Source organism: Takifugu flavidus, chromosome 18 (genome assembly GCF_003711565.1).
Source record: "Takifugu flavidus isolate HTHZ2018 chromosome 18, ASM371156v2, whole genome shotgun sequence".
In the NCBI taxonomy this organism is placed as follows: Eukaryota; Metazoa; Chordata; class Actinopteri; order Tetraodontiformes; family Tetraodontidae; genus Takifugu; species Takifugu flavidus.
This window is the reverse complement of record NC_079537.1, coordinates 1,285-104,938: the sequence shown is the minus strand read 5'-3', so window position 1 is coordinate 104,938 and position 103,654 is coordinate 1,285. Positions and strand designations below refer to the sequence as shown.

The 103,654-nt window shown below is 40.4% G+C and overlaps 5 protein-coding genes and 1 long non-coding RNA gene across 10 annotated transcripts; 2 read left to right on the top strand and 4 right to left on the bottom strand.

Moving 5' to 3' along the window:
- The first annotated feature begins 5,589 nt into the window (after positions 1-5,589).
- trir (telomerase RNA component interacting RNase) lies at positions 5,590-7,331 on the top strand. The gene is made up of 3 exons (XM_057015726.1): positions 5,590-6,308; positions 6,590-6,661; positions 6,743-7,331. The coding sequence occupies exons 1-3, from the start codon at positions 6,027-6,029 to the stop codon at positions 6,848-6,850; spliced, it is 462 nt and encodes a 153-aa protein (XP_056871706.1). The 5' UTR covers positions 5,590-6,026; the 3' UTR covers positions 6,851-7,331.
- A 1,295-nt stretch (positions 7,332-8,626) lies between these two features.
- Positions 8,627-23,917, bottom strand: LOC130515463 (ubinuclein-2-like). Of its 3 annotated transcripts, XM_057015719.1 has the most exons (18): positions 23,250-23,916; positions 22,616-22,744; positions 22,436-22,537; positions 22,052-22,183; positions 20,534-20,640; positions 19,337-19,514; positions 19,022-19,219; positions 18,825-18,895; positions 18,620-18,749; positions 17,017-17,123; positions 14,104-14,214; positions 13,846-13,989; positions 13,523-13,573; positions 13,391-13,433; positions 11,824-13,074; positions 11,295-11,517; positions 9,309-9,377; positions 8,627-9,101 (listed from the first exon to the last, which is right to left on the bottom strand). In XM_057015719.1, the coding sequence occupies exons 1-18, from the start codon at positions 23,556-23,558 to the stop codon at positions 9,058-9,060; spliced, it is 3,399 nt and encodes a 1,132-aa protein (XP_056871699.1). In that variant the 5' UTR covers positions 23,559-23,916; the 3' UTR covers positions 8,627-9,057. The 3 variants fall into 3 exon arrangements, with proteins under 3 accessions (XP_056871699.1, XP_056871698.1, XP_056871700.1); XM_057015718.1 differs by having other exon boundaries at positions 19,022-19,514; XM_057015720.1 differs by lacking the exons at positions 8,627-9,101; positions 9,309-9,377 and having other exon boundaries at positions 11,408-11,543; positions 19,022-19,514; positions 23,250-23,917.
- Positions 23,918-28,296: 4,379 nt separating this feature from the next.
- On the bottom strand, positions 28,297-29,283 carry LOC130515584 (uncharacterized). The gene is made up of 2 exons (XR_008947217.1): positions 29,065-29,283; positions 28,297-28,989 (listed from the first exon to the last, which is right to left on the bottom strand). It is a non-coding gene; the product is annotated as an uncharacterized LOC130515584 (long non-coding RNA).
- A 3,159-nt stretch (positions 29,284-32,442) lies between these two features.
- rpsa (ribosomal protein SA) lies at positions 32,443-35,460 on the bottom strand. Its single transcript, XM_057015926.1, has 8 exons — positions 35,315-35,460; positions 34,078-34,249; positions 33,675-33,793; positions 33,210-33,455; positions 33,005-33,133; positions 32,766-32,928; positions 32,646-32,681; positions 32,443-32,576 (listed from the first exon to the last, which is right to left on the bottom strand). The coding sequence occupies exons 2-8, from the start codon at positions 34,208-34,210 to the stop codon at positions 32,482-32,484; spliced, it is 921 nt and encodes a 306-aa protein (XP_056871906.1). The 5' UTR covers positions 34,211-34,249; positions 35,315-35,460; the 3' UTR covers positions 32,443-32,481.
- Positions 35,461-35,868: 408 nt separating this feature from the next.
- txn2 (thioredoxin 2) lies at positions 35,869-38,903 on the bottom strand. Its single transcript, XM_057015927.1, is given in 5 exon segments — positions 35,869-36,567; positions 36,569-36,628; positions 36,931-37,054; positions 38,313-38,548; positions 38,880-38,903. Coding segments are annotated over 4 exon segments (534 nt in total). The 5' UTR covers positions 38,880-38,903; the 3' UTR covers positions 35,869-36,453.
- Positions 38,904-42,500: 3,597 nt separating this feature from the next.
- On the top strand, positions 42,501-77,675 carry LOC130515581 (myosin-9-like). Of its 3 annotated transcripts, none has more exons than XM_057015922.1 (41): positions 42,501-42,712; positions 49,081-49,412; positions 50,253-50,409; positions 51,066-51,093; positions 51,168-51,261; positions 53,779-53,799; positions 54,574-54,666; positions 54,748-54,811; positions 54,911-55,009; positions 55,135-55,278; positions 55,398-55,493; positions 56,067-56,338; positions 56,463-56,636; positions 56,719-56,892; positions 57,092-57,206; positions 62,482-62,669; positions 63,464-63,585; positions 63,667-63,736; positions 63,810-63,970; positions 64,222-64,330; positions 65,005-65,136; positions 65,250-65,456; positions 65,548-65,685; positions 68,239-68,362; positions 68,450-68,621; positions 68,960-69,172; positions 69,255-69,399; positions 69,485-69,691; positions 69,886-69,990; positions 72,087-72,239; positions 72,318-72,566; positions 72,663-72,875; positions 72,948-73,160; positions 73,282-73,443; positions 73,523-73,651; positions 73,907-73,995; positions 74,077-74,200; positions 74,298-74,506; positions 75,900-76,008; positions 76,124-76,296; positions 76,399-77,675. In XM_057015922.1, the coding sequence occupies exons 2-41, from the start codon at positions 49,086-49,088 to the stop codon at positions 76,502-76,504; spliced, it is 5,880 nt and encodes a 1,959-aa protein (XP_056871902.1). In that variant the 5' UTR covers positions 42,501-42,712; positions 49,081-49,085; the 3' UTR covers positions 76,505-77,675. The 3 variants fall into 3 exon arrangements, with proteins under 3 accessions (XP_056871902.1, XP_056871905.1, XP_056871903.1); XM_057015923.1 differs by having other exon boundaries at positions 42,516-42,712; positions 49,048-49,412; XM_057015925.1 differs by lacking the exon at positions 76,399-77,675 and having other exon boundaries at positions 76,124-76,300.
- Positions 77,676-103,654: the final 25,979 nt, after the last annotated feature.

Here is a 103,654-nt window from a genome sequence, read left to right as displayed (position 1 = left end):
AACTGAACATTTTTCTCATCTCCCATGTGCTCTATGAGATATGAGAATGAGCACTTTATTTCATTTACCTTTTCCCTTTTCGGTTCCTTCTCAATTTATTCAATTTTAATCATCATGGCCTTTTCAGTGACGATGATATTTCTCGTTTCATTTCGTTTCGTTTTCTGCCGCTTATCCGGATCCGGGTCGCGGGGGCAGCAGCTTCAGGAGGGATGCCCAGACAGCCCTCTCCCCGGCCACTTCCATCAGCTCTTCCAGGGGAACCCCCAGCCGCTCCCAAGCCAGGCGAGAGATGTAATCTCTCCACCTAGTCCTGGGCTGGCCACGAGGCCGCCTCCCGGTGGGACATGTCCGGAACACCTCTAAAGGGAGGCGTCTGGAAGGCATCCTAGCCAGATGCCCGAGCCACCCCAAATGACTCGATGTGGAGGAGCAGCGGTTCTACTCCGAGCCCCTCCCTGATGTCCGAGCTTCTCACCCTATCTCTAAGGCTGAGCCTGGCCACCCTGCGGAGGAAACTCATTTCAGCCGCTTGTATCCGCGATATCGTTCTTTCGGTCATCACCCAGCGTTGATGGCCATAGGTGAGGACTGGGACGTAGATCGACCGGTAAATCGAGAGCTTTGCCTTCCGGCTCAGCTCCTTCTTCACCACGACGGATCGGTTAAGCGCCCGCATCACTGCTGACGCCGCTCCGATCCGCCTGTCGATCTCCCGTTCCATCCTACCCTCACTCGTGAACAAGATCCCGAGATACTTGAACTCCTCCACCTGGGGCAGTACCTCCTCCCCAACTCGGAGAAGGCACTCTACCTTTTTCCGAGCGAGGACCATGGACTCTGACTTGGAGGTGCTGATCCGCATCCCTGTCGCTTCACACTCGGTTGCCAACCGTCCCAGCATTTGTTGGAGGTCCCTGTTCGATGGCGCCAGAAGAACTATGTCATACGCAAAAAGCAGCGACGAGATCTTCTGCCCACCGAACTCGACACCCTCCACTCCCCGGCTGCGCCTAGAAATTCTGTCCATAAAAGTTATGAACAGAACCGGTGACAAAGGGCAGCCCTGGCGGAGTCCAACCCTCACTGGGAATGAGTCCGACTTACAACCATCTATTCGGACCAAACTCCTGCTCCTTTGGTACAGGGACTGGACGGCCCTTATCAAGGGACCTTCCACCCCATACTCCTGAAGCACCCCCCACAGGATCCTGGGGACCCGGTCATAAGCCTTTTCCAAGTCCACAAAACACATGTGGACTGGTTGGGCTCCCAACTCCCCTCAAGCACCCCAGCAAGGGTAAAGAGGTGATCCGTGAACCATCCTCTTATCGTGGTGGAGGAGTTTGCGTACCCTAATGAGCCTGGGAGCTATGCTGTCCGGGGCAGTTTGCCCCTGGTAGGGTCTCCCAAGGCAGATTGGTCCTAGGTGAAGGGTCAGACAAAGAATGGTTCAAGACCCATCATGGAACAACTAAAAGGGAAGCCGCGTACCCGGCCCGGAGGGTTACCGGGGCCCCACCCTGGAGCCAGGCCTGGGGCTGGGCCTCGATGGCGAGCGCCTGGTGGCCGGGCCTACGTCCATGGGGCCCGGCCGGGCCCAGCCCGAACCAGCTATGTGGACACTCCCGTCTCCAGTGGACCCACCACCCGCAGGAGGAGCATGAAGGGTCCGGTGCAGTGTGGATTGCGCGGCGGACCAAGGAGGGGGCCTTGGCGGTCCGATTCTCGGTTATGGAAATTGGCTTTTGGATTATATTTCTTTTCTCTTCAATTTCAATAACAGTTGAATCAGCATTTGCACCACTCACTTTGTATACAAAGCATTTATCACATGGACTTGTTGACAGGATTTATCCAGCCTTCTCTTTGCAAGCCTCAATGTCAGGAAGGAGGAGGCATAAAGGCCTTTCTGTTCGGAAGGCACCTGTCTGCATGTTCCTGTTCAAAAAAATGCAACACAGAGTAGCAGAAGATTGTTCTTTTCAAAAGGTCGCCCAGCATTTTTTTGAAGATCAAAAGGAGTCAGGATTACAGCTGCCAATGAGTCAAAAAATTAACGAAGATGCACAGAGGAAAAACCTAGAGGCGAATAAAAACCCAAAAGTCAGTTGACTTTTGTGGACGACGCGGTCAACCTGGCCCTTCACTCCATCTTGTAGCATCTGGACTCCCCGGGAACCTACGCGAGGATCCTGTTCGTGGACTTCAGCTCTGCATTCAACACCATCCGCCCCGCTCTGCTACAGGACAAGCTGTCCCAGCTTAGTGTGCCTGCCTCCCTCTGCAGGTGGATCACTCACTCCCTGACGGATCGGAGGCAGTATGTGCGGCTGGGGAAGACTGTCTCGGACTCTGTCACCATCAGCACTGGATCACCCCAGGGCTGTGTACTTTCCCCCCTGCTCTTCTCCCTGTACACAAACTGCTGCACCTCAAGCCAGCAATCTGTCAAGCTGATCAAGTTTGCGGATGACACCACCCTCATCGGGCTCATCTCCTGACTGCCTACAGGAGGGAGGTGGCTCGACTGGTGTCCTGGTGCGGACACAATAACCTGCAGCTGAACGCTCAGAAAACAGTGGAGATGATTGTGGACTTCAGGAAAGTCACAGCCCCTTTGCCCCCCCTTGCCCTCATGGACTCCCCCATCACCATTGTGGACTCCTTCCGCTTCCTGGGCACCACCATCACCCGGGACCTTAAGTGGGAGCCAACCATCAGCTCCCTCATCAAGAAGGCCCAGCAAAGGATGTTCTTCCTACGGCAGCTGAGGAAGCTCAAACTGCCTCCCAGGATGCAGTTTTATACGGCCATCATCGAGTCCATCCTCACCTCCTCCATCACCGTGTGGTATGCTGGTGCCACCGCCAGGGACAGTCTGAGGCTGCAGTGCATCGTGGGCGCTGCCGAGAAAGTGATTGGCTGCAGGCTTCCATCCATCCAGGACCTGTATATCTCCAGGACCCGGAGGCGTGCAGGTCGGATCACGGCCGACCCTTCCCACCCTGGTCACGGACTGTTTTCCCCCCTCCCCTCAGGCAGGAGACTACGGTCCATTCGGACCAAAACCTCCCGCTACACGAACAGCTTCTTGCCCTCTGCCATCAGGCTGCTGAACACCAAGTGACTTATCACTTAAGCACCATGTACAGCAGCCAGTCGGACTCACGAACATCACATTACTCCTGCATTGACCTGCACTATTTCTTACAATTTATATATATACTGTATATATGTCTTATTTTATTTATCTTATTCTAACGTTGTCTTTTTTATGTTGAATGTCGCAGCGTCACACCAGGACAAATTCCTAGCTTGTGTAATACTGTGTATTACATGAACAATGGCAATAAACCTGATTCTGATTCTGATTCTGACTGGAACACAAGTCCCCACTGACCCCGGTCTCTGAGATACCTGAACACTCACCAGGCCACTGTACCTCTCCGGATCTGGGACTATGCTTTATGCCTGCTGAATGCAAACAGCCAGTTTTTTATATTCACTGAGAAATGCACTGTAAGACAAATTTACAACGATCTGTCCATATCGTGTTTTCGGAACAATCTCTGCCTGTTCCAGCATCTTCCAAGGACAGGATGCACCGGAGGACTAGCAGACAACTTAGGTTTGCCGAATGTACATGTGTCATTTAAAACTCAGTAGATGATGGCTAAATAAGAACATTCCATGTCTAAACCAGGGGTCACCAACCTTTTTGAAACCAAGAGCTACGTCATGGGTACCGAGTCGTGTGAAGGGCTACCGCTTGACACACTCCTCTAAAATAACAAATTGTGTGTGTGTGTGTGTATCAACAACTTAGAGTGGGTAACAGAAAAGATCAATATTCAACACTTTATTATTATTAATCTCAGCAATTGTTCAGATGATCACTTCTACATTTGATCAGAAAAAAAAAGTCGAGTTTTCACCAGACCCTTTCAACCATGAGAAACTAAACCATTTTAACAATTCATAAACCATGTTGAACCATATTTTAAAAAGTTATGCAACATTTAAAAAAAAATTAACTTTCATATTGAATAAATCATAACTGAACAAATCGACTGCAATTCTGCTCAAAATCTGTTAGATTTTATAAACACACTTTTTAGCTCATGGGCCTCCTCTGACTGTAGAATGCTTCCCGGTGGGTAGTTAGCATTAGCATTGTAGCTTTCATGACGCGTAGTGAAGCGTCGCTCCACATTGTGCTGCTTCGCCGTCATCACAGTCACCCCACAAATGCAACATACACACCTTCCTTTCACAGTAGTAGAAATTACTCTTCCTCCCATTCACTTTGAAAATGATAAATTTACTGTCTTCTTTTTGCCATGTTTTTGGGGTAGAAAATTGCACTCCACTCACCATCTTCACTGCCCGCTAGTTTATTCTCCACAAGTGCAAAGGTTATTTCATGCGCACAATACTGACCTTTGAACTAGGCCAGAGTTCACCTTCATTTTATTTATATTTGTATTTATTTTTAAGACATTGTTATTTTGAAATCTATGTAAATGCAGGTGTCTTAAAAAATAGCGGTAGAAAAAAATTTCTGAGACGCACCTCACTTGCAAGTTTTGCTATTTTTAGAACAGGCTTGCGGGCGACTCATGTGGTCTTGCGGGCGACTTGTTGCCCACGGGCACTGTGTTGGTGACCCCTGGTCTAAACTAAGCAAAGACACACCAGTACATGTTGACATGGACCATTGCTGTGATGATTAAAGTTCACTACTTCTGATGAATATATGAGAAGCTATAGCTAAAACATTAATACACACAGAGCTGTTAGCAATTTTAGAGTTGTAACTTTATCATTTAAATTTTTTTTAACCCTTCAGACTCCTACAAAGCCGCAATATCCACATGCACATATATATAAAAAATACTGGACTTTCCATGTTAACCTGCTGAAAATGTTCCAGGTGCATTCAGAGCTGCTGCACAGCAGCTTTTAGTCTGTGCTCTGCAGGAGGAAGACACCATTGAGAAGTTCTTCTCAAAGATGGTAACTTTGGACTATGATTCCAGTTATAGAATCAAGATGCTTCTGGAGAAAGGTGCAGATGGATCTAGGGTTGTATCCATTTTATTTATTATTGAGATTGGGTATACAGTTGTGTATTTGCGCAATAGTTCTGAGCTATTGTAGGTATATGCACCTGTGACTAAGGTAAAGTTACAGTCATGCTCAGAGGTTTTTAAAAAAGGGGTTTATATTATATATTATGCTTGGGGATCAAAGGCTCCCTGACTTTGGTTCTTTGAAGATCTCTGGGGGGAAGTAGCATCACTTGACCTCAACTGGTAGCACTTTCATACAGTTGCAATTATTCTTTCAATGTACTTGTTATCTTGGGGCCTGACTTGTTTTGAGAGTAATGAGGTAAATCACAAGGAAAAAATGAGAATTTATTATATGGGAAATATTTCTGTAAAACGTTGTATCTAGGAGAAAGCCTGTCTAAAACTTCATAACGTAATGACAGTTGTCCCAGCTCAGCCCCCGTAGGTAGCAGGAAGAACGTGTCCACAAAAAAGGCGGAGTCTGTCTCAAACCTCGTAGTGTCTCGCGTCCTGCAAATAAAACCAATATGGCCGACAGGAAGTATTGAATAACTACGGCTAACTCAGAACGTTGGTGAATCTTCCGAATTACAGTCTCTATCGCAGGTGGTCAACGAATTTACGTTTTCTGACTTTACTGCTACAGCCAGTAGTATGAGGATATGATTTATGTCGATTTTGTCCGTCTGAGCATCCTGACGTTTTGTGGATAGGCCACGTTATCAGCCAACGGAACCCATGCATTTGTTTTTGTTGTTAGCGGCTGATAATTGCAGCCTTTTGTTGTTCGAAAAAAGGTGTTTTCTAAATTGAACCGTTTTTGTACCCTGTACAGTTTCAGAAGTGGCCTGGACAGCGGTTCAGTTAAGCAGCAACTGTATAAAAGCAATTCGACTTTAAAATAATCATAGTTTTGTGGAAGACAGGGATTTGACAGTAAAGTCTATTATGGATTCAAAGCGAAAACATGTTAAATCTCAAGCAAGCGGCGAGAGCAGTGGTGACTCTAGCTGCGACAGCCCAACTTCCCTGTGTAGTAACTCTGCGGCGACAAGCCAAACCCCGTTGTCTGGAGGTAACGCTTTCGCCAACGATGGTAGCTTCATGGAGATCTTCAAGAAGAAGATGGAGGAAGAACAGCGGAAAACAGAGATGGGACACAAAGGTGGAGATGGCTCCAGGCACGGACAAACAACCATGACAAAGAAACCACCTCCCGTGACGAATTTTGTAAGGGGTTTTGGCAGTTGTAAAATGAGAATTTGGTAGATTTCATCCTAAACTCACTGCGTTTCTTTAGAAATCCAAAAAAATGTATTCCTATACCATGCACTCGTCTATAAAATATGATAACAACAAAATTCAGAGTTGGGATGTGTCTCAATGATTGTTGAAAGTGTGGGGCATAAAGCACTTGACTGTAGACCTACTGATGTGATGTAGTCTCCTAAATTGACAGTCCACCTGTCATGGCTCCTATAACGGTTGTAGTCTTCTATCCCTTAACCCAGGTAGGGAAGCGCAGAGGTGGTGTTTTCCTAAAGACTGGAGTGGTTGCGAAGAAGCAGAAAAACATCACAGAAGTCAGTGATGTTTGATTTCTTTTTTGCTTTCTTTTGAATTACAGCTCCATTGATTGTGTTTTTGTGTCCTGTCTCCCATAGGCTGAGCCAGACAAGGGTGATGCCTGGTCTAAGTATATGGCCGAGGTCAAAAAGTACAAAGCCCATCAGTGTGGTGACGACGATAAGACAAGGCCGCTGGTCAAGTAGCTTTGAGAAAGTGGAATAAGAACTCTCAGAACCTGGGAGCAGTACTGAGTGTCTTTACCTTTCAGTTCACAGGCATCATTTTGGTCTTGTTTATGTATTAATTTGTACACATCAGTTATTTTTTTCAATGCATCATTACTAAATGTCATGTCTGGATTAATTTAGGTCTCAATTATGATTATAATACAACAATGTGCCTCATAATGTCTGCTCCTGTTTACTTCTCATACATACCATTTAGCATTATTATAGTTACCCAAACCTGAAAATTATATTGTTCAGAAATTTAATTTAATAGAAAATGTATACAAATGCTTTTGAGGTGTCAATGTCAAATTTAGAATTTGAGCCAACTGAAACATTCAAGAAAACAAAAAAATCTGGTTCACGGAACCTTGAAGCAATTCCATGAGGTCATATTTCTTAAAACCAAATCTTGTAAGCTTTCAAATATCCATAATAAAAATAATTGTGGCTGTGATTTTATTTTCTGAGAATTGTTTCTCAATTTGGAGTCACAACCCCCCCCCCCCCCCAAAAAAAAAACTACAGCACAAAATAGTGACCCAGCAAATGCTTCATTTCCAAGGGGTTGCTCAAATTCCTGTTGGATAACTAGCACTGGTCTGCTTGTCCATCAGCCAGTGAATGAACATAATTTCATTTTCTCTGAGAACTCAGAAATTACAAAGATTTCACTCAAATCAGTCTGACAACTCTGGTTATGGTTAGTTTGTCATGTGCCTCGGGACACGGTGATCTTATGATATTTTACAAAAAGCACAAAACATCCCCCTTCAATGAAAACTCACCCACCATTGAACCCATTGTACTGTAAATCTATGGACCGCTCAAAACAACCTTGTTGCTGCACAACACAATACTGTGGGTGGATTTAAATAGACAATGTTAAGAGACTAAACACTTGCCTTTCACATCACTCTACAGCCCTCTCAAAATTTTCCACCTGTAAAATGATTCACCTTGCAACAATGACTGTAAATACTGTTCTATGGCAGCTCCACCTATCTCATCGTAATTTTCCAGATTTACTCTCCCAAAACATGGAATTTAAAAAAAATAAATAATCAAAGTCCTGTGCCTGTAGTCTAGCACACATATTTCACAATAAACTTCGTCCAACATTCAGCTGCCAGAATTATTTCCAGAGGTCATTAAACAAAAAAGCATCAGTCCCATCTTCAACACCTTGACTGGCTCCTGGTCTGCACTTTTGAAGATTTAAAAAATCCTGGACTGTCAAATCTGAAAGAGATATTACTAAATATGTAGACACTCTGGTCATCTCTGCTGCCCTTGTTACTACCCAACTCCCCATGGGCCACTACTTTGATCACACTCCCAGGGAATATCTGTACACTGACATTGACTTTAAATCTCAGAACTAACCTGTTCGATCAATCGTATCCCAAATAAATTAGTATGATTCAGTGTGTCTATATTTTGATGTTTATCCAATTTATTATTTTTTCTAAAGCTTCATTGGAATCTCTCTTTCTATTATGCAAGATGTTTTGTAAGGTGCGTGTTAATAGAATGCATTATTGTCATTGAATAATTTGCCTTTTAAATGCATATCCTGCCAATTTTTAAGTACGGATACATTTGATGTTTTTTACTTTTGGAAAAGATCTAGGTGATGACCAAAATTCTATCACATCTAATCTTGACATGCCCCAATTTTTCATCCATTCCTGTGCACAATTACTGAACCAGTTACGTGGGTTGAAATTGGTTAATAGAAATTAATTCTAGTTTAGTTAGTGAAAACAATATTTAATTAAAACTAGTAAATTTGTGATTTCAGCATATCAAGTATAACAAAAATTCAACTAGTAACATTGAGCAATGAGTCATTTAGGGTACAATTCTTACAAGTATCAGTGAAAATTTCAGAAATAAAATGGCACCAAATAAAAAAAATAAATGTGCATTAATGAAGAAGTTTAAAAGGCACACCTTCAATACCACAACTCAAATTCACACACAAACAAATCCCAGATGTTTTTTCTCCTATTCCACAGTGAAATAGGTCTATGTTGTAAACATGAACAAAGTGGATTAGTCACTTGGTTTATCAATTCCCCAAAGGACAGAATTTAAAAATAACCTTTAAAAAAGTTACATTTCACTACAAAATGTAAAGCTTATCCTACGCTGGCTCTACTCATAGCCTTCCCTCTGTATCATAGAGTCTTCTTTTTGGTATCTCCTCCCTGGTCCTGGATATCTGGACACAAAAACAGCTAATGTAATTAAATCCCTGGCTGATACAGGAACATGCTTCAGCTACACTAAAATTACGATGTCAATGCATGAATACAAACAGAATGTAGCGTGAAAAAGAAAACAACACTGACAAATACCACACCAGGAGAAAAGAAAGGAAATCAATAAAGTTTTGAGGCTGTGATGAGAGTGAAGGATGATGTTTTACCTGAGAAAGGAAGCTGCAAGTGAGGAGGCAGAGAAATCTGAGACCCTGTTTGAAGATTCTTATATAGATCTGCGGAGACAGGACAGAGTGATAAGGAGGACAAATAACAAAATGAGGGAGGTAAAAGATGACAGCCAAACAGTAAATGAGGTTCAGACAGAAGGATGAAGTAGACCTATGCAGTGTCTGAAAGCACACATTTCCTACTCACTATATAGGGAGTTGGTTTGATAAAACTACTTAATGGACTCACTGATAAGGTCATTTGTTTGTTAATGTATCATAATGTCATTAATATTTAATGTAATCCTTAATAAATAATCAGTGTCATGTCTAGCTTCTTCCCTGCTACTGCAAAAGATGACCGGCTATATTGCTTGGTTAGGGAGCATCAGGCGTCTACCACTTTTCCCAATGAATTGTAGGAAAAGTTGAGTGCACTATATAGGATACAACGATTCCCATTTAACATTCGGACAACCCTACAAAATGGTGTACAATTAATTATAGAGTGCACTATTTTGGAAATAGGCAGTAGTTTCCGACACAGAGCAAGTGGCATATAAAGAAAGTAAGCCCCACAGGACTACAAAAATTGTTAAAGTTGCAGAATCTTTAAAAAAAACAACTATCATCTCTATAATATTAGACTCATATGACAACATGAAACACTAATAACTATAAACAACTGATTATCAGACTTGATTCCAGTTTCTCAAAAATTATGAATACCAATGTTTACATTCTTAAAAAAAAAAAAAAAAAAAAAAAAAATCAATATTAACTATATAAAAGGGAGTTTGGGCTATTGTGAAATAAGAGAAAAATCTATTCATCATCCATCTTCTGGTGGCTTCTCCTCGATTGCATTGTAAAATAATAATTAAATTCTAATGTTTTACACTAATAATTTCCCAAGAAACATTTTCTAACAATTATGAGCCATGCACATAGATTTTTTTCCCATTTTAATTCATCTATTCTTAATGAGCTGCTTCACTCCCAGGTTTCTAATGCTGTCATGGGTGTCAAGGATAGTGTTGTTGCAGGTGCTGAGATCCTTAATTGGTACATGCCACGAAGTAAGTGGTACATATTGATCTCAAAGTGTCATCCCTCATTATTTTAGCAGTACGTACCTGCTTGTGACTCACATGTCTGTATTTTTAAGCAATAAATACCACTCAGTCACATCATATAATTATGTTGTGTTGTAAGTTAACGTGTTAGTTTTTTGGTGTAAGTCTGGATATATTTGTCTTCCAATAGGGGGCAGCATTTGGTCACTTGGTTTAAGTCTCAACTATGGTGAGGCTGTTAAAAGACTGATTTTTTTTATTACTGGTAATTAATTTTTAATTAGGCCCTATGACTATTTTAGCAGTAAATACCACTATTCCAGGTTTGTAGCATTACAATAGACAAGGCATACCTGTCTCAATCATAAAGTCTAAAATGACCATGAGATACACTTGCTGCTAAAATAAGTAGACATAAGACATTGAGAATGGAATATACCATTATTTTAGTGGTGTACCACTCAGACAAGCCATACCAAAATAACTGATCACAATATAAAATCCAAAATGTCCATGAAATATCCTTGACAATGTCCCTGAAAGTAGAGACATGCAGTTTGTGAGGACAAGACAGGTACATACTGCTAACTTGAGGGACTTTTTTTGAGACAGTACATACAACCAATTTAGCAGCACACCAGCTATTGGTAGTACAAAAGTACCACTTTTGAGTATTTTGTGGACTTATGGGGAACTTTTTACATACAGTGTAACCTTCAAATAGCTCGCAAATAAAGGTATTAAATTGATGTAGTTGGGGGGGGGGGGATTAAATCGAATTCAAACGTAATACTCCTAATTAGGTGCCGTCTTTTTTTGTTTGAATTTAAATGTGTTATGTTTGAATGTGATTTTGTTTTTTCCTTAGTACAAACCCAATGTATTTCTGGCCTCTAATATCACTCACTCTGAGTCAAGATGGAAAACGGTGAATTGGTACTGGTTGCAGAGCTGCTAGCCACTGTGGTAGAGCCCGTAGCACCCAAGGAAGGCAGGTTCAATAGTTGAGGGTACTGGAAGGACAAGGACACTGGTACCAGACCGACGCCAGGCAAATGTCCAGGTATCTCAAAGCCCAGTGGAACAGATGTGGCAGAACCAGGCACACTTCCACCCCTGTCTGTTGAAACCTTAAGTAGAGTGTTTATCAGTCACCCTGTTAATGTAGTTGAATATAAAGAACAGTGCCTGTTTTAAATACAACCTTAGCATTAATAAGTATAAAAGTCAAACTCCATTTCATTTAACTTAGTTTAAAGTTATCTTATAACAAATCAAGTGTAATGTATTTATTTTATGTATATTAAATAATTCAATACAATTATTAAATTGAAAATTATATATACTTTTACCAAGATGTCTTACACCAACCTATTACTGAATTACTTTACATTAATTGTAACATCATTCAAATTACTCACTACTTTAATACGAACCTGTGACAATTGAGAAGATACTGCCGAAGATGGCATTGATGCCACTGGCTTTTTCCCCTGAGTTGCTCCACTCCCAGGCTTTTGAGGCTGTCCTGGGTTTGAAGAGGCCAGTGTGGGAGAGGAACTGGGACCTGAATGCTTGCTTAGGGTTAAGGTTTTCATAAGGCTAGTGTTAATGCTACTGTTTTGGTTAGAGGGCTTTTGACCAGCTAAAGTGGTGTAGCTGCCTTGTCCCAGCTTTGTCGCTCCTCCTTGTGTACCTGAGAAGGGTGAGTGGAACCCTGTTGGGTTTTTTGTGGAGTACTGGTGGACAGAGGTGGTCACCTGAGACCTGGGACTTTGCGAGACAGAGGGTGACACGGAGGTGGAGATACTGACAGTGGGATTGGTTGCACGTGGCGTGAGCTTGACTATTGGCTGGATGCTGCTGTGGGAGGACTTGGTGAGGGTGACTTGCATGGGGGTGATAAAGTTAGACTGCGGATGAATTTCGGTTATCTTCTGTGAGACAGGGGATGATTTATTCTGTGATATCTGGCTAAAGCATTGTGCCTGAAAGGTTTTTGGTGTCATTTGCGAGGATGGGAGGGTGTGAGGACGAGATTGGAGTGATGTGATGATCAGTGTTTTGGTGTTGGCCTTGTTATTATCGTAGCCTTTTCCGAAGCTTGATATGGGAGAGCACAGTCCCATTTTTGTTCCTGGTGGAATGAGTGGTGATGCTGTGGGTGGTGGCCGTGGTTTGGATGGCAAAGATGTGGCAGGTAGGTTGGCTTTAGTCACACCTAAATTTCTCTGAGTGTTCAACACAGAGTTTTTATTTATTGCCTGCAACGAACCTTTTATAGCCCCCAATCTTTCCACCCTCAGCGGCTGCAGAAGGGAGGACACCATGGAAGGTCGAGACAGAGTAGAAGTGGAAGACACAGAGGTAGAGCCTGAGACTGGATGAGGTATAGCAGAACTGGAAGCACTAACAGCGTTCTTCTGTTGGAGGATTGGTGAGGCATGGAGAGCAGAGGGATTGATAACAGTTTTGGGTTCTTCTGGGGAGACAGGGCTATCCCCGTGAGCAAGGCCTTTGGCAGTATTGCCCAGGATGGCCAGGGCCTGAGAGATAGAATCCAGAGATGTAGCCACAAGCTCTTCTTTGAGGGAATCAAGACATTTGGGTTCAGATGGAGACCGTGGTGGTAGTATGACAGCTTGAGGTAGGGGGGATGGTGCAGACCTCTGAACCCAATGTGACTCCTAAAAGTTCAGATTTAAACAAAACAATTACATAGAATATGATCATGCCCATTTGTGTTTCTTGCCAACTTCAATGAATTTTAAGATCATCGAAAATTATCCAAATAAAAAAATGTGCAGAATGTAATCTGTCATTGTCTTGATGAGTTACTAAAATATTATCTACTTTGTAATGTAGTACAGTACCACCAGTGAGTAAAATTTTGTGTGCATGCTAGAGTGAACCCTGCAGAGCACATCTTTTCAAACTCTGTAGATATGGCATATGTGATTCCCCCCCCCCCCCAAAAAAAAACCAAATAATTTTTTTTTTTACCTTGGATTTTGTCTTAGCAGTAGGGACAATTTTCTTCTTTACTCTGAAACAGATGAAAAAATATGTAAGAACAAGGTGACTAGATTTGAAATAAGAAATAAAAATCAAAACAGAGACCATATCATCACTCACATGTAGCCTGTAAGGTGACCATGAGCCGTGATGCTTTCTTTAAACAACATTCTGTGAATAGACATTAGACGCATTAGAACAATGGTGTTCATGTTAAGAACATTGATAAATTAATTTAAATAAACCCAATACAAAAGTTTTGTTTTTAGAACACAAGTAACAAGATATATGTGCAATACTGTAACATCTGAGAGTGAGATTACAGATAATGAGATTAAGAGTTAATTTTAGAGTCAGATTAAAAATACTCATATTGCAATATCTAATTATACTCATAGTTCTGTCTACTGAATAGAATCAGGCAGCATTATATAGACACTCACCTGGCTTGCATCCAGCCTTTAGGCCACAGAGGTTTAACTTCTGTTTCCATAAAAGCTTTGAGGTAGTCTTCCACAGATTGAGATTTCTTGCTCTCCAGCTCATAGAATCCCAGCTTCACCCGCACCAAATTACATAACAATGATCTAAAAAAAAAAAAATCCATAGTAGTAAATACTCCACTAAGGTGATACAAATTTTGATTAAAATAAATACCTCATGTGGTAAAACAAACACGTTCCATTATATGTGGAACTGACCTAAGCTTTTCATCCCAAGCAAACTTCTTCCGGGGGCCAATCATCCTCTTCCCAGGTTTCTCTTCATCATCATCCTCAGAACCATTCCTCTCTCCCTCCCCTGACTGCTGCCTGCAGATGTCACAGATGTACAGTGCAATCAGAAAGTTTTCAAATCATTTCACGTTCTTCAGGCCTTATGTTCTAGCCTTATGCTAAAAAACAAAATGGTCATTGGGGATTCTACTAGAGTAACAATTCATTTTAACATTTCAATGTATTTGTATCACAGCTTGTGGTTGCAGATACAATTCAAGGACTATCTTGGTTTATTTACAACAATCTGATAGTGAAAATGATTCAGTAATGTTTTAGCCAAAAATGTAACCATACATAATTACCCTGTTGTTATGTAATCAGGTTAAAAATTTATGGACATAAGCATATAAACCATTAGAAGCAAATATACACTGCTCAAAAAACACTTCAATAACACATCAGATCTAAATGATCTTGAATATCTTTCCTGATAAAAAGTAGGTGATGTATTAGTAACAAAATGATGCCACATAATTCGATAGAAATGAAAATGATCACCCTATAGAGGGGGGAAAGACACCCCCAAAATGAAAGTGAAAAAATGATGCAGCAGACTGGCTCATTTTGCCAAAATGTCATTGTAGCAACTCAAAATGATTCTCAGTAGTTTGTGTGGCCCCCACGTGCTTGTGTGCATGCCTGACAATGTCGGGGCATGCTCCTAATGAGACAACAAATGGTGTCCTGGGGAATTTCCTCCCAGATCTGGACCAGGGCATCACTGAGCTCCTGGACAGTCTGAGGATCAACCTGGCGGCGCCAGATGGACCTAAACATAATGTCCCATAATGTCTTTTGGGTTTAGGTCAGGTGAACGTGGGGGCCAGTCAATGGTATCAATTCCTTCATCCTCCAGGAACTGCCTGCATACTCTAGCTACATGAGGTCGGGCATTGTCGTGGACCAGGAGGAACCCAGGTCCCACTGCACCAGCGTAGGTTCTGACAATGGGTCCATGGATTTCATCCCGATACCTAATAGCAGTCAGGGTGCCATTATCTAAACTGTAGAGGTTTGTGCCGCCTTCCAGGGATATGCCTCCCCAGACCATCACTGACCCACCACCAAGCTGGTCATGCTATTGATGTTGCAGGTAGCATAACGTTCTCCATGGCATCTCCAGACCCTTTCACATCTGTCGCATGTGCTCAGGTTGAACCTGCTCTCAGCGGTGAAGAGCACAGGGCACCAGTGGTGTAGTTGCCAATTCTGGTTGTCTGTGGCAAATGCCAATCGATCTCTACGGTGCCGGGCAGTGAGCACAGGGCCCACTACAGGACGTCGGGCCCTCAGGCCACCCTTATGGAGCCTGTTTCTGATTGGCCAGAAACATTCACACCAGTGGCCTGCTGGAGGTCATTTTGTAGAGCTCTGGCAGTGCTCACCCTGTGCCTCCTTGCACAAAGGAGCAGATACCGATTTAAGGACCTTCTACGGCCCTGTCCAGCTCTCCTGGAGTAACTACCTGTCTCCTGGAATCTCCTCCATGCTCTTGAGACTGTGCTGGGAGACACAACAAACTTTCTTGCAACGGCACATATTGATGTGCCATCCTGCAGGAGTTGGACTACTTGTGCAACCTCTGTAGCATCCAGGTACCGCACCATGCTATCAACAGAGATGTTGATCCAAGCCAAATTAATAACTACAGTAGTAGGAAGTCAGTCAGTCAGTAAAAAGTCAGCCAAAAGAGATGAGGAGGGAAAAAAGTATCAGTGGCCTCAACTTGGAAAGCCCTTCCTGTTTTGGGGACCGTCTCATTGTTGCCCCTCTGATGCTCCTGTTGTTGATTTCAAACAACAAAGCAGCAGAAACTGATTAACAACCCCCTCTGCTATTTAACTGACCAGATCAATATCCCAGAGGTTTGACTGATAGGTTGCTATACTCTGATTAAAAAGTGTTCCTCTAATTTTTTTGAGCAGTGTATAATCCTTTTATTTGAATGTAGGGTAACCTTTTGTTTTCAGGGAGGTAACCATTTCTTTCAATATAAAAAGAGTACAGTAAGTGTAGCCATCATTTGTTCAGGTTGAATTCACAGTTTACTTGCCACTTCTGCTGTTGTTTACAACATAAAAAGTCAACAGCAATAAAGGGCATCTGACTTCTATTTAGGGTAAGTGGTAGTGGTTGTACCTGCTGCTACTACTCTCTCTTTAATAAACAGGCTGTTGTGTTTCCACACAACAGCCAGAAATGGTGGCATGATTTTTTCTTGCTCGCAATCTCATGCTGCGTTTTATTGTCGTTCTGAGATTTGGTGCTGCTGGTGGTGCATGTCAGTGACACCATTGATAGGCAGACTGAATCAAGTATTGTTTAATGTATCTTTATCATTAAAAGTGCTAAAAACAACAACAAAGAAAACCCTCCCACATGCTCATTAAGTTTGCTTAAATCATTTCTTTATCATTTCGATTGTTTTTTTAAATACTATATGTCACCTGGAAGGCCAAATTGCTGAGCGCAGATTTAAGTCGTTGCAAAGTAGGAATATTCTTTGATTCATTGGTGAAGAAAACGTTACACCACAAGAGTATTTTTGCAAATATATTTAAAATTAAAAGTTAAAATATTGCAAGGCTCACAGACCTCTGTTGTCAGAGCAGAGCAGATTTCAAAATTTCTTAAATTTAGCTTTCTTTTTTTATTAGGGGTATTATGTGTGCACTGATATGAGGACAATACTTTCATTTTTTAATATAATGCTGCATCATAACTAAATGCTAAAAAATGATGAGGTCCAAAAGTTTCTGGCCTGCACAATATGTGAAATGATGATGGTAAAAATGTTTGCAGAATATGGAAACATTTGATTTTCACTTTCCTTACTTTGCCACTTTAGCAATACAGTCCATGTTGTATCGTGCCATCTGCTCTGGCATCACACTACATACTGCCAGCTTCAGCTTTAGTAGAGGCGTTCGAAGGCGATCATCCTGGAAGAGAAGTTATAAATGCATGAACGTATGCATCCAGATTAAATAAAGAACCAGACATCAAATTTACAGACCTTTTCTATTAGTACTTACCTCCAGATTAACAATGGCTAATATAAACATTATAGGCTCCTCAAATATTATATTATGAATTTCCCATATTATTAATGATCCATCATATTATTTAATCAAGGTTGATGAATGAATATATACATTTCAAAATGCAGTAATGGATATAGCATCATCATCTGGCAAAATTAAATGGCATGTTCTGCATTCTGACAGCTTACTCTGAATGTGTTGAGCACATTCACCTTAAACCTGATGAGAAAATATACGAGACATTGATGATGATTAGTGGAGAAAATTACAACTTAACGTGTGTGTGTGGGGGGGGGGGGCGAACATCAACATCTCACCATGAATGGAAAAGTTGTTGTAACTTGGTAAAATGTCTTCCAATCTTTGTTTGTCCAGAATCCCATCCCGAACATATATGATTTTCAAAGTTTCCTTCTGTTATAGCGCCACCTGGATACATTTAACGAAGCAGATCCTGGACTACATTTAACCTATGTTTGTGAAACTTGGTACACATGTGCAATACCCCAAGACCTACAAAAAAAAGTCTACTGCTACTAACGTGCATCTCAAAATGGCTCTAAAATTAAGTAGGCCCAAAGCCTATATTTAACTGAGATTGTGAAATTTGGTACACATCCGTAGCAGAAAACCTACAAAAAATTATCTTGGACCATATCCTAAATCCAATAGGAAATCAAACATCAAACCGGAAGTCATACATCAAACAGGAAGTGGCTGTAACTCATACAGAGTCAAGTAATGCTCACATGTATGATTATTGTCTTAGTCTGAACATATATACAAATATGCAGCAATATTCAATTACACTCTCAAAATTTCGGCTGTAATTTTTTTGTAACACTCCAGAATTTACTGCACCACAAAAAAATGTTTGATGTACTGAATTTACTTGTGTTCTCAATGTTATTGGTGGTTAGGAAATCACAAACGTCTATTTTTAGCATGGAGTAAAAATCAGTAAGGACCGGATTCAAATATTTACTTACAATTGCTTATTTTACCTAATGGTCAATATTTGCTGTTTTCAAATTAATTATTGTGGAACATGGTCCCAGGACAAAGACTTTGTCATGTCTACTCGCTGGCTTAAATAGGATTACCACACAAAGTCTGTTAGTCGACAGTGAATTGACATGTAAAAGATATGACTTCAAATGCATTATCTGCTCATCCAGACGAGTCATTATTATAGGCATTTGCTATGACAGATCCTAACTTCATTACATAATAGGAAGTGCAGTGCAGGGGGTTGAACATCACACCCATTTTACCACCTTTGCTTTTAATTATTTTCTACTGATATTAGAAATAAATATAATAATATAATACATTTTTTCTCCAGTGTTGTAGCAAAATCAGACATTTCAGTGTCGCAACAACATTTTAGTCACCTGAATGTTGAGGCTGAGCTTCTTAAGGCGTTTGAGCAAAGCTTCTTTGTTGCAGGGCACAAAGGCCTCCATGTGAGAGTAGACCACTGAACGCACCTCTGCAGGCTGTTCCTGAACCTGCAACTCAATGCTACAGTGCAGAGTTAAAAATATGGACCTCGCTTAATATTGCTTTCAAAGTCATGAAGATCTTAAAGTGTCTCACTCAAGCAGAATGTTGTTCATGTCCAATGTGAAAAACTTCTTCCTGCCCTCTTCATCAAATTGACGGGAGGCCTGTACAGAAATTTTAAATAAGTCAAGTTTTACACCTATTTTAGCACTGTCAACATGTTTACATGCAAATCAAGATTGCAGAAAAAACTGATGTGAGAAAGGAATGTGTTAGAAAAATAGCCATACCGCCCTTAAGTCATCGATACGCTTTATCAGAGGTCCTGGGAGACCAGTAGGGAGAAGAGGTGGTGTCACCATGTTTCCTTGTGATACCCTGCTACTTCCTGTTTTTGTTCCCATCCCAAATGAGTAATTTTCTGCATGAACTGGACTGGGGGGCTGGGGAGAGTCCAACATCTCAAAGTCTAGGTCATCCATTATGTCCTGCAGCAAATCATTATTTGAAGATCCAAGAAGGGACATCATTGCTGAGTCAGCTGTCAAATCAATAATGTTGCAGTTGTTGCTGGAAGAAGCCTTATGGTGGGAAACCTCAATCACATTTGTATTGGGTGTTCTGGTGGCAGGACGTGGCAGACCAACTTCAACCAGGTTCTTCTTGCGTGTCTCCTCCTTCTCCCGTGTAAACCGACGCAGCATGTTAGCAAGGTGGATGGAATCCTTCATCAACTTCTTCCTCTTCTTTTTCTCTGGCCGGTGAAGATTTAGTGCTGAATGTCTACCCAGATGGCAAAAGAAGTACGAAAGGAAACAATTTTATATACTTGTGATATTCAGTTTTCTTGTAAATGTAAATAATGATGGTTGCCCAATATAAAAATGTATTCAACATTTACTCATCACAAAGTTTATATGTGAAGTTGGATTTTGAAAGGGAAAATAAATCTGTTGCTAAATTCAATGGACTGCAGACTTGGGCAAACTTCATATCAAAAACACTTAGATAATCTTTAAATTTCAGAGAATTGTTCAATTAAACCTTTTTTTTTAACAACTCTTCCATAACCATCACCCAATAAATGTCTACGAATAGATATGATTCCTGACAGAACTGCTTTAATAGAGTCAGCTGTGAAGGCAAAAATGTATAAGTATTTTGAGCTGGGTTGAGGTGTGGTACCATTGCAGTACCTTCATTTCCTCCTCTCAAAAGATGTCTCATTTTTAATTTTTGTTCATCTTCATGACCACTTTATCAATTTCAGGGTCTCAGGGACGATGCACTATGGGTGAAGGCAGGGTCCAACCCTGAATGAGTTGCCAGTTCATTGCAGGGTCCTATGTGAGCATCGGTATCTTTCTCCAGGGTACCTTGAGAGTGCTCTGATGGTGTTTTGGTGTGTTAAGTTTTGTTAATGCCATCAAATATTGCTCTTTCCTCATAAAATTCCCTCATATTTTCCCTGGAACATCAACCAAGATAGCACTCTTTTTAGTGCAACTCATTCCTCTCGTGGAGTCACCAATTAGACACTAATGTAAAGGTGCTATTAGTGACACAATCAGTATCCTCTTTCATATATAGTCTGTTTTGCAAGGTTATAGGTTTAAACCCACATCATTTCACTTGAAGGCAAGAGTGTACACTTGCACTCCAAGTATGAGCCAAGTATGATTAGACCGTCTTGTTACCGCCCCACACACACAAAAAAGGGGAGCTACCCCAATACCACCCTTCTGATACTGTAATCTAATGCCATAAAGTGAATTCATAAAAGGGAAAAGTTAAATGCTCACCCAGGCTTTGATAATTTATTCTTTCTGGGTTTCTTGTCCTCCAGAATACCACCATCTTGTTTTTTCCGAAGCTTCTTTAGCACCCGCTCTTCACAGTCTTTTATTCCCTAAACAGATTTAAAAGATGTAAACTCTGAAATAATTGTTCCAATTTTTAGCACTTGGCCTTTTGACATTTCAATATTCATTTTTAAAAAAAACAACAATGAAGTTTTTTTTTTTTAACAATAAAATAAAAACATTTACCTTTAACAACCACTTAAGAAATTACAGAGACTGAGGAAAAGGCCACATTTTGGAGGGACTGGCAAGAAAATGGCCACCTGACTTCAAGCTGTTTCATCACCAGGTGAGGAATTCTTAACATTTGTAATTGAATAAAAAAAAGCATATTCTTCAATGGGCAATTCAGTCCTCTAATCTCAACCCAACAGAGCAGACTTTTGAGCTACTGATAACAAAAATGAAGATTAAAAATCCTAAACCAAGCAGCAAATAAAGGTAGAGTTCATTTACAGTTATGTTAGTTGGGTGATTTTCTAGATAAAATCATTGTCATATTAAAACTGTAAATGTCACAATTTTGTGAAGCATCTGATATTAAAACAATTGTACAGTTCAATCACATCACGAGAGTTGATCATAGTTGATAAGGAGTTATGTTATGTTATGTAGTACCGTAATTTCCGGACTATAAGCCGCTACTTTTTTCCTACACTTTAAACACTGCGGCTTATTCTACGGTGCGGCTTATTTATGTTTTTTTTCGTGGCGCACTATCACAACTATTGTGAATCAGTCATTTTTACTAACCCTCATCAACGTGGAAAATACTAGAAGAAAAGCATATGATGTGGCTTTTAAGTTAAAAGCGATCACTCTGGCGGTTGGCGAAGGAAATCGCACTGCCACGCGTAATCTTGGCATACATTACGGTAATCAATGGCAAGAAGGTGGAGACGCCTGATCTATCAGAAGAACTGATCGAAAGCAAAAAGACGACAAAAGCTTTTAGACGTAAACATCGCAGGTGGCCCAAGCATGACAACTTTCTGGAAGACTGGGTCAACACACAGAGAGCAGGCGGCCGCAGTGTTTCCGCTGTACAAATCAGACGGAAGGCAAAAGCAATCGCCACCGCGATGAAAATAGAAGATTTTAGAGGTGGGCCATCGGGGAGTTTTAGATTGTTAATTGTTTGAGTAAAAAAGCATAAACAACGTAATTTGTGTGGAGCTGATACAAACGTATATTTCAAGATAGCTGCATTACAGACACCGCATTTACCGGTACAATATATTTATGTTGCTAAGCGGATTAAATTAAATGAAAAGTTAAAAATGTTTTAGATCTAATTTTTCATATTACTACGTGGGATACCTGCGGCTTAAAATCTGGTGCGGCTTGTATAAGTACAAAATTGATTTTCTTTCTAAAATTAGATTATGCGACTTTTAATCAGGTGCGCTCTGTAGTCTGGAAATTACGATAATTGGTATTGTTTTGAGGCACGCTTACCTTGAAATGACAAGCATTTATGCCTGTATTTTCTCCCTCGGAGTCTGATGCTGCTCTGAACTGTAGAGTTCCTGTGTTGATATAGAAGCCTCCATATTTTGTGTTTAGAGAGGCCGGTACCAACTCATCATACTGAGGCCAAAAGAAAGGTGTTATTACTGTTAGATTTCCTCCAGAGCTTGAATGATGCATTAACCTTGAACCACTGCTTAGATCTTAGCTATTTTCTAATGCTATATCACTCTGACTATTCTACATCGTACTGAACTGTATGTGCAATTCATTTAGTTAAAAATTTACTTTACTTAAAAATGTCTGACTTATTTTTTAAAAGTTGCAGAAATTACTAGAAAAAAAACAAACAAAGCAAGAACATAAACCTACCGCCTCTGAATTGTCAATGAAAGGATCACTCTCATCATAGCCATAGCCAATGTCAATTAGATCCTGTATTCTGTCCCCTTTTTTCTTCTTTGTTCCACCATCCTGCAGAAGGAACACAAAAAAGCATACATTTCTATAACCAATGAAGATGAAAATTTAAGTTGAGACTTTAACACTCACAAATTTGTTCTCGAAGTTCCTGGCCATTTTCTCTATCTCACACCTCTCTCTGTCTTCATCAGCCAATGGGTCACTCGGGTCAAGAAGGGGGGCAAGTCCAATTGGGACCTTTGAACCTGCAAGCTTTACCTGATAAAAATTGTCATCGAAGCATTAATGAGACAAAAATATTCCAAAGGTTATAGAGGCCAATAACCTAACAACATTCCAAACATTTGTTGTACAGTGAGGCATTGTCATCTAATTAAATTTTGCTTAAACCTTTAACCTTGTTAAATCACTAAACTAAAATTTAAGCATCTAAACGCTAATAAGGTTCAATCCCCCTTTACACATCAGTCGGTAATTAACGCTAGAATAATTTTATTTAAACGCAATTTACAACAAATAAAAATCAGACCAAAGCGTTTCAAAACGCACAACGCAATCCAAATATGGAAATTGGCGCAATGACTACATTTAAAAATCCAAATCGTATCAACATATATATACCTATAGTATTAAGCGATAATGAAGCATTATATGGGCGTGGGACCGTCCATTGTATCAGTTAAAAAAACAACAACCAAACAAACAATAAATTGAACATTAAAGTTTGTGCCACTGCCCTTAAGAAATGACCCCCTCTTCTAACCTGAACAAAAGTTGAGTGGACCAGGTCGCGGTAGTTGAATTCAGATGACGCGCGTTCGTTCGGCTCCGAAAGTGGAAGGATAAGACGGACTGTTGGTTTCGGCTTGTCCATTTCAGTCTCATCCCTTTTAATGTTTCCGAACAAACCTCCGCCGCCACCTGCCGAGCCAAGCACCGCGCCTCCAACTATCCCAAAACTAATGTCAATGGCCTCATCTTCGTGGCGGCGCTTCTTAGTTAAGTCCTGGATAAGCGACGAATTGTTAAAAGATGAAATGGTGACGAACGGCACTTTCCGTGGCTCTGCCATTTGATGTTGGCCGTCCAACAACTTCTGAATGGTTGTGCAATATGATTGTTACACTCCCGTTTGGACAGTCAAACCTGGGGATAATCGGCAACTAGAGCTAGCAATTGCGTTAGCCTGCAGTCTTAGAATGGACCTGCGAACTTAAATACTATTTGCTCTCAACTCGAATGAGATAAAATCCATAACGCCGATCCAGTCACCGCCAATCCTGTCATAAAAAGGGCTTAGATTGTGGCCACTCAGTTTCAAATGCTTCCATGAAAACTGACGGTAAGCTTTGCAAAGAAGACTGCAGCCATTTTGGCCATTATTGTCATTCTTGAGTTGCTGCCTGGGTGTGCGCTCGAAAAGAAAGCGGAAGACAAGAAAAGTAACGGAAACCGGATTTGACCAACGGAAGAGCTGAAACACGCCCACAAAACCATATTGCGCGAATGCGAATGTGTTTCCATGTATGGAAACTAATCTGCCCTATAATGCAAATCAAAATGTGTTAACATAAAGTTCTATCCATTTTGGTTATAGCTGCATTATTTACTCATAAATAAAATAGAAAATTAACTGTCCTAACTGCATTTTTCATTTTCTTCTTTAGGGTGCACAATTTACAACACGTTTAAAAGGAAAAATAGAGGACATTCCTATTTCCCTTTCGTACTCGCTCGACAAAATCTGTTCCAATTTGATCCTTCACGGAAATACAATTTGTACTGCGCATGTGCGAAACTGGCGGCCTCTCGCAATTTTTTGCGATATGATTTGAAAGACTATATTTAGACAGTGGAATTGGGCAGAGATGACAATATTCTCCTCTATTTATTTTAGTTCCCAAGGATAAAATTATGTGAATAATTTATGAGTGACCAAAAGAAAAGGCTAAAACAAAGAAATTAAATCTGTACTCAGCTTCTGGTTGAGAGATGTCCATTTTGGATGCAGTTTGATTACCAAATCTAGATTTACGTGTACATTAAAAATAAAACATCTATGAAAAGATTATACTAAAGAAAATATAGTTGGGATGAGAGCTGCATAGATTACTCTAGCCATATCACCAAAAACACACTAAAGAAACACTTAAAAATCTTGAATGACATCTCTTTCTAATGATGTTTTAAGACAAAGTTGCAACAAACAAAAAAATAAAACCTCAACTGTCTTTTATGATTCGAATATTGAGAAGGTGACCAAGTTCCGGTCACCACCAAGTCAATATTCTGTTTGACTCGGATAACTGAGAACGTCAAGGGGGAGTTGTTGCTGTTGCTAGCGTTGTAATCACCCTCGTGTCACTTCATCCTGTACGTTGAATTTAACTTATTTGATTCAGTAAACGCAGTGCAAGCTCCTGGGCATTTATTTTCATGTCACTTCACGTCACTTATTTTCGTGTCACTACACCCTGTACGTTGAATTTAACTTATTTGATTCGGTAAACACAATGCAAGCTCCTGGACTTTTATTTTCATACCTCCAGTGTACGTTTGCATATTAGCTAACTATTTAGTTTCCCCTGAGAGATTTAGAGTATACATGGTTTGAAGCTAAATGTGACAAAACATTGATTTATTTTTTTTAATGCATGAGCTGCTTTACAAATGGCACCCCACAATACTGAGCACCACGCTTTTTTTAAAATGTGGGAGCAATACAATTTCCCACTGAAGGACTGAGACCAGGTTAGTTAGGGCAACTTTGTTGACATTGGTATCTGTGAGGGCAGAGTATGCAGCCAAGCTCTCAAGTCTCGAGTGCTCAAGTCTGTAACAGACATCCGAGACAGAAAATGCATACTCCACATGGGAAGATAATCCTGACAATGATTGCACGATGGTGTCTTGAAGAGCCATAGGCTGTGTCTGAAATCTCATTCCCTATTCCAAGAAGGTCTCTAAAGACTCCTGTCATCCAGCGCATGGACCGTTTACCCTCATGCCCTCTGGGAGGCGCTACAGGAGCCTCCGGACAAAAACCAGGTTCAGAAACAGCTTCTTCCCCACTGCTGTCTCTCTGCTGAACTCCGACCCCTCTCACTTTACCTCCTTTCAGGCACAATAACCCCGTCTGGACTGACTGATTGTACATTCACTCTATTTGCACTGATTACATCTGTTACAATAATTGCACTATTTACATCTGTTATTTGCACTACCCACATCCGGTTATTTCCACTGCTTTCCATACTTTGCACATTTTTACCATACTTTATCATTATTGTATAGTCAAAACATACACATAGTTAAAAACTGCATAAATAACCTCTATTGATCCTGTAGGAAATTCAGCACCATAGTTACAGCCTGTATATATATATTTATCTTGGTTGCAATGACTTTTATATACCCTTTACATATCTGTGAACTCTGTAAATACAAACATATAGATTGATATCATAAACATATATTATTGTGTGTATATATTGTATATACCCATTACAGTTTTATTTGCTACTTAAGGACTTCTGGTTAGATGCTAACTGCATTTCGTTGCCTTGTACTTGTGACATGTGTAATGACAATAAAGTTGAATCTAATCTAATGTAATCTAATCTATTCACTACTAACTATCTAGAGACTTTGCTTCAGTGAACTACTTAGTGCACTCACTGATAACTTAAACTCTCACTTTTGGACACTCAGCCTTAGCAGTTCTAACTGCACCATAGCATCACATAATAAACTGACTTCAGCGATAGCTTAATTGTATTTTTTCTGCTTATTAATAAATTACATTTAGGTGGTGCTTGATATGGAGGCAAGATCACGACGGTCAAATCTAAGGCTTGTGAATTTGCCAGAAGGCGCAGAGGGACAGGACGTCTGCACTTTCTTGAAAAAAATGGTTACCAGAGTTTTTGGCTATCACGCTGCAATGCATTGAATTTATGCATTGCCCTTACATTGGAGACGTACACTTACACTTACACCTGGTCGGCCTGGAGAAAACATCCAGCGCAGGCAAGGACTCTGATTATGAAATTCCTGAATTATAGGGAATTATAGTGTCTGTGTTAGGAGCCACTCAGGCTGTAACACACAGAGTGATATATTTCTATTTTTTATTTCTTTTAATTTTGATAATTATAACTGACAACTAATGAAAAATCCAAATTCAGTATCTCAGAAAATTAGAATATCGTGGAAAGGTTCAATAGTGCCACCTGGTGCCACACTCTAATTAGCTAATGAACTCAGAACACCTGTGAAGGCCTTTAAATGGTCTCTCAGTCTAGGTCTATAGGCTACACAATAATGGGGAAGACTGCTGACCTGACAGTTGTCCAAACGATGACCATTGACACCTTGCACAAGGAGGACAAGACACAAAAGTTTCATTGGTGAAGAGGCTGGCTGTTTGCAGAGCTCTGTGTCCAAGCACATTAATAGAGAGGTGAAGGGAAGGAAAAGATGTGGTAGAAAAAAGTGTCCAAGGAATATGGATGACAGCACTCTGGAGAGGACTGTGGAACAAAACCCATTTAAAAATGTGGGGGAGATTCCCAAAGAGTTGATTGCAGCTGGGCTTTAAGAACCACCACACACAGACATGAGTTTCATTTGTCGCATTCCTTGTTTCAAGCCACTATGGAACAAGAAACAGCGCGAGAAGCATCTCGCATTGGAATCAAGGTCCCAGTGTCTGGAGGAAGAAAGGAGAGGCACAGAATCCATGTTGCTTGAGGTTGAGTGTAAAGTTCCCACAGTCAGTAATGGTTTGGGGTGCTGTTTCATCCGCTGGTTGTGTTTTCTTAGGTCAAGGTCAAGGCAGCCATCAACCTGGAAGTTTTAAAGCTTCCTGCTGCTGACCAACTTTATGGTTATGCAGATTTCATTTTCCAACAAGACTTGGCACCTGCACACAGTGCCAAAGCCACAAGTACCTGGTTTAAGGACCATGGTAACTTGTCTGACCTTAACTCCATAGAAAATTGATGGCAAATTGTGAAGAGGAAAATGTGATACACCAGACCCAACAATACAGAAGAGCTGAAGGCCACTATCAGAGCAACCTGGGCTCTCATAACACCTGAGATTGACTCCATGCTATGCCCACTGCTGCAGCAATTCAGGTCAAAAAAGCCCCAAATAAGTATTGAGTGCTGTACATGCTCATACTTTTCACATTAATACCTTTCAGTTGGCCAGGCTTTCTAGAAATCTTTTTTTTGGATCAGTCTTAAATCTAATTTTCTGAGATAGTCAATTTGGATTTTTCATTAGTTGTCAGTTATGATCATCATAAAAACAAACACTTGAAATATATCAGTCTGTGTAATGAATGAATATACACAATTCACTTTTTGAATCAAATTACTGACATTCAACATTTTCATGATATTCTAATTATATGACAGCTATCTGTATGAGGACTTGGCCACGGGAGTACATAAAAAGCAAAAAGAATTTGATGGTATGTGCCATGGGGATTCATAACAGCATGATACCACCTGCACGGCTGCTGTTGACATACGAGGGACAGTCCCACATCTTCATGCCTGTTGATACAGAGACATCTGCCAGTAAGCTTAAATCAGAATACTTCTGGATGATAGTGAGGGACCAAAAAGGTCAGTGGAAGTGGGGGGATGGTTTCCTTTTCTCTTTTTTATATGTCTATGTGGCGGGGTGGAGAGAGGTGGAACGGTTAACGACAACGCCACCTGGGGAGTTTCACCCCAGGAATTAACCGGAGAACAGGCACGCGCAGATAAGGTTCTATTCCAGAGGCAGAGACAGGATTGAGGGTTAGGCACTACAATTTTATTAAATCCAACTCAACAAAAAAAAATAACTCGGCTGTACAAAAGTCAAACAAAAGGGGTGGACAGGGCTGGGGCCCCACCGGCAGGTAAAACTCAATCAGGGGAGATAAACAAACTAAAAACACCCGTGCTACTGCAAACAAAACTACACACGAGGGGTGATGAAAACGCCCTCCACCAGGGGTTGGGTCCCCGCCGTGGCCCGCAGCACCTGTCCACAAAGAAAAGAGAATTAAATTTACAACGATAAACAATCAGACGCGACGAGCGCACACGCACACACCTCACACAGACAGGCAAATAAATGGTGACCAGGTCGTCTAAAAGAACACAACGTCAACCAAGACACGAAAAGCAACAAAACCTAAAAAAGTAAATGTAAATTGATACAATTTACACACTGTTAGAGTCTAAAATTTAGGCAAAAGCTCCGTGGTCGCCTCGGCGGCACCACCACGTCTCAGCGCCGTTTCTCCGAGCCCAGGGGAGCAAGGGGAGAGGGAGAGAGCGAGAGAGAGAGCGAGAGAGAATCCCGGACCAAAGGACCGAGCCAAAGCAGCAGTGGGTCCAGTAAGCGAGATAGTCCGTGCCGACTGTTTGGTGGCGCCACCACTCCGTGAAGGGTTCCCGCTGGGGCAACGCGACCCACTGACGCCAGCCGGCAGCCAACTGCAGCAAGAACAGCCCAATTAACATTTATCAACTGAGTGGGGGAAGTCAGTGACGCGCATTGCTGCGCCTTACCTGCCCAGTGCAAACTAGCGCGCGTGCCCTTACGGCAAAGCGTTCTAGGCGGAAGGATGGCGGGAGGAAGCACCAACCTTCTTGGCGCTGCCAAACAGCATGCTCGCGCTGTGAAACAGTTTGTTGGTCGAACCGCCCAGATAAGCCGCAAACCCGCCGTACCGTCGAAGGGGGGAAACAACCAAAGTCAGCTGGAGGCAGTGCCTTATATAAACTTTTTCTCCCCACCCACCAATTAAGGCACTACCCCCATAGGGCACCTGTTCGGAGGGCAGGCCACGCCCTGCCACATCTATATAACCCAGAAAAACAAGCTTTAAGTGCCGGGTTCTGGAAATTTCAATTTGCTTTGGTTTAGCAAAGCTAAGCTGCTGCTCAGTGAGTGGAGCTTCCACTTGCTGTTACTTTGGAAGCTACTTCACATTAGGGAAGGGCAGGTTAAAGTTCTGGGTTATAGATCAATGTTCATTAATCTATTTATGTTGTGCTCATCCATATTTGTTGGCTCTCATAGGATCCTATTCTCATGTTGTATTGATGCTGCATTTTTTTGAAGATGTTTTCCTGTTGATTTAAATGTCTGATGGCTTAAAAATTAAGCTAACTTCATTGAACCATAGAGGACTAAAAATATTTAATAAGGTAAAACAAGCAATCAGTAGGTGGCATTGTGATATTGTTTTTCTTCAAGAAACTCATACTGGGTGGAGAGGAAATCAAAATTAGTAGGCAGTAGCAAGGCATTGTATTTTCTGAGCCATTCACCTCAAATGCAAGAGGTGTACTTATACTAATTCATAAAAGTATTCCATTTCACGTGACAAAACTAACTGAATAAAGGTGGTAGATTCATAACAATGCAGGATACTCTTCTTAATACACGACTGATTTAATGTACGACTTGTGATTATATTATAGGGGGAGATTTTAATTGTAACCGAATTAAAAAGCTGTATGCTATATCACCATATTTATCAGATAGATACCAGTTTGCTCATGTCCACAGCATTCCCTCTTCATACAGTAGGGTTAGCCATGGCGTTCCACAAGGTTCTGTACTTGGACCAATCCTTTTCACCTTGTATATGCTCCCCTTAGGAAGCATTATTTGGCAGCATAGAATAAATTTTCATTGTTATGCTGATGACACTCAGCTATATCTATCCATGAAACCAGAGGAGACAGAGCAGTTAGTGAAACTTTAGACCTGTCTTAAAGACAAAGTCTTGGATGACTTCAAATTTCCTTCTCCTTAACTCGGGAAAAACTGAGGTCATGGTGTTTGGTCCTGAAGCTCTCAGAGATAGATTAGATCACATTATCACTCTAGATGGTATCTCACACATTAATATAGTCTCTAGAAGTGCCTTTTTTCACCTGAGAAACATCCCAAAGATCAGGAAGCTACTAAAGTGGCATAATGCTGAAAAGTTAGTCCATGCATTTGTTACTTCCAGGCTGGACTATTGTAATTCTTTATTATCAGGGTGTCCAAACAACTCTTTAAGAAGCCTCCAGTTGATCCAAAATGCTGCAGCCAGAGTTCTGACAGGTATTGACAAAAGAGATCACATAACTGGTGTCTCTTCATTGGCTGCCCGTTAAATTTAGAATAATTTTTAAAATTCTTCTTTTGACGTGTAAGGTCCTCAGAGGCCTAGCCCCATCCTACCTGGAGGAGCTAGTGATGCCTTATAATACCAATAGACCGCTCCGCTCTCAGAATGCTGGTTTACTTGTGGTACCCAGAGTCTCGAAAAGTAGAAGGGAGGACCGATTATTTAGTATCAGGCCCTCCTGCTGTGGAACCAGCTCCCTGTCCAGGTACGGGAGGCTGACTCCATCTCTACTTTTAAGATAAGACTTAAAACCTTCCTCTTTGAAAGAGCTTATTGTCAGTAATTCTGTAGAACCAGTTATTATCCTAGACATAATTGTCATATTTAGAGGGTCATTTAATTATTTGGTTAATATCTTAGTTATGCTGCTATTGGCAAAGGCTGCCGGGGTCCAGAAACATAATCACCTCTCCCCTCCCCTCCTCTCCTCACCGAGTAGATCAATGATGATGTTGTTTCTTGTATAGTTTCTCTGCTCCCTCCCTCTCTCTGTATCCATCTACAGGTATAGCCGCCTTTATAGCTGTATGCTGGCCTGCCGACCTCCGACTCTGTTGACACTCTACTCTTATACCATCAACTTGTATTATTAATGTATTTCTATGATCTATGCCTAGTCTCTCTTCTACCTGTTCTCTCCCTTCTCCTCCCTCTCTGCCCAGCCAGCCATCAGCATGATGGTCCCCCTACATGAGCCCGGTCCTGCTCAAGGTTTCTTCCTGTTAAAGGAGAGTTTTTCCTTGCCACTGTTGCTTGTTGGGAGTCAGGCCCTGGAATTCTGGAAAGCGCCTAGAAACAATTTTGATTTTAACAGAGACTATATAAATAAAGATTGATTGATTGACCTGTCAGCAATCTCCGTCAGCCACATATTTAAGGATGGAGCGCCTGTCTGGCAGCATTGGAGAGTTATTGTGCTTATCAAGCTGGGTTAAGGAGGAGGAAATTTGAAGACATCCAAGACTTTATGTCTTTAAGACAGGTCTGGAGCTTCACTAACTTCTGTCTCCTCAGGTTTCATGGATAAATAGAGCTGAGTGTCATCAGCATAACAATGAAAATTTATCCCATGCTGCCGAATAATGTTCCCTAAGGGAAGCATGTACAATGTGAAGAGGATTGGTCCGAGTACAGAACCTTGAGGAACACCATGGCTAACCCTACTGTATGAGGAGGGAACACCATGGACATGGGCAAACTGGTATCTATCAGATAAGTATCAGCCATAAATTTGCTTCTATGTCGCCTGCTCTGGCCACATAGAAGCAAATTTATGGCTGCTGGCAAGACGTAATCGTAAATTTGGTAAAGTTATTATTCACGTCGGAGCCAACGACACCCGGCTTCGAATCAACAGCATCAGGCAATTTAGAATGACACAGGAACCCTTTGACAGTGTCAAAGACCTGCAACAGGGATTTTCAAAGCCATATATTCTATTTTTGTTTTAAGTAAATGTGTCCCGAGTCATCTGTTTCAGAGATCCCCTACTAGGATGGGAAAACCATTGTTAACTGTCCCTCATCTGCAGAGATGAGACATCTAGTTAAATCTTTCAACTGTTTCCTAGTATTTCCTGGAATGTGAAGCCAACTGTTAAAATTGAATCTTTTAATTCAAGTAACATTTTGAAATTCTTTTAAGGCTAACAGCTTTTGCACTTGAAGTTTCAGCTGAAACCATTTAATGTGCCACCGCATGTAGTAATGGTAGATCTACGGTATCATATTTAAAAGAAACTTTGAAGAAATAAAACAACTCAATTGTAAGACAATTTATTGTCAAGGTAGATGGTGATTTAGGCCCAATCAGAAGTAGCACCACCCCAATCAGATGCTTGGGCAGTAGGGGCAGTTGACCAATCCTCTGTGGCAGGCTGATTGCTCCAGTCCTCTGCAGGAAAAAAATGACAAGATTATCCGCAAATGATTGTTTTATGTAGGTTTGATTTTTCTGACTTACCAGAAAATACTTCAGTGGTCTTGACAGTTGGAGTAGCTGTAACAGGTGAAGCAGTTAAACTACCTTTTATTTTAACTTGCCAGCTTTAAATGTGAAGATCTTTATTCAGAGACAACTTACCTGCAGGGAACTGCTGGATGGGCACAGATGGTACTGATACACCCTCAGACCAATCGGTTACCTCAGACTGGGGGAATTCAGTAGTCGCAGGTGTGGTCCATTCACCCTGGAATTCTTCCTTTCCAATTGCCTTCTCAGCTGCAGCCTGTTCCTCCTTTTCAATCTGTTCACAGGAAAGACAATTTAACATGCTATACTTTGTCAAAGTATACCTCTCCAACAAACAGTGGATGTTTTACCTCCTCAGGGTCCCTGTAGAAGTATAAATCTGGCATGACCTCCCACGGGTGCTCCCGTGATATTGTTCCTCTCATCCTGAGCACTTCCCGAGCCAACATCCACCACATGAGACCAACAGAATGGTGACCCTTCAAAACAAATGAAGTCATTAGAGATGCTGGGAATTTGTCAGTGACTATTTCATATGTACTCCAATGGCCTTACCTTGTTATTACAAGGAATAGCAATGTCCACATATCTCAAGGGGGAGTCCGTGTTGCACAGAGCAATGGTAGGAATGTTGACATATGATGCCTCAGTCAGTGGCTGATGGTCAGCTCGGGGGTCAGTCACAATCAAAAGCCGTGGCTCTCTGAAAGCTGCCTGGATTTGATTGGTGAATGTACCCGGGGTGAACCGACCATGGAAGGTCGTAGCACCAGTGGCAGCAGCAAATTTCAGAACAGCCCTCTAGAATGACAGCAGTTTACATACTTCTTACATTTTGATTTTGTTACGGAAGTGTGGCTAAGGTCACTATCAATTGCCAGTCACAAGACAGAAGTCCTCATGGCATTAGTGAAAACCTTGTCCACTTGCTTTAGCACACTTCCGACACCTAGACACTGACAATGTTGCCTAGCTTTAACAGTGTGCACCTTATCAAACCAAGTGTATTTACAAGTTTACCTGTCCAGTGTTCCTGGAGGAGATGACACAAACATCAGCTGGGTTTTCAATGGCAACAATGGCCCTCGCAGCTAGAAGTAGCTTCTCCCAGGTTTTCTTCAAGTTAATGATGTACACACCTAAAAGAAAGGTAGCGCAGACTTTTTCCACTAGAGGTTAAGAAAAACTTTAGTGCTTGTCACCTAGAGCCACAGTTGCAATTATAGTTCCAGGCAGCATTAAGAATGTTAAAGACATCTGTACTTCCAAGGATTTAATGTAAAACTAGTACTTGGGGCATTCATATAAACCAAGATCCCTTTAATTTTAAGATTCGTTTCTTTTCAATTGGAACCTAAATTCAGCCACCAACTCAAATAGCAAACTACTAATAAAAATTATATGGACAAGGTAGTTCACCCACCATCACTTTTTCTCTTGTACACATACTGATCCATCTGAAAGTCCAAGTTGGTCCCTCCTAGGTGAGTCCCTGCTGCCAGGAACTTAAGCACATCCTCCTCCTTCATTTGAAGGACATCTAGACCTCCGGACATTGTCACCACTTTCCCTGCGTTACGACTTTGATGGGAGAGCTGAAAGGGGAGGGATCGAAGTGGCATTGTCAGAGTCAAAGACAAAAACACCAAACAGTCTCAGTTATTTAATGAGTACCAGATGGGTATAATAGTGACATACACCCAATAGTCATTTGTTGAGCTATTGTATCATTAACTTAGCCATGTCTTGTTTCTTCTGTGCTTATTCAAAGGATTAATGTATTGATTAGTAAAGGGGCATCAGTTGTATGCCACTTTTTCAATGTGTAGACAGCCCAAGAAAAGTAAAAAAAAAAAAAAGAAAACCCAGGAGAATAAGGAAGCTGTGTCCGATGTCACCCCAGTATCCATATATAAAGCACTCAATAGGGTGTATGCCATTTTTAGGGCTGTCCAAATGTTGAGTGAGGATGGTTATACGCCATTCGGTGCACTCAATGTATCCCACAACGCATTTTGAAAAGTAGCCGTCAACCGAATCTCCAACAAAACATTCCTTTATACTTTGCGGTTGCAGGATAGACGAGTGAGAAATATTTGACATTCAACTGGTACGAATACGACGCCATTAGGCCATCTAGAGCTCTCTGGCTTCTGCCCGCAAGCAAACGCCTTATATAGAAAATAGGGAAAGTGTGATGTGTCAAACACAACCGGAGTGACTCGGGACCCACTTTGAAATTAAATTCATTCGACAACGCGACTTATTCTGAACCAATATTTTACTGCAAAGTCATAAATGAAACTTAATATTCCTCCATTCAATATTTACCATATTGGAATTTAAAGTGGTTTGACTGGCAAGCCAAGCCTTTTGCTCATCAAGTGTATTTTGATTGCATTTTATGCGCGTACACTTAGTCAAACAGTTTACGTCAGGCGGAAGTGAGGGCTGCGAAACAAACACGTGTTTAAGCTAGAAAGCTAGCAAGCTAGTTACAACATTAGCCTTACCTACATATGAATAATTACATTCAGTAAAGGCAAGGTAGACAAAGATTTTGCTCTTCATTCGTATATTTTTATAGTCAGTCCCTACTACATATATTCCCTTTTAATAATTAGTCGATAAATCCTGATATATAAACGTTTACTACGCACCACGAAACGACGCCGTATGGAAGTCTCACCACACGATGAAAAAGGGAACGGTAGGAGGAAATGACGTCATATAAATAGCAATTTTGCTGGCGCGTGATTGGCTGAATTTTGCCCACAATGTTTGACTCGTGGACGTAGAAGAAGAACTTTTGACTTCAGCCGCACGCCGATTTAACCAATGGTCACTCTCGGTATTGCAGTAAAAATGTCATAAGGACAAAAAATGATTTTTTCCCCCAATAGGCTTACATTGACAGGGAGACGTCTTTAAAGTTGACAGGCCATCTTCAACTGCAAACGTGGTCAATTCTTTGTCTTCTATATTTTAACTCATGGACCTTTCAGCTTTGAAAAACTTTTTTTTAAAGAGATATCAGTCAAACTAGAGAAATCTTGGCTTTTGATAATCCCAAGAGAGACAATGTGTTACCTTTTCTATTTCTCTTGTTATTAGTAATACATTTTCATTTTTTAAAATTTAAACATTAACTGCTTTTTGAAGGCAATAACCACTTTAATTCACCCAAAATAAAAAAGATAATTCAAATCCAGAATTCTTTCATAACTGCTTTATTGTATTTTTCCTGACTAGTGTATTTCATAAGTAATTTATGTCTGAGATCTGTAATAATCGCTTTGTATTTTGAGGACATAGAGCAATACAACTGCATCTGTCAACCTCACATTATAGAGGTATATAGATGTAATCATATTAAGTGCAATGGTCCTGACCACATTAGTCTGTGAAAAACTATGTTTTCAATTAGACAATTGTTGAAAAAAAATGGTACCTTCATGTTCACAAGATTTAAGAGCACATACCTTTGTGCCTTAACAGTTCAATCAATATTACAAATTTAAGTGCAGGAAAGATGTTTATTTTACATTCTGATTTGGGTAAAATATTTAACTCGCTTATTGTGTTACTTAATAATTTAGAGAAAAAAAAGAGCAATGGGTTTAATTACTCAGCCGAATCAAGCCTAGAATAAATTCAACAAAGGATTGACACATCAATAATGGCATTTCTTGAGAGACGAGGTTTTAAAAAGTCTGCAAGATTTGATAGAGGGTTATTTACTGTTTCCTTATGAGTTGACAGTGACATCTCAAGATTTTTAAATGTGTCATACAGATTCTCACAATAAAACCATAGTAACCATTATAATAACCAGCTGCAGAGTGGTGACAGTTGGTTTATTGTCCAATGATATGGCTGACAAATGAGTCCAGCTCATCGTCATCTTTGAGCCCAACAAACTGGCCAATGACATTGCCTCCCTTCATGCCAATTACTGTTGGAACAGCAGACACCTGCAGAAACATTAATTTAGAAACAATTCAGTCTGTGACTTATGAATATGTTATTTTTCTGGATCTACACATTAAAATTAATTTGAAACAAAATGGCTAAGATCTAAGATAGTAAGGCTTAATATACAGTCTAATATACAGTCAACAGTCAACAGGCGTGCATATAGACACTGAATGGAGATTATTTTAGCATGAGGCCACAACTAATCTATCTTTTATATATTTATCAATATTTTTTGAATATAATGTATGCACACACACGCACACAGTAACATTATGAATAATCAGAGACTGTACCTTACCCCATATTCAATAGCCAAGTCAGTGTGATCATCTATGTCAACCTTTGCCATGGCAACATTGCCTATTTGTTTTGCAACAGCCTTCTCTAATCTTGGCCCAAGGATCTTGCAAGGACCACACCACCTGCCAACAAGGGACAGAAATCATTTCAGGGTCGTCGAGGTCAAATACACACCTACATATGTGTACCGTATGTATAGCATGCCAAGGGGCAATATACTGTAAGAGAGTTGGCAGTCAATATATATATACTGTATATACACACAAACACACATTTTTAATGGTGAAAACTTCTACATGCAATTACTGTTAAATGATCTTAACCAGGGATTGGTAAACACATTTTCAAAATTTTACTGTGGCGCCATCTATTTCAATCTGACTCAATAAGGAATAGTAAATAATAATCTATACGAGTATTTAAACAATTCTTCAGTACTGAGGAGTTTAAAAAGCACTTCACTGACCACATATCTAACATATTCATAAGTGACTTAAAGAAATATTAGTAATAATGGTAATATGATATAACTGTTAGGGCCAGCTGTAATACTAAGGCTTCACCTCTGTTTGCGTACAGATGTAAACGTCAATGACCAGAATTTTGAATGCAATTAAACCTTATTAGCTGGATGTATGAAATCTGCAAGCTTGTTAGGTTTTTGGAAAAAAAAGCCATCTCTCTCACATATTCTTTAGCTTAAGTTTATTTTTTTGTTGTAATTGTGCCCTTTTTGACTGTATCAAAAAATATGGTAATATATAATTTGTATTTTGACAATTTCAAGTCAAAATCACTATTATGTATTTTTTTTACCATTTCACTAATGAGCAAAATGTAAATTCAGCATCTCAGCAATATTTGATTAATCAAATTAGTGTTAGTATTGGTTAGAAGGTTGGTTTTATGTATTGCAATTACATGCTGTCTACTTAGGTGGTGTCTATTTTCGGTAGTGGCTTCATGCACTATGGATTTTGTTTATTGTAAATTGTCTGTATTTTGATACCAGCTCTAAAAAAAATTGTATGATTTCTGTCTTTTTTGTTAATAATCTGAAGATAAAACGAACCAACAGTACAAACCAAACATTTATCAGAGATGTTTCAATGCTAATGGTGTTGTGATGGTTTGGAACCACCTTGCTATGAAAACCCCATCTGCATCGAATAGGTACCATGGTGTAATGGAAAACCACTATGACTGTACTGTACCATGTCGAGTAGAACCTATACTCTGCATTGGAAAAGTGCCTAAAAGGGTCACAATAAAATCCCCACATAGATGTGCATCGTACAAAGTAAAAAAAAAACAACCTGCCCATTTAATGTACTTTCTCTTTCTATTGGTTCCACTGCCTTCCCCCCTTGAAGTACTCACTGTGCATGGAAATCAATTAGCACAGGGAGTTTGCTATTGATGACCCTCTCTGTAAAGTCATCCTTGTCCTGAACATTGAAGGAAGATCTCCGATGGGACACACGAGTAATGGAGTTTGATGCTGATATGAAGAAAATCCCATTCTTGTAAGATGAAGTAGCAGTAGATGCAGCGAGGCAATGGATTTCTTTCATGGTGACATTCCAAAGTCTGTGTATAAATAGTCTGTGAGCCATCTGCAACAATAACATATAAAAGTGATTAATTTGATGGATTAGATTCTCTATGTTCCAAAAGATACATTTTGGACCCCCTTTTAGATTGGCATCTTGTTACAATAAGTAATATTCGTACACATCCATGGAGCCATAGCATAAAATATTAATGTATGCTGCACTTTCGTTTACTTTCAGTGACTAAGGAAATAGTCACATAGTTACAAAGTTACATAAATTACTTACTGCATTTATATCTTATAATCTTTAATAGTACAAACTAATTTCTAATTATTATCTAAATCTACTTTAATGATCAACAAGTACTAGAAGTAAGTATTAGAATTTCTACATTTTCAGCGATTGATTGCTTCCTCCCTTAACCTTCATTAAAGAATTAAGAATATGCCCTCTTCGTCCTCCTCCTGACCTGAGTTAGTCCGCACTTCACGGAAATGTTCACTTCCTATTCCGTAATGCTGATCAATGACAAGTGATGCAGTTTTCCTGCTTTAGTTGATGTTGATCCTCGCCTCGAGAAATATTTGTTCGTGCCCAATTGGTACCTGGTTTCAGTGACCGATTTGCACTAGGAATCCTGTTTACTCCATATTTCTTCCGCAAATGCACGGTCACTACCCGATTTGCAGTAAGCATGCGCGAACAGGCCGCCATCTTGGACAACCATGTCAGCTAACTCCATTTGGACAAACTTCATTTCACTGGCCAACCTGCGGATTTTTGCCAGGTCTCCGTGATACGCGGCCGCTCATTCATTCCAAAGGAATTGCTCACCCATCGCATACGCTGATTTTTTTTTCTTCGGACTTCGGAGCTACTTTCGGGTTATGCGGCCGACTGACAATAAAAGTAGTCATCCATTCCTTTTATTTTCAGTGTTAACCACCATGTAATTTCAGTAAAGCAGCTATCCCCAATCAGTGTTTATGAAGCAAAAGCAGGATGATACCGTCCAATTATAAATAAAATAGTGTTAATGCATTGCAATGCAAAGTTTGATAAGCATTAAATCTATAACAATTAAAATACATACTAATTAGAAGATAATTAAATGTGAACATGGAAAAATAAAATCATATTCCAATACATAAATCCATTCACAGGATGTTAATTCTGTGCCTTTATAATGTTATAAAGTAAATTAAATATACATTTTTCGAAGAACAGACATGCAAAGTTATTAAAAAAATGCAAAAATGAAAAATCAACAATAAACAGACCTGTGAGAGTAAACAAGCAGGAGGTACTTTCTGTCAAGAATTTTATGTTAAAGAGTCTCATCTCCATAACTGTTTTATCTCTTTCAGTGTCACAGGGAGGGTACACAATGGGCGAAGGCAGGGTCCATCCCTGGATGACTTGCCAGTTCATCACAGGGCCCTATATGAGCATTTGTGAGTTTGGTACCTTGCTCAAGGGTACCTCAGCAGTACTCTGAAGATGTTCTGGAACCTTCCCCTACAACCAGAATACTTTCCATGTGGAATGAACTGAGAACCCTCCACTTCTCAGCCCAGTTCCCAACAGGCTTAGCTACCACCACACATATGTTAAAGTGGTTTTACATAATAGCCAGTTCCAGTTCCTTTCATGTGATACACAAATGAGCAGTGCCCTAATGAAGTTGGTTCATGGATCCATTAAGAGAACTCGATACTGTGTTGGGGTGGAACCTTCATTAATCCCTATGAAAGTTACTCATTTGGGGGATTAAGAGAAGTGGCTTGCATATTTTTTTTAAATTATTTTCAATGTTGAAAATAATACACCTGAACTCAGGTGGGGAAAAAATGAAGAAAGAAACATAATGATTTTAAATAAAGGCAATTACCAAGCTCTCACTAGTATGTTTATGTAGTTACAACCCATTTATTGGTTGAGTTACAGATGTCTCTTTCACCATGTTAGCCCTTGTCTTTTTCAGCCCAAAGGAAGTATGTGACCAATGCCATTCTTAGAATTCATTCTATCTATCTATCTATCTATCTATCTATCTATCTATCTATCTATCTATCTATCTATCTATCCATCCATCCATCCATCCATCCATCCATCCATCCATCCAGCCAGCCAGCCAGCCAGCCAGCCAGCCAGCCAGCCAGCCACCAGCCAGCCAGCCAGCCAGCCAGCCAGCCAGCCAGCCAGCCAGCCAGCCAGCCAGCCAGCCAGCCAGCCAGCCAGCCAGCCAGCCAGCCAGCCAGCCAGTCACTGGTCCTTGGCTGCTGGAGTTGGGTTACAGGAACAGCCTAAGCAGACAACACAAGCTGGAGGGATTTTAATACTGTCACTGCTTTACTTCATAAGAGTATTTTAAATTTCATTAAAATATTAATTTACATATTGTGGTTTGGGTAAGGTCTAAAAATAATGCACATTTAAGGTCTTCATACCAATTATTATAAAAGATTTGTAGGGCTAGTAATGTTAGCAATAGCAGCAAATGAAGACAACTCATTAACATACCTTTAAAACTGGACAACTCAAGCAAATTGTCTTTATTACATGTCATCAATGGAGCATAGTAAATGATAAAAGTCTATGACCTATGAAAAGTCAGGATTTTTTTTTGTCAGAGGAAAGAGGTGACCAGACATCAAAAAGGCTCCAAAGGTTCAAGAGCAAATGTAACCTTACACCTCTTCTAGCAAACACAATAAACCACACCTCCATCCCCCTCCTACTGGGCTTCTCTTATAACCATATAAGGCCAAAATACAGGGAAAGACAGTTTCTCAAAGACTGCAGCGCAAATAGGCTGAGAGTAAAAATGTACATTTATTTGATTCCCTCTGAAGCTTTGAATTCATATTGTCTGTGCTGTGTTTGCTTAAATCTGTTTTAGAGACTGAATAATAACCACATCTGGTCCAGCCTGAGAGCCATCTGTGCATAAAGTAAATACATAGTGCAGATTTATTTTATTGCATCAAGGTGCCTTTGAATGTGGCCTACATTGTCTTCAAGAAAAACAGCAGCCAGATAAAGAAAATAAGGAAAGCTTTAAGTATTCCAACTTTACTGCACATTCCAGTCAACATGTGTCATGTCAGTCCTTCCTGTGTACTACATACAAAGGAAAGAGGGGGGACATTAAACAATGTTTGAAATAATCCTAAATGACCAAAGTTGGAAGTATATTTCATTGCTTGTGTCACTATGTAAAAATTTTAAACTTGGCAAAGACTGATAACAGGATCACTTTAGCTATAAACTTACTATTTCCTTCACAATCACTCTCTTTAATTTAATAATTGGTAGTTTTTTGTTTATTTTCTTATTCAAGCTATCTTTATCCCAAACCCCCTCTTACAACTCAATTTATTTTGACAAATGTATATCACTGGTTAATTTATTATAAGGCTTAAATTTTCTCAAGGAAAATAGTGTAAAATAGGTTTTTCATGTTTATTATCATGATATTAATGGCATGCATATTGACCCAATTCATTGTATTTCTCCTACCAAAATTTTTTAAGATTACAATTTGAAATAAACATTATTTCATATTTTATATCTACCTCTGTCCTATATCACATTAATTAGCCTTGCTTGCTTCAAGAATCAAGTTATTTTCAAGAAAGATGTATATCAAAGAAGTTAACAGGATTCTCTAGGCTGCTTTTAAAATAGAATATATATGTGTGTGTATTGCAGTGATCATTGGCACGTGGGTGACACCCTGATTATGCCATCTATCTTTGTTCCCGGTTTTTACTTATATGGTCATAAACTCCTCAATGTGTTTCATACCATTCTCGATCAACATGGTTTTGAAAAAACTCTCTCTCCTCTTAAATCTGTTGGATATTTTTTTTCGTACATGTTGGCTCTGCCCAGAGGCTGCTGGGATTCCATACAACATATCTGTAGGCTCTAAGGATTGGTCTACAATTGATGTATGATGAAATCATGACCGTCATTGGCTAGATTTGTTTCATGTATGTCTAGGCCCGCCTCATCTTGGACCGCACCCGGGCCGTAGTAAGCTACGCACTATAAGGGAAAAATTATTGTGGACCTTTGAACAGCCATTGGAGGAGCAAGATCAGTTAAGATTAGCAGAAGCAGAAAAAATAGAATAGACGTACGAAGCTTGATCGTTACGGGAAAATAAGTTTACCACACGATTATTTTTGAACCCCTTCCAAGAGTCTTGTAAATCTGGTAAGATTGAAATGTCTCACTACCTTCATTCTAGATGGAGTACTTTCAGTATTCATCGGATTTTTGTAAGCGTCATGAAACGGGAAGCTCATGTTATAACTACAACTTCCACTGGCCTGGGTGGAGTGAGAGCGAATTTACAGATTTAACGCAATGTTTCGTTAACTTTCTTCAGTACTGCATAAATATTTCGATTCACGGTTATTCTTAAACTTCGGGATACTTTAAGACACAACAACCGTTTAGTAGTGAGCAGGTAATGTGGCTGTTGACGAAACGCTAAAAAGGCGCAATGGTAGAGACGGGAAGGAATTTGTCCGAATAAGGCAGGCCAGTGAAGACTTAGACGTATCTTTGAAAATAAAAGAAAGTTAAGACAACTTGTATTCGCTACATCTGAAAGTGTGTTGGTAGTTTGTGGCTGGCGTGTCACACAATGTGAGTGGCCACTTATGTCTGTCTTAAGGGATGACGTCAGTGGTTCAATGCAAGACGGTGTTTTTAACGCAGACCTGCTCAGACCATGAACCATTTCATATCATTGATTATATGTTTAGGGATCTGTGAGCATACGGAGTATTTCGCCTATTTTCCATGACTTGACTTGAATTTTGTTATTGAAATTGACACTTCTTTTTTTTTTTTTTAAATCTTGGTGGAGCCAGTTTCTAAAATTTGGTGAACTTATACTTGGCATTATTGACAAGGAAATGGCAAGTGAACATGCTTCTTTGTGTTTGGATCATTCACCTCATCACAAAACCTGCTCATTTCTATGTACAATTGGATGGATGCAGATGAGCTGAGAATTGTTTGACAAAATTTGAACCAGCTGAGAAATATTAACCAATTACAAGTTGCAGCATGGACTGCAGCTATATTAACATTTTGCTAGTTTTTTGAGATGTATCTTTTGTGACATTCTTTGATTATTTGCATTTTCATCTTGTGTTTGTGTAGGGTCAGCATGTACAGTAATATTTTAAGTGACATACTAGATGAGCTATGTGTGATGCTGAGGTTTCAGTGTGCAGTACATATTGTGATGCAGCTTAATGTTCTAGAGTGAATTTTGTACAGCAACAGTTCAGTTATACTTGAAATGGATCTATTAAAAATAGAATGTTTCTTAAAAAGGTTTTAAGAAATGGATCTAAAACAATGTAAGTCTTGGCCTGGACCTTTAAAAGACAATAGCACAGAATACAATCTACACTTTGGTCCAAGGGTCTCAAATTCAATTTTCCTGGTGCTGCTGAAGGTCGAGGCTGGGAGACTAGGCTACATCAAGTATTTCACAAAAAAAGGGTTTCAAGTATTCTGAAGTGTACAACTGATCCAATCTTCTCAATTTTTACTAATAATAATTCAGAACATGCAGAACAAGAATGGTTCTTCATAACATTGGCTTGTCTTACTTTCTCCTACTCCTTGCTGCCAGATACTTGGCAGCACTTTCTCGTACACAGTTGAGCCACATTTGGCTTGAGGGATGAAGTAACTGAGACTCTCAGTAGGAAGATGCTCATCTCTAACTTTGACTCATTAAAGTTAATTGTGCACCGGTTAAAAAAAAGGAACATATTCCGCTTGAACATTCTGCAATGGGAAGGTGGGGGGCAATTCTCGCAAAAATTCTCCGCCGGTCAATTGGCTCCATCTGAAGCATAGGGGACATCTTCTACAACAGAATCTCTGTGTCTGAAGTCTCAAAACCTGTAGTCACATTTGTCCTGTAGCTTTACAATGGTATCGGCACACTTCTTACCATTCAACTGCATGAATGCCGTGCATGCTGTGAAATGGCGTAGATTTGTCTGGGAGAGCTGGACTTTTCAGCTCCGGTCTGATGTCAACAATAAAAGCTAAGTCCATTAGCTATTTGGGATCACTTGCTACAGGAACAGTGATCCCATCCTTCTCCATGGAGGCTTGCACTTCTGCTCTTAACTCAAAAAAACCCTCCAAGTCCTTACCCTTGCTAAGACGATATACCTCAGTGAAATAGAGCACATCTGCATATGTTGACTCTCTTTCCTGCAAAATGGTGTGAAACTGCCAGTGGTTTATGCCTCTGGATCTGGATGATTGATGCATTTCACAATGCCAGACGTCACACTGTCAAACTTAAGCCATTTGCTGCAAAACGTCTGCAAGGGAGAGCAAATGCCTCTTCAGACCCTCCTCTTCCAGTTTTCTTTGAACAAATGCCACCAATACATTTTTCCTCCATGTCATTTTTGGAGCTCTCTTGGTTGTTATTCCAGCAAAATTCTAAAATTCTTCCATAGTAAGCTGGCATCCGCAATGGAATGACAGCTTGCGGAATATCTCCTGATCGGTAATTGTGAGCAACTGCTCCATCACATCAAAATTGTCATTAACAGCACAGACATGTATTGTGAGCTTCGCAGTGTCAGTGCTGTCTGTGCTATCATTAAGAGCGACTGAATGGAAATGTGTAGCTTTCTCACCCATTTGATTGTGAATGTTACCTGACATGTCAGAAATGTAAATGACCATTAATTTTTAGACTGACTATACTTGCAGCCTGTAACATGCACTGTTTGCAGAACTTGCTATCTTTGAATAGCTTTCCTGTCTTAGCCATCATCTCACTCGCCACGTAACTAGCTTTGACTGCTGAATCACTCTTTGCTTGCTTTCTTGAAAACATCCTGTTGCCTCAGTAAACATGTTTTAAGTGTGGTGACACCCTCCATGTTGGGATGTCCCTGTGCTCAACAAAAAATATTCTGAACCTGATCCTGCACCTACATTTTAATTGATGGTTAGATTTAATCAAAAAGACCTCTTCTTAAACTATTAGATCTATGTCCTATGCCAAGGTGTAAGTCCTTAAATATTAAAAACATTACAATTGGCAAAAGGGTGGTGGGGCCTCTCAAGGACTACTGTTGGGTGTCACAAATAAGACCCATGATATGCTGGTGTAATCCTTCAAACAAGGTTCAATGGAAGAGTAAAAGAAGAAATTGCCCTCTTTTCCTGTACAGGCAATCATAGCTAGAAAATATAGTAATTATTTACACATATTTACCTTTTTCCAGGTGTGATGTGCTTGACAGCTGGTTTAATTCTGATCTGACCTAAACTGAAGAAACGTCCTCTGTGCTAATTAGTTGATACTTTTACATTTTGCTCTGTTCATTGTATGTATTTGAGGCCTGACTGAAGGATTGCTGCTTGAGGTGGTAGATTATTGACTATGATTATGGTTGGTAAATCAAGGTACTTATAGAAAGAGGTCTGGATCTAGCTGATGGGATCTGGGATGTACTACCGGTCAGGACGGATCGATGACTCGAATAGGTATTATGTATTTTATTCGCAAATTGGAATTGGAAGCTTAAAGCATTACAGGTCTCAGAAATGATAAACTTGAGGACGTTATCCACTGTTATGTAAAGGCGAGTAACAAGTATATCATGGTTATGAAGGTGATCCAAGGTCCCTGGCTTTGATCCTGACTGAAAGTCTTGTTGATACTTGTTGGGTGGCCTTTCATCCTAAACTTGTAAGTGGCAAGGGTACCCTGACGTCTTCAGGGGTTCCTGTCAGGCTTTAAGTCATTGAGCTTTCATATTGTGTTTACAAAATGTTTTGCAATGCCAAGCAGAAAAAATTCTTATGTACTTAACTCAGGGGTGGGGAACCTCCGGCCTCCGGGCCGTATAAGGCCCGCGAGACCATTTCTACCGGCCCGCAATGCAATAAGATTGTAGTATGAATGAATTAAAAAAAATAAAAATCAGGAAAAAACGTATCGGCAGCCATTCATTTTCTGAGATAAAACGGACGGTAATGTTATGTCCGAGCAAAGGTCAGGGTCAGTGAACACAGCATGTGATGTACGTAGTGGGCTGGACTGATTGACACGGACGAAAAATTGATGTATCATGGCGACCGTCAAGAAAAGGAAGGTGGATGCAGAATGCCGTTTATTCCAGGAGAAATGGACAAATGATTTTTTCTTTGTCGAAGTAAAAGGCAAGCCAGTGTGCCTAGTTTGTGGCGAGGCGCTGGCGGTGATGAAAAAGGCAAATCTCGAGCGCCATTACAGCACGAAACATGCTAAACTCAACGAGTTGAAAGGACAGATGCGTGTGGATAAAGTTAACGCTCTTCGTCGGAGTTTGGAGGCTCAACAAGCAGCTTTCATACGACCATGTACCGACAGAGAGAATATTACACGTGCAAGTTTTGTGGTGAGTGAATTAATAGCCACAAAGCTGAAACCTCACGCCGAAGGAGAGTTCGTGAAGGAGTGCCTCGTAGCCGCCGCTGAGGTTCTCGCGCCGGACAAAGTAAAACTTTTTCAAAGCGTTAGTTTGTCTCGAAGAACCGTTGCAGACAGGATTACTGACATGGCACAAAATATTGAAAAAACACTGAAGGACACTGCAAGAGACTTTGAGTATTTTTCTCTGGCCTGTGATGAGACAACTGACATCACAAACACAGCGCAGCTTGCCATTTTTGTGCGTGGGATTACCGCCAAGTTTGAAATAAAGGAGGAGTTGTTGTCTTTGCAAGCCATGCATGGCACTAGTAAAGGTGAGGATTTGTTCAGTCAAGTTGTTGTGGCCATGAACAATTTTGAACTGCCATTTGAGAATTTGAGCGGAATCGCCACTGATGGAGCACCCGCAATGGTTGGCACGCAAAAAGGATTGACTGCATTAGTCAAAAAAGAAATGAGCCGTCTGGATCCAAGTGATATAGTTGTGTGCCACTGTATCATACATCAAGAGAGTCTGTGTGCACATTCCCTGAAGCTTAACAATGTGATGAAAACCGTCGTGTCCACCATAAACTTCATCAAAAGCAGAGGGCTGAACAACCGCCAGTTCAAGGAGCTACTCAGCGAGCTTGAGTCAGAGTACGGTGATCTGGTTTATCACTGTGAAGTGCAATGGCTGAGTCGTGCAAATATGCTCGCTCGGTTTTATACACTGCGGGAAGAGGTCAAACACTTCATGGAGATGAAGGGGAAACCTGTCATGGAGCTCAGTGATGGCAAGTTCCTCAGTGATCTGGCCTTCATGGTGGACATCACCAAGCACCTGTCAGAGCTAAACATCAAGCTTCAAGGTCCCAACCAGCTCGTCAGCTCTCTGCTTTCAAATGTGAAAACATTTGAAGTGAAGTTAAGGCTGTGGCAAGGACAACTAGAAAGGGGAAACACTGTGCACTTTCCCACCCTGCAAGAACAAAAGCCTGATGTTATGACTGAATATGCTGGTGAATGTGCAAAACTCGTTCAGGCATTTGATGAGAGGTTTCATGATGTGAAAAACATACAAAGGGAACTAGACATGTTTGCTACGCCATTTAATGTGCATCCATCTGATGTGCCAGACAAATTCCAAATGGAAATAATTGAGCTGCAAAACAACAACGAACTCAAAGCTAAATACAACGACCTCTCTCTTCTGGACTTTTACAAACTGTACATTAGTGCTGAGGATTTTCCCATCTTGAGGAGACATGCCCTGAAGTTTGCATCTCTGTTTGGGACAACGTACGGCTGTGAACAGTTCTTTTCAAAACTGACACTTGCAAAGACTCTCTTCCGCTCAAGACTGACTGACCCAAACTTGGAAAACCAGCTTCGAGTGGCATCATCATCACTGCCAGCTGACATTAGATGCCTCTCCAAAGAGAAGCAGTTCCACCCATCGCATTAGGTGTAGAAATGCAGCAATTATTGTTATTATTATTGTCTTTATTACCTCCGCCAAGGAGGTTATGTTTTTGCCGGCGTTTATCTGTCTGTCTGTTAGCAAGTCTGTCTGTTAGTTTTTGTGAGTAGAGGCCTCGAACAGGCCCTTACAGGTCTCTTGCCTCAACTCTGCACCTCTTTTTTTTTTTATTGTTTTGTATGATAATGTAAAAATATTTAACTTGTTTGTCATTTTATTCTATTTTTTTGGTGATTTTATATGCATGTGTGCTAAATAAATAATTCAAATTCAAATGCAGCAATCATGAGACTTAGTAACACAGTGGTTATAGACTTTTTTTCGTCTTTTTTTGCATCCCTAGGTATGTGTTCATAATAGTATGGCCCTCGGAGGACTTTATAAAAACTGAAATGGCCCTCGATATGAAAAAGGTTCCCCACCCCTGACTTAACTGAAGAGAAAAATCCTTGCCTGCTTTAATATAATGAATAAAATTTAAAGTTGCATTTGGTAAATTGAAACTGCGGATGTGATGTCTAATTCCTAGAGTGGATTGGATAACCTAACAAGTATTATTTTAACAAGTGTTTTGATTAAGCTGTTCAGTATTTCTTGTTTTCACTAAAGGTCTTTACAACTGCTGTTCTCTCCCAAAAACAGCCACCATGTCCACCGCAGAAAGATTTCTGTATGTGGACCGCAATCTGGTCAATAACCCACTTGCACAGGCTGACTGGGCCACCAAGAAACTGGTGTGGGTGCCCTCAGAGCGCCTGGGCTTTGAAGCTGGCTCTGTGAAGGAGGAACGAGGTGATGAGTGTGTTGTGGAATTAACAGACTCTGGAAAGAAGGTCAGGGTGAACAAGGATGACATCCAAAAGATGAACCCTCCAAAGTTCAGCAAAGTAGAGGACATGGCTGAACTCACCTGCTTGAATGAGGCCTCTGTGCTGCACAACCTGAAGGAGCGATACTACTCTGGTCTTATATATGTAAGTATGATATACTGTTCAGTTTAATAGTAATTTAGAATCAGCATAACACAAATAGTTCTGTTGCTACATTTGTAAACCTTGACTACCGCAATTACAAGAGCTGACCATGGCAGACCAGGCTGTTTAACAACAAAGTTCTTTGGCTACAACAAAGTAATCAGATGAGCAGAAGACACCATTTGCTATAGTAATTCTTAAATTTTTTAAACTTTTTTGTTTTTCATTGCAATGCATTGGTGCCTGTTGTAGTTATATATAGTTTAAAATGGTGCTTAATTGTTTTGAGATCAGCATCACTGTCTAGTCTCGCAGTTTATGACCAGACTAGTTTACTAAAACTAGATTCACTATGCAGCCTGAGAGCTTTGAGCTTTTAAATCTTTTTTCTTTTTCACTGTTTCCCCATCAGTGTTTCATACAGACAGATTTTGGACGTGTTACAAACAACAAAAGTCATATTTTGAATGGAACCTCGTACCACAACAAATGCTATTTATCTCTCTTCTATGGTGCTCTGAGTAATTTATAACACGGTCACCTCAAGACATTTTTCTGTTATAAGAGAGCTGGTATTCAGAGATGCTGTCATTATTAAGTCACAAAAATAATTTAATTCTGGAAATTATGCATGAATATGATTCTAAAAAGTTACAGCGCCAAGGTCCATAGAACGGTAGTTGTAGGAAAAGAAATCATGGTTTTTATGTTCAGTCCAGTTTTTTTTTCTTTTTTTTGTGGGGGAGATTTATCTTCAGGTTTCACTTTCTCATTCTACTGTTAAGTTAAACAATATACTTTCCTTTATACTAATTTTAAATGCCATTTTCTATCCAACAGACATATTCTGGTCTTTTCTGTGTCGTTATAAATCCCTACAAAAATCTGCCCATCTATTCAGAGGAAATTGTTGAAATGTACAAAGGCAAGAAGAGACATGAAATGCCACCTCATATCTATGCTATTACGGACACATCTTACAGAAGCATGATGCAGGGTAAGTCAAGTCATTGCTTAGTGTGTAAGATTTTCAAGGTTGTGCAGTAGATAAGAACAGGCCAATGCGAATTATTGAAGTGTTGGACAGTATCTCTAAATTTTAAATTTTCCTTAACATCCCATAATACATGGTAGGTTTTCTGTACATGTGAGGACATGTATTGAAATGAAAAGAATGATTTGGGTAGCTCAAAGTGAACTTGTATACAAAAAAACTAAAACATTGGCACTGGGACTCTTTGATGCAAGTCATACTCTTTAACACTCCATGCATTGACTCCAAGATGAGATACTTCAATAACCATCAATAATAACTAGCTGAAATTATTTTGCAAACACAAAATGCATCTATTTTGCTGCCAAATATTTGAGCAGGTTTATTTTATTTTTTTTGTCTTAACAGATAAATTACACTCATGGAAAATATTACAGGCATGCAAACATTTCCTTTAGGGGTCCACTATTTTATCTTCCTCTTGTTTGTACTCTTTGTCACGGTTATGGATTGTCAGCAGCCAGATATTGACTTTGTGTAGTCTGCAGCTGTTTTTTGTCAGTTTTGGGTAATGTGATGAAATATATTCACATTAAATATATACAGCATTATTACTGTACAGGTGTTCCATAATCAGCATTTGTGAATCTTTTATACAGATCGGGAAGACCAGTCCATTCTTTGCACGTGAGTTACAATAACAATTTGACTTCAGTTCTCATTTTGATCGACTGGCTCACGTTGACACTAAGCTTTCATAGAGGAGAATCTGGTGCTGGTAAGACAGAGAACACCAAGAAGGTCATCCAGTATCTGGCTCATGTGGCCTCCTCCCACAAGACCAAGAGAGATCAGGTCAGTCCTACATCATATTAAACAAATCATCCAAGGTAGTTTTCTCTGTCAACTGGACTGATTTTTTTATCTCAGTCCAGTTGACAGAGAAAACTACCTTGGATACAATGACCTGGATGACTGAGAATTTACATAAACAAATCATCAGCACCTTCCTTTGATTCTGTACATGTACTGTATTTTGCGACCATAAAGCGCACTTAAAAGTATTACATTTTCTCCAAAATGGACGGGCCTTGTAATGCAGTGCACCTTGATAGTGCACCAAGTTCTAAAATCTGTAAATGCTTTCGCAAAAGCCATTTTGGAGTCATTTTATTCATTTCGGATACAGAAGATGATGTACGTGTGTACATTGCTAAATACACGCTAGCATGCATGTTTTAAGCTAGCGTACTGGTATGTTTTACCATGCCTGCCCCTATAATCCGGTGTGCCTTATGTATGTGTTAAATACAGAAATAGCACCCGTAACTGAGACTGTGCCATTTAATATGGTGCGCCTTATGGCCGTGAAAATACGGTATCCTTTTTTTAAAAAAAACCTTAAAACCATGTTAAACTTATGGGTATCAATTGTCAAAGTCTTGTCAATTCTGCAGCATTTACAGGACAGGATTGAAATTGTGGTACTCCCCAACATGTCCTAAATATAAACAGTAAAATGGTGTGAAGGAACTATGTAAAAGAAAAGTGTATAAAAAAACTTGAGTCTGCAGTCCCCCCAGACTGAGCCGATTTAAGAGGATACTTGGAAATTTACTTGAATAACATGTTATCCAAGTGATTATTCTGGCTATGGTCATTTAAGTCTTGGTTAATGAAGAACTAATAGTTAATACTTATAATATATGCGTTAGCGGCTGTAGCGTTTTATAAATTCTACATTGTTTAATGATCTTTCTAGAAGAATGCTTTGGGGTTTTTTTTTCCCCCCAATGACCACCTCCAAGCTCCAGCACAAAAAGTTGAAACATTCGCGAACCATAGGTTGCACACTCATGTGCGTGGCGGCGCGGCGGATTTTACTCTGGAGAATCAAGACCGTAACTGCCACTTCCTCCATTCTGTCAGCAAACAGGGAGTAATAAATAGAGTAATCAATAATATAGTTTTTATTCCGTCAACTATTTTAGCACGTATCTCCTTCTAGACGCTTTGGCGTAGAGACACCAAACTTTCACAGACCTGGCTAAATTATGGTTTGGCACCTGGCCCTCTCGACCCTTATCAGCTCGAGTTAGAGTGGGAGACTACGTGACCTAGAGTGGAACAGCAGAAAAATTCTGATCGAAAATCTCCCAAACAAATTGCCATAACTGACGCTCCTAGATTAATAAAGAATACATCATTTTGTAGCTACAAGCCTTGAATAACTCACAATTATCGGTTTGAGGACGATAAAATTAACCAGTGCCCTGTAAAACGAGCTGATGCACTGACTGGCCCGCTCAAATCTATTACCTCAATGCAAAACAGAGCGGAGGAAAACGGCTCAGAACTGACAGAAGCTTCTTGTTTAATTCATCGTTTCTCTATCACCGGGTGAGCTAAAATTATGAAACTTCACACAGATGTATTTCAAAGCCTTGTGGTTCTAACGAGCCCAGGGTCGGTGTTAAGTGGTCCAAATCGGCATATGAATACGGGTGGGTTTGACCGGAAATCTGTGTGTGGGTATGGGAGGGGCTGCTCACAGGCATTGTGCAGGCACTGAGGCTGCACAACATAAACTCAATCGCCTTGGTGGGGGCAATAGGCAGATATGGATGGGTAACAAGCAGACATGGGGGCAGGGACCGGCCAGAGGGTGAGGCATAACCTCACAATTTCTGCGGAATTGTCTAGTTTTTTATGTTATTGACAGGATTATACAGACAAAACTGGGTTCTTGCTGAAATTGGATTAGGGTTATATGATTACATTGAAACACAGTTGATTTGCAGTAAGAGAAGTGTAGATAAAAAATGGCATCGATGTGTGTTTTTTCCTCAACATTCATTGAAAATTGTCAATAAATCTAAAATTGCTTATAGTGCATCAGATGGACTAAAGCCAGATGTTGATGAATGGACACTTTAATGATTGTATTCTTTGAGTTAGCTACTTACTTATGTTAGTTTATGTGTCATACTCTGTACTTTGTAAAAAGGGGGCATCTTAAGCTCATACAAGCTGGCAACCGGAAGCTAGACCTATCTCAATGTTTAGGACCAGAAATCTGGGACCTAAGAGGCCTATAATAGGACTCTGTTATCTATATGGCAGCCTAATGTTAACCTAGCACTTTGCAGCTAAGTAAAGAACAGTATCAACCAGAAATGCTGAGCAATATGAGGGGAGAATAAAGTTATCTACCATTTAGAATGGCCAGACTCTTTTTGGTGTTCAATATGTGAAATATCTCACTTTACTTAGTGCTGCATTTATCTAAAATCTACATTTACATGTCCTGTTAAAAAGTAAGAATCAACCATTGTTTATGAGGATGTTGTACTTCTCTCTTCTTATCAACAGAACAGCTTGGCCTTCCCACATGTGAGTTAACTCTTGCTCATTTCTTGTCAGTCCTCCATCTGCTTTTGCCATCACTTTCCTGCTCTTAAACTCCATCCTGTTTTCTCTTCCTGTCAAAGGAAGCAGAATGTTGAGGGAGGTCTTTCTTTGTTTCACCGGCAGACATCCTTTAGGTAGACAATAAGTTGTTTTTTGTAGAATGCATTTTAGATTATTCTATTTATTATTGTTTTTAATCCATTGTAATGGTCCTTTATGTGTTCCATATTTTCATGTTTAACTGTCTACATGTCAGCATTTAAAATTTGTTAGCTGCCAATGTCTTTGTATTACATCCAGAATTCTCTATTTTCATACCGTTGATTATAAATACAGCCATGTTTCAATGTATTAAAAAAAAAGCACAATTTTGCTTTTTTGAAATTTAGTTTGTGCCATTTTATTTTCACGGGATGCACTGATCCTGAACCAAAAAATGGTGTAATAATAGGCTTAAGTGATAATTTAACATTTTACACTTGATGGAGTTCCTGATGCTATGTTAGCTGAAAGTTTGTTGTAAAGATCCGTCTCACTTTCAGTCTTTTTCATTGTCTTGATGTTTATATAGTGGTGCACTAATGTGGGTGACATGTGGTGTCAACTCGTGTGTATTGCTTTTCCTGTTATCCCTGTATGTTTTTCTTTGTGGTTTTGTCTTTGTATATTCATCATAAAGAGCCTAAAATGACTTTTGGGATGTCAAATGCCAAGTGCTATTTGGCATTTACCATTCACTGTCTTCATTTTCATTAGGGTGAGCTGGAGAAGCAGTTGCTGCAGGCTAACCCCATTCTAGAAGCCTTTGGAAATGCCAAGACGGTGAAAAATGACAACTCTTCCCGATTTGTAAGTCTTGAAATTCATGTAGACTGTTGTCAAGATTAACTATTTTTTAGTGTTTATTATTTTGTTTTGTTTTTCGCCTAGGGAAAATTCATCAGAATCAACTTTGATGTCAATGGTTACATTGTTGGTGCCAATATTGAAACATGTATCCTGGATCCAACGATTTTCAGTTGTAATACACAAACCAGATGAAATGTAATCTCTGTCATATCAGTTTACTAGTTCTTAACAGATGGTAATGTAGACTTGTTGGAGAAGTCCCGAGCCATTCGGCAGGCCAAAGATGAGCGGACATTTCACATTTTCTACTACTTGCTGACAGGGGCTGGAGATAAGATGCGCAGTAAGTGAGGTGGAGGTGAATACTTGAGCTGTATTTTGAGGGGTTTTTAAATGTCAGTATTATGGAGCCTTGCCGTGTTTTTTTTTTTTTTTTTTTTTTTTAAAGGTTCTTTATCTCACTTTTAGATGAACTACTGCTGGAAAATTACAACAATTACCGATTCCTTTCCAATGGGAGTATCACAATCCCTGGGCAGCAGGATAAGGATTTGTTCATGGAGACCTTAGAAGCCATGAAGATTATGAGTATCCCTGAGGATGAGCAGATAGGTTAGGAACAGAAATTAAATATAATTAGTGCAATATGTGTATACCTGCATGTGTGTGTCTGTGTATATTTATATTCATTCTTTTTTTGTGTGGGTATAATCTTGTTGTTTTTTTCCCAGGTATGTTAAAGGTTGTGGCCTCTGTGCTCCAACTGGGCAACTTGAACTTCAAGAAGGAGCGCCATACAGACCAAGCCTCTATGCCTGACAACACTGGTATGTAAGACTTCTGACAAGTTAATGATTCTACTACTCAATTTCCCTTTTCTCCCTCCTGGAATCTGTGTCCTCCTGTGTCGGAAATCACCCCCCCCCATTCCCTATATAGTTGAATCAATAGGGTGTGTGCAATTTCATAGTGGCCTCTGAATGTTAAGCTAGCCCCATGTAATACACTCGATGTGAAAAGTACTGCACAACTAATGCGCTCCTAAACAAGCAATATAACCCATCATCACTTGCGGTTGCACTCAAGAAGCTACATGTGATGCTAATTATTAATTAAAAATCAAGTTCAATATTAAGGACATAATAGTAAATCAACAGACAATCATTATGTGTTTTATAGTTAATCTAATTAAAAATAAACAATTTAAAATTATGTGGTTGTGACTCATAATTATCTGGCATATATTTATTATCCAACACTAGGACAGTTTGAAAGGGTTTAGTGCCCAAAAGTGGAATTTCATCTAACTCCCAAAGTAGTGTGTACTGTAGGAAATGGGGAACGAGTGATTTCAGACACAGCTGCCATCATTTTTGTCCTCATAATCTCTTCTGCTATAGCTGCCCAGAAGGTGTGCCACCTTATGGGCATGAATGTGATGGACTTCACCAGGGCAATCCTGTCACCCAGGATCAAAGTGGGCAGAGACTATGTTCAGAAGGCCCAGACTCAAGAGCAAGCAGAATTTGCTGTGGAGGCCCTGGCCAAGGCCACATATGAAAGAATGTTCCGCTGGCTTGTCATGAGAATAAACAAGGCTCTCGACAAGACTAAAAGACAGGGAGCGTCCTTCATTGGCATCCTGGACATTGCTGGCTTTGAGATCTTTGAGGTATTGATTGTTGTGACAATATTAATAATATATATATAATTAAAAGCTAATTTTAAGGCATTGATGCTTTCTTTTCCTTTTTTGTGCTGTTTTTCTTAACACATAATCATCCACTGTCTTTCAGCTAAACTCATTTGAACAGCTGTGCATCAACTACACCAATGAGAAGCTGCAGCAGCTCTTCAACCACACCATGTTCATTTTAGAGCAAGAGGAGTACCAGAGGGAGGGAATTGAGTGGAGCTTCATTGACTTTGGCCTGGATCTGCAGCCCTGCATTGACCTTATTGAGAAACCAGTGAGTTACAATATGTACTCTAAAAAGCAATCAACATGGTTATGTTAGTAGAATGTATTGTAAAACTGTGCACTTGATGCAGGCCAATCCTCCTGGTATCCTTGCTCTCTTGGATGAGGAATGCTGGTTTCCAAAAGCTACTGACAAAAGCTTTGTGGAGAAGGTCCTCCAAGAGCAAGGCACTCACCCAAAATTTTTCAAGCCAAAGAAATTGAAGGATGAAGCAGATTTCTGTGTTATTCATTATGCTGGCAAGGTAAACACAGAAAACTCATTAATTAATGAGAAAATGGCTCTAAATGCAATTGATTAGTATATAGTGGAGACATAAGTGTAATCCCTCGTGAATTGGTTTTGTCCTAAAGTTGTAATACCAAATTCATTTGTGCAATGTGACGGACAGCTTGCGTGTCCATTTCATGAGACCAACCCAGCTGGTTTGTAATATTTCTCAGGTTGACTACAAGGCTGATGAATGGCTAATGAAAAACATGGATCCACTAAATGACAATGTAGCTACACTACTCAACCAGTCTACTGACAAGTTCATCTCTGAGCTCTGGAGGGATGGTGAGAGCTATCTATACAGTATCTATTTATAAAATCTATCTGTCTATACTGTCTATCTGTATCTATACAATCTGTCTGTCTATACAGTCTATCTATACAGTTTCTAATCTAAAATGTCAGTAGAATTTTGACACATTTTTTTAAAATCACAATTTAAGAGATGATCGCTTGAAATTGAGGCAGGGCGTTTACAAGTTGTCCCTCTAAATATGATAATTATGTCTAGGATAATAACTGAATTACTGACAATAAGCTTTTTCAAAGAGGAAGGGTTGAAGTCTAATCTTAAAAGTAGAGATAGTCAGCCTGCCGTACCTGGACAAAGAGCTGGTTCCACAGCAGCCTGGTAGCTAAATGCTCGGCCCCACATGAGACCTTTAGAGACTATGGGGACCACAAGTAGACCAGCATTCTGAGAGCAGAGTGGTCTATTGGGATTATAAAGGGTCACTAGCTCCTCCAGGTAGGATGGAGATGGGCCTCTGAGGACCTTGTAGGTCAGCAGAAGGATTTTAAAAATGATTCTAAATTTAATGGCTTGCCAATGAAGCGACACCATTACAGGAGTTATGTGATCTCTTTTGTCAATACCTGTCAGAACTCTGGCTGCAGCATTTTGGATCAGCTGGAGGCTTCTTAAAGAATTGTTTGGACACCCTGATAATAAAGAATTACAATAGTCCAGCCTGTAAGTAACAAATGCATGGACTAACTTTTTAGGATCTTGCCATGTCAGTAGTTTCCTTATCTTTGTGATGTTCCTCAGGTGAAAAAGGCACTTCTAGAGACTAATTTAATGTGTGAGTTCAAGGAGAGATTTTGATCAAAAGTTACTCCAAGATTCCTCACAGAGTGACTAGATGTTAATGAGATACCATCTAGAGTGATCATGTGATCTAATCTATCCCTGAGAGGTTCAGGACCAAACACCATGACCTCAGTTTTTCCAGAGTTAAGGAGAGGGAATTTGAAGACATCCAAGACTTTATGTCTTTAAGACAGGTCTGAAGCTTCACGAACTGCTCTGTCTCCTCTGGTTTCATGGATAGATACAGCTGAGTGTCATCGGCATAACAATGAAAATTTATTCAATGCTGCGAATAACGTTCCCTAAGGGAAGCATGTACAAGGTGAAAAGGATTGGTTCAAGTATAGAACCTTGAGGAACTCCATGGCTAACCCTACTGTATGAAGAGGGAATGCCATGGACATGAGCAAACTGGTATCTATCAGATAAATATAATCTAAACCAGTCTAGTGCTGTGCCTTTAATCCCAATCAGTCGTGGGATCGTGGGGATCAGTATGTTCCAGTCTCTGTAACAAGATACTGTGATCAGATTCAAATTCAGGTCCTTTATTGTCCCACACGGGGAAATTTACAGTGCAACAACAGCAAGAGCACGCAGAGAAAAATAAGATGAAATAGAATAAAATAGAATTTGGAATATACAAAGAGGATGTATATTTACAATAATCCAGGTAAATGGATACTCAGCCCCTGTATACCTGTACATAGTACAGAGGGTGAATACAATATACATATCAGAATATATAATATTCAGATTGTGCTCGCGGGCGTTATGTTTATTGTGCAGTCTGACAGCATCAACTGTATCAAAAGCAGCACTGAGGTCCAGTAGAACCAGCATAGAGACCAGTCCATGATCTGAAGCTATAAGAAGATCATTAGTAACTTTAAGAAGTGCTGTTTCTGTGCTGTGATGAGCTCTAAAGCCTGACTGAAACATCTCAAAGAGGCTGTTCCTCTGCAGGTGCTCCAGTAACTGAGTCACCACCACCTTCTCAAGAACTTTAGAGATAAAAGGAAGGTTGGATATCGGCCTGTAGTTTGCTGAGACGTCAGGATCCAGTGATGGTTTTTAATCAATGGTTTAGTTACTGCCACCTTGTAGGACTGGGGTACATGAGCTGTCACTAAAGAACAATTGATCTGGTGAAGAATAGAGCTGCCTATCTTTGGTAAAACATCCTTCAGCGGGTGTGTTGGGGTCTAAAAAACACGTGGTGGACTTGGATTTCTGAATTATTGAAGATGCCTTAGAAAAATATATAGGGGTGAAAAAGTTTAAGGGCTCGTTGGAGACCCTGTATGTTCCCACAGTCAGCACATCTGGTGATGGTCCAGTTGTTGGGATGGCCTGGTTAGCTTTTTCTCTGATAGCTAGAACTTTATCAGTGAAGAAGCCCATGAAGTTTTCACCACTAAGGGAGGAAGGGATATGTGGATCTAAGACACTGTAACTCTTGGTCAATTTGGCCACAGTGCTGAAAAGAAATCTGGGATTATTCTGATTTTCTTCAATTGAAGAAGAAACATAAGATGTTCTAGCCTTACGGAGGGCCTTTTTGTAAACTACTAGACAGTCTTTCCAGGCTACATGATAGCTATCTATTTTACAAGAATGCCACTTCCTTTCTAGTCTTCGCACTTTCTGCTTGAGGGTCCTGATATGTGAATTATACCAGGGGGCACACCTCCTCTGATTTACTATTTTCTTTTTCAGGGGGGCAACAGAATCAAGCGTGATTCTCAGTGAGGTTGCTGCACCTTCAGCAATAGACTCAACCTCAGCAGGGCTAAGATTTTAATTATTTATCCCTGAGGAAACACACGGTGGTCCTGGGATTAGCACAGGGATCACTTCCTTAAACTTAGCTACAGCATTATCTGCTATAGTAAGATTGTGTTCTGAACACAGAAGAAATAATCATAAATAATCATAAATGTAAAAGTGATCAAAGAATGGTCTGACAGGAGTGGGTTCTGAGGGAACACTGACACATGTTCTACCTCAACACCATAAGTCAGAACTAGATCTAGGGTGTGGTTGAAGCTATGAGTTGGTTGGTTTATCTGCTGGAGGAAACCAACTGACTCAAGTAATGAAATGAAGCCATTTCTAAAGCTGTCATTTACAACGTCTACATGGATATTAAAGTCTCCAATGATAATGACTTTGTCTGTTCTAAGGATCAAGTCAGATAAGAAATCAGAGAACTCAGACAGGAACTCTGAATGTGGCCCAGCAGGGGGCTGATATACAACTACAAACAAAAGTGGCTTTTCTGCCTTCCAGCTCAGATGGGTGATGCCAAGAGTCAGGCTTTCAAATGAACTGGAGCTGTGTTTGGGTCTAGGATTAATTAATAACTTGGAGTGATAGATTGCTGCCACTCCCCCTCCTCAACCAGTAACACGAGGAATATGATAATTAAGATGGGTAGGAGGAGTAGATTCATTTAAGTCGCCAATTACCAGGGTCGGTTTCTTAGCAGGTGTGTTGCCGAGTGGGGAAAAATGGTTAGCCACGGGAAACGGTTGATGGTGCACCATGGGCTGTTGGTTTGGGCTACGCTTCCTATGAACCGTCACCCAGCCGCCCTGGCTAACCGGCTGCTCAGTTGTGCCAGGGGACGGCTAGCTGTAGCTATGCTAGGTAGGTCCGCAGCAGCTACCTTCTCCTGGCTACCTGACACAACTCCAGACAACTCCAAGCTGCGGAACCATGTCTCAAGCTCGCTAAGTCTCGCCTCCATAGCCATTAATAAACTACACTTTCTGCAGCTATTCCCTTCACTAAAGGACGCAGAAGAGTAACTAAACATTTCACACACTGAATGGACACTGGGTGAGACACCGGGTGAAACAGATGGTGAGGCCATGCTAGTGCTAATGATCGGTAGAGTCCTGTATTTGTTTAATTTGAATTATTTCTCCTTGTTGGCAAGTAACTAGAATTGCCCGAGTATTTAAATTTTTAAATATCCAACAAACACCGTGCACAGTGCACCAACGAACTCTCTTGAGAAAACAGGAAGTGACACAATACGTTACTTAACGGATGTCCCCCATACCTTGAACATACCAAAGCTATATTTAAGTTTTGTTTTGTAGCTGTTTTTACCAACAGTATGACCACCAAAACTTATCAAATCTGATCTTTTGAAATCTGTTATGGACAGGACTCAATAATAACTTTAGTAAATGCCTTAAACCTTCCTGTACCTATACTGCTCTGGGGGGCGCTAAACTGTTCTGACTGCAGTCGGTGAGATCACTTTTCTAGAATGATGTGAACTTGGGAAAAAAATTGGATCTGGAAAAAATCTGATTTAGGCCTGTTATGTTTGTTCAGACAATACACTCTGGGAACAATCATGATTCATTTAATTTCAGCATGATTAAAGCCACTGTGGTTTTGGGAATTTTCATTTCACCAGAATTCTTGAGCAGTTTTACTCAGATCTGTGCTTTGATACTCTACTGTTTCAGCTGTGTAGATAGTTCTTTTGATCGCAAGGCTTGGGTTTTACTCATAGACATTTTCAGCCATAAGGTCCATTACAACATTTCATATCAAGACAGATGAGGGTCTTTCTATATCTTGTCCGATAAATTGAATTAACCACAAGTTGGCTCCAAAAGAGGCCCTTATAATGAAAAGATTCATAGCAAAGGGTCTAAATACTGCCAAATTAATGCAATATTGTCTTTTATTCACTTTATTGTTAAAAATCTACAAAGATGGTGCATGTATAAAAAATGTGGTTCTGTTTTCAGTTTCATTTCTTTGGGGTATCAAGTGTAGATTGTTGAAATAATTAAATGCAATTATTTTATATTCATACACCAGTGCATAGGCTCCTTTTTAAATTTCCTCTTTACTTGATTTCCTTTTTTCTAGATTTTATGTTCCTAAGCTTCCTAATAATTTATAGTTTCTTATTACAAAGTACATACCCCCCCCCCAAAAAAAACAAAAAAACACACAAGTGTGTGTATTGTGCAGAATACACATATTGTGCAGAATATGAAATATGATGGCTTAATGCTGGCATTGAAGTCTTCCTTTCTCCTTCTGTGTAATAGTGTTGTTTGGGGACCCCTGGTATTGATCTTGGGTTCTGCAACAATGGGTATATACTGCATGGGTTTTGTTATTTTTCCCATCCTGTCACTCTACGCACACACACACCTGTGTGAGCACGCATGTAGTCTTGTTTTGACTTGGTGTTTGTGCTCACTGTGTTTGTGTGCTTTTTGTCACTCACTGATTTGTTTTCTTTAGTGTTTACTGTATTAATATAGTTTTTGATGGGTATTAAGCTGCTCATTCTCTTGTCTATTTACAAAGAGGATATGCACTTTGATTTGAGCTTTTCTGGTTTGAATAGTCACATTCATAATTTTGCATGATAATCTACATGAATGCATTTCCCTCACATTCCTTTTATGTTTTTGTCTCTTGTAGTCGACCACATTGTGGGTCTTGATAAGGTGTCTGGTATGTCTGAGATGCCGGGTGCCTTTAAAACCCGTAAGGGCATGTTTCGCACAGTGGGTCAGTTGTACAAGGAACAACTATCTAAGCTTATGGCGACCTTGAGGAACACTAATCCTAACTTTGTCCGCTGCATTATCCCAAATCATGAGAAAAAGGTAATGTATTTTTGCATCCACACTGTCGGTATTAAACAAATTTCTGGTACAGTATATAATAGGCAAGTTTCCACTGCAGGTAATTTTATGGGGCCCAGTCCATTGGTGTGTGTCTCCACTGCAGGAACCTCCCAGAATGGCCATTTACAGGAACTTTTACAGTTCCCCTAGATTGGCCCTAAAAAACTCCTGGAAGGAGCTTGAGGCTTACACAATTACTAATTGGCTAAACTTAGAGCATTATGTGTTGTGAAACCCAGGAGAAGAGAAGTATTAGCATAGCAGACTCTGCTTCCCCTCTCATTCATAGCATCCACTACTATGTACACGAACACACAAATTAGAAGTGTGGCAGCTGAAAACTTGTTTTATGTTTTATAAGTATTGGAACACAGGTGCTGTTAACTATATATTTATGAACACTTGCACACCAATACAAGTTACAGTGAGATTCCCAACAAAAAAGTCATGTGGGCAAAACTCCATAACTGCACACTTCATAGACTGCAAGGAAATCATTCTCTGAGTCTGCTATACCGCCTCAGCTCCTAGCTCCTTTCATGTTGACCTTCCTTGTTTTCTCTTTTATATTATATGCTTTCGGCAGCTGATGTCACAATTGTGACACAACTATAATGCAGTGGTCAAAACTCGTGACATCACCTAGGGGTCCTACCCCGCATTTGCCCCATTGAGAGGGGCAAATGAGAAGAACAGTTACTGTAAAGTTCCTGCCCTGCCTGTTGAACTTGTTTTTTCACAATGGTCATCATAATTTAGACTTTATTTTCCAGTCTGGAAAGCTAGATCCCCACTTGGTTTTGGATCAGCTAAGATGCAATGGGGTTCTGGAAGGAATCCGTATCTGTAGGCAAGGCTTTCCCAACCGCATAATTTTCCAGGAGTTTAGACAGAGGTAACATAATTTTAAATCTAAACTATCTGGTTCTTTGATGGGTATGTTTAAGGAAAATGTTTTCATATTCCCCTCTCTAAGGTATGAAATACTCACCCCTAATGCTATCCCCAAAGGCTTTATGGATGGAAAACAGGCCTGTATGCTAATGGTAAGTAGCCTGATAGAACTGTCCATATCAAGTTCCTGTGCATGGTCTCTGTTTAATTTTCCTTTGGTATCAGATCAAAAGTCTGGAGCTGGACCCCAATCTCTATCGGATGGGTCAGAGTAAAGTTTTTTTCAGAGCAGGAGTCCTCGCCCACCTGGAGGAAGAGAGAGACATGAAGATCACAGACATTATCATTAGTTTTCAGGCTTGGTGCCGGGGCTATGTTGCACGCAAGTAAGAAAACACTACTACTCTTACTTCTCATCTTTTACTATTGCTTCTACTTTTACTACAACTACTTATTGTGTAGTAATACAATTACATTATTCTGCATTCTACTTTATTCTGCATCATCTTTAATCTGAGGAGACATTATCAACCTAATTATCAACCATTATCAATGTTGCAATGCATTTACAAAATAGCTCAGTGATCAAGGCAATAGGATTTGTATCATGGTTGGTTGATATTTTTCTGTTTTGTAGGGCCTTTTCTAAGAGACAGCAGCAGCTGACTGCAATGAAGGTTATCCAGAGGAATTGTGCTGCTTACTTGAAACTACGGAACTGGCAGTGGTGGAGACTCTTTACCAAGGTGAACCTCAATATCCTGTTCTCCTATTGATAATAAGGTAGCAATAATAATAAAAAAAACAACAAGGCATAAAGGCATAAAATTTGTTGAATGTTATTTTTAAGTATAGCTTTAACAGTAGATGTAGAATGGGACCCGAAAGCAGATTGTCCTTGACTTGTCATTGACTTTTTTTGTAAAAATGCCACACCTTACCAAATTGCTGTTGTCTTGTGTCATTTTTTTAACCGCCTAATCTCTTTCGGGGTCACGGGGCGGGTACACAATGGGTGAAGGCAGGGTCGACCCCTGTATGAATTGCCAGTTTATCTCAGGGTCCTATATGAGCATTTGTGGGTTCAGTACCTTGCTCGAGAGTAGCTTCGGAGTGCTCCGACGGTGGTCTGGCACCTTCCCCTTTGATCAAAACACCGTCCATGGTATGTCTGCACTTGGGTTCCAACCGAGATCCCTCTGCTTCTCAGCCCAGTTTCCAACAGACTGTGCTACCACCGCCCTTTTAGTGGTACACTTTCCAAATGTTGATAGTGAAAATGATAAAGAATTAGTGCTGTACTGTCTTGGAGACATGCCGCTTTATTACTATCTTCTTAGAAAAGACAAATAAAAAAATGTGTACAGTACTCGATTGTTATCGGCTATTCTGATTGTTCTTTTTACTTTAATGTCATCAGGTGAAGCCTTTGCTCCAAGTCAGCAGACAAGAGGAGGAGTTGCTTGCCAAAGATGAAGAACTGAACAAGGTGAAGGAGAAGCATTTGTATGCTGAACAACAGATCCAGTCTATGGAAGAAAAACAACAGCAGGTATATTTGGAGAAACTAAGATAATAATCCTCACTTTACATTAAAGGATGAATGTTGTACAAGTGCAGTTCATCATGTAAAATATTAAAGGCAATGTCTTGGTGTGTCTCTAGCTTTCTGCTGAGAAATTGGCCCTGCAAGAGCAGCTCCAGGCGGAAACAGAACTCTGTGCTGAGGCTGAAGAAATGAGAGTTCGTTTGGCCACCAGGAAACAGGAGTTGGAGGAGATTCTTCATGACTTGGAGGCCCGTGTTGAAGAAGAAGAGGAACGCGCCTCTCAGCTTCTCTCGGAGAAAAAAAAGATGCAGCAAAACATTGAAGTTTGTAGAAACATTCAACAACACTTTAGTCAGTATAAGCTTTTTTTAAAGTTTGAATTAATAGTTATATTAATGGTGTATCTCCACACAGGACTTAGAGCAGCAACTGGATGAAGAAGAGGCTGCAAGACAGAAGCTCCAGCTAGAGAAAGTCACCTTGGAAGCCAAAATGAAGAAGATAGAAGAAGATGTAATGGTCGTTGATGACCAGAACAACAAATTAAACAAGGTTAGCAATGTCGGAGATGACTACAAATGCGTATCTTTAACTACCCACCAATACTAGGACACACTTAAGACAGTGTAAACTGTGAAAGCACATGTTTTTAGCAAGGGACTTCTCATTTTGTGATGACTTGCAACCAAGCTATGCTCTGTTTAGACAAATGTCTGAGCTACATACTATATGTTAACTATTAAATTGAGGTGTTTCAATTAGCCCCTTTGCCATAGGTGTATAAGGTTATGCTCCTATCTATACTGGCAGCATTTGCAAATATTTGTGATGCAAAATGGGTTGCCCCCGTATCTTTTCCACACTGTCAACGGGTTGTTCCAGCATTTCATCCCAGGTCAAATGGTCCTGCAAGCAACCTGGTAAAATTGCAGCTCATCATCGCTCACCTGAAATTTGAAATCCATCCTGCTAAATTATCCAATAACAGTGATGTGCCTGCCTCTCGTGCTCTGATTTTTGTTACTGAGCAGCCCGACATCAGGCAAACAGTTTTGATATTCAACTTGTGTAACAAAATGGCACACCTTTTTTAGTGATCATGGCAGTGCACTGGCAAGATCACATGATTGGTGAGCTGCTCAACATCTGTGCAGAATCTGGCAGATTTCAAGCACACAATTATTTATGGCAATATTGCCAGGCTGTTAAAAGCTGAAATATACAAATTGAAGGGATTGGGGGAAATGGACTGATCAGCAACAGGATAAGCAGGAGCAGCATAGGACACCCTGAGTTACCTTAATATGAATTTGAAAATTAATTTAGAGCCACTCAGCACAGGCAAACCTGAGTGTGTCCAGTTTGTCCTTCACTGTGTTGTCAAATCCCACTGATGGTGTTGAAACAAGAACCAGAGAAGGACGATGATCCAGAGTCATGCGTTTTCACAGAAGACACAAAATGTAGGAGCCAACCTATACTCATGAAACCTAGGGCTGTGTACACAAACCTGATATACCACCAAGAATTAAAGCCAGACACAGACATATTATTTGCAAACATAAAACTTACTTTCAGATAAGGTTTTTAGGCAAATTCAATGAAATCAGATAATACTCATTGTACACCTTAAAATCTCTCACAGGATACCGGTGTTTCATGGCAGTCGATGTTGTTTACCACCCATTATAGCAACCATGGAGGCAATAAGGGCTCGCCACCTCTGCCTGTAGCTTCTACCATCGCTTTTTGAGATTGGACACAAATACTGCCACGCACCTCAAACTGCTGGCAATGTGACAGTGGCCAAATGCTGAATAAAGGCAGGTCGATCCACGTTGGAATAATCCGCAGGCATGCAAATTTCAGTGTGAAAGAAGTATGTGATGATGACACCTCTACAATAAGATGTCATATAAAATTATATCCTGCTGGATGTTTCATGATCAGATCTAAATGACATTGTTAGACAGTGAAGGAATTTACACACAGGAGCAACTCAGCTGGAAAACAGAAGACTGTGTAAAATCACAAAGTGGGGTCAACTGTTATTGCACGTGGTGGCTGAAGAGCTCTAAACTTTGGCTGGAATTTTTATGAGAATTATATATAAAGACCATGTAACAGAAAATCGCTTTCATCACCAAGCCCAATCCCAAGTGACGGAGAGAGTGGTAATACATGCATCATCACTTGACTTTGGAGAAATGGAAATTTGTTCTGTGGAGTGACAATCCCTCTTTGGCAGGGATTAATTGCATGACTGCATTGGCCACCTGCGACGTTTTCATTTTTGGGGGGAATGTGAAGGAAAATTACTACTGCTCCCTAGATTTTAAATTGTACCGTAGAGTTGACCTTTACTCTCTTTTAGTGTCTCGATGGAGCTTCTGAGCTCTCAGCAACCAGATCTTTTTTTTCCCCCATTATTCCCAGAGGCAAAGCAAGACTGGCGAGACAAACATGCTAGATTCTGTTGTTTCCAAGATGAGGATCTTCTGCTTGGGATAGTGAAAGACAACTGACTGGTACCCTGTATGGTTGATGCTAGACAGTGACCTTCCAATTGCTTTATAAACCTCTCGGTATTAATGTCTTATCAGAATTGATGCTGGCATTGACCCAGAATTGATGCTGCAAGCATGAACTGTTGCTGCGTTGGTGTCATTTCTCCTGAAATTTCATTTCAACACAAGTCATCTTAGTCTTCTGTATGTCAGTTCCACAACTGGCAGAATTTCCACAACAGGGAAGCCCCTTTTCAGTTCCAATATTACTGTACCCATGTGCACAAATCAAGGCCCATATAGATGTGATTTTAGTTTGAAGTGAAAGAGCTTAACTGCTACAGGCCTGAAGAGAGCCTAATCTCAACCACAGCAATCGTGAGATCGTGAGCCAGGCCTTCTCGTATAATATCAGTGTCCCACCTCACCCGAAGTTATCTGACAGAATCATATACAGTATGTAGAGGTGATTGGTTTTTGGAATTGTATTTTTGTTTTTAAATTAAAGATATTTATTAAATGGAGATGGTGTAATACGTATTATACTGCCCTCTTATAAGTAACTCTTCCTTCTCATCACTACTTGTTACTAACATAGGAGAAGAAGTTGCTGGAAGAACGGATTTCAGAGTTCACCACCAATTTGGCAGAGGAAGAGGAGAAATCCAAGAGCTTACAGAAACTGAAGACCAAACATGAGGCTATGATCACAGATCTAGAGGGTAGGACAGTGGTGGCTACGCTGTCACATGTTTCTGAACAGTGCATAGTTTGAAACCTGTAGCTTCCTTATTTATTTGTTTTCTCAGACCGCTTACGTCGGGAGGAGAAGCAGCGTCAGGAACTAGAAAAGAACCGCCGCAAGCTGGAGGGCGACTTCACTGAAACACATGATCAAATTGCTGAGCTCCAGGCCCAAATTGCTGAGCTCCGTGCACAGCTGGCTAGGAAGGAGGAGGAGCTCCAGGCAGCTCTGGCCAGGTCAGAGTAGTGTCATTGTTTATTTTTACATTATTAATACAAATCACTTTAAATTTATCTGACAATAATCTTGACAAATTAATGCTCTTTACGAACAAATGCTTTGAAAACTAGAACTAGAAAACTAGCTTTGAAACTAGAAAATCCTAGAAACTAGATAGTAAATTTTCTAATTCTAAAAGTATTTTTCAAGATAAGATTGATGATGTCTGTCATTGTGCATGAAGTTCTTTAAACCACAAGTCTATGTGACAGTATAATTAAATGTCTCTTGCAAAATTGTATTTTATTTATTTTATTCTTTTTTCCTAAGTTTGTTGCTCTATTTTTACCTTAAGAATTGAAGAGGAGGCAGCACAGAAAAATCTGGCTCAGAAAAGCATTAGGGAAATGGAGGCACAGCTATCTGAGCTACAGGAGGACTTAGAGCTGGAAAGGCAATGCCGTACCAAGGCAGAGAAACATCGCAGGGACTTGGGAGAAGAACTTGAGGCCCTCAAAACTGAGCTGGAGGACACTTTAGACTCAACAGCTACACAGCAGGAACTAAGGTATTGCATTCAGTATAGGTAAAAATGTGCAGTTCCTCTGACTATCAAGAAACTTTGGGTAACTTCTGTTTTCTCTGCTCAGAGCCAAGCGAGAAACTGAGGTGGCTAACCTGAAAAAGACCCTGGAGGAGGAGGCAAGAATTCATGAACAGCAGCTGGGGGACATCAGACAGAAGCACAATCAGGCTTCCGATGAATTAAATGAGCAGCTGGAGCAGGCAAAAAGGGTTTGAACATTTTTACAACTTTTTTACATTCTCAAAAGGGATTTGTTTTTAACTGCAGAAAATATAAATACTGTTGTTGTTGCAGAATAAAGTGTCAATGGAGAAGGCCAAACAGGCTCTAGAATCTGAGAGGAATGAACTGGTCATTGAGGTGCAGGCACTGATGCAAGGTAAGGGAGAGTCTGAGCATCGCAGAAAGAAGGCCGAAGCCCAAGTTCAAGAGCTGCAACTCAAATATTCAGAAAGTGAACGTCAAAGAGTGGAATTGGCAGAAAGACTGACTAAAATGCAGGTAAACCTCTTCAAAACACTCTGAAATTACTGGAGGTTTTATGACAGTTTTCACCAGTGTGTTAACTGTCTCATTTTTAGACAGTAAATAATATACATCATGTGACTATTTGTTTATTAATTGACTGCAAACAGATTGGTTAGTGTTCAGACAATAATTACAGACAATAATAATTCAGTTTCTACTGTTCACAGGCAGAACTGGATAATGTAAATTGCACGCTGAATGATGTCGAGGGCAAGTCCATCAAGGCAGCCAAAGACTTTACAGCTGTGGAGTCACAGCTGCAGGATGTTCAGGTATATTTTTATACTCTTGTATATGTGAAGCTATGCTATGATCAATAGGAGATAGTTATAGAAGTTTTAGATGAGTATCTGAGTAGTATCTATCAAATTGGTATTTTTTAGAATGATTTTTTAGAACATGTCTCATTCAAAATTGAATTTGAAGCCTGAATGTTTTAATCATCTACAATGTAGAAGAGTTAAAGCCACAGCTTGCAAATTCTTTTCATGGTTTCTGTTTTTTTTCCTGATAATCTGTCTCAGTCTTTCAATTTGTCTCTTATTCATGCCCTTTTTTTGTAGAATCATGTAGTTCAGTATAGCAGTAAAAACTAGACATTTCAACAGAAATTGTGTCTCAGCTGGCCCTTCCCTGCTCTCATCATGCCGCCATCAGCCTTTCTGCCCAAACACCCCAGTCCCTTGCTGGTGTTATTATGGTTGTGTTTCTTAAAACTTGGAGATTTTAAAATGCATGCGTGTGAATTGAACTGAACTGAACAGGCCTGTGAGAGTCAGCAACTGCTGAAGAAAGGCTAGAACCCACTTGTTCTCAAATGCCAATTTGATTTTATTGAAGGTGGACTTGCTCGAAGTGGAAGATTTTCAAATATTCACATGTAAAATTTTGTGAGATTAGCTTAATGTGTGTAGGAGAAAATTTAAAACCAAAGAAGAGGTCCTTTTTTGTTTTCAAAGATTTTCCCTGCTGCATTTAATATGTGAATTAATGACAGAAGTTTCTCAAGGTTTCTTCCTGTTAAAGGGGAGTTTTTCCTTGCCACTGTTGCTTGTCTGGGGTCAGGCCCTGGGATTCTGGAAAGCGCCTTGAAACAATTTTGATTGTATAAGACGCTATATAAATAAAGATTGATTTGATTTGATTTGATTTGAAGTGAGAAAACTTATCAGCACAGCAGCTCGTTTTCCAGAGTACTGGTTAATTCAGTGTTCTAAAACTGATGTTATGACCCTGGCTCAGAGGGAGGTAAAATAAACGAACCAACTCCAATATTTAGAAGGAAGACCTTAGAATTTATTCATATGAGGAACCAAACACAAGCTGACAGAACAGAGCTCCAGCAGTGTCTCCTGATAGGCTTCGTGGGGGAGAAAGAATGCAGGCTTCTGTAGGCTGTAAGACACTGGGCTCAGGTGCCTTGTTAAAGGGCACAACACCACCTATAGCAGACAGCTGGAAAACAAAAAAATACAAAGGGCGGCCTGCAGAACACCATAGGCTCACAGCAGGAGCCATCACAGTAAGGTAGCCGAGGTTTGTAGCTACAAAAGGATGTAATTTTTTTGTTTTTAGAAAGTTCTGAGTTTTGGTGATTTCTTGGAAGTTTTTTTTTCTTCTGCCTTCTACAGTCTAGGTCAGGTGGCCCCCCAATGCAGTCTCTCCCATACACACCAATGTTAAATAAAAGTTTGGAGGGTAGTTCAATGCTTCAAACAGATGCCCCCGCCAGGGTCTGACATGAATCTAGACCTGGCTACATTAAAATTTTGGTGTTTCTTGGTCAAAGTATGGCAGAGCTGATGACCTTTTAACGGGGCTCAAAAAGTGAGCCCCATAGGTTAACATGAGATTTGGGGGGTGTAAACCACAGTATCTCAGAAACCCCCACCCCTATTCAAAAGAAAAGTTATAGCCAACTATTCCCAGAATTTAGACACATTCTTGTATAATTTGGTGCTGGTGCAACAAATGGTGTGGGAGGCCATACAGGAGGCAAAGAAAAATAATACTTCTGAATGAAATGGTTCACTGCATGTATAGCACTATAGATTAAGTTTCTCAGTGGATTATATTTCAGGCCTAATTTTTGCTCTGGCCATTTTCTGCAAATTGGGTAAAATCAAATTTTTAGCTTTAAGCTAAATTTATCAACTTCCTCACTGTAAAAAATCCAAATTTATTGTTTTTAATGATTCCTTTATAATAGCTGAAACTATGAATTGGATATTGAAAGTGGGATATTGAATATTCTTACAAAGAGAAAAAGTGACACCTTTACTCTTAAAATGTTAGAATTAATGTACTATCTAACAGTACAAAAATAGGTTACTGACTATGCTGCTTTGAAATTTGATATTTTCAAAAGGAACTGCTCCAGGAAGAGACTCGGCAAAAACTGTCACAAAGTACGCGGCTGCGACAGCTAGAGGATGAACAGATCAACTTAAGGGAACAGCTGGAGGAAGAAGAAGAAGCCAAGAAAAATGTGGAGAAACAGCTTCAGGTGGCTCAAGCTCAGGTAAATAGAAAATAAGAGCATATCCCTATGATGTTAAGCATGTCTGCACTCACTGATGTTTATGCATTTTCATGATAGCTTGCAGAAATGAGGAAAAAGGCTGAACAGGATGCTGGCTTTCTGGAGACTGCTGAGGAGAGCAAAAAGAGGCTTCAAAGGGACCTAGAAGGTGTAAACCAACGCTTGGACGAAAAAGGTGCTGCCTATGAAAAGCTTGACAAGACAAAGACACGTCTTCAACAGGAACTTGATGACCTATTGGTAGACCAGGACCATCTGCGGCAAATTGTCTCCAACCTAGAGAAGAAGCAGAAAAAGTTTGACCAGGTCTGATAATGTGTGAATTGTTATCTATTTGTTATCTAATGGAAAGAAACAATAAAGTATGTATCAAGATCTGACACTTATCTTGACTCTTCTTAGATGCTAGCAGAGGAAAAGAACATATCTGCTCGCTATGCAGAGGAGCGTGATCGAGCTGAAGCTGAGGCCCGTGAGAAGGAAACCCGGGCACTGGCTTTGAACCGTGAGCTTGAGTCTGTAACTGACATCAAGGAGGAGCTTGACCGCAACAACAAACTACTGCGGGCCGAAATGGAGGATCTTGTCTCCTCCAAGGATGATGTTGGCAAAAATGTATGGTTTGTGTTCATGTGATGTCCAATCCATACATTATCCAGACTAAAACTTCCTCCCCTTTTCTTACAGGTTCATGAGCTGGAGAAGGCGAAACGTGCTATGGAGCAGCAACTCGATGAAATGAAGACCCAGTTGGAGGAGTTGGAAGATGAGTTGCAGGCCACAGAGGATGCCAAATTACGTCTGGAAGTCAACATGCAGGCCATGAAGGCCCAATATGAGCGAGATCTGGCAGGACGTGATGAGATTGGTGAGGAGAAGAAGAGAGCACTGGTCAAACAAGTAAGTCAGAGCAATACATGGCATAACAATTCAGAATGATATTGTTTGTGTGTTGGATGATTTAAAGGATTTGATCATTAATTCTGATGAGGATAAAAGCATGTCCTTACATGTCCTTTAGGTGCGGGAGATGGAAATGGAGCTTGAGGATGAGAGGAAACAGCGTTCTGCTGCTGTGACAGGGCGCAAGAAGCTTGAATTGGACCTGAAGGAGCTAGAGTCTGGCATTGACATGGCTAACAAGAACCGTGATGAGGCCATCAAACAGTTGAAGAAACTCCAGGTTAGCCATTTTGGAAAAGTGCAAGCACCTTTAAATTTTGCAGCAACTTTTAGAGATCATGTACCTATTTTCCCCTTAGGCTCAGATGAAGGAGCTTCTTCGGGAGCTTGAGGATGCTAGAATGTCTAGAGAGGAGGTTCTCAGTCAGAGCAAGGAAACAGAGAAAAAGCTGAAGGCCATGGAAGCTGATATGCTTCAAATGCAGGAGGTTAGCAGATTCAGCTTGTTTGAATTGTTTTCTCCCTTTTGATCTTTCTTTGTGGGATAAACATATTTGTATCTTATATAGCATTCTATTTTCTTTTCTGCTTATTTGAGTTTTTAGATTTTAGGCATTTGAAGGATTACTCTAACAAAATGTTATAGTATAATGTGCAATGACAATAAAGCTGTCTTTCTGTCTATGTTTCCATCCATCCATCCATCCATCCATCCATCCACCCATCCATCTATCCATCCAAAGGAGCTGGTAGCTTCTGAGCGAGTAAAAAGACAGGCCCAACAGGAGAGGGATGAATTACAGGATGAGATCAACAGTTCAGCATCCAAAAAGTAGAATAAACAGCTGCATTGTCTATTCTTTTCTATTCTTTTAACTGAGCTAACATCTCACCTGATCTAAATGTTAACAAGTGCTCAGATTGCAGAAGAAAGGAGACGTCTGGAGGCTCGCATTGCTCAGCTGGAAGAGGAGCTGGAAGAGGAACAGTGCAACAGTGAACTAATCAATGACAGGCTAAAGAAATCAATGTTACAGGTTAGTAAATATCTGAAGTTTAAAAGAAAATTAAATTGGCTGTCCAGTGTTCCTTTAAAACTTTGCATCATACTGTGTTGTCTGTTTTTGATTTTAGACTGACCAGATGAATGTGGAGCTCACTGCGGAGCGCAGCAGCTCTCAACGTGGTGAAGGTCTTCGTAGCCAACTTGAGCGTCAGAACAAAGATTTGAGGCAGAAACTGAATGAGCTAGAGATGACGGTCAAATCCAAGTACAAAGCAAATATTGCAGCCTTGGAGGCAAAGATTGCTCAGCTGGAGGAGCAGGTGGACCAGGAAATGAGGTAAATGTCATAATTGCTACACTTCAAATGTGGTTTATGTTGTACAGACTAGGGATTCACCAATCCATCAGCCAACTATTGGTATTGGCCTATTGGTAAATTAGATAGAATTTACTTATGCCAGTATCTGATGTTTTGGTTATTTGCATATGGATTGCATCATATGCGGTAAATGTGTTGTATGTGATGTTTGCTAACCAAACACTTCCAAATTAGATCAAAATTGATATACTCTAAATATAATTAATAAATGTTTCCCCTCTTTGCTTGTTTGAATCTTAATCCAGGAGCTTGCGTACGGAACTAGACACCGCAGTCCGCAGTAAAATGCTGTGTTCTTTGCTGTTTCCGTAGGAAGCTGCATAGCAATCCAGACAACACTCCGCTAATAATGCCGCATTCTCCCTGTTACAACATAATGTTGCATAGTGAACCAGATGGCCAGATAAACCCCATCTCTGTAGGAAACAAGTTCACTTTGCCCTTTGCAATACACAGCGCTGCTGCACATGTGGCTCCAATTTGGTGAAATGTGCATCTCATTACCAAACGGTCCTTTTATTTCCTTTTGAAACAAATTTTTATTTTTTATTTTCTAACACATTTACAATTAATTTATGTTCTAAGATAATGTTTTTGTTGGGTTATGGAATTAATATAGGGATTCTGAAGTAGTTTTTCCAAAAGAAAAAAGAGATTTCTTGTGGAAAAACAGTGATGAAATATAAATAAATAAATAGAATAATAATACCGTACTAGAATAATAGAAAAAAAGAATGGTAATGGCCCAGAATTTCACAATCGGTGCATCTATAATACACACTCTGTTTATGAAACTACTGTAACATTTACTACGAAAAAACTCCTCAGGCAAATAAACTGCCAGGTTTGGGCAAAATATGTTTTGCTCGTGGAGAGTATGTTAGAGTCAGTGCCTGGCAGACTGGATTTTAAAAGTAAAATGTTAATTTCTTAATTGAAAATATGTAGTTTTAAAATTATTATTGAAATAATTTTTAAATAAACCCTTCAAGGAATATGATTTGGGCTGCCAACCTAATTGTTTATTAGTTCATAGCTGTCCTCCTTGTTTTATAAATTGGGAAGGTGTTGAGTACTCTATGGAATCTGGAAACACAAAGTGGGTTAATTATTTACAACTCTTGGTACATTTGATCATATTTCTGTACTTGAAGTACAGTGTTACCTGAAGTAATTCTGTACTTCTGTAACAACTGAAATTATATTCATTTAGTAAGCATAGTGCATTAAATGGCATTCTTATTAGAATCATTCCTTCAAATATGACAAGATATTTTGTTCTCAACTTTTTCGTAATCATTACAAATGGAAATAACTGAAATTTAAGTTTCAAAATATATTTTTTGCACAGAGAGAGGCAGGTTGCCTCCAAGCTGGTGCGACGCACTGAAAAAAAGCTTAAGGAGATCATCCTGCAGGTGGATGATGAGAGACGAAATACTGAACAGTACAAGGACCAGGTATGAACGGTTTTATTTCATTATATTAGGTCATATTATTACTTTATATTCCTACTAAATACAGAAGTGGTTTCGAGTTAACTTTCAATCTCTATGACCCATGTAAAATTAACAGGTGGACAAGTTGAACTCTCGCATGAAGCAGCTGAAGCGTCAACTGGAAGAGGCAGAGGAAGAGGCTCAGAGGGCCAATGCCAACCGTAGGAAACTACAGAGAGAGCTCGAAGATGCTACAGAGTCTGCTGATGCAATGAACCGTGAAGTCACCACTTTAAAGAATAAGCTGAGGTGAGAAAGATTAAATAAATTTTCCTCTTTTCTATCTAATTAGGTACTCATTTTATACCATGAACAAATTATTGTCACTATAAAAAAGATTCTGTGTCCCAGGCGCGGTGATATGCCCTTTGTGCGACGCCCTGTTGCCCGTCCTGGAATTGAGAGTGATGAAGATAGTGAAGCCAAAAGTGAAATGTCAGAAGCTAAACCGGAATGAACCACTTCAGGACCACTCCTTCAGAAATGTATCTGAAAAAAGCAACCAAATAATAGATGTACACAAATGTACCCTTGGAGAAAAGAGGAACACATACTTGATGTGATTGCTCAAATTAAGTTAGTTTAGTTATTAACCTGACAATCTATACATTCCCAACATTCACGCAACTGTTAAATGTGACAATCGCCATCCAAACAAATGGAAATTACTTTTTGTATTTTGTTTTGTTTATTTTACCAATTTTCTTTTAGCTTTTTTAAATACATAAAACAATATTTTTTATAAGACAAAATTTGTCTCTAGGAGTAAGGATCTATTTTTCTGATTTTTTTTTTTTCTTCTCCCCCCCCAGTAGAAAAGTTACAAGTTATATTCATTAATGAAGACATTAGCTGAAATGAACCAAAGTGATATCTAATGATAGTGTTGTCTTGTGTTTTATTCATGCAGTTCCTTAAAAAAATAATGTTAAGGCATCAAAGTACTATGTGTTTAGTAGATTCCTGACTAATTGTTATAATCAATTCAGCTTAAGTTGGTAAATCTTTTTTTTTATTTTTTATTTTTTTTTTATTTTTTCATATACTTATTTTACTGGGAACATGGCATGAAGGCTGGTTCTTGGATACAAAAAGTGAATGGCATATTGAAATTATTTGTTTTTGTGCTGAAATTACTTTTTTGCACTGAAAAGGAAAACCAAACAATGGAAGAATTTTTTTTTTTTAAATGACCGTCAAGCCTTAAAAACAGTTAATTTTTTTTAAGGATGGTTATTTCTTTGTTTACTGTTTATGCATTCGGTCTTAAGCTTCTGTCAAAGCTTTGCGGACATACACCAAGTATGTTAAGTAACTGGGATCATGGTATAGGTTACTGCTAACACACTATTCTTGCATTGCTGCATATTGAGATGTGACATGTTTCAGCACTGTTTTACATACTGATTCATAGGTGAGTTATTGACCTAAAATTGTTATACTCAGACAGGATTAAGCTTGCATTGCTGCAATAATTGGGTGCTTTCTGAGCATGTGAAGGCAAAACAAAGCAAGAAAATGAAGGAAAAAAAACTTTTTGGTTCTCCATAAAATGAAATTGGTTGTCTCTCTGCACTTGGAGAATCATTCTTGGAACTGGTTATATGCAATTAAAGTGGCTAATAAACTGTTGTATTGAATTGTGAAATTTCTAAGACTAAAAGAGGAAAATTCTTGGAAATACCCTGCCTTTTAAGTCCACTTAAAATTTGGTCTTGCAGCACTGGCAAAACCTGGTGATACACCCTGAATATGTTAAATCTGGTATTTTCCCAGCAGCAGTATTACCTTTTTAAATTGCAATAGCCACCTTAAAAACTTCCATTAACTAGGAGTACAATATTGCAGATATCCTGAGATCTGGCCAAGTATATTATTTGTTTTCCTTTTTTCCACTTCCTCTTGCCAGGTCTCTTATATACATTAAAAATTAGTAATAAACATGATATAAAAATAGTTTGACAAAAAAAAACTTCACAGCATTCACGAGCCGATCAATGCAACCCCGAACAAGAGGTACTACACAACAAGCTAATATGGCTTATACTAATACTATCAGTACTAGCCCTATTACTGCCCCATTCTTGAACAACAGTTCCCTCCATCTTAAAATCATGCTAGTAAACCAGTCACAGGACAAATTTGTTGGGTAACATATTGCGTCACTTTCGGTCTCAATAGTACGTTGGTACACTGTGCACGGTGTGTGTGGGAATCACTTTTGCTTACTTAAAATTGAATACTCGGGGAAATTCTAGTCACTCGATAACAGGGAGAAATAACCCATATGAAATAAATACAGGGCTCCGCCGATTATTAGCATTAGCACGGCCTCACCGTCTGTTTCACCCGGTGTCTTTGTTCAGCGTGTGAAATGTTTAGCTACTCCTCTGCCTCCTTTAGTGAAGGGAATAGGTGCAGAAAGTGGAGTTTATTTACGGCTATGGAGGCGAGACTTGGTGAGCTTGAGACGCGGTTCCGCAGCTTGGAGTTAGCTGGAGTTGCGTCAGGTAGCCAGGAGGAGCTAGCTGCTGCAGAGCCGCTTAGCGTAGCTACAGCTAGTGGTCCCCCGGCAGCAGCCGGCTAGCCAGGGTGGCTCTGTGACGTTTCGCAGGAAGCGTAGCCCAAAACAAAGGCCCACAGTGCACCACCAACCGCTTCCCGTGGCTAACTGTTTTTCCCCACTCGGCGGCACACCTGCTGAGAAACCGACCCTGTTTTGCGCTACGTGAAGCCGACTCCAGCGACCATAGTCAAGTGCATTCCGGGGGCCAGAGCGGGCAACATAGAAGCAAACTTACGGCTGCTGGCGAGACGTAAACGTAAATTTGGTAAAGTTATTATTTACGTCGGAGCAAACGACACCCGGCTTCGTCAGTTGGAGGTCACTAAAATTAACATGGAGTCGGTGTGCAACTACTCAAAAACGATGTCGGACTCCGTAGCATTCTCTGGTCCCCTTCCCAATCTGGCCAGCGATGAGATGTTTAGCCGCATGTCATCGCTTCGTCGCTGGCTGTCACGGTGGTGCCCCGAAAACCAGGTGGCCTTTGTAAACAATTGGAGCAGTTTTTGGGAAAAAAACCTGGTCTAATTAGGAGAGACGGTGTCCATCGGTGTCCACACAGGATGGTGCCTCTCTCATTTCTAGTAACTTGGCTAATTTTATTAGACCCAAAGTGACCTGACAATCCAGGGTCCAGGCCAGGATGCAGAGTTGTAGTCTTACACACCTCTCTACTGCTTCCTTAAAACCCTCATCCACCAACAATAATATATTTAACACTATAGAGGTAGTCTCTGTTCCATGGTTAAAAGTTCACCAAGCACAGAGCAGGTGAGCGGTCAATCACCATAATCTTATCAAAATTAATGCTAAAGCACAAGTTGGAGAAACTAATATCACAATTAAGTGTGGACCATTAAATATTAGATCTCTTTTGTGTAAATCCCAGTTAGTGCACGACCTGATAGCGGATCATCACAGTGATTTATTTTGTCTTACTGAGACCTGGCTTCAGGAGGAGGCGTATGTTAGCTTAAATAAATCTACTCCTCCTACCCATCTTAATTATCATATTCCTCGTGTTACTGGTCGAGGAGGGAGCGTGGCAGCAATCTATCACTCCAAGTTATTAATTAATCATAGACCAAAATATGGCTCCAGTTCATTTGAAAGCCTGACTCTTGGCATCACCCATCTGAGCTGGAAGGCAGAAAAGCCACTTCTGTTTGTAGTTGTATATCGGCCCCCTGCTGGGCCACATTCAGAGTTCCTGTCTGAGTTCTCTGATTTCTTATCTGACTTGGTCCTTAAAACGGACAAAGTCATTATCATTGGAGACTTTAATATCCATGTAGACGTTGTAAATGACAGCTTTAGAAATGGCTTTATTTCATTACTTGAGTCAGTTGGTTTTCTCCAGCAGATAAACCAACCAACTCATAGCTTCAACCACACCTTAGATCTAGTTCTGACTTATGGTGTTGAGGTAGAACATGTGTCAGTGTTCCCTCAGAACCCACTCCTGTCAGATCATTCATTGATCACTTTTACATTTATGATTAAGGATTCTTCTGTGTTCAGAACACAATCTTACTATAGCAGATAATGCTGTAGCTAAATTTAAGGAAGTGATCCCAGTGCTAATCCCAGGACCACCGTGTGTTTCCCCAGGGATAAATAATTAAAATCTTAGCCCTGCTGCGGTTGACTTTATTGCTGAAGGTGCAGCAACCTCACTGAGAATCACGCTTGATTCTGTTGCCCCCCTGAAAAAGAAAATAGTAAATCAGAGGAGGTGTGCCCCCTGGTATAATTCACATATCAGGACCCTCAAGCAGAAAGTGCAAAGACTAGAAAGGAAGTGGCATTCTTGTAAAATAGATAGCTATCATGTAGCCTGGAAAGACTGTCTAGTAGTTTACAAAAAGGCCCTCCGTAAGGCTAGAACATCTTATGTTTCTTCTTCAATTGAAGAAAATCAGAATAATCCCAGATTTCTTTTCAGCACTGTGGCCAAATTGACCAAGAGTTACAGGGTCTTAGATCCACATATCCCTTCCTCCCTTAGTGGTGAAAACTTCATGGGCTTCTTCACTGATAAAGTTCTAGCTATCAGAGAAAACGCTAACCAGGCCATCCCAACAACTGGACCATCACCAGATGTGCTGACTGTGGGAACATACAGGGTCTCCAACGAGCCCTTAAGCTCCTTCAGCCCTATATATTTTTCTGAGGCGTCATCGCTAATTCAGAAATCCAAGACCACCATGTGTCTTTTAGATCCCATCCCAACACACCTGTTGAAGGATGTTTTACCATTGATAGGCAGTTCTATCCTGGACCAGATCAATGGTTCTTTAGTGTCAGGTTATGTACCCCGGTCCTACAAGGTGGCAGTGATTAAGCCGTTGCTTAAAAAACCATCACTGGATCCTGATGTCTTAGCAAATTATAGGCCAATATCCAACCTTCCTTTTATCTCTAATGTTCTAGAGAAGGTGGTGGTGACTCAGTTACTGGAGCACCTGCAGAGGAACAGCCTGTTTGAGATGTTTCAGTCAGGCTTTAGAGCTCACCACAGCACAGAAACAGCACTTCTTAAAGTCACTAATGATCTTCTCATAGCTTCCGATCATGGACTGGTCTCTATGCTGGTTCTGCTGGACCTCAGTGCTGCTTTTGATACAGTTGATCACAGCATCCTGTTACAGAGACTGGAACATGTGATTGGGATTAAAGGGACAGCACTAGACTGGTTTAGATCATACTTATCTGATAGATACCAGTTTGCCCATGTCCACGGTGTTCCCTCCTCATACAGCAGGGTTAGCCAACCTCAAGGTTCTGTACTCGGACCAATCCTCTTCACATTGTACATGCTTCCCTTAGGGAACATTATTCGGCAGCATGGGATAAATTTTCATTGTTATGCTGATGACACTCAGCTCTATTTATCCATGAAACCCGAGGAGACAGAGAAGTTAGTGAAGCTCCAGACCTGTCTTAAAGACATAAAGTCCTGGATGTCTTCAAATTTCCTCCTCCTTAACCCAGGAAAAACTGAGGTCATGGTGTTTGGTCCTGAACCTCTCAGGGATAGATTAGATCACATGATCACTCTAGATGGGATCTCATTAACATCTAGTCTCTCTGTGAGGAATCTTGGAGTAACTTTTGATCAAAATCTCTCCTTCAACTCACACATTAAATTCTCTAGAAGTGCCTTTTTTCACTTGAGGAACATCACAAAGATCAGGAAACTGCTGACGCGGCATGATGCTGAAAAGTTAGTCCAGGCATTTGTTACTTCCAGGCTGGACTACTGTAACTCTTTATTATCAGGGTGTCCAAACAACTCTTTAAGAAGCCTCCAGTTGATCCAAAATGCTGCAGCCTGAGTTCTGACAGGTATTGACAAAAGAGATCACATTACTCCTGTACTGGCGTCGCTTCATTGGCTGCCCGTCAAATTTAGAATAATTTTTAAAACTCTTCTTTTGACCTACAAGGTCCTCAGAGGCCTAGCTCCATCCTACCTGGAGGAGCTAGTGATACCTTATCAGCCCAATAGACCGCTCCGCTCTCAGAATGCTGGTCTACTTGTGGTTCCCAGAGTTTCCAGGAGTAGAATGGGGGGCCGAGCACTTAGCTACCAGGCCCCCCTGCTATGGAACCAGCTCCCTGTCCAGGTACGGGAGGCTGACTCCATCGCTACTTTTAAGATCAGACTCAAAACCTACCTCTTTGAAAAAGCTTATTGTTACTAATTCAGTAGTTCCAGTTACTATCATAGACAGACAAATTATCATACTTAGGGGGTCGTCTAATCGTTAGGTCACATCTTAGTTATGCTGTTATAGGCCAAGGCTGCCGGGGTCCGGAAACATGATCACCTGACAGGCCTCTGTCACTCCACTGGGTCATGGTTTCCTCTCTCCTCTCCTTTCCTCTCCTTTCCTCTCCTCATCAAGCAGACTAGTTATGCTGATTCTTGTGTAGTTTTTCTGCTTCTCCCCCCCCCGTTTATTTACAGGTATCGCCACCCTCGGAGCTGCATAATGACCTCTGGCCCCGCTGAAGTGATTGTGCATCATATTTTTTGTGTGTGTTTCTGTGCTCTGTGCCTCTCCCTCTCCTCTCCTCTCCTCTCCTCTCCTCTCCTCTCCTCTCCTCTCCTCTCCTCTCCTCTCCTCTCCTCTTCTTTCCTCTCCTCTTTCCCCTCCTCCTCCTTCTCCTCTCCTCTACCTCCCCTTCACTCTACTTCTCCTCTCCTCTACCCCTCTCCTCCATCCATCCATTCTCTGCCGCTTATCCGGGGTCGGGTCGCGGGGGCAGCAGCCTAAGGAGAGAAGCCCAGACTTCCCTCTCCCCAGCTACCTCCTCCAGCTCATCCGGAGGGATCCCCAGGCGTTCCCAGGCCAGTCGAGAGACATAGTCTCTCCAACGTGTCTTGGGTCTCCCCGGGGGTCTCCTACCGGAGGGACATGCCCTGAACACCTCACCAGGGAGGCGTCCAGGGGGCATCCTGACTAGATGCCCAAGCCACCCCATCTGGCTCCTCTCAACACGGAGGAGCAGCGACTCTACTCCGAGCTCCTCCCGGATGGCAGAGCTTCTCACCCTATCTCTAAGGGAGAGCCCAGCCACCCTACGGAGGAAGCTCATTTCAGCTGCTTGTACCCGTGATCTTGTTCTTTCGGTCATTACCCAAAGCTCATGACCATAGGTGAGGGTAGGAACGAAGATCGACCGGTAAATCGAGAGCTTCGCCTTTCGGCTCAGCTCTCTCTTCACCACAACGGACCGGTGCAGAGTCCGCATTACTGTGGACGCCGCACCGATCCGCCTGTCGATCTCCCGCTCCATTCTTCCCTCACTCGTGAACAAGACCCCGAGGTACTTAAACTCCTCCACTTGGGGCAGGATCTCCTCCTTTACCCGGAGAAGGCACTCCACCTTTTTCCGGTTGAGAACCATGGCCTCGGATTTGGAGGTGCTGATTCTCATCCCAGCCGCTTCACAGGCGGCGGCGAACCGATCCAGTGATAGTTGGAGGTCACGGGCCGATGAAGCCAACAGGACCACATCATCCGCAAAAAGCACCTGAGGTCACCAAACCGGATCCCCTCAACACCATGACTGCACCTAGAAATTCTGTCCATAAAAATTATGAACAGAATCGGTGACAAAGGGCAGCCCTGGCGGAGGCCAACCCTCACCGGAAACGAGTTCGACTTACTGCCAGCAATTCGGACCAAACTCTGGCACCGATCGTACAGGGAGCGGACGGCCCGTATCAGCGGGCCCGACACCCCATACTCTCGGAGGACCCCCCACAGGACCCCCCGAGGGACACGGTCGAATGCCTTCTCCAAGTCCACAAAACACATGTGGACTGGTTGGGCAAACTCCCATGCACCCTCGAAGACCCTGCTGAGGGTGTAGAGCTGGTCCACCGTTCCACGCCCAGGACGAAAACCACATTGCTCCTCCTGAATCCGAGGTCCGACTATCCGGCGGACCCTCCTCTCCAGTACCCCTGAATAGACCTTACCAGGGAGGCTGAGGAGTGTGATCCCCCTATAGTTGGAACACACCCTCCGGTCCCCCTTCTTAAAAAGAGGGACTACCACCCCGGTCTGCCAATCCAGCGGCACTGCCCCCGATGTCCACGCGATGTTGCAGAGTCGAGTCAACCACGACAGCCCTACAACAGCCTTAAGGGACTCTGGGCGGATCTCATCCACCCCCGGGGCCTTGCCACCGAGGAGTTAAAAAACTCGGCAACTACCTCGGCAACTTCAGCCCTGGAGATACGAGAGCCCATCTCCAGGTCCCCGGGCCCTACTTCCTCACTGGAAGGCGTGTTGGTGGGATTGAGGAGGTCCTCGAAGTATTCCTTCCACCGATCCACAACATCCTGAGTTGAGGTCAGCAGCACACCATCACCACTATACACAGCGTTGACAGTGCACTGCTTCCCCCTCCTCAGACGCCGGATGGTGGTCCAGAACCTTTTCGAGGCCGTCCGAAAGTCGTTCTCCATGGCCTCACCGAACTCTTCCCATGCCCGAGTCTTTGCCTCGGCAACCGCCGTAGCTGCACTCCGCTTGGCACGCCGGTACCCATCTGCTGCCTCAGGAGTCCCACAGGCCAGTAAGGCCCGATACGACTCCTTCTTCAGCTTGACGGCATCCCTCACCGCTGGTGTCCACCAGTGGGTTCGGGCATTGCCGCCACGACAGGCACCAACCACCTTGCGGCCACAGCACCGGTCAGCTGCCTCAACAATGGAGGCACGGAACACGGTCCACTCGGACTCAATGTCCCCCGCCTCCCCCGGGACATGGTCAAAGCTCTCCCGGAGGCGTGAGTTGAAGCTCCTTCTGACAGGGGACTCTGCCAGGCGTTCCCAGCAGACCCTCACAACACGTTTGGGCCTGCCAGGTCTGTCCGGCATCCTTCCCCACCATCGGAGCCAACTCACCACCAGGTGGTGATCAGTTGACAGCTCCGCCCCTCTCTTCACCCGAGTGTCCAGAACATGCGGCCGCAAATCCGATGACACAACCACAAAGTCGATCATCGATCTGCGGCCTAAGGCGTCCTGGTGCCAAGTGCACATGTGGACGCCTTTATGTCTGAACCCCTCTCCTCTCCTACCTATCCTATCCTCTACCTGTCCTCCCCCTTCTCCTCTCTCCTTACCCAGCCGGCCATCAGCAGGAGGGTCCCCCTACATGAGCCTGGTCCTGCTCAAGGTTTCTTCCTGTTAAAGGGGAGTTTTTCCTTGCCACTGTTGCTTGTCTGGGGTCAGGCCCTGGGATTCTGGAAAGCACCTTGAAACAATTTTGATTGTATAAGACGCTATATAAATAAAGATTGATTGATTGATTGATAGATCTTTGGAGATGCTAATTTCCCTGGTGGACACCCCCTAAAGGGATCAATAAAGTACTCTTGAATCTTGAACTCCTGTAATGGTGTCTCTTCATTGGCTGCCTGTTAAATTTAGAATAATTTTTAAAACCCTTCTTTTGACCTACAAGGTCCTCAGAGGCCTCGCTCCATCCTACCTGGAGGAGCTAGTGATACCTTACCAGCCCAATAGACCGCTCCGCTCTCAGAGGCCCCCCTGCTATGGAACCAGCTCCCTGTCCAGGTATGGGAAGCTGACTCCATCGCTACTTTTACGATCAGACTTAAAACCTACCTCTTTGAAAAAGCTTATTGTTACTAATTCTGTAGTTCCAGTTACTATCATAGACAGACAAATTATCATACTTAAGGGGTCATCTAATCGTTAGGTTAACATCTTAGCTGTGCTGTTATAGGCCAAGGCTGCCGGGGTCCGGAAACATGATTACCTGACAGGCCTCTGTCACCCCACTGGGTCATGGTTTCCTCTCCTCTCCTCTCCTTTCCTCCTCCTCATCAAGCAGACTAGTTATGCTGCTTCTTGTGTAGTTTTTTTGCTCCCCCCCACCCTTCTCTATTCATTTACAGGTATCGTCGCCTTCAGAGCTGCATGATGACCTCCGGCCCCGCTGACCCGCTGTATAAATAGTGTATAAATAGTATTTTTGTGTGTGTTTCTGTGCTCTGTGCCTGTCCTGTCCTCTCCTCTCCTCCCCTCTCCTTCTCAATCTCCCTCTCCCTCTCCCTCTCCCTTTCCTTCTCCTTCTCCTTCTCCTTCTCCTTTTCCCTCTTCTCTCCTCTCCTCTCCTGTCCTCTCCCTCTCTTGTTGGCTCCGACGTGAATAATATCTTTACCAAATTTATGTTTACGTCTCGCCAGCAGCTGTAAGTTTGCTTCTATGTTGCCCGCTCTGGCCCCCGGAATGCACTTGACTATGGTCGCTGGAGTCGGCTTCATGTAGCGCAAAACAGAATCGCCAATTACCAGGGTCGGTTTCTCAGCAGGTGTGTCGCCGAGTGGGGAAAAACAGTAAGCCACGGGAAGCGGTTGATGGTGCACCATGGGCCTTTATTTTAGGCTACGCTTCCTGCGAACCGTCACCCAGCCGCCCTGGCTAGCCGGCTGCTAATAGCGAGGTATTCACCGCTAGAGGGCACAAGCTTAACAGGTTTAACATAACTGACGTGTGTGATTCAAATGGATTCAAAAAAGCCGTAATTTGAATATCATCTGTGGGTGTTATTTCTGTATCAACATGAATTCCATATTTTCACAGCATGTGAAGAAAAACATCTGTGTGAAGAATATTTAATCATGGCTTTTTTAAAACCATATATGACCTCTTTGCAATGAGTCAGTGTGACTTCATAGGTCAGTCGTTTAAGCCACTGATTTTTTTGGCCGAAGGTTGTTGGTTTGAATCCAGGCGGGGCTTTGGTTTGAAGAATCAATATTCTTCACGCATATGTTTTTGTTTTTTATACATCAATTATATAAATTTTTCCCTTTTTAGTTTGTGATTCATTGCTGGAATAGTTACAGGGGTGCTGATTTATAAGCTGTCGTCCGATCCTCTTTCCCACCATACACTAATTTCTAAAGAGGATACTTGGTCCTAAAAATTGTGATGCAATGCATGACAGTCACCACGGCAGAACCAAAAACATGTGTGTGAAGAATATTGATTCTTCAAACCAAAGTCACGCCTGGATTCGAACCAACAACCTTCCGCAAAAGAAGACAGTTACTTAAACCACTGACCTATTCAGCCACACTAACCCACCCCAAAGAGGTCATATATGGTTCAAAAAAGCCATAATTTGAATATCATCTGTGGATGTGATTTCTGTGTCAACACAAATTCAATATTTTCACAGCATGTGAAGAAAAACATCTGTGTGAAGAATATTTAATCATGGCTTTTTTTAAAACCATATATGACCTCTCTTTGCAGTGGTTTAGTGTGACCTAGTAGGTCAGTGGATTAAGCCACTGACTTTTTTGCCGGAGGTTGTTGGTTCGAATCCAGGCCGGAGTTTGGTTTGAAGAATCAATATTCTTCACACATATGTTTTGTTTTTTTTATACATCAATTATATAACTTTTTCCGTTTTAGTTTGTGATTCATTGCTGGAATAGTTACAGGGGTGCTGATTTATAAGCTGTCGTCCGATCCTCTTTCCCACCATACACTAATTTCTAAAGAGGATACTTGGTCCTAAAAATTGTGATGCAATGCATGACAGTCACCACGGCAGAACCAAACACATGTGTGTGAAGAATATTGATTCTTCAAACCAAAGTCACGCCTGGATTCGAACCAACAACCTTCCGCAAAAGGAGACAGAGGCTTAAACCACTGACCTATGCAGTCACACTGACCAACCTCAAAGAGGTCATATATGGTTCACAAAAGCCATAATTTGAATATCATCTGTGGATGTGATTTCTGTGTCAACACAAATTCCATATTTCCACAGCACGTGAAGAAAAACATCTGTGTGAAGAATATTTAGTCATGGCTTTTTTTAAACCATATATGACCTCTCTTTGCAGTGGTTTAGTGTGACCTCATAGGTCAGTGGATTAAGCCACTGACTTTTTTTGCCGGAGGTTGTTGGTTCGAATCCAGGCCGGAGTTTGGTTTGAAGAATCAATATTCTTCACACATATGTTTTTGTTTTTTTATACATCAATTATATAACTTTTTCCCTTTTTAGTTTGTGATTCATTGCTGAAATAGTTACAGGGGTGCTGATTTATAAGCTGTCGTCCGATCCTCTTTCCCACCATACACTAATTTCTAAAGAGGACACTTGGTCCTAAAAATTGTGATGCAATGCATGACAGTCACCACGGTAAAACCGAAACACGTGTGTGAAGAATATTGATTCTTCAAACCAAAGTCCCGCCTGGATTCGAACCAACAACCTTTCGCAAAAGAAGACAGTGGCTTAAACCACTAACCTATGCAGCTACACTAACCCACTGCAAAGAGGTCATATATGGTTCAAAAAAGCCATAATTTGAATATCATCTGTGGATGTGATTTCTGTGTCAACACAAATTCAATATTTTCACAGCATGTGAAGAAAAACATCTGTGTGAAGAATATTAATCATGGCTTTTTTTAAAACCATATATGACCTCTCTTTGTTGTGGTTCCGTGTGACCTCGTAGGTCAGTGGATTAAGCCACTGACTTTTTTGCCGGAGGTTGTTGGTTCGAATCCAGGCCGGAGTTTGGTTTGAAGAATCAATATTCTTCACACATATGTTTTTGTTTTTTTATACATCAATTATATAACTTTTTCCCTTTTTAGTTTGTGATTCATTGCTGGAATAGTTACAGGGGTGCTGATTTATTAGCTGTCATACGATCCTCTTTCCCACCATACAGTAATTTCTAAATAGGATACTTGGTTCTAAAAATTGTGATGCAATGCATGACAGTCACCACGGTAAAACCGAAAAACGTGTGTGAAGAATATTGATTCTTCAAACCAAAGTCCCGCCTGGATTCGAACCAACAACCTTTCGCAAAAGGAGACAGTGGCTTAAACCACTGACCTATGCAGTCACACTGACCCACTGCAAAGAGGTCATATATGGTTCAAAAAAGCCATAATTTGAATATCATCTGTGGATGTGATTTCTGTGTCAACACAAATTCCATATATCCACAGCACGTGAAGAAAAACATCTGTGTGAAGAATATTAATCATGGCTTTTTTAAAACCATATATGACCTCTCTTTGCAGTGGTTTAGTGTGACCTCATAGGTCAGTGGATTAAGCCACTGACTTTGTTGCTGAAGGTTGTTGGTTCAAATCCAGGCCGGAGTTTGGTTTGAAGAATCAATATTCTTCACACATATGTTTTTGTTTTTTTATACATCAATTATATTACTTTTTCCCTTTTTAGTTTGTGATTCATTGCTGGAATAGTTACAGGGGTGCTGATTTATAAGCTGTCGTCGATCCTCTTTCCCACCATACACTAATTTCTGAAGAGGATACTTGGTCCTAAAAATTGTGATGCAATGCATGACAGTCACCACGGTAAAACCGAAAACATGTGTGTGAAGAATATTGATTCTTCAAACCAAAGTCCCGCCTGGATTCGAACCAGGAAACTTCCGCAAAAGAAGACAGTGGCTTAAACCACTAACCTATGCAGCCACACTAACCCACTACAAAGAGGTCATATATGGTTCAAAAAAGCCATAATTTGAATATCATCTGTGGATGTGATTTCTGTGTCAAAACAAATTCCATATTTTCACAGCATGTGAAGAAAAACATCTCTCTGAAGAATATTTAATCATGACTTTTTTTAAACCATATATGACCTCTTTGCAGTGGTCAGGTCGTGTGACCTAGTAGGTCATGGGTTTAAGCTCCTTGCTTCTTTTGCTGAAGGTTGTTGGTTCGAATCCAGGCGGGGCTTTGGTTTGAAGAATCAATATTCTTCACACATATGTTTTTGTTTTTTATACATCAATTATATAAATTTTTCCCTTTTTAGTTTGTGATTCATTGCTGGAATAGTTACAGGGGTGCTGATTTATAAGCTGTCGTCCGATCCTCTTTCCCACCATACACTAATTCTAAAGAGGATACTTGGTCCTAAAAATTGTGATGCAATGCATGACAGTCACCACGGCAGAACCAAAAACATGTGTGTGAAGAATATTGATTCTTCAAACCAAAGTCACGCCTGGATTCGAACCAACAACCTTCCGCAAAAGAAGACAGTTACTTAAACCACTGACCTATTCAGCCACACTAACCCACCCCAAAGAGGTCATATATGGTTCAAAAAAGCCATAATTTGAATATCATCTGTGGATGTGATTTCTGTGTCAACACAAATTCATATTTTCACAGCATGTGAAGAAAAACATCTGTGTGAAGAATATTTAATCATGGCTTTTTTAAAACCATATATGACCTCTCTTTGCAGTGGTTTAGTGTGACCTAGTAGGTCAGTGGATTAAGCCACTGACTTTTTTGCCGGAGGTTGTTGGTTCGAATCCAGGCCGGAGTTTGGTTTGAAGAATCAATATTCTTCACATATGTTTTGTTTTTTTATACATCAATTATATACTTTTTCCCGTTTTAGTCTGTGATTCATTGCTGGAATAGTTACAGGGGTGCTGATTTATAAGCTGTCGTCCGATCCTCTTTCCCACCATACACTAATTTCTAAAGAGGATACTTGGTCCTAAAAATTGTGATGCAATGCATGACAGTCACCACGGCAGAACCAAACACATGTGTGTGAAGAATATTGATTCTTCAAACCAAAGTCACGCCTGGATTCGAACCAACAACCTTCCGCAAAAGGAGACAGCGGCTTAAACCACTGACCTATGCAGTCACACTGACCAACCTCAAAGAGGTCATATATGGTTCACAAAAGCCATAATTTGAATATCATCTGTGGATGTGATTTCTGTGTCAACACAAATTCCATATTTCCACAGCACGTGAAGAAAAACATCTGTGTGAAGAATATTTAGTCATGGCTTTTTTTAAACCATATATGACCTCTCTTTGCAGTGGTTAGTGTGACCTCATAGGTCAGTGGATTAAGCCACTGACTTTTTTGCCGGAGGTTGTTGGTTCGAATCCAGGCCGGAGTTTGGTTTGAAGAATCAATATTCTTCACACATATGTTTTTGTTTTTTTATACATCAATTATATAACTTTTTCCCTTTTTAGTTTGTGATTCATTGCTGAAATAGTTACAGGGGTGCTGATTTATAAGCTGTCGTCCGATCCTCTTTCCCACCATACACTAATTTCTAAAGAGGACACTTGGTCCTAAAAATTGTGATGCAATGCATGACAGTCACCACGGTAAAACCGAAAACACGTGTGTGAAGAATATTGATTCTTCAAACCAAAGTCCCGCCTGGATTCGAACCAACAACCTTTCGCAAAAGAAGACAGTGGCTTAAACCACTAACCTATGCAGCTACACTAACCACTGCAAAGAGGTCATATATGGTTCAAAAAAGCCATAATTTGAATATCATCTGTGGATGTGATTTCTGTGTCAACACAAATTCAATATTTTCACAGCATGTGAAGAAAAACATCTGTGTGAAGAATATTTAATCATGGCTTTTTTTAAAATATATGACCTCTCTTTGCAGTGGTTAGTGTGACCTCGTAGGTCAGTGGATTAAGCCACTGACTTTTTTGCGGAGGTTGTTGGTTCGAATCCAGGCCGGAGTTTGGTTTGAAGAATCAATATTCTTCACACATATGTTTTTGTTTTTTATACATCAATTATATAACTTTTTCCCTTTTTAGTTTGTGATTCATTGCTGGAATAGTTACAGGGGTGCTGATTTATTAGCTGTCATACGATCCTCTTTCCCACCATACAGTAATTTCTAAATAGGATACTTGGTCCTAAAAATTGTGATGCAATGCATGACAGTCACCACGGTAAAACCAAAAACATGTGTGTGAAGAATATTGATTCTTCAAAACAAAGTCACGCCTGGATTCGAACCAACAACCTTCCGCAGAAGAAAACAGTGGCTTAAACCACTGACCTATGAAGCCACACTAGCCCACTCCAAAGAGGTCAATATGGTTCAAAAAAGCCATAATTTGAATATCATCTGTGGATGTGATTTCTGTGTCAACACAAATTCCATATTTCCACAGCACGTGAAGAAAAACATCTGTGTGAAGAATATTTAATCATGGCTTTTTAAAACCATATATGACCTCTCTTTGCAGTGGTTTAGTGTGACCTCATAGGTCAGTGGTTTAAGCCACTGACTTTTTTTGCCGGAGGTTGTTGGTTCGAATCCAGGCGGGACTTTGGTTTGAATAATCAATATTCTTCGCACATATGTTTTTGTTTTTTTATACATCAATTATATAACTTTTTCCCTTTTTAGTTTGTGATTCATTGCTGGAATAGTTACAGGGGTGCTGATTTATAAGCTGTCGTCCGATCCTCTTTCCCAGCATACACTAATTTCTAAAGAGGATACTTGGTCCTAAAAATTGTGATGCAATGCATGACAGTCACCACGGTAAAACCGAAAACATTTGTGTGAAGAATATTGATTCTTCAAACCAAAGTCCCGCCTGGATTCGAACCAGGAAACTTCCGCAAAAGAAGACAGTGGCTTAAACCACTAACCTATGCAGCCACACTAACCCACTACAAAGAGGTCATATATGGTTCAAAAAAGCCATAATTTGAATATCATCTGTGGATGTGATTTCTGTGTCAAAACAAATTCCATATTTTCACAGCATGTGAAGAAAAACATCTCTCTGAAGAATATTTAATCATGACTTTTTTAAACCATATATGACCTCTTTGCAGTGGGTCAGTGTGACCTAGTAGGTCATGGGTTTAAGCTCCTTGCTTCTTTGCTGAAGGTTGTTGGTTGAATCCAGGCGGGGCTTTGGTTTGAAGAATCAATATTCTTCACACATATGTTTTGTTTTTTTATACATCATTATATAAATTTTCCCTTTTTAGTTTGTGATTCATTGCTGGAATAGTTACAGGGGTGCTGATTTATAAGCTGTCGTCCGATCCTCTTCCCACCATACACTAATTTCTAAAGAGGATACTTGGTCCTAAAAATTGTGATGCAATGCATGACAGTCACCACCCAGAACAACAAAAACATGTGTGTGAAGAATATTGATTCTTCAAACCAAAGTCACGCCTGGATTCGAACCAACAACCTTCCGCAAAAGAAGACAGTTACTTAAACCACTGACCTATTCAGCCACACTAACCCACTGCAAAGAGGTCATATATGGTTCAAAAAAGCCATAATTTGAATATCATCTGTGGATGTGATTTCTGTGTCAACACAAATTCAATATTTTCACAGCATGTGAAGAAAAACATCTGTGTGAAGAATATTTAATCATGGCTTTTTTAAACCATATATGACCTCTCTTTGCAGTGGTTTAGTGTGACCTAGTAGGTCAGTGGATTAAGCCACTGACTTTTTGCCGGAGGTTGTTGGTTCGAATCCAGGCCGGAGTTTGGTTTGAAGAATCAATATTCTTCACACATATGTTTTGTTTTTTTTATACATCAATTATATAACTTTTTCCGTTTTAGTCTGTGATTCATTGCTGGAATAGTTACAGGGGTGCTGATTTATAAGCTGTCGTCCGATCCTCTTTCCCACCATACACTAATTTCTAAAGAGGATACTTGGTCCTAAAAATTGTGATGCAATGCATGACAGTCACCACGGCAGAACCAAAAACATGTGTGTGAAGAATATTGATTCTTCAAACCAAAGTCACGCCTGGATTCGAACCAACAACCTTCCGCAAAAGGAAACAGAGGCTTAAACCACTGACCTATGCAGTCACACTGACCAACCTCAAAGAGGTCATATATGGTTCACAAAAGCCATAATTTGAATATCATCTGTGGATGTGATTTCTGTGTCAACACAAATTCCATATTTCCACAGCACGTGAAGAAAAACATCTGTGTGAAGAATATTTAGTCATGGCTTTTTTTAAACCATATATGACCTCTCTTTGCAGTGGTTTAGTGTGACCTCATAGGTCAGTGGATTAAGCCACTGACTTTTTTGCCGGAGGTTGTTGGTTCGAATCCAGGCCGGAGTTTGGTTTGAAGAATCAATATTCTTCACACATATGTTTTGTTTTTTTATACATCAATTATAAACTTTTCCCTTTTAGTTTGTGATTCATTGCTGAAATAGTTACAGGGGTGCTGATTTATAAGCTGTCGTCCGATCCTCTTTCCCACCATACACAATTTCTAAGAGGACACTTGGTCCTAAAAATTGTGATGCAATGCATGACAGTCACCACGGTAAAACGAAAAAACAAGTGTGTGAAGAACATTGATTCTTCAAACCAAAGTCCCGCATGGATTCGAACCAACAACCTTTCGCAAAAGAAGACAGTGGCTTAAACACTAACTATGCAGCTACACCAACCCACTGCAAAGAGGTCATATATGGTTCAAAAAAGCCATAATTTGAATATCATCTGTGGATGTGATTTCTGTGTCAACACAAATTCATATTTCACAGCATGTGAAGAAAAACATCTGTGTGAAGAATATTTAATCATGGCTTTTTTTAAACCATATATGACCTCTCTTTGCAGTGTTTTAGTGTGACCTCGTAGGTCAGTGGATTAAGCCACTGACTTTTTTGCCGGAGGTTGTTGGTTCGAATCCAGGCCGGAGTTTGGTTTGAAGAAGAATCAAGATTCTTCACACATATGTTTTGTTTTTTTATACATCAATTATATAACTTTTTCCCTTTTAGTTTGTGATTCATTGCTGGAATAGTTACAGGGGTGCTGATTTATTTATTAGCTGTCATACGATCCTCTTTCCCACCATACAGTAATTTCTAAATAGGATACTTGGTCTTAAAAATGTGATGCAATGCATGACAGTCACCACGGTAAAACCAAAAACATGTGTGTGAAGAATATTGATTCTTCAAAACAAAGTCACGCCTGGATTCGAACCAACAACCTTCCGCAGAAAGAAACAGTGGCTTAAACCACTGACCTATGAAGCCACACACTAGCACTCCAAAGAGGTCATATATGGTTCAAAAAAGCCATAATTTGAATATCATTGTGGATGTGATTTCTGTGTCAACACAAATTCCATATTTCCACAGCACGTGAAGAAAAACATCTGTGTGAAGAATATTTAATCATGGCTTTTTTAAAACCATATATGACCTCTCTTTGCAGTGGTTTAGTGTGACCTAGTAGGTCAGTGGATTAAGCCACTGACTTTTTTGCCGGGGTTGTTGGTTCGAATCCAGGCCGGAGTTTGGTTTGAAGAATCAATATTCTTCACACATATGTTTTTGTTTTTTTATACATCAATTATATAACTTTTTCCCTTTTTAGTTTGTGATTCATTGCTGGAATAGTTACAGGGGTGCTGATTTATAAGCTGTTGTCCGATCCTCTTTCCCACCATACAGTAATTTCTAAGAGGATACTTGGTCCTAAAAATTGTGATGCAATGCATGACAGTCACCACGGTAAAACCGAAAACGTGTGTGTGAAGAAGATTGATTCTTCAAACCAAAGTCACGCCTGGATTCGAACCAACAACCTTCCGCAAAAGAGGACAGTGGCTTAAACCACTGAGCTATGTAGTCACACTGATCCAGTGCAAAGAGGTCATATATGTTTCAAAAAAGCCATAATTTGAATATCATCTGTGGATGTGATTTCTGTGTCAACGCAAATTCCATATTTCCACAGCACGTGAAGAAAAACATCTGTGTGAAGAATATTTAATCATGGCTTTTTTAAAACCATATATGACCTCTCTTTGCTCTGTTCCGTCTGACCTCATAGGTCAGTGGTTTAAGCCACTGACTTTTTTGCCGGAGGTTGTTGGTTCGAATCCAGGCCTGAGTTTGGTTTGAAAAATCAATATTCTTCACGCATATGTTTTTGTTTTTTTATACATCAATTATATAACTTTTTCCCTTTTTAGTTTGTGATTCATTGCTGGAATAGTTACAGGGGTGCTGATTTATAAGCTGTCGTCTGATCCTCTTTCCACCATACAGTAATTTCTTAAGAGGATACTTGGTCCTAAAAATTGTGACGCAATGCATGACATTCACCACGGTAAAACCAAAAACATATGTGTGAAAAGTCACCCCTGGATTCGAACCAACAACCTTCCGCAAAAGATGACAGTGGCTTAAACCACTGAGCTATGCAGTCACACTGACCCACTGCAAAGAGGTCATATATGGTTCAAAAAAGCCATAATTTGAATATCATCTGTGGATGTGATTTCTGTGTCACACAAATTCCATATTTCCACAGCACGTGAAGCAAAACATCTCTGTGAAGAATATTTAATCATGGCGTTTTTAAAACCATATATGACCTCTCTTTGCTGTGTTCCATGTGACCTCATAGGTCAGTGTTTAAGCCACTGACTTTTTTGCCGGAGGTTGTTGGTTCGAATCCAGGCCTGAATTTGGTTTGAAAAATCAATATTCTTCACACATATGTTTTTGTTTTTTTATACATCAATTATATAACTTTTTCCCTTTTTAGTTTGTGATTCATTGCTGGAATAGTTACAGGGGTGCTGATTTATAAGCTGTCGTTCCGATCCTCTTTCCCAGCATACACTAATTTCTAAAGAGGATACTTGGTCCTAAAAATTGTGATGCAATGCATGACAGTCACCACGGTAAAACCGAAAACATTGGTGTGAAGAATATTGATTCTTCAAACCAAGTCACACCTGGATTCGAACCAACAACCTTCCGCAAAAGACTTCAGCGGCTTAAACCACTGACCTATGCAGTCGCACCGACCCACTGCAAAGAGGTCATATATGGTTCAAAAAAGGCATAATTTGAATATCATTTGTGGATGTGATTTCTGTGTCAACACAAATTCCATATTTCCACAGCACGTGAAGAAAAACATCTGTGTGAAGAATATTTAATCATGGCTTTTTTAAAACCATATATGACCTCTCTTTGCAGTGGTTAGTGTGACCTCATAGGTCAGTGGGTTAAGCCACTGGCTTTTTTGCCGAAGGTTGTTGGTTCGAATCCAGGCTTGACTTTGGTTTAAAGAATCAATATTCTTCACACCTATGTTTTTGTTTTTTTATACATCAATTATATAACTTTTTCCCTTTTTAGTTTGTGATTCATTGCTGGAATAGTTACAGGGGTGCTGATTTATAAGCTGTCATACGATCCTCTTTGCCACCATACAGTAATTTCTAAATAGGATACTTGGTCCTAAAAGTTGTGATGCAATGCATGACAGTCACCACGGCAGAACCAAACACATGTGTGTGAAGAATATTGATTCTTCAAACCAAAGTCACGCCTGGATTCGAACCAACAACCTTCCGCAAAAGGAGACAGCGGCTTAAACCACTGACCTATGCAGTCACACTGACCAACCTCAAAGAGGTCATATATGGTTCACAAAAGCCATAATTTGAATATCATTTGTGGATGTGATTTCTGTGTCAACACAAATTCCATATTTCCACAGCACGTGAAGAAAAACATCTGTGTGAAGAATATTTAATCATGGCTTTTTTAAAACCATATATGACCTCTCTTTACAGTGGTTTTGTGTGACCTCATAGGTCAGTGGGTTAAGCCACTGGCTTTTTTGCCAGAGGTTGTTGGTTCGAATCCAGGCGGGACTTTGGATTGAAGAATCAATATTCTTCACACATATGTTTTTGGTTTTTTTTATACATCAATTATATAACTTTTTCCCTTTTTAGTTTGTGATTCATTGCTGGAATAGTTACAGGGGTGCTGATTTATAAGCTGTCGTCCGATCCTCTTTCCCACCATACAGTAATTTCTTAAGAGGATACTTGGTCCTAAAAATTGTGATGCAATGCATGACATTCACCACGGACCAAAAATGGAATATTAAACCAAAAACATATGTGTGAAAAGTCACGCCTGGATTCGAACAACAACCTTCCGCAAAAGAGGACAGTGGCTTAAACCACTGAGCTATGCAGTCACACTGACCCACTGCAAAGAGGTCATATATGGTTCAAAAAAGCCATAATTTGAATATCATCTGTGGATGTGATTTCTGTGTCAACGCAAATTCCGTATTTCCACAGCATGTGAAGAAAAATATCTCTGTGAAGAATATTTAATCATGGCTTTTTTTAAAACCATATATGACCTCTCTTTGCTGTAGTTCAGTGTGACCTCATAGGGCAGTGGTTTAAGTCACTGACTTTTTTGCCGGAGGTTGTTGGTTCGAATCCAGGCCGGAGTTTGGTTTGAAAAATCAATATTCTTCACACATATGTTTTTGTTTTTTTTATAAATCAATTATATAACTTTTTCCCTTTTTAGTTTGTGATTCATTGCTGGAATAGTTACAGGGGTGCTGATTTATAAGCTGTTGTCCGATCCTCTTTCCCACCATACAGTAATTTCTAAAGAGGATACTGGTCCTAAAAATTGTGATGCAATGCATGACAGTCACCACGGTAAAACCGAAAACGTGTGTGTGAAGAAGATTGATTCTTCAAACAAAGTCACGCCTGGATTCGAACCAACAACCTTCCGCAAAAGAGGACAGTGGCTTAAACCACTGAGCTATGTAGTCACACTGATCCAATGCAAAGAGGTCATATATGGTTCAAAAAAGCCATAATTTGAATATCATCTGTGGATGTGATTTCTGTGTCAACGCAAATTCCATATTTCCACAGCACGTGAAGAAGAAAAACATCTCTGTGAAGAATATTTAATCATGGCTTTTTTAAAACCATATATGACCTCTCTTGCTCTGGTTCCGTCTGACCTCATAGGTCAGTGGTTTAAGCCACTGACTTTTTTGCCGGAGGTTGTTGGTTCGAATCCAGGCCTGAGTTTGGTTTGAAAAATCAATATTCTTCACGCATATGTTTTTGTTTTTTTTATACATCAATTATATAACTTTTTCCTTTTTAGTTTGTGATTCATTGCTGGAATAGTTACAGGGGTGCTGATTTATAAGCTGTGTCCGATCCTCTTTCCCACCATACAGTAATTTCTAAAGAGGATACTTGGTCCTAAAAATTGTGATGCAATGCATGACAGTCACCACGGTAAAACCGAAAACGTGTGTGTGAAGAAGATTGATTCCTCAAACCAAAGTCACGCCTGGATTCGAACCAACAACCTTCCGCAAAAGAGGACAGTGGCTTAAACCACTGAGCTATGCAGTCACACTGATCCAATGCAAAGAGGTCATATATGGTTCAAAAAAGCCATAATTTGAATATCATCTGTGGATGTGATTTCTGTGTCAACGCAAATTCCATATTTCCACAGCACGTGAAGCAAAACATCTCTGTGAAGAATATTTAATCATGGCTTTTTTAAAACCATATATGACCTCTCTTTGCTCTGGTTCCGTCTGACCTCATAGGTCAGTGGTTTAAGCCACTGACTTTTTTGCCGGAGGTTGTTGGTTCGAATCCAGGCCTGAGTTTGGTTTGAAAAATCAATATTCTTCACGCATATGTTTTTGTTTTTTTATACATCAATTATATAACTTTTTCCCTTTTTAGTTTGTGATTCATTGCTGGAATAGTTACAGGGGTGCTGATTTATAAGCTGTCGTCCGATCCTCTTTCCCACCATACAGTAATTTCTTAAGAGGATACTTGGTCCTAAAAATTGTGACGCAATGCATGACATTCACCACGGTAAAACCAAAAACATATGTGTGAAAAGTCACCCCTGGATTCGAACCAACAACCTTCCGCAAAAGAGGACAGTGGCTTAAACCACTGAGCTATGCAGTCACACTGACCCACTGCAAAGAGGTCATATATGGTTCAAAAAAGCCATAATTTGAATATCATCTGTGGATGTGATTTCTGTGTCAACACAAATTCCATATTTCCACAGCACGTGAAGCAAAACATCTCTGTGAAGAATATTTAATCATGGCGTTTTTAAAACCATATATGACCTCTCTTTGCTGTGGTTCCATGTGACCTCATAGGTCAGTGGTTTAAGCCACTGACTTTTTTGCCGGAGGTTGTTGGTTCGAATCCAGGCCTGAATTTGGTTTGAAAAATCAATATTCTTCACACATATGTTTTTGTTTTTTTATACATCAATTATATAACTTTTTCCCTTTTTAGTTTGTGATTCATTGCTGGAATAGTTACAGGGGTGCTGATTTATAAGCTGTCGTCCGATCCTCTTTCCCACCATACACTAATTTCTAAAGAGGATACTTGGTCCTAAAAATTGTGATACAATGCATGACAGTCACCACGGTAAAACCGAAAAACATGTGTGTGAAGAATATTGATTCTTCAAACCAAAGTCACGCCTGGATTCGAACCAACAACCTTCCGCAAAGAGAGGACAGTGGCTTAAAGCACTGAGCTATGCAGTCACACTGAACCACTGCAAAGAGGTCATATATGGTTCAAAAAAGCCATAATTTGAATATCATCTGTGGATGTGATTTCTGTGTCAACACAAATTCCATATTTCCACAGCATGTGAAGAAAAACATCTCCGTGAAGAATATTTAATCATGGCTTTTTTAAAACCATATATGACCTCTCTTTGCTGTGGTTCAGTGTGACCTTAGGTCAGTGGTTTAAGCCACTGACTTTTTTGCCAGAGGTTGTTGTTCGAATCCAGGACGGAGTTTGGTTTGAAGAATCAATATTCTTCACACATATGTTTTTGTTTTTTTATACATCAATTATATAACTTTTTCCTTTTTAGTTTTTTGTGATTCATTGCTGGAATAGTTACAGGGGTGCTGATTTATAAGCTGTCGTCCGATCCTCTTTCCCACCATACAGTAATTTCTTAAGAGGATACTTGGTCCTAAAAATTGTGATGCAATGCATGACATTCACCACGGTAAAACCAAAAACATATGTGTGAAAAGTCACGCCTGGATTCGAACCAACAACCTTCCGCAAAAGAGGACAGTGGCTTAAACACCTGAGCTATGCAGTCACACTGACCCACTGCAAAGAGGTCATATATGGTTCAAAAAAGCCATAATTTGAATATCATCTGTGGATGTGATTTCTGTGTCAACGCAAATTCCATATTTCCACAGCACGTGAGAAGAAAAAACATCTCTGTGAAGAATATTTAATCATGGCTTTTTTAAAACCATATATGACCTCTCTTTGCTATGGTTCCGTCTGACCTCATAGGTCAGTGGTTTAAGCCACTGACCTTTTTGCCGGAGGTTGTTGGTTCGAATCCAGGCCTGAGTTTGGTTTGAAAAATCAATATTCTTCACACATATGTTTTTGTTTTTTTATACATCAATTATATAACTTTTTCCCTTTTTAGTTTGTGATTCATTGCTGGAATAGTTACAGGGGTGCTGATTTATAAGCTGTCGTCCGATCCTCTTTCCCACCATACAGTAATTTCTTAAGAGGATACTTGGTCCTAAAAATTGTGATGCAATGCATGACATTCACCACGGTAAAACCAAAAACATATGTGTGAAAAGTCACGCCTGGATTCGAACCAACAACCTTCCGCAATAGAGGACAGTGGCTTAAAGCACTGAGCTATGCAGTCACACTGACCCACTGCAAAGAGGTCATATATGGTTCAAAAAACCATAATTTGAATATCATCTGTGGATGTGATTTCTGTGTCAACGCAAATTCCATATTCCACAGCATGTGAAGAGAAAACATCTCTGTGAAGAATATTTAATCATGGCTTTTTTAAACCATATATGACCTCTCTTTGCAGTGTTTTAGTGTGACCTAGTGGGTCAGTGGTTTAAGCCACTGACTTTTTTGCCGGAGGTTGTTGGTTCGAATCCAGGCCGCAGTTTGGTTTGAAAAATCAATATTCTTCACACATATGTTTTTGTTTTTTTATACATCAATTATATAACTTTTTCCCTTTTTAGTTTGTGATTCATTGCTGGAATAGTTACAGGGGTGCTGATTATAAGCTGTCGTCCGATCCTCTTTCCCACCATACAGTAATTTCTAAAGAGGATACTTGGTCCTAAAAATTGTGATGCAATGCATGACAGTCACCACGGTAAAACAAAACCAAAAACATGTGTGTTAAAAGTCACGCCTGGATTCGAACCAACAACCTTCCGCAAAAGAGGACAGCGGCTTAAACCACTGACCTATGCAGTCACACTGACCCACTGCAAAGAGGTCATATATGGTTCAAAAAAGCCATAATTTGAATATCATCTGTGGATGTGATTTCTGTGTCAACACAAATTCCATATTTCCACAGCATGTGAAGAAAAACATCTCGTGAAGAATATTTAATCATGGCTTTTTTAAAACCATATATGACCTCTCTTTGCTCGGCTCAGTGTGACCTCATAGGTCAGTGGTTTAAGCCACTGACTTTTTTGCCGGAGGTTGTTGGTTCGAATCCAGGCCGGAGTTTGGTTTGAAAAATCAATATTCTTCACACATGTTTTTTTTTTTTTTATACATCAATTATATAACTTTTTCCCTTTTTAGTTTGTGATTCATTGCTGGAATAGTTACAGGGGTGCTGATTTATAAGCTGTCATACGATCCTCTTTCCCACCATACAGTAATTTCTAAATAGGATACTTGGTCCTAAAAATTGTGATGCAATGCATGACATACAGTCACGGTAAAACACGTGTAAAACGATGTGTGTGAAGAATATTGATTCTTAAAACCAAAGTCCCGCCTGGATTCGAACCAGCAACCTTCGGCAAAAAAAGCAGGCAGCTTAAACCACTGACGCTATGCAGTCACACTGACCCACTGCAAAGAGGTCATATATGGTTCAAAAAAGCCATAATTTGAATATCATCTGTGGATGTGATTTCTGTGTCAAAACAATTCCATATTTCACAGCATGTGAAGAAAAACATCTCTCTGAAGAATATTTAATCATGGCTTTTTTTAAACCATATATGACCTCTTTGCAGTGGGTGCGTGTGACCTAGTAGGTCAGTGGTTTAAGCTCCTGCTTTTTTTGCCTGAAGGTTGTGGTTCGAATCAACGGGACTTTGGTTTTTAAGAATCAATATCTTCACCACCTATGTTTTGTTTTTTTTATACATCAATTATATAACTTTTTCCCGTTTTAGTTTGTGATTCATTGCTGAAATAGTTACAGGGGTGCTGATTATAAGCTGTCGTCCGATCCTCTTTCCACCATACACTAATTTCTAAAGAGGATACTTGGTCCTAAAAATTGTGATGCAATGCATGACAGTCACCACGGTAAAACCGAAAACATATGTGTGAAGAATATTGATTCTTCAAACCAAAGTCACGCCTGGATTCGAACCAACAACCTTCCGCAAAAGGAGACAGTGGCTTAAACCACTGACCTATGCAGTCACACTGACCCACTGCAAAGAGGTCATATATGGTTCAAAAAAGCCATAATTTGAATATCATCTGTGGATGTGATTTCTGTGTCAACACAAATTCCATATTTCCACAGCATGTGAAGAAAAACATCTCTGTGAAGAATATTTAATCATGGCTTTTTTTAAACCATATATGACCTCTCTTTGCAGTGTTTTAGTGTGACCTCATAGGTCAGTGGTTTAAGCACTGACTTTTTTGCCGGAGGTTGTTGGTTCGAATCCAGGCCGGAGTTGGTTTGAAAAAT

What these genes read in the sequence shown, in the direction of transcription:
- rpsa (XM_057015926.1), bottom strand. Translation starts at nt 34,210, where the DNA reads ATGTCCGGAGGTCTAGATGTCCTTCAAATGAAGGAGGAGGATGTGCTT. An exon ending in CCTCCAGGAACACTGGACAG is followed by an intron (nt 33,456 to 33,674) that starts GTAAACTTGTAA and finishes CTGTCATTCTAG; the next exon opens with AGGGCTGTTCTGAAATTTGC. An exon ending in GACCACTGAAGTATTTTCTG is followed by an intron (nt 32,577 to 32,645) that starts GTAAGTCAGAAA and finishes TTTTTCCTGCAG; the next exon opens with AGGACTGGAGCAATCAGCCT.
- trir (XM_057015726.1), top strand. Translation starts at nt 6,027, where the DNA reads ATGGATTCAAAGCGAAAACATGTTAAATCTCAAGCAAGCGGCGAGAGC. An exon ending in CACCTCCCGTGACGAATTTT is followed by an intron (nt 6,309 to 6,589) that starts GTAAGGGGTTTT and finishes CCCTTAACCCAG; the next exon opens with GTAGGGAAGCGCAGAGGTGG. An exon ending in AGCAGAAAAACATCACAGAA is followed by an intron (nt 6,662 to 6,742) that starts GTCAGTGATGTT and finishes TGTCTCCCATAG; the next exon opens with GCTGAGCCAGACAAGGGTGA.
- LOC130515581 (XM_057015922.1), top strand. Translation starts at nt 49,086, where the DNA reads ATGTCCACCGCAGAAAGATTTCTGTATGTGGACCGCAATCTGGTCAAT. An exon ending in TATGATCACAGATCTAGAGG is followed by an intron (nt 68,363 to 68,449) that starts GTAGGACAGTGG and finishes TTGTTTTCTCAG; the next exon opens with ACCGCTTACGTCGGGAGGAG. An exon ending in CTGAACAGTACAAGGACCAG is followed by an intron (nt 76,009 to 76,123) that starts GTATGAACGGTT and finishes TAAAATTAACAG; the next exon opens with GTGGACAAGTTGAACTCTCG.
- LOC130515463 (XM_057015718.1), bottom strand. Translation starts at nt 23,558, where the DNA reads ATGGCAGAGCCACGGAAAGTGCCGTTCGTCACCATTTCATCTTTTAAC. An exon ending in GTATCGATGACTTAAGGGCG is followed by an intron (nt 18,896 to 19,021) that starts GTATGGCTATTT and finishes ATTTCTGTACAG; the next exon opens with GCCTCCCGTCAATTTGATGA. An exon ending in CTGCTAAGACAAAATCCAAG is followed by an intron (nt 13,075 to 13,390) that starts GTAAAAAAAAAA and finishes CTGAACTTTTAG; the next exon opens with GAGTCACATTGGGTTCAGAG.